Source organism: Leptodactylus fuscus, chromosome 7, assembly GCF_031893055.1.
Source record: "Leptodactylus fuscus isolate aLepFus1 chromosome 7, aLepFus1.hap2, whole genome shotgun sequence".
In the NCBI taxonomy this organism is placed as follows: domain Eukaryota; kingdom Metazoa; phylum Chordata; class Amphibia; order Anura; family Leptodactylidae; genus Leptodactylus; species Leptodactylus fuscus.
Window position 1 is genome coordinate 23,272,668 of NC_134271.1, and position 119,817 is coordinate 23,392,484.

At 43.4% G+C, this 119,817-nt stretch overlaps 6 protein-coding genes across 14 annotated transcripts in view; 2 read left to right on the top strand and 4 right to left on the bottom strand.

The window, feature by feature from the left end:
• Nucleotides 1-7,287, bottom strand: part of MRPL23 (mitochondrial ribosomal protein L23) — a 17,054-nt gene extending 9,767 nt beyond the window's left edge. For 2 of the 3 annotated variants that reach the window (XM_075281342.1, XM_075281343.1), the window contains exon 1: nucleotides 7,167-7,287. In XM_075281342.1, coding sequence (XP_075137443.1) covers nucleotides 7,167-7,183 — 17 coding nt within the window. In that variant the 5' untranslated portion in view covers nucleotides 7,184-7,287. Of the gene's footprint in view, nucleotides 897-7,166 lie in introns of all 3 variants that reach the window. The other variant, XR_012717226.1, reaches the window with a different exon arrangement.
• A 246-nt stretch (nucleotides 7,288-7,533) lies between these two features.
• LOC142213156 (general transcription factor II-I repeat domain-containing protein 2B-like) lies at nucleotides 7,534-12,984 on the top strand. Its single transcript, XM_075281385.1, has 2 exons — nucleotides 7,534-7,600; nucleotides 10,930-12,984. The coding sequence occupies exons 1-2, from the start codon at nucleotides 7,553-7,555 to the stop codon at nucleotides 12,751-12,753; spliced, it is 1,872 nt and encodes a 623-aa protein (XP_075137486.1). The 5' UTR covers nucleotides 7,534-7,552; the 3' UTR covers nucleotides 12,754-12,984.
• A 4,188-nt stretch (nucleotides 12,985-17,172) lies between these two features.
• TNNT3 (troponin T3, fast skeletal type) lies at nucleotides 17,173-46,510 on the bottom strand. Of its 5 annotated transcripts, none has more exons than XM_075281410.1 (12): nucleotides 46,390-46,510; nucleotides 43,483-43,518; nucleotides 42,428-42,441; nucleotides 24,866-24,884; nucleotides 23,988-24,033; nucleotides 23,358-23,474; nucleotides 22,862-22,939; nucleotides 22,642-22,755; nucleotides 22,230-22,339; nucleotides 21,370-21,460; nucleotides 19,706-19,746; nucleotides 17,173-17,441 (listed from the first exon to the last, which is right to left on the bottom strand). In XM_075281410.1, exons 2-12 carry the CDS (start codon nucleotides 43,500-43,502, stop codon nucleotides 17,387-17,389), a joined length of 705 nt encoding a protein of 234 aa, XP_075137511.1. In that variant the 5' UTR covers nucleotides 43,503-43,518; nucleotides 46,390-46,510; the 3' UTR covers nucleotides 17,173-17,386. The 5 variants fall into 5 exon arrangements, with proteins under 5 accessions (XP_075137511.1, XP_075137508.1, XP_075137506.1 ...); XM_075281407.1 differs by lacking the exons at nucleotides 19,706-19,746; nucleotides 42,428-42,441; nucleotides 43,483-43,518; nucleotides 46,390-46,510 and adding exons at nucleotides 18,993-19,033; nucleotides 34,000-34,020; nucleotides 36,895-36,921; nucleotides 37,664-37,745; XM_075281405.1 differs by lacking the exons at nucleotides 42,428-42,441; nucleotides 43,483-43,518; nucleotides 46,390-46,510 and adding exons at nucleotides 34,000-34,020; nucleotides 36,895-36,921; nucleotides 37,664-37,745.
• An 856-nt stretch (nucleotides 46,511-47,366) lies between these two features.
• On the top strand, nucleotides 47,367-58,070 carry PRR33 (proline rich 33). Of its 2 annotated transcripts, none has more exons than XM_075281387.1 (2): nucleotides 47,367-47,474; nucleotides 54,154-58,070. In XM_075281387.1, the coding sequence occupies exon 2, from the start codon at nucleotides 54,165-54,167 to the stop codon at nucleotides 55,773-55,775; it is 1,611 nt and encodes a 536-aa protein (XP_075137488.1). In that variant the 5' UTR covers nucleotides 47,367-47,474; nucleotides 54,154-54,164; the 3' UTR covers nucleotides 55,776-58,070. The 2 variants fall into 2 exon arrangements, with proteins under 2 accessions (XP_075137488.1, XP_075137489.1); XM_075281388.1 differs by having other exon boundaries at nucleotides 47,387-47,474; nucleotides 54,157-58,070.
• Nucleotides 51,190-97,411, bottom strand: LSP1 (lymphocyte specific protein 1). 2 transcript variants are annotated; one of them, XM_075281393.1, is made up of 13 exons: nucleotides 97,031-97,411; nucleotides 68,425-68,571; nucleotides 65,466-65,709; nucleotides 63,206-63,303; nucleotides 61,385-61,499; nucleotides 60,905-60,994; nucleotides 60,363-60,406; nucleotides 59,499-59,580; nucleotides 59,281-59,415; nucleotides 58,315-58,413; nucleotides 58,150-58,224; nucleotides 57,233-57,311; nucleotides 51,190-52,255 (listed from the first exon to the last, which is right to left on the bottom strand). In XM_075281393.1, exons 1-12 carry the CDS (start codon nucleotides 97,111-97,113, stop codon nucleotides 57,237-57,239), a joined length of 1,287 nt encoding a protein of 428 aa, XP_075137494.1. In that variant the 5' UTR covers nucleotides 97,114-97,411; the 3' UTR covers nucleotides 51,190-52,255; nucleotides 57,233-57,236. The 2 variants fall into 2 exon arrangements, with proteins under 2 accessions (XP_075137494.1, XP_075137496.1); XM_075281395.1 differs by lacking the exon at nucleotides 97,031-97,411 and adding an exon at nucleotides 71,795-72,144.
• A 10,039-nt stretch (nucleotides 97,412-107,450) lies between these two features.
• Nucleotides 107,451-113,043, bottom strand: TNNI2 (troponin I2, fast skeletal type). Its single transcript, XM_075281345.1, has 6 exons — nucleotides 112,945-113,043; nucleotides 111,236-111,294; nucleotides 109,735-109,863; nucleotides 108,861-108,950; nucleotides 108,148-108,324; nucleotides 107,451-107,923 (listed from the first exon to the last, which is right to left on the bottom strand). The coding sequence occupies exons 2-6, from the start codon at nucleotides 111,272-111,274 to the stop codon at nucleotides 107,828-107,830; spliced, it is 531 nt and encodes a 176-aa protein (XP_075137446.1). The 5' UTR covers nucleotides 111,275-111,294; nucleotides 112,945-113,043; the 3' UTR covers nucleotides 107,451-107,827.
• Between the last annotated feature and the right edge of the window lie 6,774 nt (nucleotides 113,044-119,817).

Sequence of the window (119,817 nt, forward strand, 5' to 3'; positions counted from 1 at the left end):
TTCGCTGTACTGAACAACGGGTGTGTCCTTATCGACTACCATCCATTCTTCTACAAATCCTTCACCGTTGTAGATCTGGGTCGGTAGTAACCTTTGCTCTTTTAGGAGTGCGCTTAAAAGTTCATTATATCCGTCTGTGGTCGCCGGTTCTTCTGTACACAGTTCCCCGGTGCTGGACATCTTCCTTATTCCATGGCGTTCTTTGAAGTTTCTTAACCAGCCATCGGAAAATATGCACTTTTCGGTTATTTCCATTTCTGCATAGAAGGCTTTAGCTTTCTCGATGATCATGGGCCCGGTCACGGTTATCCCTTGAGATCTCATTTCGGAAAACCACTTGTACACTACCTTATCCAATTGGGCTAATTTGGGTTGTTTCAAGGTTTGTCGCTTCATAAGGCCTCTCATGGTTTCACTGGATGCTACAAAGGAACATAGTTGGTCCTTTCGTTTCTTAATGTCGTAGATGGTTGAGGAACCGATGTTAAACTCCTCCATGATGGAGGTTCGGCTTTCACCGCTTTCGAGTCTCCTGATTATTTCTAGCTTCTGAGGAATCGTAAGGGTAACGTGTTTCCGTTTGACAGAAGGACCTTGAATGGAGATGGGCTCCATTTCGGAGGCTTGTTGTGCGTTGTTCATGATTCTCCTGGTTGTCTCTCCTTTTTTGCAACTTTCAGACTTTTTCTGGTCTTGGTCCTCTTTTCCGTTGTTCAATCTTCCTCCTCCCCTCTCGTGAGAGTCTGAATTATTAGTTGCCACTGGATTAAAGTCCAATTCACAACCATTTTGAGGAGTTGCCAGATTATCAGGATTCCCGGAGCAATGGGTTCCAGATTAAAGGAATTTTACCGTAAATTATTGTTGTATGTCCAAATAAAAGCATTTACCCACACCTGCAGAGGATGGATCAACACGTAAGACGGGCGGCAATACATGACAATAACAATAGACCTGAGATTTACTGACCAAAGTTCAATTTATTCTAATTTGACATGGTTTACAAGAGATTTTTTGGCTCTGTTCAGTCTACTCCATCATACAGTCCTACGAAAGACATACATCAGTGGTGTGACTCTGACAACACAATCATGGAATTGATCGGGTAGGAGGAAAATGGTGTTCAACATTGATATTGGCCTTGGAAAGGACAAGTACCAGTCAAGGTTTCAAAAAGGTCGTATCTTTAATAACACAGATGACAATGCGTTTCAAGCTCGAATGGAGCGCTTTTTGAAATCGGAATATATAAGTTTTGAATGGAAGATTCACTTCCCAATGGGGACTCTCTTCCATTCAACAGAAGGTTCTGGCACCATCATGCCAACTTGAAAAAGAGCTCAAAATGCGTTGTCCTCACTTATTAAAGATACCCACGTTTGAAACCTAGAGTCATCTTTGTCCTTTCCAGTGTCAACATTGAGCTCTAACACTATTTCTGAACTACTCAAACAATCAACTTGGGGGACACTTATAACAAGGGAGATCTAGGTTGAAGGAGAAACTTCCGAAAACCTGCTCAAATAGGAACAAGCAGAGGGGCAAAGGATCAAAGCTCCAATGATAGGCGGACAGTGTCAGAGATCTGAGTCAATTCGCACCCCCTTGCCTGCTCTTTCCTCAACATTAGAGAGTCTAGTTAGCATATTGGACACAAAAACTAACTGAACAGATTGCTCAGGAAGGGTGGGGGCTAGAGAAAAAATTCTAATTGCAGAAGAATCAGTGCAATAACGTCTATTAAAGAATGAAAAGAGCCCAAGTTGAAGAAAAGAGCATTTAAAGTGATCATGCCCTGCTCAATTTACTTGGCAACCATAATCTTTCATTCAAATACATATTGGCCCAACGTTCAGTGTATTTTCTACCCCTGAAAATCTGCAAAGTATATGCCTTGTGTGGTGTCTATGGGCGGGTTCACATCTGTGCCCCGCTCTCCGCTTTGTGGGTTTCCGTCTTCTGCCAACAGGAGACGGAAACCTGACATTCAGTGTCCGGCCATGAGTGTTTTCTGGTCTCTGCGGCGAAATCGTTTTTTTAACCGGACAAAGTCCTGCATGTCCGACTTTATGTCCAGTTAAAAAAAAACGGTTTCCCTTTAGACAGGCAGAAGACGTTCACGGGCGAACACTTTGCAAACGTATTCAAGTGAATGGGTTTAAAAACTGATTGACGGTTTCTGTCTCCTGTCCAGTTTCTCGGGCGGAAGACGGAAACCTGAAAGAGGAGACTGGGCGCAGGTGTGAACCCGCTCTTAAATGTATATCGTGGTGTCAATACTAGTACCGTATATACTCGAGTATAAGCCGACCCGAATATAAGCCGAGGCCCCTAATTTTCCCACAAAAAACTGGGAAAACTTATTGACTCGAGTATAAGCCAAGGGGGGGAAATGCAGCAGCTACTGGGAAATTTCAAAAATTAAAATGGTCGGAGTTTTTGGGTGCAGTAGGTGCTGGGGAAGGGGAGGGGGTGTTTTGGTTGTCTGTCTGCCCCTTCCCTGAGCTTGAGGACTGGGTTTTTTCCCCCCACTTGGAATTCAGCTTGGCTGAATATAGGGTATGTTTAGTGCTCCTACACTGTGCTGAAAAATTCGGCTTATACTCGAGTATATACGTATGTATGTATCAGTGACAGATACAAGGGCACAGGATACTGACAGAAGAAAACGCACCGACTATTGGTAGGAGTTCTCATATTGGATTTTCTACACAATAAAACATCAGATTTCTCTGGCAATTTCCTAATAAATAATGTGAAGCTTCAATCTAAGCAATTTATTAGAGACTGTGAGGCAGATCTCATACGTCGTTCTCAATAAAGGCCCCGACATGCGCATATATTACAAGGCCCCGGCCTACTCATAGACCCCCATGTGCTAGAATGAGGTCATTGACATAGATTTCCATTATAACTCACACCAGAAAAAAAGGAGTGAATTATAAGATGTCGGACAGAGGCGTCCTCACCCCGACCCGATCAAATTGGGACAAGGGCCTTGCTACAAATGTGTGCCACTATGTCAACCCTCTACGTTAGAAAACTGCCATAGACGGATTGATAAATTCCCTTATGTGTATAGGTAAAGTAGCGACAGTGGGAAGTGATGAGAAGACGTCCAGAACAGGTAGGGGGCAACGTTTCGGACTAGCACATCCTTGACTGCACGGACAGGATTTCCTGTTGTCTGTGCTGCCTTCCTATCTGCACAGGAAATCCTGCGCCGGCCCCGCGTTGTATAATAGAGCAGGATACAACTACACTGTCTGTAATAATATCCCTTAAAGAAAATCCTTTACTCGACAACTCTTTGGTCTTATTCACACATCAGTGTTTATGAGCCCAGAGGAGGAGCGAGTCAAAAACTTAACTACTGCAAAACAATGACTAAGGCGCCATACACACGATCGTGTGCGTTTCGCCGGGCCGTGATTGAACAACACAGGGATGACACCTGTGGGTCACCCACGCCTCCGAAGCCCGCCATTCATTGAGGGAACACAACCCCAAAACTAAGAGGTATAGGACCTGTCCTGAGTTTTGCACACGGGCCCATACACTGGACCATGAAAATACACAGTTGTGTGTATGGGGCCATAGAAAGGAATTGGTCAGTGTGTTATCCGTGAAAAACACGGCTAGTACATGGTCATGTGAATAGGGCCTTAGGGCACCAACCATGTATGATTTGCGGTCTGCAAAATAGGCCTCAGTGTTCAGTTTTTGTGGTCTGAGTCTCCTCAGTATCAGTACGGTATGTCCGCAAATATGGTCAGTATTGCATCAGGGTGTTATCCGTATTGACAAATCGTTGACATCACTCAGACATCTGATGTTTTCTGTGTCCCATAGGCTTCTATGGATTTGCGGCCTGCACACAGTAGTGTGCATAGGCTGACTGCAATGAATGGGTCAGGGTGCTGCCCAGGAAAATCCCTGTGAGGGCGGGATCACACCTGCGCCCGGTCTCCGCTTTCAGGTTTGCGTCTTCTGCCTGAGAAACTGGATAGGAGACGGAAAGCGGCAGTCACTTTTCAAACCCATTCGTTCGTATGGGTTTGCAAAGTGTCGGCCCGTGAGCGTTTTGTGGTCTCCGCGGCGAAACCGATTTTTTTTTTTTTTAACTGGACACAAAGTCGGCCACACAGGAATTTGTGTCCGGTTAAAAAAAAAAAACGGTTTCGCCGCGGAGACCACAAAACGCTCACGGGCGGACACTGTCTGCCCGGTTTCCGTCTCCTGTCGGCAGAAGACGGAAACCTAAAAGCGGAGACCGGGCGCAGATGTGAATCCGCCCTTACTTAGTTACATAGAAAGGGAGAGTTCACATGGAGTAACGTGCCACGTATACACCGTGTGAGACTTTGTGGGCCGTATACGCTCCCATTGATTTAATTGGGAGCAGGGATCGTAAACACTGCGTTATTTTGCAGCCACAAAATCACGGCCGCAAAATAGTGCCGTGTATACGATCCCGGCTCCCATTGAAATCAATGGGAGCGTATACGGGCCGCAAAGTTTCACACGGCGTATACGTGCCACATCACGCGGCACGTTACTCCATGTGAACCCTCCCTAATAGTTTATCTGCCCCTGGGCCTTACCGTGTTCTTAAACTTTCGAGCAGATTTTGATGTTCCGGCAGCGGGGGGTCACTCTAAGGGGGCGTTCGCACTTGCGCTGCTGTCTGCCTGCTATTGCGCTGCACGCTGTACTATTCTCTCCGGATTACATGACAGGCCGCTCATCTGTACTGTACAGACTGGATTCACACACTATGGTAGGGTCAGTGCTGTGGTACTACGGCCTACCCAACCGGATTTCAGGCAAATCGATCTAAATGCAACGTATGAACAATCCCTAAGAGGGAAATCGGCAGCATTTTTACCAAACTTGTGCAAACTGCTGCAAAGATTTCACCCAAGGCATCATGGGGAATAAAAATCTGCAGCATAAATTGGCACGCTGCAGGCGTAAAGTTGGAATTACGGCACTGAACTTTGTTACGCAGTGTGTAAAGGGATTTTCCAAAAGTTACATATAGATGAATTATCTTTAGGATAGAAAAATCATATCTGACCCAATACATGACACCCCCACAGATCAGCTGTAGTCCTTGGGTGAACACCACTTCCACTTCACACGGCAGTGACACCAAGTTCATACATTACACGGTCAGTCCATTAAAATGAATGGGGCTGATCTGCAATACCAAGCACAACCCCTGTGTAATGTACAGCACTGTGCATTATATTCACTGTCATACAGCTGTTTGGGGGGGGTCCCAGTACCCAGAGAACAGCACTTTTGGCTTTCTGCTCCATTCACTGGGTATCTGTTCAGCTGATCGGTGGGGGTGCTGGGTGTCAATCTCCACCAGTCTGATATTAGCTCCTTTAAAAAGGACCTTTCATGTCCTTGGGCACATGCGGATTTATATACTGCTAGAAAGCTGAAAGTAAACTGAATTCAGCGCAATGTCAGGTCTCCTATTATGTGCCCCAGGGCTGGAGGTATCAATGCCATTACCGACCTCTCCCCACTGTCAGAAGGGCGTTGCTGACTGTCTAGCTGGGCTGTGAGGAACGCTCCCCGGACAGTACTTGTCCATAGCCATAGTTTTAGCCCATAGGTTGAGTTAGTTTTAAAGCAAAGGTTGAGAACTGTGTTGAACCCAGAGCAAGACATTGACCTACTGCAACTTCACAACCCAGGGTACAAGACACTGAAGTTATTGCAGTAGTGTGTAGATGGATTGTTCTGCACTACACAGCTACTGTATATTGGTGCGGGGCCTGGGTCTCAGACTCCCACAGACTGAAAATACTGATGACCTATCCTAAACATAGGTCACTAATATCAGATCTGTGGAGGTCTGACACCCCGGACCACCATCAATTAACTGTTCTCCCAGAGAATGGAACAGGAAGCAGACAGCGCTGTTCTGTGTGTAGTGGTGGAACAGTGTCACTGCAGCTTAGCTCCAATTAAAATAAACTGCAATACCTGCTCTGACCACTATACTGAGAGCAGCGCTGTCTGTTTCCTGGTCTGCTCTCTGGGTATCAGCTGATTGATGGACGTGTTGTGTGTCAGACCCCTCCCAGTCTGACATTGCTGACCTAGGTCATGTACAATGTTGACCTCCAACATAGCTCTAGGTCATTGAAGCTCTTTAAGAATCCCTTTAAGTCTCCTCCACTTTACTGCCGATTTCCTGTCTACAGATCTGCGCTGGAAACATCCCTAAGGAGATATTCACACATGGCAGATTTGTTGCAGAAATCCATCTACATACCTATAGAAAGAAATGATTCTGCCTTGGCAAACTTCATAGATAGATCTTTTTGTGACACTTCTGCAACAAAACTGCCGTATGTGAACATACCCCAACAGACACTGTCAGTGACCAGGGCCGATCCTACATAGTACCAGAACTGCTATTATGGGATAGGACACAGACATCATGACAGCTTGCAGAACTGTAGCAATCACACAATGGCAGAGCATGCTGGGACTTGTAGTCCTGCCAGTGCTTACTATAGGGTAGCAGGGCATGCTGGGACTTGTAGTTCTGCCAGTGCTTACTATAGGTTAGCAGGGCATGCTGGGACTTGTAGTCCTACCAGGGCTTACTATAGGTTAGCAGGGCATGCTGGGACTTGTAGTCCTGCCAGGGCTTGCTATAGGTTAGCAGGGCATGCTGGGACTTGTAGTCCTACCAGGGCTTACTATAGGTTAGCAGGGCATGCTGGGACTTGCAGTCCTGCCAGAGCTTACTATAGGTTAGCAGGGCATGCTGGGAGTTGTAGTCCTGCCAGGGCTCGCTATAGGGTAGCAGGGCATGCTGTGACTTGTAGTCCTGCCAGGGCTCGCTATAGCAGGGCATGCTGGGACTTGTAGTCCTGCCAGGGCTCGCTATAGGTTAGCAGGGCATGCTGGGACTTGTAGTGCAGGGCCATTGTGACATTAGGGCAGCCGATGTCCCCAGCACAGATGGAGCTCCGATCTCTCTTTGTTCTAAGGTCACCCCCGGCAGATTAAGTTTGATCCGCTACCAGATATGACACGTCGGAGAAAACCGCACAGTAAGGAAGAAGAAGCTGCAGATGTTTACAGGGCTGTTCACACCGCACTGCCTGCCATAACCGAGCCCCGGTACTTACATCACTTTGCTGGCCATCTCCTCGCCGTGTCCTGCACTTACACACCGCTGGGGGACACTTCTTTACACAGATGTGCAGCGCCACCTACAGACTCGGAGGTCCTAGCGGTCCAGTACAGTCCTGCGAATACAGTTCCCATACGGTGAGCGCTAGGGAACACACTTTGATATTGGACGCAACAGCGCCATCTATGGACGTGGAGGTCCGAACAGCTCATAGCCCAGACCTGCGGAAACCTTTCAAGTTCTTGCAAGCATTGATTGTACACAACAGCGCCATCTGTGGGCGAGGAGGTCCCTGCAGACTGTACAGTAAGTGGAGCTGGAGAAGCAGCCGCTGGCGTAGTGACCGGACTTCATGAAGTGTCGGAGGGGGGCGCAGCGTCCATGGAGCCTTCCCGTGGTGTAGACCCTGCAGCCATGGAGGGCAGTGTGGTAAGGGGTTCCCGGACCTGAGGGGTAGAATTGGGGGGTCTCATTAATATACGTGCACTGATGGGAGAAGTCTCCATGTACATGTATCCAGTTCTGTAGGGAATGGATGTTGTGTTTCTATTCCATGTCTGCTGCTTGCTGTCAGTGAATGGCTGCACTTTCTTTACACCCAGAGCCTAAAGTCGCCCATACATATAAGGTTGGCCGATCAATCGATTGATGGAGAGATCATCTGTATGAACAATCCCACCATAACCAACTAAACTGCCCCATCTGGGGGCAAAAAAACCCAAAACTCTAAGAGGGGGAATTTATTAAGCCAATTTTCTGGCTCCTACCTCCCAACTTTTAAAGGACAGAAAGAGGGACAAAATGTGGGTGGGCCGCTGCAAATTTAGCTCCACCCACTTCTGAAATGACTCCGCCCATTAGCATCCATTTCTTATTGGGTACACCCTGCACCCCATATTTCTCCCCTCACAGTACACCCATGCACTCCACATCTCCCCCATACACAGTACACACTGCACCCCATATCTCTCCCCCCACAATACACCATGCACCCCACATTTCACCCCCCACAGTACACACTGCACCCCACAGAACACCATGCACCCCACATCTCCCCACACACAGTACACCCATGTACCCCACATCTCTCCCACACAGCACACCCATGCACCCCACATCGCTCCACACACATTACACACTGTACCCCACATCTCTCCCCCCACCCAACCTTGCACCCCACATTCTTCTACAGTACACCCTGCATCTCACCCCCCAGTACCTTAGACCCCACATCTCTCCCCCACAGTACACACTGCACCCCACATATCTACCCCCACCCAAAGTAAACCTTGCACCCCACATTCTTCTACAGTACACCCCGCATCTCCCCCCCCCCCAGTACCTTAGACCACCCATCTCTCCATCTCTTCCTGCACTGCACGTGATACTAAGACGCCCCTACCTAGTCACATGACCGTGTGATGTCACAGGTCCTTCAGAGTATAGTAGTACATGCTTTCCCCCCATCTCCACCCGCTCTTATCAAAGTTACAATCTTATTAACTATTGTAAGAGCGGGCGGTGATCGGGGGAAAGTTTGTTAACAAGCAAAACACTTCAGGGGCAGGGCGGGACTGCAATCTAAAACCGGGACTATCCTGCTAAGTGCGGGACGGTTGGGAGCTATGCGGGTGTAGATGGTTGTATTTGTGGCAAGTATTTTATTTTTTTTTGCAGCAAAGATGCGCCACTCCGATCATTCTGCGCTTCACTCGCCACTTTTTGTAAAAAAATGTATGCAGTTGGATGTCTCAGCCTGACAAATGTATTATCACTCACACCACATCACTCACACTCTAGATTCCATTCTTCAGATCCGCATAAGAACCCATAAAAAAGAAACATAATCCGTTTAAAAAAGCAGTTACCAGCAGACCCCATAAACTATAATGGAGTCCGCCAGGTTTCCGCTCAAAAAATGTGGAGAGAAAAGTCCTGCTTGCATTTTTCAAGTGGTTTTGGGGACAACCACCAAAAACTGGTCTTCTAGGGGTATGATCTTCTCAAAGGGAAAACTGAAACTGTGGGACAGAAAATGTGGTCTTCTCAAAAAGTTGGTCTTCTAGAGGTGGGACAGAGAATGTGGTCTTCTCAAAGAGGTGGTCTTCTAGAGGTGGGACAGAGAATGTGGTCTTCTCAAAGAGGTGGTCCTCTGGAGGTGGGACAGAGAATGTGGTCTTCTCAAAGAGGTGGTCTTCTGGAGGTGAGACAGAGAATGTGTTCTTCTCAAAGAGTTGGTCTTCTAGAGGTGGGACAGAGAATGTGGTCTTCTCAAAGAGGTGGTCTTCTGGAGGTGGGACAGAGAATGTGGTCTTCTAGAGGTGGGACAGAGAATGTGGTCTTCTCAAAGAGTCGGTCTTCTAGAGGTGGGACAGAGAATGTGGTCTTCTCAAAGAGGTGGTCTTCTGGAGGTGGGACAGAGAATGTGGTCTTCTCAAAGAGTTGGTCTTCTGGAGGTGGGACAGAAAATGTGGTCTTCTCAAAGAGGTAGTCTTCTGGAGGTGGGAAAGAGTATTTGGTCTTCTCAAATAGGTGGTCTTCTAGAGGTGAGACAGAGAATGTGGTCTTCTCAAAGAGGTGGTCCTCTGGAGGTGGGACAGAGAATGTGGTCTTCTCAAAGAGGTGGTCTTCTGGAGGTGAGATAGAGAATGTGTTCTTCTCAAAGAGTTGGTCTTCTAGAGGTGGGACAGAGAATGTGGTCTTCTCAAAGAGGTGGTCTTCTGGAGGTGGGACAGAGAATGTGGTCTTCTCGAAGAGGTGGTCTTCTAGAGGTGGGACAGAGAATGTGGTCTTCTCAAAGAGTCGGTCTTCTAGAGGTGGGACAGAGAATGTGGTCTTCTCAAAGAGGTGGTCTTCTGGAGGTGGGACAGAGAATGTGGTCTTCTCAAAGAGTTGGTCTTCTGGAGGTGGGACAGAAAATGTGGTCTTCTCAAAGAGGTAGTCTTCTGGAGGTGGGAAAGAGTATTTGGTCTTCTCAAATAGGTGGTCTTCTAGAGGTGAGACAGAGAATGTGGTCTTCTCAAAGAGTTGGTCTTCTGGAGGTGGGACAGAGAATGTGGTCTTCTCAAAGAGTTGGTCTTCTGGAGGTGGGACAGAGAATGTGTTCTTCTCAAAGAGGTGGTCTTCTGGAGGTGGGACAGAGTGTGGTCTTCTCAAAGAGTTGGTCTTCTAGAGGTGGGACAGAGAATGTGGTCTTCTCAAAGAGGTGGTCTTCTAGAGGTGGGACAGAGAATGTGGTCTTCTCAAAGAGTTGGTCGTCTGGAGGTGGGACAGAGAATGTGGTCTTCTCAAAGAGTTGGTCTTCTGGAGGTGGGACAGAGAATGTGTTCTTCTCAAAGAGGTGGTCTTCTGGAGGTGGGACAGAGTGTGGTCTTCTCAAAGAGTTGGTCTTCTAGAGGTGGGACAGAGAATGTGTTCTTCTCAAAGAGGTGGTCTTCTAGAGGTGGGACAGAGAATGTGGTCTACTCAAAGAGTTGTTCTTCTGGAGGTGGGACAGAGAATGTGGTCTTCTCAAAGAAGTGGTCTTCTGGATGTGGGACAGAGAATGTGGTCTTCTCAAAGAGGTGGTCTTCTGGAGATGTTTCACCATATGTCACGTTATGGATGAGATGGAGCTTCAGACATTATACCTTTGTTGACAATGGACCCATCAGAGTACACGTTATACTGGGAGTGATTATATTTTTGTTGTCTTCTTCCAGTTCAGTTTGGTAAGGTGTAACTTTACTCACCGCCCTTTTACATATTTTCTTTTTCAGGTTTGCCCTACTAACTTCTCTCCAAAATTGAGCAGCGCCAGGCAGAGGAAGGTCGACAGTGAGAATCGTTCATTCAAGCAACGTTGGGAACTGGATTATTTGTTTGTGAAGACCAAAAATAAGCCTCAGTGCTTAGTGTGTTTCCAGATCTTAGCAGTATGCAAGGAATACAACGTCAAAAGGCATTACGTCTCTCAGCATGAATCCCAGTACTCCAAATATACTGGAGACTTAAGACTAGCAGTGATCAATGACTTGAAAAGCAAACTGAATAGCCAGACTCTGGTATCTATACCGAGCGTGAATACGGAAAAGGCTGCAGTAAAGGCTTCGTTCCTCATTTGTGAGGAAATTGTGAAAAGGAAAAAAGCCTTCAGCGACGGAGCCTTTATTAAAGAGTGCGCCATCAAGATGGCTCGTGCCTTCGGCAGCGAGGAAATGGCCAAATGCTTTGAGTCTGTGTCCCTTTCCCATCAGACCGTGGCCCGACGAATTTCAGTCATGGATCAGTATGTTAGTCAAAAAGTTCATGAGGCTGTTAAGAACTGCACCTATTTCTCCATCGCGGTGGATGAGAACACCGATATCACTGGTACCAACCAGCTCATAGTCTGTATCCGTACAGTAGATGAAGACTTCAACGTCTCAGAAGAACTATTACATCTCACCCCACTCCAAGGTGCCTCGAAAGATGAAGATGTTTACGAGGAAATAAAAATTTCCTTGGCTGAACATGGTGGTTTCGATAGATGTGTAAGCGTTATCATCGATGGTGCCAAGTCCACCGTCGTGAAGAATTCTGGCCTGTCTGGCTTGTTGAAAAGAGATGGTGTTGGATGTTTGACGTTACATTGCATTGTCCATGAGGAAGGTTTGGTGGGAAACTTGTTAAAAATGGCCGATATTATGGAGGTCGTAATAAAAATTACCAACATGATAAGAGACAAGAAGTGCGGTGTAACTCGAAGGAGGTTTAAAGCTCTTTTGGAGGAGCTGGAGGCCGCCAGCTGCGATTTACCACAGAACAGAAATGTCCGCTGGTTAAACGAAGGAAATTATCTCTGTAAATTTTTCCGACTTCGAAAAGAAATTTACCTGTTTCTAACGGAGTTAAAATGTGACCCTTTCTTGGAGGAACGTCTATGTGATGTTGACTTCCTCTGCTCTCTTGCCTTTTTAGCAGACGTTATACGGACTTTGAACTCCTTGAATAAAAGTTTGAAGGAGAAGGAGCAGAACATCAGCCATCTCTATAAACACATCTCGGCCTTCAGGACCAAACTCATGCTGCTCAAACTCAATTTATTACAGAACGAGTTGACAAATTTAGAGTGCTGCAATGAACTCTTCCATGAGGTCAAAGATGGTGGAACCATCTTGGACTTCAACAGATTTATCCCAAAGATTGAGACTCTTATTGAGAACTTTAATGGAAGATGTCAAGAGTTCAATGAGCTAAACTCAAGTTTGCAACTGTTCAATAACCCGCTCTCTGTTGACCTTAGTAATGCCGACATACGTTACCAGGTGGAGTTATCTGAATTACAGACAGACCTTTACCTCGCCTCCAGAGCAGAGGTAGGGGTCCCCTTCTTTAAGCTTCTCGATAAGGAGCGCTTCCCTAATTTACGAGATCTGGGATTGAAAATTGCCTCTATGTTTGGCAGCAACTATATCTGTGAAAAGTCTTTTTCGGACTTAAATCATATCAAATCTAAGTACAGGAATAATATTTCGAACAGAACGCTGCTACAAGCGTTGCGTCTGTCGACGACGAACCTTAAGGTAGACATTGACGAACTGCTGTCTCAACCAGCACAATGAAAGACTCAAGTACTCAAAGTTCAAAACTTTATTTAAAAAGCTGATTTACATGGTTTATTATACAGTATTATATGTAAATACACAGTCCAGTCATATTAATGTCACCACCTGTCCAAGTCCAGAATAACCCCCTTTGGCAGAGCGGACCGCTGCGAGACGTGCAGGAAGAGAGGGGATGTTGTGATGATGTCACTGGGATGTTGAGCCATGCTGACTCCAGTGCCGTGGCCAGCTGCGCTAGGTTACGCGGATGAGCATCCATGGCGTGAACAACCCGATCGAGGTGGTCCCACAGATTCTCGATTGGGTTCAAGTCCAGGGAATTTGCTGGCCGAGGGAGTACGGTAAACTCATCCTGGTGCTCCTCGAACCACGCACGTACACTGCGAGCTTTATGACACGTCGCATTGTCCTGCTGGTAGATGCTATCATCCTGAGGAAAAGCATTTCACATGTAGGGGTGAACATGGTCCGCAAGGATAGATGCATACTTGTGTTGATCCATCGTGCCTTCCACAATGATGAGTGCACCCAGATGGCTGATGACACGTGCCTTCTGCCATTGGTTATTTAACGTTGACGTCAAAAGTAGGCGCTGGTCACATTAATATGACTGGACTGTGTATATTGGTAGCTGGTATATGTTTTTGTGAATTGTGTCCAGTTATTATGTAGACGGGTTTAAATTTGGACACTATTGCAATTTGGGGGAAAACGGTAGTAAAAAACTCCAATTGAATAAAACAAAAATAAGATTAGGGGTGTCCTCTAAGTTATTAGCATATTCTTAAAGAGAACCTTTCATGTCCTCGGGCACATGCGGTTTTATATACCGCTAGAAAGCCAACAGTGCGCTGAATTCAGCGCACAGTTGGTTTTCCCATTATGTGCCCTGAGGCTGGAGATATTGGTTTCGTTACTGATATCTCTTCAATGTCAGAAGGGCGTTCCTTACAGTGTAGCCGGGCTGTGAGGAACACCTACTCGACTATACTCATCCATAGACAAGTACTGCGGGACGTTCTTCACAGCTTAGCATCATCGCTGGGTGGTAAGGAACGCCACCTAGCGATGAGGGGCGCCCCTCACAGCCCGGCTACACTGTCAGGAACTCCCTTCTGACAGTGAAGAGATATCAGTAACCATACCGATATCTCCAGCCCCTGGGCAAATAATGGGAAAGCCAGCAGTGCGCTGAATTCAGCACAATCGGCTTTCTAGTGGTATATAATACCGCGTCTGCCCCAGGACATGAAAGGTCCTCTTTAATCTACTTTACTTACTATTGATGAAATACATAAAAAATGTGAGATGTATCAGATAAGATCTAACTTAAAGGGACAGTGTCACCAGGAAACGACCTATTGTTTAAATCGCACTTTTTATAATAAACATGTCTTAAGAATTTTTCATATTATATTGTATATTTTAAAAGCTAAATTCCTAAAAAAATTTGGGGAATTTCAAGTCTTACCAATAAGCCTGTTTCCTGCCAGATCTGCAGGATTTTTAGGATTTTTTTTTTTTAACTATAGATAATAACTTTGAGTTTTTTTAAAGGGATTCTATCATTAAAACTCGAATTTTTTTTATCCTAACACGTAGGGATACCCTTAAGAAAGGCTATTCTTCTCCTACTTTTAGATGTCTTCTCTGTGCCGCCGTTCTGTAGAAATCCCGGTTTTCATCGGTATGCAAATGAGTTCTCTCGCAGCACTGCGGACGGGCCCCAGCGCTCAAACAGCAGTGGGGGTGTTTCTAATGCTGCAAGAGAACTCTCCAAAAACGCCTCTATCTTCTTCAGGAACAGGCTCTCTTCTTCTGCCCGTGGCTTCAAACTTCCTAGGCCTTGGGCAAAGCCAACTGCGCATGCTTGCCAGCCACAAGAAAATAGCTGCTTACACAGTATTGTAAGCGGCCACTTTCTTGTGGCCGGCAGGCATGCGCAATCGGCTACCTGAGGCCACCACCAGAAGAAGATGCGCCATGAGAATAGACAACAAACTGCGCAGTCTGATCCTGCAGTCATTCCCCCATTTGTTTCCTTCCAAACCCCATTTTTTTGTTTTATTTTTCCCATTCACAAAGCAGTATGAGGGCTTTTTTACGTATGTGCGACTTTTTTACGGGCTTTGTTTCTACAACGTTCACTGTGCAGCCAAAATAACATGTCAAATGTGCTCTCTATGGGTCGGTATACTGGGGCCCAAAATTGTGCAGAGTAGTCTGGGTGGCCGTACCAGTGATTTGTATAGAGACATAACTATGTTAGAACTTGTCACGAGAATATATTCCTCTTTTGATGTGTCCTATAATTTTATTTAATTAGCTGAAAATGGTTTTAGGGTTGTTTATTCTCCTGCCAGGACTTCGCTCTCCGCTCTAGATAATAACCACTGACTGCAGACAAAGAAGAGGATGTCACCCAAGCAATAGGGAGGGGGTTGGAATTAGGCCATGAGGGGCCATTATCTAGACTAGAGTGTGAAGACCCAGAAGAGACAAAATGTCCCCAAAGCCCCTTTTTTAATTAATTTGTATAAGAATAAAATCCAGATTTTCATGAAAATGAAGCTGCAATGCAAAATAAGGGAGACCTCTTTGGAGAGTGTAGAAGCCGCCCTGCTAGGTACTGTCATTATTTTGGTACTTGTGTTCCTGCTGACAGACCCTCCTTTAAAATGACTACCCTGCACAGGCTCGCTGGTGCTATCTGAAAATTAATAGCAGGCCATAGTTGTTGGTCACCTCCAAGAAGATGACATGTGTACCTCTAGGGTCGAGCGATCGCGTTCGGAAAAGATCGGATTCCGATCAGCGATCGAGAAAATTCCACGATCGCGATTGGAATTCCGAACACGATCTTTTTAGGTGGGATCGAGCTCGGTGATTATTTCCCACATTGTTTTGCTACTGGCCAAGCATTGTGGGGAAAGCTAACAATGTTAGCCTTCACACTGAGTATACTCAGTGTGAAGGCTCCGCTGCGGTTCCATAGGAATGAATGGAAGCAGCTGGCACACAGCCTTAACCCCCTGCACACCGGCTGCGTCCATTCATTCTAATGGGAGACTAGCTAACATCTCTAGTAGCTACTTACCTGCAGAGATGGTTGGTCTGGTGCCCGGTGTTCTCGACTTCTTCGCCTTGCTGCCCCCGCCTTCCAGGTTAGTGTTAAAGAGCTAGGAAGAAGGCGGGGCATGTGGCTTAGGAGAGTGGGGAGTGACGTCTCCCCTCCCATAACCCGCCAACACTCTCCTAACCTAGGAGGCAGGGTGCAGCGAGGCGAAGAAGAACGAGAACACCGGGCACCGGACGAGCCATCTCTGCAGGTAAGTGGACACCAGGGAGGACTAAGTAGCCAGAGGATTAAAAAAAAAATCCTCTGGCTACTTAGTGATTAAAAATAAATCACTACACAGCGTGGATTCTAACAAATAAAGCGTTCGATTGTTAGATTCCATGCTGTATAGTGAATAGGATTGTTTTTAAAATCCGATCTCCGGTTAGTAAAAAACCATTGGAATCTGAAGCGCAGATGTGAGCGTAGCTTTAGGCTTTATGTCCTAGAAATATTTTTTCTTGTCTGCAAGAAAATCTTTACTATAAGGAATGAGACAAGGCTGCCTTTTAGAGATGAGCGAACAGTAAAATGTTCGAGGTTCGATATTCGTTTCGAGTAGCCCCTCAATATTCGACTACTCGAATCGAATATCGAATCCTATTATAGTCTATGGAGGGAAAACGCTCGTTTCAGGGGTAGGCAACATTCGATCAATTATACTTACCAAGTCCACGAGTGAGGGTCGGGCTGGATCCTCCGAGCAGTCTTCTCCGTGCAGCATCCACGCGGCGTCTTCCGGCTCTTCATTCACTCTGCCAGGCATCGGGCCTGGGCAGAGCCGACTGCGCATGCCCACACTACAAGCGGACATGCGCAGTCAGCTCTGCCCAGGCCCGATACCTGGCAGAGTGAATGAAGAACCGGAAGACGCCTCGGGGAAGCTGCATGGAGAAGACTTCTAAAGGTAGGAGAAGAACCAGCGTTGATTGGCCGACTGTATAGCATTCGGCCAACCAATGCTGGTTCTGCAACTTTTACATTCGAACAGCGAGTGGTACTCGATCGAGTACGAGTATTTCGAATACCGTAGTATTCGATCTAATACCTACTCGATCGAGTACTGCTCGCTCATCTCTACTGCCTTTGTCTCATTCAACAAACTAATTTTTTGTAAGCTCGGCAAGTCAAGTGCCACATCGAAAGTGTATGCCCAATGAGCAGTGATGCCAAGTATTCTGTAACTATAACAAGTCCCATATAGAAAGGACCATATTTAGAGCCATGTCCTTTATTTGTGGGCAGACGTGACCTTCTCGTATGTCTTCAAGACAAGGTATGTGACAAGTACACAGAAGTTTGTAAGGGTAAGAAGCGTCACACTTTATTTACAAAAGAGAAGAGATCATACAGAGCAGTCCACAGAGAGATAACGTTGGCCCATGGGCTAAGAGAGGACAACTGTCTTGTAGGGCACTCAGTGTAGCCAGCTTCCTGCAGGATTGGGTTTGTTGAGAGAACGGTGGAAAGGGGCTGCTCTCTGTCACGAGGAGATGTTGGTTATTGGGGAGCTTACTTCCAGCGGCCCCCAACTTTTCCTTTGCCACCACCAGCTGCTTTCTTGCTGCTGTTAACGGGAAGAAATAAATATGGTCAGGAGACCCATAGAGAGAATCCCAATTAAAAGATGAAAGGAAAGAGAGAGGCAGGACAGAGGAGTAAGAGAGGGAACAAGGACAGTACGGGAAGTAGAAGAAAAAAAGTTCTTCGTATATACACACAATTGGCACACCCAAGCAAAATCACTTACCATGTCCTCATGTTAGTTTGGGTAAGACTGAGCGTATTCTCCCACATGCCATACTCCCCATTTGACATGCATGCTTTTCGCAGATTTACATTGCTATCGCTCGGTCAACACTATGCCATAGGCCCCAAAGTAAGAAAATTGGGCAAAGATTTTTATGATGGGCCGCAATCGTATGAGGCAATGTCGATGGTGACCGAGCCATAGCAAGTTTCCCAGATTCTTATACTGTACCTTACATACCAGGGTCAGAGAAGATGGTTAGCAAGATTCAGTTTACTTACTTGTTACAACTGAGGGTTAGAACTTTAGATATCACAAACTAAAGATCTCCAGCCAAGAAGTCAACAGTGACTAGTAATCTGTCTTAAGAACCTTGCATATCTAGTGAGACTTTACTGCATGTCATGAGTATACTGGAAAGATATCGTTTGTGATACCTTCATTATATAGAAAGCTCAAGTATCCCACTTGGAATATTCCAGCGTGCCAAGGTAGGGGATTCAAGATGGCACAATGGATGGTAGTTTAATGGATGTTGATTAGTTCATGCATCTACTTATAGAATTCCATTCCATTGCATTCATCTTGGGAATGATTTTAGAGAGTGGTACTCATAGGGGCCATGTTGTATGTATGGGAATAACATGGTTATTTATGATTGCCTATACCCATTAGATGAAGTGGGACAAAATAGAGCCAAGGTGGTGAAATGCCGTAAAAGATCTATTCCTTACCTGGTAAATCCACCATCGGTCTAGCTTCAGCCCTCCATGTTGGCTGCCATGATTATGGCACGTCTCCTGCTGCAGCAATCACATGCAGCAGGGAATATACCAGGGAAATAATAGGCCTTTTGGGGTTATTTTAGGCATACCCCTTAACCCCTCCGCCCACCTTGGCTAGGTTTTATCCAATCTTGGACAAACTCTTAATTTTATGGCCGTCCAAGGGCACTTTGGTTCTAGTGAAGTACCGTAATATACGGAGGATAAGGGTCACTTCACCGAAAAATATTTCTTCTGAAGCCATGTCTAGGCAACAGGTGTATTTTTGTAAGATACATATAGGTAGATATGAGTGATGTTTCTGAACTGAAAGAAACGGACTGGTCGTGGTAGTAATGGGTCTTAGAACAAGGTTGTCTACTTTAGTATATATGGTCAGATCTAAAACCATGCAGAAATTATTTCGAGGGCTCGGGGTAGTTTACAACCTAAGGTCACTGCAGTTATTATAAAGCCATCTGTACTTAGAACATATCTTCTGATGTGTCCTTTGTTCGGTTCTAAGTACAGATATTTTGGTCTACGGTTTAGAGGGAAGTTTCGGATGCAGGTTGGGATTGGAGGTAGGTTTGGGGCTACTTACTGTTTCTGCAGCTGATCAATACGGTTCCTGAGAGTTGTAATCTGTTAAAACAACACATATCCCATTTATGCTTAGGTGTTCTGTACAGATTCTTACCTGCAGCTCCTTCATATCCTGAGCTGTCGTAGGGTTCACGTAGGAATCCTATTACCTCAATTACCAGTGTAGAAATCCACATGTGAAAGTAAAATCCAACTGGTCCAGCCTATGTCTGGTAACGTTACACACGACTATACTCGTGAGCTGATGAAACACACAACTTACCTTTCCATTACACCAGGGCTTGGGCATTTAGCAGAGGCATTTACCATCCATTGGCCAAAATTTTTTTAAAAAATTTAGAACATTGAGACTGCAAGCCGCTACAATGCTATGTGTAAGCATTATGTACAAACCTACACCTTTGGTACGATGTACTAGCTTGGCTTCACCTGCTTATTGAATGTGGCATGTACCAGAATTCGGTCTCCGTACTGGCGTACGCGTCTTGCACCAACTTTATTATGTTTTGAACTTTTTTGTGGCTTGTTCGACAGAGGGATACGTGGCTAAATGAATGTCTACCGCTTGCAGTCCCAATGTCCTTCTGAAGATATTCTATGACGTCCTTTATGCCAATGCTTCAACACCAAGCCCTGTCGTACCAATAGTGCCCTGACACATGCCTGAACAGACAGCCCTGAGTTTATGCCGTAGTAGGCATCTCTACTTACAACTTAGAGAGTTCTTCCACTCTCCTGTGCAGGGTCGTAATCTAAGAAAGACCAAGATAATCATGTGAACAATGGGAATAGTAGTGACTTAGTGTAGGTGAGCCCTAATACCGCACCCCCTCTTGTATCTTGGTCCTTTGGACTTCACCTCATCGGCCATCTCAACACTTGGAAGGTTCTTAGGTTGGAGTCACACAAACCAAGTCTTGGAAATGAGATGGCTATAATGGTCTCCCAGCATAGTGTATAGGCTGGTAAATCCGGTTCACACACGGACTGAGTCTTACCCATCCAAGTCAACCAAGGTTCATGTGAAACTAACCTCGTACTGGAGCTTCATGGGCTATAAAATTTGCCTGAGTCAAGAGAAATCTATACAACCTCCATTATTCCTTTTTGCGCCAAGTAACATACCCACCACACTCCTGCCAACTAGTAATGCAACTTTTAGCTGCCCCCAGCCTCTAGTTTCAAGGAGTTGTTCAGGGTTAGAACAGTCTGTGTCTTATACACTTGACTGAGCTGCAATACCAGACACAGCCTGTGGACAGGAGCTGCGCTGTTTCTACATAAAATCAATACCAGTTTTTTTCTAATATTGAACAACCCTTAAACATTGGATTTTTTATTCTGTTGAAAAAGCAGATTAGTTAGCACAAGTCAATGGAAATTATTAGGAAATTCTTATCTTGGATGTGAATCAATGAGTTGAACACTATTAGAGATGAGCGAGTAGTATTCGAAACGGTAGTTTCGAATAGCACGCACCCATAGGAATGAATGGACGCAGCTGGCACGCAGGGGGTTAAACGGCAGGACGCCGGCCCCGTCTGCGTGCCGGACGGCTCCATTCATTCCTATGGGTGCGTGCTATTCGAAACTGCCGTTTCGAATACTACTCGCTCATCTCTAAATACTATAGATAGTTATCTCATTTTTTGAGTTTTGTGTCACATTTGATACAGGAAGCTATACGTTGTATAGCTATCAAACACTACTCCCCCATATACATGGCCTGGCCTGGGCCGACCATTGGTGCATATGTTCTGAAATGAGAGAACATAGTCATCAATGGCAATGATGGATCTACCCAAGAACCAAAAGGAGCGGGCAGTTGATATCCAGCATCTTGATCCTTATGACTCTAAGGTGGTGGTGGGTTACGAAGACCTCATATACAGTATATTACATGGTGGGCCAGTCTTGCTAAAATCAGCGGATTTGGCTGACCTATGTCTAAAGTTGGCCGGTTTTAATGGAAATCTACCTAGAAAAAATGAAGCTGTAGTAAACTGTACATGATAACCATGTGATGTCACCGCTGTATAAATGTCTATTATGTCACTGCCGTACTGCCTGCCAGTCCATTAAGGCCCGGTTCAAATCTGTGTTCAGTATTCCATTTAAAAGCTCATGGACCCCATTATAGTCTATGGGGTCCATGTGCTTTCATTGCTCACCGCTTTTTAATGTGTTCGGTATTCCTTTTGGAGGGTCCCAAAAAGGACTCCCCGAACGGAATACCGAATGCAGATATGAACCGGGCCTGAAAGCAATGACTCTTATCATGTGTATCAGCTAATAAGAGGCATTACTAAAAGGGGCACCTAAGACCTTTCTGAAAACCAAGTTTATAGACATAGAAGTATATATAGTTGTCTCACCTCATATTTCTGTTTCTTGAGCTTCTCTCCCATCTCAAACTTCTCAGACTCCAGTTGGTACAGCCAGTCCCAAAGCTCCTTAGCCTTGTCCCTATTATACACCAACAGATAAATCTTATATATTCCATAAACCATACATATTCTTGTATTTAAGGGGTTTTTCACTTTGGACAATCACAAAGTGAACCCCCTGCTTGGACCACCAGCGATCAGGTATAATCTGTGCGGAAACTTAGTAGTAAGAATTCCGTTTTTCTACAGCGCCACCACGGGGGAAATTAAAGATTGCACAGCTCTCATTGACATGATCAATGGGATGCCTATGTAAGAGCTTATTCACATCTTTTATTTAACGAAATACGGTTTTGGGAATAGATCCATTATTTTCTATGGGCCACTTACTGTCCATTAAGAAATGACTACGAATAAAGAATGACTGCAATAAATCCAGGACAGGTCCTCCAGAGCGAGTTCGCTCTTGGTAACCATCTTCCACTATGGCCATGAGGCGAGGGTCCTGATCAGTTGACCCCCTGTATTATCTCCTAATACAGTGTATGGGTTTCTGAGTAGGAGACTACTATTGATAGTTCTAGTCAAAGGTATTCGGCCTCACTGAAAAATCTTCAAAAAGTGCTGGACCTTCATGTATGTGCCATTTGTAATGGCGGTGACTGTTTATGTAGGACATGGAGCTCACGGCCTGGATGTGACTTTTACCTCAGCCCTTAGTTAAGGCCCTTAATTCTAAAAACTAGGAAAACTTTCAATAAACATGGAGGCCACAAGAAATAGTAAAATTCACATCTAGTCCACACTTGTAAGGCCTACTACAATATCAATAAAAATCCATTGTATACCTGAGTTTGTCCTCATTCATATGGTCAACATTCAGGGGCTTGCGACGATCAGCCAGAATCTTCTTCTTCTGCTCACGGGCTGTTTGTTTCTTGCCTCTCTTCTGGTCAGCCTGGGGAGAAAACATCCTAAAACGTTAAATGGGTGAACATTTTGCTCAACAGCACAACATAGTAATGTGTAAGGCGTCCACATTTTGACCAGCGCAAATCCTGTCCCGAACACCGGTCTAATGACCTGAGCTTACAACATCAGAGATGCCTTCAGGATAAGATTGGCGCGCGTAATGTGGGAGCTAAAGTGCAACACATCTGAAGAAGGTCTATAACTGTAGGCGGGTTTATGGCCAGTCCTACAGCAGGATTGGAGAAAATGTGATGTTGACATTGGACATCAACCTTGTATTTTTCTTACCTTGGCCAGGTAGCTGCTGTATGAGGCACCCATGGAGGACAGAGCCTTCTTCTTCTTCATGTCATCCTCAGCACGTCTCAGGGCATCTTGTTCCTCTCTTCTTGCTTTCTCTTCCTGTATGGATTGTAAGGATAAGTTGATGGCATTACACGGACCATATTCCAGCCTGGTGGACACAGTAAAGATCTGGACGAGGACCAGAAGATGTGATGGTACTTACAGCAAGTCTGTTCTGACGCTCCTTCTCTTTCTCTGCTCTGATCCTCTGTTGTTCAGATCTCTCAGCCCTACGTTTCTCCTGAGGACAGCAATAAGATGACATCATCAGAATATGCTGAATATGCCATAAGTCATAGGCTTACTTATCATGTTTATTACAAGCATATGTATATAAAGAACATAGGATCTCCCAAAACCAATTTGTGCCCCAGGAAAAACTGACTACAATATTGGAACACAATATAGGACTAATACGTTTATATTAATGCAAAATGCCAAATGATGTCTCAAACATGGTGACTATACAAAATGACTATGGTCACAAACCCATATAATAGTAAGTACCAACCTGAAATGCAACATTGATGATATGTTATAACACCCTGTACTACACTACTAGTGAGGTGTACCTGGTATTGCCCATTCCATACACCACCCAATGGCGCGTATCATGTAGTACTATTATAATAGACAGCTCAGTTGGTAGAATAACTTACAATTCTTTCTTTCAATCCAATAAGTTCCTCTTCTTCCTTCTTACGGCCCTCAAAATGCTGATCAATGAGAGACTGCAACTCAATCAAGTCCTTGTTCTGTCTTTTCTTCTGGATATCCTGTAGATAAAATGTTCAAAAATATCTTAGAAGACCTTTAATAGAAATATGACAATGAATACATAACTAGAGGTACTACAGGGCACAGGCATAACTTTAGGGGGTGCAGTCGCACCGAGGCCCAGGAGCCTTAGGGGCCCATAAGCACTGCATCAGTATTGAGATTGCAGCTCCCATCTGGCCCATAAACCAAGGAGACCCACAGATTACCCGAACCACACTAAAGTGGATTAAACCCCTTAGCCCCATCACTATCAAGAATTTGCTGTAGAAATTAGGTAGGGGCCCCCGGATAAAAATTGCACCAGGGCCCACAAGACTTTAGTTACGCCACCACTACAGGGACCCATAGACTGCTATATGTTCCATATTCCAGCTCCATACAACTCCAGTTCTAAGACATGATAATATATCTGTGTGCTTGAGCACTTCTATATGGTCTGTGGGTCCTAGCTATCCCATACATCCATGTCTACTTGGCATTTCTCCATCCTCCTTTATGAACATACTTACATCAAAGTCTACTTTCTCTCCTTCTGGGATTTTAGGTGCAGTGAGCCTGAAAGAAAAATATATTGTATCAATGGTGGTCCTTCACATTGTACCCTCACAAGCCATATGAACTCAATCAACTATCTCAATTATCTATCAACAATCAAGCGTAATTTGGTCCAGTATTTGGCCGCAAGTTCCAGCTCAACCATGAGTCTAATGACCTGATAGCACCATATGGGTCAGTTTGGGTCACTAAGCCGGCAGTCAGGCCATTATTTACAATTGTCGTTGAAGAGCTAGACTTTGTTGCAGATTTTGCAGCGTTTTTTTTGACCCAAAGCTAAAAGTGGCTTCAAGTGGAAGGGAGTATAAGTGCAAATGGCCGACCACCAAGACACTCGTGAACCCAAATAATCAAACACATATCACTTATCCTGTGGATTGTCTTAATTCTAGGAAAGCTTCTGTAATATAAATGAATGGGAACAGAGGAATAACTTGAAGCTCCGGAACTCAAGTGCAAAATCTGGAATGGGGCCACTACATACCCTTCACCATTTGGAATAGTGGTGTATCTTATATGTGGCCCAGGGACCTTTGGTCGCAATTGCTACCTCTACGCCCTTTATACCTAACTCCCCGGAGTAGGAATTACTTATTTCTACAGTACTATGAAGCAAAAACCCATTGTTAGATGTAAAGAGATCCAACCTCCATGGCATCTTTAGCCCTAAAATTCATAAACCCAAAGGAATTCCTGCTATGGATACCTTCCATGATTACTTTGGTAACCCATTCTGTGCCTGAAAGACTAAATGCCCCCCACAATGTGCATTTCTGAAAAACTATGGGTGAGCGGTTTGTGTACCATTGTGTATACTGGTGCTTTTACTTACTTGGGTTTTGGCTTCTCCTCTTTAGTTAGAAGTAGTAGAGGGAGAAAGGAGAAAAAAGTGAATTTAATAGGCAAATGACTACATATATAAAAACAGGATTGCATTATATGTATACGTGGAAAGGATGGAAGGGAGGAAATGCATGACAAAACAATCAGACTGGAGACATTCTATAGAATACAAGAGTATGTGCCGGAGACCCATATGATGTATTCAAGATGGCAGCATCTAAGTGTCATTGTATTGTCCTTAAACTGCTCTGTCTGTATGTGAGTGTAACATAAACCCCTTAACCTTCTTTATGTCAGTTATCCATTAATAGTAGTACTGCCTGCAGATGCTTCAAAGAGTTTCCCAACACTAATCCCTATCCTGTAGACCAATACTCATTCACTTCTATGGGACAGGTAGAGATAGCCGAGAATAGTGTGAGTCCTCTATACACTGTCTACCAATAAGTATTTGGACCCCTGTGGTAGAATAGAAAAACAACATTTATTCCTACACAATAGTTGGTAGACCCCAGCAGATGCTTCCTTATGGATGGTATTGATGGACACAATACTCCCGGATGTCTGGTGAAACTCCTGGTCTATGTGAGCCATCGGTTGGGTGTGGTTTCTCTGGCTAGAACCCGTCGGTCTCTATCTCCCAGTTTCGGGGGTCTGCTGACAATCACCGTTCACCTTCCACTTCGTAATCACATAGGCCACTGTCAATTTTGGGTAATTCAGTTCGCTTGCTCTGTTCCTTAAGGATCGGCCATTTCTGTGGTACCCCACAATTACCCCTTTCTCGAAATCGGACAACTCTGCACTTCGTGGCATCTTGCATACGACTAATGTCAATGTTGTTTCCTATTTAACGGTAGAAGGCGTGACGTACATCACGACCGGAGATATCTTCATTTGCATGGGTGTCCATATACTTATTGGTAGACAGTGTAGCAGTGAGTGGACTGCTGGTTACACATACACACTAACACTCCAGTCACACAGAGAACTTCAGGATCCCTATTCTCCTAAATCTCTGGGGGTCCCAGTGGTTGGAGGCAAAATGGGATAAAGTACAGAAAACTGATTATATGCTCCTCTATTTTACTAATACACATATACTGGACTCTAGAGCAACAGAAATCACCATTTTATGACTATATCACTATTGTTCGACAAGGAAATCCTAAGTATCTCGGAGCTGTCCAAGAAGTTAACTAAAAACCCTAGATAATATAATCGGAGTATGAAATGTAGAGAGGGGAAAAGACTCAAGTCACAAACAATGAAACGTTAATGGAAAGAAATACAGGTTACTTCTGGATCTAGAGACAAAAATGGAATGTAAAAGGGAGATAAAGTGCAAATTATATAGGTGAAGAGAGAAGGAAAGAGAGAGAAGAGAGGAGCACAATGGAGAAGTCTAGAGAGGAGGAAATGGAACGAAGAAGGGAATCAACTACATATAGTAAAGGAGGAGGGAATAGGAAGTGTAAGCCAAGAAAGTGGAGAGAAAAGAAAGAAAAGAGATAGATGTTAGAAAAGAAAAGGAAAAGGAGTAAAGGAAATGTAGAGATGAAGAGAAGAGGAACTTTAGTGAAGGAAGATAGGAAGGTGCAAGTATATAAGTAGAAAAGTACCAACGCTAGTGTGAACCCTGCTTTAGTCAGATAAATAGAAGAGTGGAGATATACAGACAGTAAAATGGTGCTACTGATAGATAGGAGAGCACATACATTGGAAGGGATCAACAGGCAAATAGGAGAATAGAGCTATAGTCAGATAGAAAAGTGAGTAATGTTACAGGCAGATAATAGTGACTATGAGAAAGTAGATTGGAGAATGGAGCTACAGGCAGATAGGTCAATGGAGCTACAGGAAGAAAAGTAAGAAAAGCTACAGGCAGATAGGTAAATGGAACTACAGGCAGATAGGTAAATGGAGCTACAGGCAGATAGGTGAATGGAGCTACAGGCAGAAAAGTAAGAAAATCTACAGGCAGATAGGTGAATGGAGCTACAGGCAGATAGGTAAATGGAGCTACAGGCAGATAGGTGAATGGAGCTACAGGCAGAAAAGTAAGAAAAGCTACAGGCAGATAGGTGAATGGAGCTACAGGCAGATAGGTGAATGGAGCTACAGGCAGATAATAGTGACTATGAGAAAGTAGATTGGAGAATGGAGCTACAGGCAGAAAAGTGAGCAATGCTACAGGCAGATAGGTGAATGGAGCTACAGGAAGAAAAGTAAGAAAAGCTACAGGCAGATAGGTAAATGGAGCTACAAGCAGAAAAGTAAGAAAAGCTACAGGAAGATAGGTGAATGGAGCTACAGGCAGATAGGTGAATGGAGCTACAGGCAGATAGGTAAATGGAACTACAGGCAGATAGGTAAATGGAGCTACAGGCAGAAAAGTAAGAAAATCTACAGGCAGATAGGTGATGGAGCTACAGGCAGATAGAGTGACACTACAAGAAGGTAGATTGAAGAATGGAGCTACAGGCAGATAGGTAAATGGAGCTACAGGCAGATAGGTGAATGGAGCTACAGGCAGATAGGTGAATGGAGCTACAGGCAGAAAAGTGAGCATTGCTACAGGCAGATAGGTGAATGGAGCTACAGGCAGATAGGTGATTGGAGCTACAGGCAGATAATAGTGACTATGAGAAAGTAGATTGCAGAATGGAGCTACAGGCAGATAGGTAAATGGAGCTACAGGCAGATAGGTAAATGGAACTACATGCAGATAGGTGAATGGAGCTACAGGCAGATAGGTAAATGGAACTACATGCAGATAGGTAAATGGAGCTACAGGCAGATAATAGTGACTATGAGAAAGTAGATTGGAGAATGGAACTACAGGCAGATAGGTGAATCGAGCTACAGGCATAAAAGTAAGAAAATCTACAGGCATATAGGTGAATGGAGCTACAGGCAGATAGAGTGACACTACAAGAAGGTAGATTGAAGAATGGAGCTACAGGCAGATAAGTGAATGGAGCTACAGGCAGATAGGTGAATGGAGCTACAGGCAGATAGGTGAATGGAGCTACAGGCAGATAGGTAAATGGAGCTACAGGCAGATAGGTAAATGGAGCTACAGGCAGATAGGTGAATGGAGCTACAGGCAGAAAAGTAAAAAAGCTACAGGCAGATAGGTGAATGGAGCTACAGGCAGAAAAGTAAAAAAAGCTACAGGCAGATAGGTGAACGGAGCTACAGGCAGAAAAGTGAGCAATGCTACAGGCAGATAGGTAAATGGAGCTACACGCAAAAAAGTAAGAAAAGCTACAGGCAGGTGAATGGAGCTACAGGCAGATAGGTAAATGGAACTACAGGCAGATAGGTAAATGGAGCTACAGGCAGATAGGTGAATGGAGCTACAGGCAGAAAAGTAAGAAAATCTACAGGAAGATAGGTGAATGGAGCTACAGGCAGATAGAGTGACACTACAAGAAGGTAGATTGAAGAATGGAGCTACAGGCAGATAGGTGAATGGAGCTACAGGCAGAAAAGTAAGAAAAGCTACAGGCAGATAGGTGAATGGAGCTACACGCAAAAAAGTAAGAAAAGCTACAGGCAGGTGAATGGAGCTACAGGCAGATAGGTAAATGGAACTACAGGCAGATAGGTAAATGGAGCTACAGGCAGATAGGTGAATGGAGCTACAGGCAGAAAAGTAAGAAAATCTACAGGAAGATAGGTGAATGGAGCTACAGGCAGATAGAGTGACACTACAAGAAGGTAGATTGAAGAATGGAGCTACAGGCAGATAGGTAAATGGAGCTACAGGCAGATAGGTGAATGGAGCTACAGGCAGAAAAGTAAGAAAAGCTACAGGCAGATAGGTGAATAGAGCTACAGGCAGATAATAGTGACTATGAGAAAGTAGATTGGAGAATGGAGCTACCGGCAGAAAAGTGAGCAATGCTACAGGCAGATAGGTGAATGGAGCTACAGGAAGAAAAGTAAGAAAAGCTACAGGCAGATAGGTGAATGGAGCTACAAGCAGAAAAGTAAGAAAAGCTACAGGCAGATAGGTGAATGGAGCTACAGGCAGATAGGTAAATGGAACTACAGGCAGATAGGTAAATGGAGCTACAGGCAGATAGGTGAATGGAGCTACAGGCAGATAATAGTGACTATGAGAAAGTAGATTGGAGAATGGAGCTACAGGCAGAAAAGTGAGCAATGCTACAGGCAGATAGGTGAATGGAGCTACAGGAAGAAAAGTAAGAAAAGCTACAGGCAGACAGGTGAATGGAGCTACAGGCAGATAGGTAAATGGAACTACATGCAGATAGGTAAATGGAGCTACAGGCAGATAATAGTGACTATGAGAAAGTAGATTGGAGAATGGAGCTACAGGCATAAAAGTAAAAAAATCTACAGGCATATAGGTGAATGGAGCTACAGGCAGATAGAGTGACACTACAAGAAGGTAGATTGAAGAATGGAGCTACAGGCAGATAGGTGAATGGAGCTACAGGCAGATAGAGTGACACTACAAGAAGGTAGATTGAAGAATGGAGCTACAGGCAGATAGGTGAATGGAGCTAAAGGCAGATAGGTGAATGGAGCTACAGGCAGATAGGTGAATGGAGCTACAGGCAGATAGGTGAATGGAGCTACAGGCAGATAGGTGAATGGAGCTACATGCTGATAGGAGAGTAACATTACAGGTAGACTAGAAATTAGAGCTGTAGGTAGATAGAAGACTGATGCTATGGCAGATATATTAGAAAGAGGAGCTACAGGCAGATAGATAAGAGAGCAAAGCTACACCCAGATAATTTGGAACGTTGGACTACAGGCAGATAGCAGAGTGCAGCCATATACAGATAGGAGAATTCAGGTATACTTAGATTAACTTCAAACTGGAGTCATACACAGAAAAATAAGTGAAGCTACACACAGATAAATTAGAAAGTGCAACTACACCATGGAGGTAAGTGCAGTTATTGGCAGATAGATGGAAGGGTGAAGCGAGGGGCAGATAGATGAGAGAGTGCTGCTATAGGCAGATAGATAGGAGAATGGAGCCACACACAGATAAAGTAGAAAGTGGAGCCACATCATATAGGAGAATTGAGCTAGAATCAGATAGGAGAGTGAATCTACAGGCAGAAATATAGGAGAATGAAGGTACAAGCCGATAGCTAAATGAAGCAAAAGGAAGATAAAATGGTACAGGCAGATAGTAGAGTGAATCTACAGGCAGAAATATAGGAGAATGGTGCTACATGCAGATAATAGAATGGAAGATATGTATAGGAGAGTGAACATACAGGAATCTAGTAGAATGGAGCAGAAGATACGAGAGTAGAGCTACATGCATACAAAATAGAAAGTGGAGCTATAGGCATATAGCAGAGCGGGCCAGGAGAATGGAGTTACAGGAGTTACAGGCAGATAGGAAAGTGTGGCAACACACACGTATGAGACTAGAGCTGCAGGTAGATGTATAAGAGAGTGGTGTTACAGATATATATATATATATATATATATATATATATATATATATATATATTGGAAAACTGAGCCACATGGAAATAGATAGGAGAATGTAGCTAGAAGCAGATACAGTATATAGGAGAGTGGCGCCACAGGCAGATATGTAGGAAAGAGAAGTCACACCATATAGATAAGGGAAGCCACAAATAGATTATAGTGAAGTGCTTCAGGCACATAGGAGAGTATAGCTTGGGGCGGATAGATTGGAGAGTAGAGCTGCAGGCAGATGTATAGGTGAATAGGGCAAAAGGGAGAGAGAGTGGATTTACATGCATATAAATGAGAAATTGGAGCCATACCATAGAGTAAAGCTGCAGACAGACAGATAGGACAGTGGAACTACAGGCAAATAGATGCCAAAGTGGAGCTATAGCCTTATAGATAATAGAGTGGAGCTACAGGTAGATAGTGAGAAAATTGGAGCTATAGGCAGATTGTAGAGTGGAGTGACAAGCCAGTAGATAGTGAGCGTGGAGCTACAGCAAGATACATAAGAAATAGAGCTACAGATAGATGGTGGATTAGTACTATAGCTAGGTAGTAGAGTAAAGCTATAGGCAGATAGTAGAGATACAGGCTGGTAGATAAGAGAGTGGAACTCCAGGCATAGTAGAGATGAGCTACAGGCAGATACATCGGAAAGTGGAGCTACATAAGAGAAGAGCTATCGGCATGTAGGTAGTAGAGTGGAGCTACAGGCAGATGAGAGAGTGGAGTTACAGATAGATTATAGACTGGAGCTACAGTCAGGTATATAGGGAAGTAGAGCTATAAGTAGATATCTAGATAGTAGAGTGGAGCTACAGACAGATACATAGGGAACTGGAGCTATAGGCAGATGGTAGAGAAGAGCTATAGGCAGCTAAATAGTAGACTGGAGCTACAGGCAGAAGCTAGGAAAGTAGTGCTATAGACAATTGGTAGCATACAGCTACAGGCAGATAGTAGAGTGTAGCAACAGGCAAATAGCTAGGAAAGTGGAACTATAAGTGTATAGTACAGTAAAGCTACAAGAAGGTAGATAGGAAAGTGGAGCTATAGGCAGATAGTAGAGTTGAGATACAAGTAGGTAGATAGGAAAGTGAAGCTAAAACACAGTGAAGCTACATACAGGTAGATAGTAGAGTGTAGCAACAGGCAGATAGCTAGGAAAGTGGAGCAATGGGCAGATAGTAGAGTAAAGCTACAAGCCAGTAGATAGGAGAGTGGAGCTACAGACAGATGGTAGCATAGAGCTACAGGCAGATAGCTAGGAAAGTGGAGCTATAGGCAGATAGAGTAAAGCTACAAGCAGGTAGATACAGATAGTAGAGAAGAGCTATAGGAAGCTAGATAGTAGAGTGTAGCTACAGGCAGATACATAGGAAAGTGGAGCTATAGGCAGATAGTAGAGTTACAAGCAGGTAGATAGGAGAGTGGAGCTACAGGCAGATACATCGGAAAGTATAGCTACATAAGAGAAGAGCTATTTGCATGTAGGTAGTAGAGTGGAGCTACAGGCAGATGAGAGAGTGGAGTTACAGATAGATTATAGACTGGAGCTACAGTCAGGTATATAGGGAAGTAGAGCTATAAGTAGATATCTAGATAGTAGAGTGGAGCTACAGACAGATACATAGGGAACTGGAGCTATAGACAGATGGTAGGGAAGAGCTATAGGCAGCTAAATAGTAGACTGGAGCTACAGGCAGAAGCTAGGAAAGTAGTGCTATAGACAATTGGTAGCATACAGCTACAGGCAGATAGTAGAGTGTAGCAACAGGCAGATAGCCAGGAAAGTGGAGCTATAGGTATATAGCAGAATAACGCTAAAAGCAGGTAGATAGGAAAGTGGAGCTAAAGCACAGGTATATAGTAGAGTGTAGCAACAGGCAGATAGCCAGGAAAGTGGAGCAATTGGCAGATAGTGGAGTAAAGCTACAAGCAAATAGATAGGAAAGTGGAGCTACAGATAGATGGTAGCATAGAGCTACAGGCAGATAGCTAGGAAAGTGGAGCTATAGGTATATAGTAGAGTAAAGCTACAAGCAGGTAGATAAGAGAGTGGAGCTACAGGCAGATGGTATAGTAGAGCTATAGCTAGGTAGTAGAATGAAGATACAGGAAGATAGCTAGGAAAGTAGTGCTACAGGCAGATAGAGTAAAGCTACAAGCAGGTAGATACAGATAGTAGAGAAGAGCTATAGGAAGCTACAGTAGATAGTAGAGTGTAGCTACAGGCAGATACGTAGGAAAGTGGAGCTATAGGCAGATATAGGAAATTAGAGCTACAGGCAAAGATATAGGAAAGTGGTGCTACAGGCAGATACATAGGAAGGTGGTGCTACAGGGAGGTAGATAGGAGAGTGGAGCTACAGGCAAATATATAGTAGAGTGCAGCTACAGGCAGAGATATAGGAGAGTGTTGTTACATGCGAATATATAGGAGAAAGGAGCTAAAGGCAGATAAGAGAGTAGTGTTGTAGGCAGACAATTCGGGAGATAGAGCTATATGAAGATATATAGAACAGGATAGGAATGTGGAACTACAGGCAAATATATAGGAGAGAGGAGCTACAGATGGGAGAAGTGAGTTACAGGCAGATAGATAGGAGAATGGAGGAGCTACAAGCACATAGGAGAATGGAGATACAGACAGATAAGAGAATGGAGCTATAGGCTCCTATAGGCATATCAATAGCAGAGTACCAGGGACGTCAGGTGCTGCTGTGCTTAATGGATCAAACAATAGCTGTAAGAGCATGGACAGATTAGATTGTGGTGTATTATGGATAAAAGAATGGACAGAAAGAGAGACAGAGATAGAGTGAAGAAGAGAGAAGATATGGAGAATGGAGACGAGACGTCTTATCCAGAAGACACAGGAAATTAGGCTGTTGGAAATAAGGAAAAAGAAAACCGTGCCATATCTGCAGATCTTTCCATCAATTCAGTGACAAGGAGGAAGGGAAAAGGGGAAAATGTATTTAGTTAATAAGGGGATGACGAAAACTAAATCAGGCTGAGCCAACCCTTCTGGAACAGACATACAGCTGTGTTAGTGGATGTGGTTTAATAATAATGAAGTTGCCGGTAAAGCTTTATATATGGTCACACTACTGATACAATCTTAAAATGACGCCGCCATGGTGGGTATCTGTCTGGTAAGGATCTGAAGAAGGAGTATTGTGAGGAGATCCCTGTTATAGCTCTGTCAGGTCAATGATTGGTTGACCACAGCTAATAGACCGGATTCTCGTCTCAAGACCCTTCTTTGGTGTCCTCTTACACAGTCTATGGCCTCTCATGGCAGTGGTGTTTCAAGTTGTATCATTGGGTCCATATACTTCAAATCCTTTCCTACAGATGGATTTGAAATGACCGAGTAACTTTTATATTTGTTCCAGTTCATGGCAGAGGTAGGCAACGCAGGACGAGGGATCAAACAATCCCAAAGTAGCTTCATAGGTAGACCACAATAATTTAGCTTAGGTCTGGTCTTCATGAACAATTTAGGTTTGGCAACGTCTAAAATAAACTAATTTTGCCCACCAATGACCATCAGTCTTGGCCCAGCCTACGAACATACATGGAAAGGGAGAGACTGGACATCCATTGGGAAGAAATAAAATAGTGGAAATGAAATACCATCATATTCTTCTCCGTGTTCTGCAAGTGAAAAGAAATTGTTAGCGCGCTTATCTCCTGTTCACCTATATGAGAAAGCAACTTATGACATCAATCCGTTATTTACTGGACTCCAGACCACAGGCTCTTCATGCATGGACCTCTTGACTGGATCACACCTTTGCCAGGGAAGTGGAGGGTTCTTTGTCATGAACTACAATAACTTTTCTCGAATCTTGGCTAAACCTCTACTAATGTCTCATCATCGAAGACCAAACCTATGTTGTCATCTGGTCGCTCGTAATGATGATGGGAGATCTGACAAATGCAGTAGCCATGCAATACCAGCATTCAAACAGGCAGAGCACACGCCATTGTGCAGATTACCAACCATTCAGAATTGATAGACAAGTAGGAACCAGACATATCGACTAGCTGAAGTTCATACAAAGTCCGGAAGAGAATAGTATTTTCTTATCCGAGAAACAAAAAGTTTCTGATCTATCAGATCTAGTTGTCTATCATGCAGATGGACATAAATGGATGAAATGGAACGAAGAGACATCGTAGGAGGCGGCGGGTGAACAATGTACCAATGAGGAAGGTGAGTTAATAAGTCTTACCTTCCTCCTCAGCCTCCTCATAACCTTCCTGTTCTTGAGGTTCTTCCTCATCTTGATGTTCTTCTTCTTAAGGTTGCAAGGCAACATAGTTCAAGCAGTAAGGCAAAAGCCACATTTGGCCACGGGTAGTCAAAGGTTAGAAAGCAAGGCAGGTAGAAGAAAGGAGAGAGTGCAACATGAAAGCCAAGGCATAATAACAGGTAGCATCGTAAGACTAGGCAGACCATCGCTGGTGCCATAAACAGAAAAAGTGCATTGACTGAGCTTTGGATTTTCATGCTGATGTCATAGTCACACACTACATTTGTTTGCAGTATGTATGGCCCTGTTGACATCTGCGTTGGAGTCTCCATCACTGATTCCGCACCATTTACAGTAAAAATGGCGAAAGACACAGCGACAGAATGAAGCAGACCTCATTATAAGACAATGGGGTCTATGTGACGCCACTGGTGTATTAAGGAATCTGTCACAGCTTAAAGCAATGGGATTTCTAATGCAGATGTGAACGCTATCTAACTGAACTGATTTGACCATCAGTTTTTCAATCCGGTACCCATTTAGCTCAATGATAAAAAAATAAAAAAAATCACATCTGATCATGACAGAATTGATGATAACGGGGGCGCTATGGCAATGCGTTTCATCACCATATTCATCATGCTATACTAAAATCATACTGCAAAAAGATGTGCATGTGAGTGCGCCCTAAGTGTATATTCCCACAAGGTTAGAATGTCGCAGATTCTTTGCCGCAAGGGATTCCGCATTAGAAAAGACACACCAAATCGGCACCTTATTTGTTGCAGGAATGCTGCAGATTTCGCCCTTTTTCATTGCAAAGTCTGAAATCCACCCTGAAAATCTGCAACCTACAAAGGTAAAATTCAACCCGCAGTTCATTTCGGTGCAGATTGTGTGTGTTTTTCTTCTGCAGGGTATGGACGCGACTTCTTAAAAATCTAAAACGCTGCAATTTCAGTCCTGTAGGAAGATACTCTAAGGCTAAGGCCCCACGGGACGTCCCACAGCAAAAAATCGCTGCGGGAAAAAAGTGGCGGCAACACATCGCGCTTTAGACAGAAAGTTTGCGGAGTTTTCCTCCGCGGACTTACTGTTACAATTACACCTATGGAGAAACCGCCGGCGGTTTTGTAGGTATAATTGACATGCTGCGATTTCCAAAAACGCGCTGGTTTTGGAAATCGCGGCGTATCTGCACCACGCTTTTTACCGCAAAGTGGGCATGGGATTCGCTAGAAACCCGTTCACTTTGCCCTTACTGTAAAATGCTGCGATTTTTTTCGGCCACAGGCAAACTGCGCCATTTCTATCCCGTGGGGCCCTGGCCTAAGGCTCAGGCCCCACGTTGCGGAAATGCTGCTTTTTTTTGTTGCAGATTTTGCTGCGGTTTTTTCTGTACCAAACCTAGTAGTGACTGCAGAAGGAATGGGAAATATATAGACGTTCTTATAGTTCTACCTTCTGCTCCATCCACTCCTGGCTTTGGCGCAACAAAATGCAGCAAAATCTGCAACTAGGAAAGCAGCTTTTCTGCAACATGGGGACTTAGCCTTAGTCATCATTCAGATAGGCATATTGGACATGTATTTAACTGTACGTATTCTTTATATCAGGATCTTCCTTTCTGGTTCTACCAAGCTGGACATAGAGCGCTATATTAATCTATATGGCTGTAAGTCCATTTTATTAGAACTGCGGGGTCGGTCAGTGTGTTATATCTAGGACAGTTAAACATTGGTGCCGATTGCTAGAGATGAGCGAATATTCGACGCGTTTAACTCCTTGGTGTTCGGCCGCTTACACGCATACCTATGGCGGGGAAGTATTAGATCGAATACTACTCGCTCATCTCTACCGATTGCCCATCTGAATGAGGCCTAAGGCTGGCACAGTCTTCACTTCTATTCTATTATCAATGCTAAACAACACCAAGCCATCCTCCCATCATTGTACTAGCATCCGCACGCAAAGAAAAGCAAATGTTACCATCCTATTCCAGCATAGGCTACAAGATGCAGATATCATGTCTATTACATGATCTCAAGGCCTCATGCACCACAGATGCCGGCAAGCACATCCCATCCCAGTGCGGGTAATGCAGTGTCAATGGCAGCCAGCGGAGCTGTCCTGACCGCAGTAACATGTATGTAGAGTATATATGGTTTATGAGGTCTAGGTCACCCTATATTCAATGTATAGAAACTTGTAAAGAAATGGGATCTGGGGTCACCTCAGATTTGTTGGTAGGGATGATGAACAGATCACATACCTTCTCCATGGTGTTCTTCTACTTGTTCTTAAGGAGGAGAGGAATACATATTAGACAGGAGGAAAAAAAGGGCAAAAAAGCTATCAAGACACTAAAGCTGCAACACTAACACAATAGGACGCAGGCCTCGGCCACATTGCACATGGTAACCTCAATACCTGATGTCTCTGAGAATCTTATACACTATTAGTTTAAGGGGGTTGGACCAAGAGAGCAAGTTATTACCCATCTACAGGATACGTTGCTTGGTGGGTGTCCAAACGTTGGGACCCTATAATCCTGTTTCCCCATATAAATGATGTTGCACATTATGCAGGTACTTTGCCACTCCATTTGGTAGTGCGGAGTGTGGTACTTGACTATCTCCTACAGTCCCGATAGAAATGAGTAGCGTTGTAATACTTGTACAACCCGTTTCTGCATCCCTATAGGGGAAACAGGACCCAATTCTAGGGATTGGTGGAGTCCCATTGTTTGCATCCCTACTGATCAGCTAGATATGACAGATCCCTAGTTCCTATTGCTGTTCAACCACTGGGCCCCAATGCCAAAATCTGTAAGAAGGTCCCCCATTGACTATGTGTCACTTATAATAATAATGTCTATTCATGTGACCTAGGAATCTTTAGCCCCCCCCCCCCCCCCCAGTTACGTCCAGACCCTTTATAGCTATGATAGTGTATAGAATATAATTCACTCCCCATAGACCGCTACAGGATCGCCCACCCATTACCCCATAGATTGACTAGTCCAGGAGACTAACACATACCTTCTTCGACTTCTTCTGCCAGACAAAGAGCAAAGAGGGAGGCAAGAAAACAGACAAAGCAAAACATGTTAGCACACAACAAGAACCTATGGAGCACGGAAATAGTCACAGCGCCAATGGAAACACTATAGCCATATGTAATGTAATGCACTACAAGCAAAATAACATCAACATGAATGTATATTCCTCCAGCACATCCATACTTGTAGTGAATGTACAGAGCGATGGGTCCATATAGACAGGTATATGGACATATGACACTACCCATATGGACAGGTATATGGACATATAACACTACCCATATAGACAGGTATATGGACATATGACACTACCCATATAGACAGGTATATGGACATATAACACTACCCATATAGACAGGTATATGGACATATAACACTACCCATATGGACAGGTATATGGACATATAACACTACCCATATGGACAGGTATATGGACGTATAACACTACCCATATGGACAGGTATATGGACATATAACACTACCCATATGGACAGGTATATGGACATATAACACTACCCATATGGACAGGTATATGAACGTATAACACTACCCATATGGACAGGTATATGGACGTATAACACTACCCATATGTACAGGTATATGGACGTATAACACTACCCATATGGACAGGTATATGGACGTATAACACTACCCATATGGACAGGTATATGAACGTATAACACTACCCATATGGACAGGTATATGGACATATAACACTACCCATATGGACAGGTATATGGACGTATAACACTACCTATATGGACAGGTATATGGACATATAACACTACCCATATGGACAGGTATATGGACATATAACACTACCCATATGGACAGGTATATGGACATATAACACTACCCATATGGACAGGTATATGGACATATAACACTACCCATATGGACAGGTATATGGACATATAACACTACCCATATGGACAGGTATATGGACGTATAACACTACCTATATGGACAGGTATATGGACATATAACACTACCCATATGGATAGGTCACCATGCACTATGATCAGAAGTTCTGACATTGACCTTGATCATTGTAAATCTCTTGTCGGAGTTATGGGAAATATCACTGGAAGTAAAACATCATGCTGAAAAATCGTCAATTACACCCAACATCATAAGGCTTTTTTTAGGTATCCCAAAGAACCCCATAACATATGGTGCGGGCTACCGGGGCATGTAGGTGTAGATATCTGTCCCAGAAAACAAAAATGGAAAAGTGTGATCCCGGCCTAAGAATGGTCGCCTTTGAAAAATGGCAGCCATGATAGGTTGCTATGGGCAGGAAAGCCAGTTTTTCTTCTAGACATGATGATAAATCTGCCCCAATGAGTTCAGACCCCAGCAATTTATTATAATGTGGGACATTGAATTGCATTCCCGGCAGAGAGCTGAAACAGATCGGAAACAAAGCTCCATTTTCATGACCCCAATTCTTCCATTGACCGTCAATGAATCTGTGAAAGAAGCGGCTGCTACATAAGATGCCAACCCGGTCGTGAAAAACACTAGTATGAATATAGCCTAACAACAGCAGACCATTCAAGTCAATGGAGCATTGCTGAAAATACTGGGGCGGATTTATAAAAACTGTCTGTTACCCATAGCAATACAAAATGAAAGCTGTGCCGTGATTGGTTGGCGTGAACTCTCTTCTCCTAAGTAGTCACTAACTTACGACTAATGACACTTGTCAGGGCATTGCTGGGAGTTGTAGTTGTACCGTAGCTGAGCAGTCACAGGTTTCGGGTGACCTTGTAAAGCCTGTAATCCCCCTTTACCACATTTGGTATAGCTGAACGTGCTGAATGGCAAATATCTTATGTGTAAGGTCACCCTATCAGTGCTGTAAGTGACCCTGAAGGAGAGCACGACATCCATATATTGCTATCGCCACCATACATACGGTGAATGCCAACCTTATCTTATCTGCTGCCATTGGACTTACAAGGCCTGGCTCACATCTATGTCAGAGACCCCTCCGCAGATTCCACTTGCACGGAGGATTTTTCTCTCCGCCGGTCTCAGTATAAAATCAGCAGAAACCCGACAGACCCCATTATAGACTATGGGGTCCGTGGGTAACTGCTTTTTAAGCAGACAGGGTCTCTGTTTTTCAGATCCGTATGAGGATGGAGACCCCAACGCCAGTGTGAACCTAACATTAACATAGGTCTCTTTCTACTCATTTCATTCTATTTAGATACTGACTATATATTCTTTTCTTTCACGGATCCCTCTATACACTATAATGTGAAAACGGGTGTAAAATGGACATTTTTGACCGCCATTTTTCCCCCCTGACGTGTAAACCTAGGCCTACTTACAACTCATGTACGGTATATACAACCGTATCATCATCCCGGCTATACTGAGGTGTGAAACCCAAAAATACCCCATAAAAGCCATTATGACTTGAGCGGGAATGAGGATTTCATGGGGTGAAATACACTACACACTCACAAATGTGACTCGAATCCAAGAATGAAATCGAAATCACTGCTATTGGGCGTACGGTTATATGTTAATAGGCTCAGTCATGTATCCCCTTCACCAAGAGCCATGTACAATATAACCATATATTACCGTAGAGTACCAGGGGCCATATTGTGAAGTGAAGGGGTAAGTAACATTAGTGCCATTGTATAGAACCAGTGTTATAGGGTTAGGGCTTAGTGGTCAGGGATGTGAGGCGGAGTAGGAAGAGTTCACCCATTTACCTTCTTCGTATTCTTCTGTTTGTGTGTGGATATAAAAGAAAATAAAAAGACGCGTAAACAAGGACAAAAGCCATAAGCGACGTAAACTGCGACCACTAGCTGAGCCCCGTAACATGGAGACACATGGCCACGTAAGAAACTAATAGAACAAGAAGAGGAACCTGGCGTAGCTCTGGCTGCACAAGAGGAATTAAACTAATATGCGGATTTGGCAATGAATGTATTAAGGTCACATCCCTGATCTGACTGTAATAGCAAAGGGTCATCCAATATGGAAAACCCAACGTCAGCTATCCTATTAGAGTCTATAGAGTGGATCCTCAATTCAAGACCCTCGTCTACTAGCCAGAGGGTAAACCACTTATAGAGACATCCGATCCCTTCCATCTGGAGGAGCCATTATCTCTGTGCCTTACTTAGGCACCCCATTGATTTTAATGGGAACTATGTGTAATACTTCATTTCTCCTCCGGGGGTGTGGCAGGAAAACTGAACACCATCTACACGGCTCCCCCACATATTAGCTAGCTCACATGGTGACATTATTGTGCATTTAGTATGGTACTTATAGAGGCTGTCATATGGGTATTAACCCTTACAGCGCCACTGATCACTCCATTCTTAGAGGCTGCTATGTATAACTAATAGATATAGGTTAATTCCTCTTACAGAAGTAACATGGAACATAAAATATTCAATTCCGGGGAACATTTATTTGGCGGCATTTTCCGCGTCTTCTGCTGCAATGGTTAACAACGGTCATTGAAAACACAGGCCAGCAGGTGGCGGTAGAGACCCTGTTAGTAAGAGTGAGTTATAGTGCTGCAAGTTTACATTAAGGCCTTATTCACACTTCCAATTTTCACGCACGGGTTTTGATTTTATGGTTGCGTCAATGGTTTTTCATGTCTGTTAAACAGACCAATATACAGCGTTTTTAATTTTATGGATTTACGGTCTTCGAATAAAACCGGACACCACTTGAAATCAACAAATTTGTATATAAGTACAGACTGAACAGATACGTGAAAAAAGTGCTGTGTGAATGAGGCCTAAGGGACAGCAGACATCTTTATACTGGAGTACAACGATGACCTTGTAGAGAAAAAGTTATTGGTGATCAGTAGGCAAAAGTAGGTATATTAAATAGACGGTAAGAAAAGGGATGAGCGGCCATTAGTCAACGGTGGAATGAATCTGGTTAACTCAGACTGGAAGTAAGACCATGAGAAGGTGAGAACTGAGGGGATATAAAGGGTAAGGTATCACAGCAAGACCAAAAATATAGATAGATCACAGTACATAGGTGAGAAAATACAGATGTAGCAGAGTTGTGTTTGTCATTGATATGTTTCTTTTACGCATAAGTCGGGTTTATGGGAAAATAACAGCTAAGTGATATCCTATTCAGTTGTGCCACATGACACATTCAGCTCTGCTACATCGGCCTTAACTACAACTCAATCAGCAAATGATAGTATGGTAAATCCTAGTGCAAAAAAAGTAGAGAGATTGCCCCCAGTAACCAATCAGAATCGTCCATAACGGAGACCCGACCGTCACGGGACCCTGATCCTCAAATTTTATTGCAATAGTTTTTGTAAATGAGCAATTCACAGACATTTCATTAAAATGGTAGCCAGAATTTACTACGTTATATGGCTATTCCTGTATGGAACATGTCTGAGAATTGATCATATCTGCACACACAGAATAACAATACTGTCATCCAAAATGGTTGAATGAGTTAGAAGAAAAAAAACGTCATCAATGCGCCCTCAACCAATAAGCCAGAAGTGATTTAAGGCTGAGCTGCAATACCACATACAGCCTGTAGACAAAAGTGGCGCTGTTTCGGGTATTTAATAACAAAATAGAAAACACTTATTTCTAACCCCCGCACCACCCCCTGATTTAGGGATACCCTTACTAATGATATCATCCATTTTGGCTGCAGCAAGAAGTTAGAATATTATATAAGAGGTCAATGGGTTCAGTGTTGTACTCACCCTCCACCTGTTCACTGGAAAGGAGAAGAACAGAGAAAAAGGAGAAAAAGATATGTTACTTCATAGGCAAAATATTGTCATTGTATAAGTCTCAAACATAACACACACCCCCACCCAATAATACAAACTCAGTCTCCTAAGTGCTCATGGCAGAAACTTCAATGTTTCAGGTTTCTATATGTACAAATGGAACTAATTACTAGTTGGGTTATACAATGTAATTTACATAGTTATGTCAAGTGAGTATCTGTGGGATGGATAGATGGATAGATAGGAGATAGATAGAGAGAGAGAGAGAGAAAGATGATAGATAGATAGATAGATAGATAGATAGATAGATAGATAGATAGATAGGAGATAGATAGATAGGAGATAGATAGATAGATAGAAGATAGATGGATAGATAGGAGATAGATAGATAGATAGATAGATAGATAGATAGATAGATAGATAGATAATTGATAGATAGGAGATAGATAGATAGATAGATAGATAGATAGATAGATAGATAGGAGATAGATAGATAGATAGATAGATAGATAGATAGATAATTGATAGATAGGAGATAGATAGATAGATAGATAGATAGATAGATAGATAGATAATTGATAGATAGATAGATAGATAGATAGATAGATAGATAGATAGGAGATAGATAGATAGATAGATAGATAGATAGATAGGAGATAGATAGATAGATAGATAGATAGATAGATAGATAGGAGATAGATAGATAGATAGATAGATAGATAATTGATAGATAGGAGATAGATAGATAGATAGATAGATAGATAATTGATAGATAGATAGATAGATAGATAGATAGATAGATAGGAGATAGATAGATAGATAGATAGATAGATAGATAGATAGATAGGAGATAGATAGATAGATAGATAGATAGATAGATAGATATGCAATTTGCAGGTATCATCCTAATCTTAGGCGACTTCTATAGGATTAGAATTTTATACAAATCCCTTATTGACATAAGAAAACATGAACCGGTAATAGACTCAGCATCGGACTAGAGCACCTGTTCTCTGGGTACTTACACTTCCTCTGTGTCAGACATGGTGGCGTTTGGTCGGCTGAAAAACAAACAGAATAAATTGTGAGATCTTGGAAGCTCTAACCATAACCTAACCAGTGTCTGTACTAAGATTGCAATGCCATATACTTATTAGATATATAGAATGAAACGGTAGGTAGATAGATAGATAGATAGATAGATAGATAGATAGATAGATAGATAGATAGGAGATAGATAGATAGATAGATAGATAGATAGATAGATAGGAGATAGATAGATACTAGATAGACAGATAGATAGATAGATAGATAGATAGATAGATAGATAGATAGATAGAAGAATGATATTCTGTAATGATAGATAGTGACCTGGGTAATGTCTACTACATGTAATTTTGTTAAAACTGTGCATATGCCAAAAAAAATTTCCCAATGGAAGAAGAACGTGTTGTCATGTTGTACATGAAACCTTTCTTCTGTTTCGCACAATATTATCCTTATGACCCATAATGTCTCAAAAATTAAAAAATAATATCTCCGCCTGCTTTCATCCCCACAGCTCAGTCATCTGATTTTATTTTATTTTTTACCTTGACACTCTTTCTATAGGATCCTCACAATGACTATAACACACTATAATGGTGATCTATAGTTATAGAAGAATATGGACCACCATTTTCTGGATCCTCGCATTGGCCATAGCCAACACTACGTGTAGGCTTCACTTATGTCATAGCTTCATTTTTGGCTGGTCCCTGAGGGAACCATTCGCCCTATCCCATGGACAGATTTGTTATAAGGCAAGATGGTCATGTCACTCTATAGTTTAATTTAGGCTTCCACCCTGTAAGGAAAACTTGGGTAGTCGGCAGTGCCGCCTGCATGACTCAGATGTTACATGATATGGTAAAGAGAGGCGGGCTGGGACTCGGCCGGAGACAACTGGGCATTCTTGTCTATTTTAGGACCCCTAGGAATGTCCTTTAAAGGTGATGTGGACCAGAGAGGAGAGCCATTTCTGAGACTTTTTACAGCCAGGCGATTGTTTATCTTAAAGTCGGCCAAGATTAGAAGCATTGGCTTCAAGATAAAGTCCTTGAATAGAGAAGTCCTATGTTGCTTCTCTATTTACTAAAGCGAACATTTTATGATTCTACTTCTCATCTTATTCTGTAGGATCATATATCTTCTTATACCTTCCAGATTAGGAAGAACCATGAAGACATGAGAACTTGTGAAGGCCAGAAGATCCCTTCTGTCTGTAGGACACCTACCAAGACCAATGACAGCTGGTACCAATTACATTCAATCAACCTGTGCCCCATACATCATCCTCTTAGCATCCAGGTCACATAAAACAACCAGCTGTACAATTCCCAACCAATAAATATAGAACGCAATGACACACAATGGTGACACATGCCACCGCCACGAGTCTTCCCTACTGTATAGCATACTGTATATCCAGTACGTGTAACCAGGAGTTATTTTTGTAAATGACACACATACTCAGCCATGACCTCTGAAGTAACCAGAAGTATGTCCTTCCCTCCCGATCATGGTGCAGAAGACCAGCGCAGATCTAGTCCAAACCGGTTCACTAAAGATATTGTACTAGATACAACTATAAGGCTGAGGCCCCACGTTGCGGAAACGTAGCTTTTTGGGGTGCAGTTTTTTGAGCCAAAGTTAGGAGTGGATTGAGCAGAAGGTAGAAGTGTAAAAACTTCCTATATATTTCCCATTCTTTTGTGGCCATTCTTGGCTTTGGCTCAAAAAAACGCAACAAAATCTGCAACAAAAAAGCTGCGTTTTTTGCAACGTGGGGCCTCAGCCTAAAAGAGATTATGGCTTCAAGTTCTAGAAATCTTTCCAGATCATTAAAATATTAGTCATGATAAATCTCTTGCAAACCTAAAAACCAGGGCCCGCACAATGGGATACCGTGATAGATGGATGGATAGATAGATAGATAGATAGATAGATAGATAGATAGATAGATAGATAGATCGGAGATAGATAGATAGATAGATAGATAGATAGATAGATAGATAGATAGATAGTGGAGGCGTTAACTCCAAGAAAAGCAACACTCCAATTTAAGTAAAAAAACATGAATTTTATTCATCCATGTAGCAACATTTTGCCTCGAAAATAATCTCAATGAATGGGCAGAAATGTTGCAACATGAGAAATACAACGTATCAATGGATTTGCTGCACTTTAGATTTTCTGCTAAAAGAATAGATAGATAGATAGATAGATAGATAGATAGATAGATAGATAGATAGATAGATAGATAGATGATAGATGGATAGATAGATCCATTAAATAGATGGATCCATTATATATGGGATGGATAGATAGATGGATAGATGGATAGATAGATAGATAGATAGATAGATAGATAGATAGATAGATAGATAGATAGATAGATAGATAATAAGGATAGAACATATAGATTAAAGGACTAACTGCTCGGATGACAATGACTAGCTGGATAGACTATCGACACCCGGCGCTCTCAGGTGGCCGCAGTACAATGCTGGATGACCGCCAGGGCCACATTTATCTATCTACCCGTCATGTCATTCTCTGGCTTAGCCTGGATTTCTTCTCTCTACAGTTCTGTGCACAACTTCGCCAGGGGATTATAAGAAGGATCTTATCTAATATAGTAAAGTATTACAGGAACATTCTCCTAAGTCTTCTGTTTCCTCTATAGCCAGTGGTGATATCCATTGCATGACCTTGGCTATTGCAGCATTCTATGTCCCATATATATATATATATATATATATATATATATATATATATATGTTGCTATATAACCATTACAAGACTTGAGATTTGAGTATTGTCTTCCCATTCTACTGATGCTTTCCCATGTTTGAGGGGTATCATTCCAGCCCCCCCGACCCTTCTCTTACCTGAGGCAGGAGAGCAGAGAGCAGCACTGGGGGTCGGAGCAGTTGTGAGACTTTTCAATCACCCCCCGGCCTGGTTATGTCTTGCAATTATACCGAAATGTGATCTGCACCCCAACGGGATTGGACACTCTTTAGGGGGGTGAGGAGTGGCATGCACAAGGGGCAGGACAAGTGTAGCAACAGCTGCTTAACACAGGTTATAGGGGAGGGGGCACACTTGGGTCTTAGCTCAACTTACTGACTAATTATAGACCAAGCAGAACAGCAGAATTTGGAGATGTTCCCTTGTGTGTGTATGTGAGTGTGTGCGCGGGGCTGCTGTTAAATTAGGAAGACCACCTTCGTGGTGGGGGGTGCGCACAGGCCCTCATTTTTAGCTACATTCCACCATTAGAATGTCTTGGAAGTTCACGAAATCCAAGATACACAGTCATGGAATTGTCTTACAATTGTCTCAGGGATTTTTTTTTTTTCGATATGCCTTGAGAGTACAAATGAAACGTATCAGTAATTTGGAATTTCTTATTTGGATATCCCAAGTCCCAATATGTATCAATGCTGAGCGTAATATATTTGTATAATATAAAAAATATATTGAAAATTCCACTTGTAACTCAATATATATTATATTAATGTATATATATATATATATATATATATATATATATATATATGCGTGTGTGTATATATATATATAATTCCCCAGTTATTTTAGTTCCGTGATAATATTGTACAGTTCCTGTATGACATTGAATTATTAATATTATGTAATATTATATTACTCCATCCATATATTATAAATCCATACAGAGTGCTAGCTCTACGACGCCGATTTCTAAGAAAAACATTTTTTTGCCGTTCTCACCTATCCGAAGTGACTGGTGAAGTTTTGGGACAGTAGGGGGGGCCAAAGTCCCACTTACAACAGTGGGTGTTTCCCTCCCCTTGACCTTTCTTGAGCCCCCCTTCTTCCCCCCAGGTTCTGAGTTTTGCTGCCCCAGGTATGGGGGTCGTTTTCTTCCAGTCGCAGACGGAAGAAGGGAGCTGGTCACAGCTGCTGGACACCTGCTAGCGTCTTTGAACAGGTAAAAGGGGGGTGCAGCCCGCCGGGTAAAAATGGGGGTGATCGAATTGAGAAGGTAGAGCTGAAAAATCGTGAGATTGTTACACTTGCAGAGTAGGACCGTGAAAGGGTTAATAGTTCACACACGGATATATATGTATGTATATTAGATAGATAGATAGATAGATAGATAGATAGATAGATAGATAGATAGATAGATAGATAGATAGATAGATAGATAGAGATAGTGTGTGCATGTGAAAAACTGTTGTCATCCATTGCAATATGTTACCTGGGATCTTACACAGAACTTCACATAAATCTACTGGATTATGCAAATTCTAGATTTCTAGTCCCATAAAGTTACGTTGCAAATTCATCTCTGCTCCATCTTGTATACACTTAAAATGGCATTTTGTACCTACACCTAACAGGATTCTTTCTTCTCTGCATCTGTGTACGGCGTTGCAGTGTTAGTATGAAGATAATCCCACAGATTATCAGCCCTGGCTACCCTGATATAATACATTCCTGCCCTATATAAACTGCAGGATGATTGACATGGTGGATAGGACTGGACTGTAAAATCCTAAATATCCCATATTTATCCTCCTAAGGGCCTAATCCGCATTAGCTATATGGATTTAGATATCACCTAATAGCTCTGACTGGGAACTGATCCATATCACAAGAGGCCATACATGTCAGGTCCAATCAGGGGCCCCGATGGTCACGTGGCCGTAGGTCTAGGTACTATTTTCATGTCTCTTAACATAGACGACTGGGATAGAGTTACAGTGTGCTAATCTATTTAATGCCCCATGGGATGTGCCTACTTACGTTTCACTGTGTCCCTAGATATATACATACATATATATATATATATATATATGTATATATATGTATATATTATATACGGTATATATAAATTTCTCTTAAAACTAATAAATAATAGTAGTAAAAAATTGCATGTAGATATGATAAGCAACAACCAATATGGCCGTAGTTGTCCTTGCATGCCACTCATACTGCATTCTAGGAAAGATGGCGGCCATAATAATTGTCTGTGCCATAACGAAGAAATAGAAAATTTGGTATCTTGCCAGGAGAGGACAATTCCAGACGTCCTGTCCTGATATCTGACTACATTTGGAAAGGATTTGTGCATTGGGTATTACAATATGGCTTCTACAAAGTAGCAACTAGAGACTGTTATCTCTGTTATATGGAGACTGTTATCGCTGTTACATGGAGACTGTTATCTCTGTTACATGGAGACTGTTATCTCTCTTATATGGAGACTGTTATCTCTGTTATAGATTATTACGTGTTACAGTGTCTGTGTACATAATGAAGTGGACAGGATTCTTGGCCAGCCCTTTTTTGTTGTTGACCTCCCAGATGTTGCTCCCACCCCACCCCACCCTTTTTTTTTCGTTGAGGGTGGGATCATTCATATGAACTGTCCCACGATCAATCGATCGGCAGCATCACAGGTTCCTTTATATAATGCGTATGGCCAGCTTTAGTCATAGGAATCTGTCAGATCGATTCTAGTTAAAGTGTGACTTTTTTGGGTATTGTGTCAGGAGTTGTTTGGTGAACATTTTTATAATATACATTATAAAGCTATGTAACTTCATTGTAATCGAAAGCAGCCTGTAAAGTTCCCCGTTGAAGTGTTAAAGTTTTGCCAGAGAGAATCTGTCCTATAGATTTGTACTCTGTTCAGTCTATTGAGCTGTAGCATGTGCCAAAAAGTGGTGGTCGCCTCAAATGGCTGCATCTCTGGTTTTATACAGCCTGCCAAGATTGCTCAAGTTCCTGACTAGCTTTTTAACTAGTGTTATCTAAGGTTATACTATAACAAATCTCAGCTTTCATGTTATACTAGATTAGAACCATTTTTCTTGGTTGTAGAAAGCCAGAGATACAGCCATTTGCAGTGACCCTCCCCTTTGGCAAATGCTACAACTCTACATACAGGCAATACAAATGTGCACAGATTGCTCTGGTCAGTTAGAGTGTTGCTAGGGAGAGTTTTTGAGCCTGTTTTCTATTAAAAGAAAGTTAGATAGGTTACTTAAATATATTATAAAAAAAATTAAACAACCCCCAACACAATAGCAGATCAGTGGTTCCCGAACTGTGGGTTACAACCTCCTGGTGGGTCGAGAGCCATCAGTGGTAAATAGGTTGTGCAGTGCCACGCAACAGTCCCAATATGGCAGCTAATAAAGATTAGCTGTCGTATCGGTAGCACAGCATTGCACAGCCTATAATGGTGGGCCCAGGAGAGGCGAGTAAAAATAAACACATATATATTCACCTCTCCTGAACGTTTGGCAATGCTCAGGCATTCATCTCAGGACTCTTGTGATGTCACACACCCTGGAGGTCGGCCCGAAGGCCTGTGTTTGGGCACGCTGATGTCATAACGCTGGGTCAGTTCATCATGGCATCAACACACCACAATATGTGCCGCTGACCCCCCATGCGAATGACAGCACAAGAAACCTAAAGATGATGCGAGGTGCTACCAAGACAGTGAGAAGATGCCCAAGAGATGTGAGACGAGGAGTGTCAATGTTTGTTATCACCTCTCTTTCCCTGGGCCTCCACTTATTATACTGTGGTGTCTGAGAAGAATATGCATCAAAATGAATCTTGTGAGGTTCACCCATGTCTACGAATGTAGCTGCCCGAGGAATTATACTGTGTGGTGCCACCGTGGAGCGTTATATATTGTGTGTAGGCCACAGGACAGGAAACGGTAAAATACATCGGGCACGAGGAAGGGGGAGGTGTCACACAAATTTTGACAGTACACAAAATAGTAGACTATAAGAAAAATCACAACAGAAAGAGACAGAATACAAGTAGGAACATTTATTTTTGAAATGCAAGTACAGCAGGAGGTCCCCACCAAAATTGGGCCAGTGGCATAATTACTTTTCCAACCTTATTGGGCCGGTGGGTTCCTGTTTGTTTTTTTAAATAGGCAGTTTTTTTTACCTATCCCAGTTACCGATCCCATTCCTGCTCACAGCTGACTCCGCTTCCATATCTTCCCTCCAGGGGCCCCCACGTGTCCTATATCACGTGATCAGGAGCTGGGATTGGTAACTAAGGCCACAGCCCTGTCGCAGGAGTATTTGTTGGGCAAACCCCACGAGATACATCTCACGAGGCTCACCTAGTGGTTCAGTTTATAGAAAATACATCCAAACTGAAACTGCTATTGTTATACTCTGGGGTTTCTTCAGATAAAACCCAGTGTTACTTACCTCTCCTGGGCACCTGACCCATGTAATGTCTGTGATGTTACTAAAGTGACCTGAAGAGGGCAGGAAGGCGGACCAGAGCCCAGGAGAGGTAAGTAACACTGGTTTTTGTGTTTCCTAACCTCTCCTGGTCCTCTGATCATTATACTCTATATAAATAGTTTGTGGGTGGGGTACACCAAAAACTCAAGGTTGTGCCGAACCTGGAATGTTTGCAACAAATACCGTACAGGTCACTAGGGGACGTCATACTGTGTGCACATGGGGCATTATACAGTCTCGGGGCCTGGAAACTGGCAATATGCCATGTGGGAGTCAGCTTGAATCAAACGTTTACTATGGGGGCCCAGTCCTGCCCTCGATATGTTTAAGATCCACTATTTTAGATGAACATTTTTCTTATTAAAACACACAACAAACTAGACAGACACCATTACATATACTTCTGTATTTTATTTATAAAGCATAAAAAAGTTGTTAAAAAAGACCCCACTGTGTTTGGGAGATTTGGACATCATGTGACTTGCTGTTTTTATTCATTGCTGAGTCGGTCGGAGGACTGTATACTGATGTGTGCTATGTATTGTTGATGTTGTGCCTAAGTCCAGTTTGTACCAGCAAATATGGACCCAATTATTATTTATTGGTTTTTACATGGTTGTAATAAATCATAGGACAGGAAATACAATACCGCTGAAAGCTTAAGCAGCACATAAAAAAGTTATAAAAAAAAAAAAAAGCCCATTGAGTTAAGAAAATTGACAACTGAAGCTAGTAGATCAAAGAGTAACTATCTGCCGGCCAGGGACGCACACAGCGAGGATCCTATGGTTCAGCAGTAATAAGTTGTGTCTTTAGATAGGTCTTTAGTACTAAGTTCAGTACTTAGGCACCATGGTTTGTGGAACGGTCTTGTGTCGTGTAGCACTTTAAAGGGGTTTTCACGTGAACAATACTCATTCCCTATCCAAAGTAATGGGGAAAAGTGTCTGTGGGCAGTGGGACCCATTACCCATCACAAGAAAGTGGGACTCCAAGCCCTGTATGTGCACCGATGGATGTAGCTGAGTACAGTGCTCTGCGGGGGCGGGGCTATAGGATGCGAGTAGCAGCCGTTGCCACCAGGCCCTGGCTGCCTGAAGGGGCCCCCCAAGAGGTCCGACTGATACACATAATATAACACTATTCTAAAATGGCACCAATTTTTGCAATGGACCAAGGAGCTTCAAGTTAGTGGGACTTGGGACCCCCCGCTCTTGTGAATGGTAAGTGTCCCAACAGAATGACTCAATTATTCAATCCTATGGATAGGTAACAAGTGTTATCTGCGAGTAAACCCCTTTAATACAAAGCTCCAAAAGAACAAAAAGGCGAAAGCTCAAAAGGGTGGAGTTGCTGCGTCCGGGTTGAGAGAAGGCAGGAGGGCTCCGTAGTTCAGCATTAGAAAGAGGAGGAAGACACCATGTTTCAGCATTAGAAAGATGGGTTTTATTCCTTTTTATGACATTAATCCAGGGTTCTAGAAAAAAAATAGAAAGGGAAAAAGATCATTCATAAGAGTCCACATCTACTGATTAGTGATCCATGCAATTCCATCATCGGGAACTTTAAATACATAGTCTGGTCTACTAACACCAGTAAATAATGCAGGAGGAGCGGAGCAGATTGATATCGTTTTATTGGAATTCCTGATCTTTCTATGCATGGGAGTCCAGTAGGCGGTCCTAGGTGATTATTAGAACTTCCCAGTGGACTCCTAAGCATAGAAAGAGCAGGTTTTTAAAGGGGCTCTATCAGCAAAATCATGCTGATAGCGCCCCACATATGCGTGCATTAAAAAGGCTATTCAGGCACTGTAAATGTTAAATTAAACTAACCCCCGTTTTAAAATAATAACTTAAAAAAAGAATGTGCTCTACTTACAGAACGTGCACCCTGGGCGGGCATTCAGGGTGCGCTGTCTTCTTCACCGCCTCTTCTTCCTCTGACGTCCTCCGGTCCCGTTCTCCTCCGGCGCTTGCTCGCGGACACTAATAAAAAAAAAAAAAGTAGCCCGGGCGCATGCGCAGTAGCACGCGGCTTCTACTACAGCTACTGCGCATGCGCCCGGGCTATTTTTTTTTCTCAGTGTCCGTGAGCAAGCGCCGGAGGAGGACAGGACCGGAGGACGTCAGATGAAGAAGAGGCGTGGAAGAAGATGAAGACACACCCTGAATGCCCGCCCAGGGTGCACGTTCTGTAAGTAGAGCACATTCTTTAAGTTATTATTTTAAAACGGGGAGTAGTTTAATTTAACATTTACAGTGCTGAATAGCCTTTTTAAAGGCTATGCACGCATATGTGGGGCTCTATCAGCATGATTTTGCTGATAGAGCCCCTTTAAATAAAGGATATAGAGTCCTTTCCTGTCTGCGCAGCTCCTCTTGCTGTATAACATTATGTGGCAACTTATACACCTTAATAGCATCTGGACAGTGGTAATAGGGTGTGTGTTCCTAAACACTATAACACAGTCAGGGGCGTAACTATCAGTGGCAGCTGGCACAGGGCCGGGACATTAGGGGGCCCGGTGGCTGCTGCTACAGATTTTTATTTTTTTTTATTAAGAAAAAAGGTGGGCCATATGTCAAAAGTTCTCACAGGGCCACACCATTCCTAATTACGCCATTGAACACCGTCCAAACAGTGTCGGTACACACACCATGGTAACATCCAGATGTCCATTTTTACACACAGGAGAGGTGAAAGGTCTTCTTTAAAGGAACCATTCAAGCCACACTGACGTTATGCTTCCTACAGATCCAAGGGGGCAGTGTCTGACACAGGGAGTTTCTCTTTGGTTTACATGCCCATCATATATCACCCCTTTAGTTCTACTAGGCATAAAATTTGTTTTGCCTAGAGTCTTTGGTCTAATGTGATATTTGTAGCATTAAACAAAGACCCATTCTGTCCTCCATGATAGATTTATAGGACTTCAAACCACTAGTGTCAAATCACTGCTTTAATTAAAAAAATAAAAATTTGGGTACAACATGGTTGAGGGATCAAACAAGGTCAAATCTCAGGCCTCAAGCACATGAGATGCGGAGGAACACGAACTGCAAGTTAGGCCTGAACTATAAACCTATATTACAATATATATGTGGCTCAGCGTTGTCTCTACAGCACTCTCTTCTGGTGAAGAACGTGAAATGGCAGGTTAAGGATTAACGTCAAAAGGGACAAGAAGGTTTCGAGAAATCTGCAGTGAAAAAAAGTCTAATGTTTCAAGTCTAGTGCATGGTTACTGGTTATATAATAGGCCAACCTTTAGCTCAAGATAGTAGTTATCCGGCGTCATGGTAGACCTAAACAATTTCCACTGATGTGACCACAGCTAAAAGAAACAGAAACTTTCTTTGTTTTATATCTCAGCAGGTTCCATCATGCTGCTTACAGTGACCCCACTAGAAAATCCAGGCCCTCCTTCCCCCATTCCTCCACCAACCCCTCCAAAGCCACGTAAAGACAATGCGAAGCTTCAACGCCTTCTACGGAAAGCTGCAAAGAAAAGTGCCGCACAAACCTCTCCGACGCTGACCACCAAAACCTTCCGGTCAACTCTCTCTCCCGTCAGTGAAGCGGACTTGGAGAGTATTGAATCTGCAGCTCCACAAAAACACAAAAAACCTCCAGCCATTATCCTGCCACCACGATTTCAGATCAAGGGAGTAACCCACCGGGTACCTTCTCCTTACCCCAAACAGAAGTTCACCTTCACTGTAAGTGAGCAACAAAGTCTGAGCCAGTACCTGAGTCCTAGCCCAGTTCCCGATTCAGCTTCACCTCTCCCCTTTAGACCCACCTCCCCCAATACTCCATTCTTATATCCACCAGGAGGTAACACGGCTGATCGCTTATCACCAAGGGTCATTGCTAATAGCAGTCCAAGACCTTGCACACCAAAAGCTGTAGAAACGTCTCAAAAACAGACTGTACATCATGTCCAGATTTTAACTACCCCCACCATAATCGTACTGGAGACGAGTGAAAACGATGTAGGACCTCCTTCACCCAAAAAAGAGGAGTCTGTAAATGAAACAAAGGTTGATAGATTTTCTACACCAAAATGTGAGGACACAAAACTATCGAAGGGTTCTAATTGCCCCAAATCAATACCAGTTCGACCGGACTCCACAAACAAGCCCAGTGCTTGTAGTCCTGGTCCAGAAAATGAACCAATAAAGCCGGATTCTACATCCACCACTTCAGAGATGGCACATAAAGATATTGTAGAGGAGCCTTCCAAGGTGGTTGAAATTTCACACAATAAGTCAACGCATGATACTAGGACAACCATTGTGAGCGAGACCTCAACTACAGTCAACTCCACAGATAATCCTGATGGACAGTCAAAAGTCACTGTTAAAACGGTTCATCTTGACATCAACATTTCTTCAAAGACAACTGGACCTACCAATGTAACACCAACCACAGTAACCAATTCAGAAACGGCTCCCAAGACAGAGGCGTTAACCATCTTGAAACCACCTGAAAAACCAAAACCACCAAGAAAGAAGCCAGGTGGAGGATGGGCAAGACTTGTCAAGCACCTTGTGATTGAACCAGAAGAGCCAAAATTTCCTGAGCAACAAAAAGCAGAGGACAAAACTGGTAAATCCGTAGAGGCGCAAAAGGCAACCACTGAAGGGACTCAAGAGAGCAAATCCAACCGCGCTAACAAGATGTGGGATGCTTTACTCTACCGTATGGCTACAACAACCAAGGAGCCAGAGAAGCCAGGGCAGACCGCTCCCCCACCACTTCCTTTTTTCCGCTCCCGTTTGCCGCTTCTATTGCATCGACCTCGGTTCGATGCTAGAAAGCTAAAAGAAGCCGCAGCCCGGCCCCTGCGTAGAGTGACCGCTTTCTTCCACAGAAGAGTCGCCGATAAAACAACGCCGGGCACTTTCAACAGGACCGCATCCGGGTGGAGCATTCGAGATGAGAATGCCGAGGATGAGAAGAAAGCCATCGAGGACGATACCAAGCAGTGAGGGAATGCCATCCTTAAGACTACCCCTGACCCTCTGCATGCACGGTGTCCTCTACATAAATAATGCTCTACCCAAGCTCTTTTGTATTTCTGTATTTTATGTGTTATTGCTGTGGCTGTGTATTGGTTTCCCACATAACTCCTATGTGCATATTAACTGTTCACTCTCTGGCATGGCAGGTTCTACTAAAAATATTAATGACGGGTACAATACATAAAGATAACTGTAAGGTGGTGTTAAAGTGCACAGTCAGTCCGTAGGGGGCAACGTGCCGCACTTCAGTCTATTTTATATTCTGCATGAAAGGCCAAATTAGAAGAAAAGAAAAAGCTAAGACCATGGGTATGGAGCCTGTATAGCTGTAAGCAAAGGCCGTATGGCTCCATATGAGATCGAAGACGAGAGTCCATGTATATTAGAAGGCTCCCTACATTATATTGAGTCCTCACAAAATGGAAGCATAATATGGCCATGTACATGAAGCCTAAGGTTACTATGCAGGCTGGTAGATTATAACCAATGGTGGTGCAGCTGGAGATGGTCCATGATCGGCTATTGTTGTGGTTGTGATCATTCTACGTTTGACTTAACAGCAACCTCAAACCTTAAAAAGGGAACCTCTCACTAGGTTTTTCCTGCTCTAAAACCCTGCCACTGCTTTTACTGTAGCCCTTTCGTATTCTAAAAGTGTCCCTAAATGTAATAATAGGTCCATCAAGTCATGGTAGCCAAGCCCTACACATAGCCAAATCTGGCTTTGTGTTCCTGAAGAACAGGAGAAGTCATCTCCAGCCCCTTCTAATTCCAGCGCATGATCCGTTATCTTATAGTCACACAGTAAAACTGGAAATACTTGTATTGGGAATCTCATTTTGACAATCAGCAATGATACGGATGCAAGTACACCCAGTTTCACTGGACCAGAACTAGAAGTCAACGATAGGGTTGAGGGATTTAGAACAGCTTGAGATTGGGTACCCAGTCTTCAGAGTCATCGATCAAGCCAGGTCAGACATGTTTAGGTACTGGCCACTATGACTTTCTGCCAAGTATAAGATGGGACACCTTTAGAAACCCAAAGAGAAGAAAAACCATAAAATAAGATACTGTCAGGTTCCCTTTGAATACAACAAACCAGGCTTCATTTGCACCACTGGTTCCATTGGAGGCAACAACCTTCTTGTAGATACTTGCAGCCTCCTTGTACATGGATGTTCTTATTCCCAAACCAATGAACGTACAGGGAACATGGTTTCTGTTCTTTCCAAACTAAACCTTCCATGGTGCTCAACCACTAAATTTTAGCTGTGTCCCATCAACTGCTAAAACGCTCAAGGTTGTCCATTTTTTGCAATGGGTTAGAAGGATGAATTATAAGATTGAGAAAAGGAACGAGAGTTAAGAAAATGAGAGAGAGATAGAAAGTAAAGAAAGATGCAGAGGGATTTTTAGATTACCTCATCAAGGCTCATCCAACCGGACCTTCTCATATTTTCCATGTCCAGTTGGAACAAATTTGTATTTCGGTGTCGCACTCTGTGGGAAAGACCAAGTCAAAGGTCAGTCTGGGTGTGAATGTTTTGTTCTCCATGACGTGTTGCAGTTACCCAACATTTACATATATTATCCATCAGTGGCCACATACTCACAGATTTAATACCAGAGTTGACTTTTTTTTCATAAAATTATACAACAGGAGGCGATTCCAAAGTCTCCATAGGGGATGGTAAACCTGGATTGGTCATTGTCTTGTAATGCACCCTTGACCATGCTACTGCTTTGGGACCCCAAGAGAGAGAATTTGGGTCCAATTTTTGTTGCTGCAATACGGTTTGCTACTAGCTAGCGAGAACCTGTACTGGATTCTCCATAGAAAATGCATTGAAAGCAATGGGTGGAAAATTGGTCCGAGTGGTAAAAAGGGACCCAAACAGTAGCAACATCCGGCAGCATTATTGGGGGATCCATCTTAACATCTATTATGGGACCCCCTCTATTCTATAGACGCCATTGGTTTGAGGTCAGCCCACTTGACTTCTACAACTGGGTAGGCTTAAAGGCCTAGTTATGGCAACAAAGATATAGGATGCTGTTAACACAGGTTAGATGCATCCCAAGGCGTTTTCAGAGGGGTATCGGCCATGTACAACTTACGTTTTGTAAGTGATGTCTCAATCTGTGCATAAGTTTACCGGTTCTGGTAAGTGGAGCCTTTTGAACCCGCTCCGTAATAATTCTAATACTTTATAATAAATGTTATATTTGCTAAATTAATAAAAATCTAAAGTAATACAACTTTCTGCCTTTCTAAATATCACAGATACAATTCAGATGTACGGTGAACCATATGGACAGGTCTATATGGAAGGTTTACCTTATTACTCTGTACTGACTTGGTGTTCTGCTCCCATAAGCTCTTTTTGCTGAGGACTTCTCCTGGTCTTACCTCCTACAATACAAGGATAAAGGTAACAAGTGGTCACCAATAATCCTGTCTCGATATACATATACTCAGATGGGAGTAAAAAATATAACTTACTGTGACTTTTGGACACCCGGCTTGGCCGTCTGGATCAGATTTCCCTTTACCCCACTGGTTGATCATCTCCGATACACCAATGTTTATACCTTCTGTGTCCTATATAATATAATGGATTAACAGTTGCTCGGATATCACTATCAAGATCGTTATCTCTTACATTATGGTGGCTCTTCACAGGACCAAATGGTAGATCTCACCACCTATAGGCCTCATGTCAGTATGGCTTCTATAACATGGAAGTCTACCGCATGGCTGAATTGCAAGGTAGACAAATATCTACCCTATTGTTTGGGTCAGAGACTGCAGGTAAGATGACAAATTCTGTGTCTTACTCTCGTTAACCATGGACAAAAACTTTCCAAACAATGAAAACCCCTCTTAGATTGGCCAAACCGTTATATTTGTGAAAGTGGAGCCTGATGGGGCAAAAGGCTGAGAGGTCTCCAACTATAATGAGCAGACGTAAGATCCAAGTCAACTCATCTATATTTACCCTGAAATTAATCCCCACGGCCCAAGGTTTTCTGATGGTTCCCATCATAAATGGAAGATGGTCACCTGATCCTATGAAGCTTTGAGCTGGAATCTCACCATAAAACATTATATGAGTAGCTAATGCTCAAAGCTAAGGTAAGTTCTCCCTGGGAATGAGAAGATCTACATGACCTTCTGCCAAGATAGTTGGGTGAAATAATCTTATCTTGGGGTGGCCATATACCTTCAATAACTGATGACCCGAACTAGATTTTCCACCCAAACCCCTAAACACATGAAGCTTAGCACGGTATTCAGAATGAATAGGAGAACAAAGCATCAGCATCGACAGATGATGGGTCTAGAGTTGGGACATATCAGTTAGTTGGCCAGGACTGCCAATAGGTGGATTCGGCTAGAGTATATACATCTGAACCTATATAGATCCCCACACAATGAAGAAACTATAAGTCCTTATATAACGGTTACCTTGGAAGGTGATAGCTTGGATGCTGTGGTGACCTCTCCTGACTCCCACAGATTCTTCTTGTTTGCCACTGCATCTGCAGGACTCAGCAGTTCTAAAGATGGCGTCCGAACCAAGCGGCCTGTCTTAGTGGAGGTCTATGGAGGAAATATAAGGAAACATAACTAGAAAAAAAACAAGTGCACTAACATCCCTGGTATATAACCTATACGTTCCATACCTCTATAGCATGTGTGTACTGCTCCAAGCGATCATCGATCTTGTTTATTGGGAGAGGTGGCTCGCTCCTCTTAATACTGTTGCTGTAGGTAAGAAGGTGAAGTGGATATCAAAAGAAGGTGCATAGTGGAAGAAAAGAGACCACAAGGTCACTCAGAAAAGACTGACAAGACCAGAAAACTGCCAAAACATAATCATACAATTGCTGCATGAACGTGCGATGAAGTGTCCATATGATAGAGATATATATAGCGCCTAAATAACAGGGCTGTGGAGTCGGAGTATTATACAATTAAGGTTTGTTTGCATATTTACTTTCTTCTTAGGAAGTCAATGACTATACCACTTCAATCTCACAATGGCTGTCAGCCATTTATGAAGGAGTTGGCTTTAGGCCTTGGAAAGATTTAGGAGTTGGAGATGGAGTCAGTGGTTTGGCCCATCAAATCCGCAGCCTTGCGGTAGGAGGACACATACAGTGCCTAAGAAACATCAAATGGAGATGGTCTGTGCTGCATACGGTATGGACAGAGGGGCGCAGTGGGATTATTGCCTAATGGGTGCCTATGGTTATACTTTATCCCAATATCTTTACAACCAAAAATATTCCTCTACAGTAAAGATACTATAAGTGATTACTAATACATAGACCTTGGGAATCTACCACCTAAGTATATTCAGCCGCCACCACCATGTTACAGAGGCAGGACTTTAGGTGGGGCAATACTTAAGAAGGACAGGTCATAGACGTTGAGGATCAACATGGCGTGAAGCAGACCGGAGACAAAGGTAAAGTCAGTATTTGCACGGCATTCGTAATTCATGGGAACATCACAATATAGTTATTTACAGTGGCCAGATTTACCTCTTCTGGATGGAACGGTTCAGAACCTCAGCTCTTTCAGTAACCTGGTAATTGAGAAGACAAAAATTAGGCTGGGCCTGTTTAGATATAACTATACATATAGAATACAGAATATTGTGCTTATATTTCTACCCCGAGATTCCCACCATACATTTTCATTTTCCTAATGGATGTACCCCCAATGGCGCCAGGTTCACACTAGTGTTTGGGTTTCCGTTCTTCGGATCTGCAAAACGGAAACCTAATCTGCTTAAAAAGTGGTTACCTGCGGAATCCCACAGACTATAATAGGGGCCACCTGGTTTCCCCGAAATCGGTGGAGAAAGGGGGACAAGTCCCCGAACAGCTACCCAACACAAGTGTGACCACAATCTTAGATAGAAGTGTAGATTCAGGGCGGTGAGACTTCTGGTTAGACAAAGCATCCAAGACGATTCCACTTCAAGAGTCTTTGGGTTGCTCCGGTACAGCTAATACCTCCACGGCTATGCCCCGATGGGACCCTTGTCCATGTGTGGCCAGTGTAATGTAATAATACTCACCGTAATATTGGAGTCTTCGTCCTCGCCATCGCTGATCACTAACTGCCTTTTCTTTTCTTCGGGCTCCCATCTCTCACTGTGTGACTCTCTCTGTATCATAAGTCAAAGAATACAAGCGACATATCAGTACATGACGCCATTACAGAAATATAATGGGTTATTCATCTATGGAGAACGCTTATGGCTAACACGAATACTTGGCCTAGTCTGTTGTGGACGTGCAAGCTATAACTATTCCAAATAATACATACTGGATCGGAGAGATTACTAATATAGTCTAATAAGGGACTTGATGCACATCCCCTGGAGCTGAAAAGTTCTTCCAAAAGCAGAAGATGTTGGGTTGAGTCTCAAGAACCAGCGACGACAACCAACAGCTGGGGCTTATCTGTAGTGACTGCAATGCTAAGGGTACCGTATAGCCAGACTGGACCGTTCTGATTAGGGTATGAGATTAGACACAAAGGTGTTTGGGCCGACCTGGTCATTGTAAGGCTCAAAAGTATATTCCTGTCTTCTTCCTTGCTCGAGGTTTTGAGCGTCTTCTCTTGGATATGGACTTGGGGATCGGTTCTCTTCTGCGTTATCATACTCTCTAAGGGGAGAAACAAAAGAGTTAAAAAGAAATGAGGAATAATAAAAATTCACATTGTATCTTAAGGCGAAGACCCAGAGTGGGCTGCAGCGAAAAAGCGTTGCGGTGACGCATCACGGTTTATCCCGCAGCGCTTTTCATAAAGGGTCCACAGAGTTTTCCTCTCCGGACTTTCTGCTTCACTTGTACTTGTAAGGAAAGTGCCAGCGTTTCCATCGGTATAATTGACATGTTGCGATTTCCAAAAACGAAACGGTTTTGGAAATAGCAGCGTTTATGTTACGTGTATTTTTCAGCAACACGTAGATGAGATTCACAAGTATCCCCGTTGCAGAGACTGTAAAACACTGCGGCCAAACCATGCGTTTATAACACGCGAGATTAAGCCCCCACGTTGCGGAAACTCAGCTTTTTTTTGTTGCAGATTTTGCAAGCCAAAACCAGGAGTGGAATGAGCATAAGGTAGAAGTATAAGTACGTCCTATATAATTCCCATTACTTTTGTAGCCATTCTTAGCTTTGGCTCAAAACTGCAGCAAAATCTGCAACAAAAAAAAGCTGCGTTTCAGCAATGTGGGGCCTCAGCCTAAAGGAGTTTTCCAGGATTAAAACACTGATGACCGACCATAGGATAAGTCACCGATATTAGATCAACAAGGGTCCACCAGCATGGATCCCTATGGGTCAGCTATTTAAAGCCATTGCCTCCACTTCACAGGCCATATGATGTTATACTCAGTGATCACATAGCCCATTCATAGCTCAGTCCCATTCAAGTGACTACCACAGCCGCTATACAATGTGCGGCACTGTAGGGGTCCCGGCTATCAGCCCCCTAATGATCTAATAGTCATAACCTGTCCCCAGGCTACAAAAACAAAAAATTGGCAACAGCACCAATAAGAGTACTGCAAATAAAATACATAAAATGCATTTTTTGGTTATCATATAAGCCCATCCTCCAGCAACAAGGCGCCCGTTGTTAGACGCGACCCTACATTACCGCTCTCTTGGTGTTGGCGAGTGTACTTGAGCCATATTATGTTTAGCATACACCACAAATGGTCTCCTGTCTCTGAGCCTGGGCCTCCAAATGAACGAAGGGGAATGTGCTTTACCCATATCATGCTTTAATTAAATTCAGCCTTGGTTAGATGGGTGGCGTGCACAACCAAAATGGAGTCAACCCCACCCCCAAATGCACAGTGCAACAAACACACAGACATGGTCAGCACTGGCAGACAATACGAAGAGTATGTGCAGGTGCCATGACTGCAATAGAGAGGCAAATGTAAAAAAACTTCAGTCCCTGAAAACCCCTTTAAGACCCCATAGATCTTTTTTAGACACCATTTTCCTTACTGCACAGACTGCAGACATGATCTGCAAACTAGAGTCTTATGGTACGGCTCCTACATGTATAAAGTACCAGTGCACAACTCATTACTGTTTCTTCTAAATCCATATAGTGTCATTCCTCTGTTATTCTTCCTGGAAATGCATGAATAAACTAAGAATTAAAGATTCTTCTTGTAAAGTAAGTCATGTTCCTACAAACTGAAATCATTGTCAGGATGTGTAAGGAAGAACCCAGGAGACAATGGGGCTATCAATTTATTCATACATTTCCCGGAGGAATAACAGAGGAACAGCACAATGCAGAGTTCCTAAGAAACCGTGTGTCAGCCTATAAGCAGAACATGTACCTTGTTTCCCACTGGTTGGAGGAGACGATTAGTTTCTCGGATGTATTATCATCATGGCGGCTATAGTCATAATTGCAGGGATCTGCTTCATCATTCACCTGGAAAAATAAAGAGGTCAGCGAAATTAAAAAATTTGCAAATCTCAGAAATATTTTGCAAATATATCTGATACTATAGAGACTGTATTAAAAGTGCAGTGTAGGCAATCACATATAGAAGGATATATCAGGGCAGATTCTTGAAGACTGGGTTTACTCACACCAGTCTTCATAGCCCCGGAGCATGTGGGTGCACCTAATACATGTCAAGGTGCACACCACCCCGTACCACCCCAAGCACAGGCCTCAGCAGTGACCCCAGGCAAATGATGTCACTGAGGAGGTTGAGAGAGAGCCCCAGGAACCACAAAAAGACCCGAAACAGGCAAGAAAACATAGGTATGAAGATATTTTATTTTTTTTCCCCCTTCCCTGGGCCTTCCCTTATTATACCTTGAAGAGACCCTGGAGTATAATAATGTCACTTTCACTTTGACATAACTTTGACTGTCTTTGCCATAGAGAGCTAGTCATTAGATAGATAGGTAGTTCTACACTATGTTTTATACATAGGTTCCTAGTAGCCCTGACAGTGTTATACACTATGTTTTATAGATAGGTTCCTAGTAGCCCTGACAGTGTTATACACTATGTATTATAGATAGGTTCCTAGTAGCCCTGACAGTGTCATAAATTATGTTTTATAGATAGGTTCCTAGTAGCCCTGACAGTGTCATACATTATGTTTTATAGATAGGTTCCTAGGAGCCCTGACAGTGTTATACACTATGTATTATAGATAGGTTCCTAGGAGCCCTGACATTGTTATATACTATGTTTTATAGATAGGTTCCTAGGAGCCTTGACAGTGTTATACACTATGTATTATAGATAGGTTCCTAGGAGCCCTGACAGTGTCATACACTATGTTTTATAGATAGGTTCCTAGGAGCCTTGACAGTGTCATACACTATGTTTTATAGATAGGTTCCTAGGAGCCTTGACAGTGTTATACACTATGTATTATAGATAGGTTCCTAGGAGCCCTGACAGTGTTATACACTATGTTTTATAGATAGGTTCCTAGGAGCCTTGACAGTGTTATACACTATGTATTATAGATAGGTTCCTAGGAGCCCTGACAGTGTTCTACACTATGTATTATAGATAGGTTCCTAGGAGCCCTGACATTGTTATATACTATGTTTTATAGATAGGTTCCTAGGAGCCTTGACAGTGTTATACACTATGTATTATAGATAGGTTCCTAGGAGCCCTGACATTGTTATATACTATGTTTTATAGATAGGTTCCTAGGAGCCCTGACAGTGTCATACACTATGTTTTATAGATAGGTTCCTAGGAGCCTTGACAGTGTTATACACTATGTATTATAGATAGGTTCCTAGGATTCCTGACAGTGTTCTACACTATGTATTATAGATAGGTTCCTAGGATTCCTGACAGTGTTCTACACTATGTTTTATAGATAGGTTCCTAGGGGCCCCGAGAGCTTTTTGATGTTTTAGGCTAATTTCAAGTGTGGTTTGCACCAAACTTGTTCGCCCAAGTCTTATACCCGAGTCACCCAAACCCGATAAGAAACTGATCCTGAGATGTTCACCCATCCTTACTTATTCCCCTGCAGCATTCCAGCACAGCTACATCCATACATTTTTGGAAGCTGTCATGTGATCCCACTCTAAAAGCGTGGTAGATGAGGAACCATTCTGCTGGCCCAGAAGATTTAACTATACTAGTGGGATGCCTGTAGGTCACCACTTGAAGGAGCATCCCTGATGTTCACAAATATGTTGTAAGCTATAGAATTATGAAACTCTACTGATACACACTGTCTGTCTCTGTGAGTGCTGAGTGCAGAATCTTCTGTTCATTCTATAACATTCAGCTTCAGATTGCCTGCTGTATGATAGATGTCTCCTTGTAAGTGTGAATTAGGATGGGACTGCTTTAGGAAATCCTCAGAAGGAAATATGCCAGGAGCTAATGAGGCAGATATGTGGCAAATCAACTAAAGTAGACTTCACTATATAGGCTTACAATTGTTGGAGCGCGTCTTAATTTTGAGTGTGCTGTTGAGATTGTGTTGTTCAGTTTGAGTTTTAGATGTGATAGCTTAATAGAACTGGCGTCAATCGTGTACATACAATTTAACCCTCCGCTATTCTCTACTAGACATGGCATGTATTTAGAAGAAATACCTCAGCTGCTTCATAGCGAGAAGTTCCTTCATCTTCTTCCTCTTCTGCTTTCGGCTGTTGATCTCCAACGTCTTCCTCTGTATTTTCTACCACTCTGCTCTGTTCTTCCATGTGTGTTAATTCTTCTCTTTCTTCTGTGGCCTGAGCCGCTCCTTGCAGCTTTCTCTGCTCCAATTTCTGTGACCAGTCACTAAATCCCTCATCTTCCTCATTCTCCCAGCGTCCAGCAGGCTTCAGTCCCACACTAAGGATAAGAATAGAATAATGTAGTTGGGAATATCACCAGAGATGGTGGTCTGTTGTCCCCATCAGAAGTGTCTATGATATACCCAAGGATGGAAGAACGTTGCCTGGATGAGACCTAGATCTCCACTTCTAGCCCACTATAAAAACTCACTGGGTCCACAATGTATATTAGGTAGTCTAACAACTTTGTATTACTGCAGGTCTTTGGTTCTGTAACTCACTACATGTGACCGTAGCCTTAAAGGGATTCTATCATTGGAATGACAGGGGTTGTCCCCTGTGCTGTCCGAAGACTCTCCAGCGACACCTCCATCTTCTTCTCCCGACTGCCTATTTGCCATGTCCTCAGCCGCGTTTCCAGCCGGAAGAGCCGACTATGCATGTCCATCGGCCGTTTTCCTGTGGCCGTACGGATCCTCGTGTAAGGCGCCACAGGAAAATGGCCGACGGACATGCGCAGACGGATGAAGAAGCAGCTGATCACACGGCGAAGAGGCGGTTGGGAGAAGAAGATGGAGGCATCACTGGAGAGTCTTTGGACAGCACAGGGGACACCCCTGCAATGCTCCTCTGAGAAAAGATATGCAAATTAGCACTCTAAAAAAAAAAAAGAGTTCTGTCTCTAGCGCCACCTGTTGGAAGGCAAGAATCCTATGAGTCAATGCCTGACCTTTTAAAACAGTCCTTGGGACAAAACTTAGATGTAAGTGATTGGTTTGGTTTACATCCTACTGTTTCAAGACCTGTTTTAGGCTAAGGCCCCACGTTGCCAAAATGCAGCTTTTTTTAGTTGCAGATTTTGTTGCGTTTTTTTGAACCAAAGTCAGGAGTAGGTTGACCAGAGGGTAAAAGTATAAGAGTTTCCTATATATTCCTCATTCTTTTTGTTAACACACCTAAATTTGGCTCAAAAAACACAGCAAAATCTGCAACAAGAGTAGCTGCGTTTTGGCAACATGGGGCCTTAAAGGGTTAGACATTGACTTATAGGAGTGTTGCCTTCTAATGGGTGGCTCTAGAGGTAAAAGTCGAAAAAGTAATGATTTACTTTGAAATGAGTTGAGAATGGACTGAAAAGTTTTTGGGTGGCTCTTCACAGCTACGCCTTGCACAAATCTGCTTGGTTGACGGGTCCCTTTCTATATACACATGAGGGAGAGACCTGTCAATCTAGCGGAACCAGCGGGAGCCAACCCTACCCGACTACTTTCTAATCCATGTTTTCTCTGTAATGCTACAGCCTAGCTGTTTGTAACAAGGGAACCTGTCAGGATATAGATGCTGTGCCAGTTCATGAAACGTGAATCTCTTGACAGGTTCCCTTTAAATGAGAATCCATCCTCCATACTGTATACACTTACACGCCTCAATAAGCCCCCAAAAGCAATTCACAAATTCCTTTGTAGGTTTTTTCTTTTTCCATGTGAGGGTCCTTTATTTCCTTTATGGTCCTTTATGGACACATTTCTATATGGATGATGAAGAATGCGACGTGACTCACTGTGTGAATACATGTCATTATTCCGAGGCTAGAGACATGTGTGATTCATGGTCTAACTCTATACATAAAGAACGTAAGACACAGCCCGAGGTCACATTCTGATCTCTTTACATGGACTTAGTAACACTGCTGTCATGTGGGGAGACATACCGTATATACTCGAGTATAAGCCGATCCGAATGTTGGGAGACATACATTATCTAAGAACATTGGCAATCAATAAATTGTACAAAAAATTGGTTTTATGTGTTTTATGCCTGAACATTGTTTACCTATGGAAGCCGAAAACCCTTATAGACCTAAGGCCTGGTTCACAATCTGCGTTCGGTAATCCGTTCACGGAGTCCGCATGGCGAACAGAATACCAAACACTTTGACAAGTGGTGAGCAATGACAGCACACGGACCCCATAGACTATAATGGGGTCCATGTGATTTCCACGCAGTCTCCACCTGAGTCCATGAAGTACTTTCGGTCATGCAAAGGCCATGCGGAAAACACACGGACCCCATTATAGTCTATGGGATCCGTGCGCTTTCACTGCTCACCGCTTGCCAATGCGTTCGGTATTCCGTTCGGGTGGTCCCTATGCGGACTGCCCGAACGGAATACCGAACACAGATGTGAATCAGGCCTAAGACTTTTTACAGCTGAGGGTATGTGACAATGGTTTTGAGTCACGGCAACTTTATATAAGCCTAGACTTTTTCCTTATGGATGGAAATATCCATCATATCCTCCACCACAATGAGTAAATGGGCCCAAGTAGCGGGTTGCAGCAAAATTGTGCTGTGGGAAAAACCAAGGCAGCAACCCACTGGGATTTTTCCTGCACAGAAAGTCCACAGAGGTTGCGGTCTGTCTGCTTCCAGTATATCTATAGGGAAACCGCCAGCGTTTTCGTAGGTATACTTGACATTCTATGATTTCCAATTGTAGCGTGTTCACCACGCGTTTTGTGTGGATAGGATTCGCTAGAATTGCATCCACTTTGCAGGCGTAAAATGTATACATCTCGTGGAGCCCTGGCTTCAGGATTTGGAGAAACCATGATGTCCCTTGGAGCCTTATTAGGATTTCTCTGGATGACACCAACCGAATAACCGGTCTTCAGTAATTATAGTAGAATAAGATCCTTGATAATAACAATATTTCCTATTTTTTGTAAAAAAAATACCCTAAAGCTAGAAGAGTAATATGGAGTACACTCACTGTTCCTCGGATGGCGAGCAGGTCTCCTCATTCACGTCCTCTGGAGACTGCCCCTCACTGCCCAGCTGGTACTGCTGCTGCCTTTCCCTTCTGCGCCGCTCCCTTGCAGCCTCCTCTTCATCTTCTACGCTCCATTGGGTGGTCAGTCTACAAAATTAAGAACGCAATCATAAATAATCCAAAAAATTGCCAATATTCATTCGCTAACCATAGCATGAAGCTCTCCTAGGAGAACCAGTGATGACTACTTGTTCATTTCTTCCTTCCAGACTAGAAAACTGGACCTACTCCCTTAATTTTGACCTTAAGATCCCAGCCGTAGGTGTGGACATCGGGAATTGAGATTGGCAGCTAGACAGCGGCGACTTTAGATGTGCCCCCGCCACACCCTATCCCCTCCCAGGAATGTGTGACTTCTGGCATTGTACACATATGTCTTCACACGCTTCTGCATCTTGCTGACCTCTGACCGTAACATCAGGGGGGGCTTACAATACACCCCCATTATGATATCATGGTTCTGCTAGCATGACACATGTTTCTATGGGGAATATAGCTTTATTACTCAATGTAGCAGAGCTGGGAGTGTAAGACGCAGAATCGTGTCATTTGGCACGACTTCTCATGCTAATATATTGAAAGGTTAAAGGAACGGACTGACATGAAACCATCTGTATCTTCTTATTTACCACCACTGTCCTAGACAACCAATGCAGCCGTCACCAAATAATAGGCTTTTATATTACAAAATGTAGGACTGGTCCACCAAAGGACAAGAGGATCCTCCATTGGGGCCACAATGGAGTCAAAGAGGTGAATAGGCTCCTGACATAGCAGTTGAATGGTTTTTCCCAAGATGGCAACTTATCACTAATCCATATGATGGGTCACAAGTGCCTGATTAATGGAGTGGGGGTCCCATGTCCCCATTAGAATGAAGTAGTGGTCAAATATATGCTCCATTCCAACTCTATGGTGCACTCGGCCATCTTTGTCAGTCCCTTACTTAACCATCACTTCATTCAATGATTAGGAACGTATCACCTTATCTCCTATGGATAGGTCATAAGTTCTTATTTTGGGTCATGGCAGACCTGCCCGGGTCAAAAGGGCAAAAAAAAAATTGGAAACCACATCACTGTAGTATAGGACACCTTGAAACGGGCATAAGTATGTGCGGGGTAAGCGGGTCATTATGTTGTAAGGCAAAAATAATGAAATGTGTCAACAAAGATTAATAGGGTAGGTCATAAACCCTAACAGATAGACTGATCATCCAGAGGACACCCCCAAGCTGACACCCCACCCATATCCTACGCTATTGCCCATTGACCTGTGTCCAACATAAACATGTTCACTTGAGATGCGCCATCTGTAAAGTTCAGCTCCATTGGGTCACGCCGTAATATTTTTGTGGTAAACATTATAACCATAGTAATAAGTTTGTCTTATAACCACACCAGCTACGTTCTGGGGGGGGGGTGGAATTGCATTGTGTGTCCATATGACTAAATCTTTATGTCTATGGTCTAGTTTAGATCAATTGCGTTCATCCATGGCTTGGTTACACACAGCCATGCACCGATGTAGATTAATGGGATTATAGTGATCCTAGAATCCGTTCCATCTGACTTGCTTGTAATGTCCCCGTCCCATCATCAGGACTACATAGCAATGGTGATTCGAAGGCACTTATAAATAATTCAGGGATGGTTTGCGAGGATGGAAGCATTTTCCCCTAGGCAAGATACTTGCATACAGCTCCTAATGACATCCATATAATTATGGCTACCCATTGGATTGAAGACTTCATCACGCCATGTGCACTCCATCTAACACTTATCATAGTGTGCGGTGAAGAGCGGATCACTGAAAAGTCTCCAAGACATTTATCATTGATATCCTAGAGAGCTGACAAAGAGATTATGGATGTCTAAACAGACGCTCCAGTGTCACTCCATCCAACAATCCAGTCGTGAATTATGGCTCGCAAAATCGAAGGCGCGTTGCCAGACGTTACTGAAAGATTCCAGAACACGTGATGATACAGCCTATAAAATACATATGGTCTATAATCTATCCCTGGAACAGATCGACAGCTTGTATCGTGACCATGATTCAATAGGTTCTTCCTTCATCCTACAACCAAACCATAACAATACGCCCCACCCTATAAGCCGGCTGTATCTATAAACCCAATGCCTATATGTCCAGATCTTGGCACATGACCACCACCTCGAATTCCTTTACATCCTCCTCACGTCTTCGCACTTGTATTCTTCCTTCCTACGCTCTTGTATTTCCTCATTATCTCCAACAACATGTTGTTTCCCAAGCTCAGAACTAAATTCCTTCTCAGCCCATTCATTCTACCCCTGCTGTGAATGAACTGCAGCCACTTCATTACATACAATAGCACACCACACACTATTACTGGGCTGCTCGGAGGGGTATTGTCCTCTTCTCCTTTACCTGAAACCTCTTCAGATTTTACAGCTTTCCTGCCTTGACCTTACTTTAAAGCCTCTAACCATCTACAATACGATATTCTTCACAAAATAACCTCCAATGGCTTTAAACCCATCAACGATACCCTACAATTCTGAGTCATTTTTGCTCATCCACAATGGTCTACTGAATACTCTCGGCAATTATGGTCAACGGGTCAAGATTCACGATTCATTAGACTATAAGCAACTGACTATTAGTATTAACAAAACAGCTACAGTTTGGAACATCAGATACATTATCAAAGGGTGCGATAAGTAATAAAATTATAGGTTGGATTGGTACCAATGACGATGGAATTATAGATTAGATTGGGGCCATAGAGGATAGAATTATAGTTGGATTTCTATGATAGAATTATAGGTGAGATGATAGAATTGTAGAATGAATTGGCATTGTAGATGATACAACTGAATACAGCATTGATATTATATATGTTACAATTATAGATTGGATTGGTACCATAGTTGATACAATTATAGAATCGATTGATACTGGTATCGTAGATGATACAACCGAAGACAGGATTGGCATCATATATGTTACAATTATAGGTTGGATTGGTACCAAAGATGATACAATTCTAGAATTGATTGATACTGTAGATGATTGGTATCGTAGATGATACAACTGAATATAGCATTGGTATTATATATAACATTATAGGTTGGATTGGTACCAAAGATGATACAATTATTGTAGATGATTGGTATCGTAGATGATACAACCGAAGACAGGATTGGCATCATATATGTTACAATTATAGATTGGATTGTTACCAAAGATGACACAATCATCATTCGAAGGGATCAAAGTTGGACGTATCATAAGAATAGTCACATCCGTGGTCAGATGTACTCACTTGAGTAGATTCTGTAGATTCTTCTTGCTTGAGTCTCTTCTCAGGAGGGAGGTGGACATCCTTGCCTAGTCCAATGTGTTCCTAATTGTCTTTCTCTGCTTATCCTTTGTATCCAGATCTCCGTGACCCCCTCCCACTCCTCACCTTCCCACTACCAGCCCCTCTATGATCAGTGGCTCTCAGTTGAGCAGTCTCTCCTGGTTCATTGTTCCTCAGCCCCTTCTTCTCTTCTTCTCCCGAGCCTTGCGCTCCCGTCTCCCTTTCTCAGGAAGTTTCAGCAGCTGCCTGCCCTCCTTTTGTTTTCCAGGCTTGCTCTCCCTTTTTCTCCCCCTCCTCCTGTGTTGGGAAGTCAGGGGGAGATGATATGAGGTAAGAGGAAGCAGGACCCTCCCTGCCCCAGTGTTTGGGGAGGAGGGGGTGACAATATGTCTCTGTATCTCCCCCTCAGACACTCTCAGGGGGAGTCCCTGTATCACAGCAACTGTATTTTCCTAGATACTTGGCCATTGCTGTGGCTGTGAAGGATTCTCATTTTCTCAGCTCGGTATTGTCTCTTTTATGTCTTTTATGCAGCGATTTCTCTCGCTTTTCCAGTCCCTACTAGATTAGACATATGGCCGCGCTGACACATTCATACTATTGTTCTTCCTCTTTTACGTCGTTTGTAAGACATTTGTTGTTTTTCTCCTTTGCAATGAATCAGAGACCACACACATTTCACTCAGAAATTGGTATATGAAAAATAGTATAAAAAACATGGAATCATTTTTATAGCACCAACATAGACTGGCGCTTCACAATCCGGAAGGTACTGACAAACCAAGTAATAACTCAGTCCGCAGGTAAAAGTGCCGGCATTGTACGTGAGCCCACCATGTTACTGGCAATGGGGGGTTAAATTAGATTTCTACTCCATTGGCCATTCTTGTCTACTTCTCTATACACATGCACACTCGGCTTGGGCCTAGGAGAGTATGACACTGCCATACCCCACTGGCGGAGGTTTATCTTCTCTGTGAACAAAAGAAATGGATGCTGACATTCAATATGTCCGATCCTTCTTTTCTCAGACCTCATACGATAGTGGGAACGTCAGGAGACGCCAATACAAATAAGAAGAGGTGTAAGTATAGGGCCCCATAACAAAACTTGTAATGGACCACCACACCGCCATGACTACCAAACTTTAGGTTCCCACTAGTGTTGTATCTCATTGTTCGTGTCCGCCAGTGATGTCACTGTACAAGGATAATACACACAGTCATACCTCCCAACTTTTGAAGAACTGAAAGAGGTACAAAATGTGCGTACCGCGCCACGGCACATTTTAGCCCCACCCACTTTTGTGTTGACCCCGCCCACTCGTTAATTTTTCATGTGCCCGCACACAGTATAATCCTCCTACAGTCACCCGTAAATTATATGTTCCCCCTCTATCTCTCCCCCAGTTTCATATACACCCTTCATCTGCCCCAGTTTCATGTCCCCTCCATCTCTGCCCCCAGATTCATGTCCCTCCATCTCTGCCCCCAGATTCATGTCCTCTCCATCTCTTCCCCCAGATTCATGTCCTCTCCATCTCTGCCCCCAGATTCATGTCCCCCTTCCATCTCTGCTCCCAGTTTCATGTCCCCTCCATCTCTGCCCCCAGATTCATGTCTCCCCATCTCTGCCCCCAGATTCATGTCTCCTCATCTCTGCCCTCAGATTCATGTCCCCACATCTCTGCCCCCAGTGTCATGCCGTCCTCTCCATCTCTGCCCCCAGTGTCATGCCGTCCTCTCCATCTCTGCCCTCAGTGTCATGCCGTCCTCTCCATCTCTGCCCCCAGTGTCATGCCGTCCTCTCCATCTCTGCCCCCAGTGTCATGCCGTCCTCTCCTTCATCTGCCCCCAGTTTCACGTTCCACCTCCACATTAAACTTGCCTTCTCCTCCGCTCCCTCGCCCTCTCTGTGTGCCTCTCTTGGTGACACATATGCGGTTGAAGCAAGGAGCTGACACAGGAGCTGACACATGTGATGATCGCGTCTACAAGCCAGTAGCCGGCGGCAGCGGCGAAGCGAGGAGCTGACCTGTGTCAGCTCCTTGCTTCAGCCGCATATGTGTTCAACTCAGATCTGCGTCCTCTGGACGCAGATCTGAGTTGAAATCGGGACATACCTCCCTCCAACCGGGACCGCGGGACATGTCACCCAAATCGTGAATCTCCCGCAGAAATCGGGACGGTTGGGAGGTATGCACAGTGATGTCACAGTACAGAAATAATATACATAGTGATGTCACAGTACAGGGATAATTCATACAGTGATGTCACAGTACAGAGATAATACACACAGTGATGTCACAGTACAGAGATAATACACACAGTGATGTCACAGTACAGAGATGATACACACAGTGATGTCACAGTACAGGATAATACACACAGTGATGTCACAGTACAGAGATAATACACACAGTGATGTCACAGTACAGGATAATACACACAGTGATGTCACAGTACAGAGATAATACACACAGTGATGTCACAGTACAGGGATAATACACACAGTGATGTCACAGTACAGAGATAATACACACAGTGATGTCACAGTACAGGATAATACACACAGTGATGTCACAGTACAGAGATAATACACACAGTGATGTCACAGTACAGGATAATACACACAGTGATGTCACAGTACAGGATAATACACACAGTGATGTCACAGTACAGGGATAATACACACAGTGATGTCACAGTACAGGGATAATACACACAGTGATGTCACAGTACAGGATAATACACACAGTGATGTCACAGTACAGAGATAATACACACAGTGATGTCACACTACAAGGATAATACACACAGTGATGTCACAGTACAGGGATAATACACACAGTGATGTCACAGTACAGGAATAATGTCCATCGTAGCACGAAGATCATGCACAAACAGATGGCTGTGTACACAGTGACATCACAGCATAAGAAAGTAATTGTAATGATGTCACATTCAGGCATTACCATGTCACAGTGCAGTAATATTCAGTACAATCCGTTCTCCATATTCCCTGCCATAAATGTTAGGCCCCATGGCAGCGGCTGTGTCTGCTCCCTTGGTAGTTACGCCCCTGCATACAAAACACTCTGCAGTAGTTGGCAGGTTCGGCTGACTTTACTCTTCTTTGTATGGGCGTCTTTCAGGGGACATTTTTTCCTTAGATGAAGGATAATTATTTTCTGCCTTAAACTGACTATACATACTGTATGTATATATATATATATATATATATATATATATATATATAGGCCTTTGGTAGTTCTGTATACATTTGGTGACAACTGATGTCTATGGTGGTCATACACATAAGATTAATAGCAGATGGTACAAAGATAAGCTGGATCTGCCAATGATCTGCAGATAAATATCTCATGTGTATGGCCAGGTCTGGGATACGAAAGTCAGGGCAGAACCTTCATCTGTGCCATAGTGTAGCAGTACAAAGACTTCCCCGATAGAAATCAAGTGTTTAGTAGTGAGAGTGACTGTGTTAGACATAATGCTGCTCGGTGACATCACCTGCACCCCTGACACATTTGAAGTGTTTTTCCTAAGGGTAGAGATCACTAGAAGCACATCTGGATGGCGAGATGATTCATATCAACAGCAAAACATAATGAACTTGTATTATTGTATGTGTGATACATGAATATTATAGGATGCAGCCATACACAAGTCATAGCAAGACATCTTACAAATCCAAGTGTCTAGAAAACTTCAGGACAGCTGTCTGGACAGCTACAGCAAAATTCTGATAGATGATAGATGTCGGAGAATCAAATCTTCTGTATTACAGCATGGACATAGAATAGTATATAAATATATACAGTACTGGCAAAGGAAACTATAGCCAGAAAGGGAGTGACTGTTTGGACTGGCCTCTTCTTCATCTGGTCTTAGGAGAAAACAGACTATGGGGGGATTTATTAAGACTGTCATCACTCTGAAAATCCCTTTTATATCCATCCTAAGTTGGACTGAAGGTCGGACCTATAAGACTTAGATGACTCATGTCTATAGAAGTCTATAGAAGGGGAGGAATGAGTAGGATGCTCTGAATAGGAGCTTTCTAGAACAACCAAAGCATTTTAGTTCCTTCAGTACAGGTCAGTGCTTCTCAATGTATGTCCTGCATGAGTGAAGTAAAGACAGCCGTAGAGCGGATTCTCCTCTGCTTACTGTCAGCAGTGTATGTCAGTTAGTCTCCACCCACCAGCTCAGGGAGAACTACAATCTCCAGAATAGCCTGGAGCGTTGACAGTGGACATGAGTTTCACAACTGGGCCACAAGCAATGAAAGAAAGTGGCTTGGTCTGATCAATTGGGTTTGTATTAGACCATGATAATGTATTGACTGTGGGGTCGCTTATCAGTAGAAGAGATGACACCAGGATGTAATATGGAAAGAATGCGAGCCGGAAAAGGAAGCATATGTAGCCGGCAGAGGCAGAGTAATGCACTTGGCAACGTCCTGTTGGGAATCCCTGGGTCCGGGCACTCATGTTATAACAACAGCTGCCTAAACATTGCTGTAAACCAAACAGACCAGTGTATGACAATAATATATCCTAATAGTGGTGGCTACTCTCAGCAGGACAATGAGGAGCAGGACAAAGGGTTCAAGATGTTTACTTGAGACACTAACCGGCTGTAGGCCCTTATGTCCTAAGGCTTCAGTGAAGAACTGCGCAGGCATCGGGAGCACCAGAGATGAAGCCAATGAGGCTCATTGGACTCATCTCTAGGTAAGTATAAAGGTTGTCCCACATGCCCTGTACCTTCGGCACTTGCGCAGTGAAGCTGGGGTGTACGTCCTTGGCTGTGAAGAACTTCACAGGCGTTGGGAACACCAGAGATGAGTCTGGGTGTACGTCCTTGGCCGTGAAGAACTTCACAGGCGTTGGGAACACCAGAGATGAGTCCCATGAGGTTCATGGATGGCTTTATATCAGGGCTATTTGGGTCACTAAACCTCAACTCTACAAGGACCTGAGGGTGGTTTAATGTCCCAAGTCGACCGGAAAAGTTCTCTTTAATCTCAAAATTCTCTGGATTTGTGGAATATGCTAGAAAAGTAAGTAAAAATAATGGACACCCTACCTTGCAACTTACAGGACTTAAAGGGTTGTCCAAGACTCATATTACATGTAATCTCCAGTCCTCAAACTGGTCAATATTCCAGACTGCCACAACTTCTTGTACTATTTTTGAGCTCCTCAGCTAAACCAAGCCCTCGTGGTAGCCATTGCTAGGTAACAATGAGAGTCTTCATCTGTCCTAGAGAAAACTCTTCCATGCTGGCTTCAGGAATGGTTAGGATGAACATGACCATCCAATCCTCAAGAACTGTATCTTCTAAAGAACCTTCAGAATAAAGGGGAAGAGAAGGGAATTCCACTAACACTATCTCCCGGTATGCCATACTTCTGTTGTCGGGGAGTGTTGGAAGACCCTCGGATACATGACAAAGTTTCACCCAAATCAGTGGGTTCCAATAACCTTCATCTATGGTGTATGGGCATCCCTAGAAACCAGAGAAATATTGAGGAAATTTGGAAATGCTCACACCCAACTTTTATTTAGCAAATTGTAGTCAGACACATTTTTTCCACCCTGTATGAACCTCTCTGCCCCTGTCATGCTCCCCCGGTGACTACTAACTTTAAAGAACTGTCTGAAGGTTACAAAAGATCATGAGTGAAGCATAGATGAGATTAGGATGAAAAAGTGTTTTCCTAGAGCTGTACCAGATGTTTCACCCCTCAGGTCAGGTATCTGATCATATCTGGTAGTGCTTTCATGTTTGGAATAATTACATACAAAGTTATATATCACCTTCACCCACAAGGTGCTACATAGTGTTATACCGCCCAATGTCCACCCTGATCTCTGTCTATCACCCTCTACCCATACTCTTTGTTCTGCCACCGACCTGACATTAAAGTGGATCTGCTGGAGAATATCCTGGCACTAAGTAAGAGAAAGAAAGAAACAAAACTTCTCCATAATCTGAACATACTGCTCCTTTCTCTTTAAGACTTTCCTCAGGCTGCACCAGTTCTCTGGATTGTCTACCTTTGGCAATCAGATACATTTTTAACATATGCAGTTCTATCGCCCGAAATATCTTTTTAAGCAGATCTATAACATATGATACGTTCCCTTTATCACCATTTATTAGCCACCCCATTCGACACTCCCCCCCCCCCCCATGTACACCATTGAACTTCCTATCTGTGCAGATCCGTATTCCAAAAAACCCACATTCATGTTATCTGTAATCATGGATGCGCAAAAAGACTTCTATGATCGTATACTCTTGTATGCGCTGCAAATATGGACAGGAATAGGACCTGATTCATATTTGTAGATGGTTCTATGGCTTGACACTGATTTGTATAAACTATGGATGTGTGTATGAAGTCATAGACATGAATGGGTCCATATACGATCTGCAATTTTGGAGTAGTCAGGTGGGAGGGGCGCTACAATTCAGGTGTTGACCCTCTCATAATACTCCGTGTTTGGGGTAGACAGGCTGTGCCAGTGTCTGTGGGAGCCAAAACCATGGGAGTTGGTGAAGATAATGGCAAGCAGGCTGGGGGTGTCCTAGTGAGGGACAGCGAATGAGTAGTCAGTAGCCAGACGGCTGAGGATTTATTATGTGCTGTGATGTACCGGATGTTTTGCTGTGAAAACAGAAGAATAAAGCTGGCTGAGGTCTGTTGGAACCCAATTCACTGTGTCGTAGGGAGAATTTATTGGAGGTTTCTGATGTGCCAACCATCTTGGTGAAAAGATGGCGACGATCTTGTGAGCTAAAATAGCACTTGAGTTGTCACAGTATATATGTACGTTCTGAAATTAGAGTCCCTACATTTACCCCTGGAATTGCCCAAAATCAGCAGGAATAAGCACTTTTTGATCAAGTTTTTAGAACCAAGAACTCTTTTTGTTTCCAAAATTGTAACCAGTTTTAGTAAAGGGTTTTTATAGGCTTTAAAATTACTGGATACCCAGGGCTTGTTTCCAAAAATTACTGGATACCCACAGCTCGTTTCCAAAATTTACTGGATACCCACGGCTTGTTTCCGAAAATTACTGGAAACCCAGGGCTTGTTTCCAAAAATTACTGGATACCCAGGGCTTGTTTCTAAAATTTACTGGATACCCAGGGCTTGTTTCCAAAAATTACTGGATACCCACGGCTTGTTTCCAAAAATTACTCGATACCCACGACTTGTTTCCAAAATTTACTGGATACCCAAGGCTTGTTTCCAAAAATTACTGGATACCCACGACTTGTTTCCAAAATTTACTGGATACCCAAGGCTTGTTTCCAAAAATTACTGGATACCCAGGGCTTGTTTCCAGGATCACAGACGGGGCATCTCAAATATGAGAATAGGTAGAAAAAGCAAGCAACTGCGATAAGTCTGTGTATGAGGAGGATAAGACTCACAGACACTATTCCCAAACTGATATCAGAAGCACAACTAATAATACAGATCCCCTTAAAGGGATTCTCCAGCCAGATCAAGTTCAGATTCTAGAGAACACAAACTACAAACACCTGATTGGCAGGGATATCCCCACTCACTGGGTGCCATATTTATTAATAGTGCTCACAATCTGTTATTAAAGAAGACCTATCACATCCTCAGGCACATGCGGTTTTATAAACCGCTAGAAAGTCAACCGTACTCTAAATTCAGCGCACTGTTGGCTTTCCCATTATGTGATCAGGAGTTGGAGATATCAGTGCCGTTACTGATCTCTGTTCACTGTCAGAAGGGCGTTCCTGACATTCTAGCTGGACTGTGAGGAACGCCCCTCCTGACAGTACTGTCCATAGCCCTGTACTGTCAGAGGGAACGTTCCTTACTGCCCAGCTCTGACGCTAAAGTGTGAAGAACACCCCCCAGTACTAGTCTATGGATGGTTACTGTCAGGGGGATGTTCCTCACAACCCAGCTAGACTGTCAGGAACACTCTTGATAGTGGGAAGAGATCGGTAGCGGCGCCAATATCTCCAGCCCCGGGGGAAAAATAATGGGAAAACCAACAGTGCACTGAATTCAGTGCACCATCAGCTTTCTAGTGGTATATAAAACCGCATGTGCCCGAGGGCATGAAAGCTCCTCTTTAAATCATGGACTGAGAACAAAGTCAGGTCAGAAAATGTTAGTAAATTACCCAAACCGGGGGCAGCTCTGAAACTCTGCAACATTCTCTTACAGAAATCTGTTCACAAGTATCCAGGGGTCATTTCTGCCAATCAATACATTGATAATAGAGATGAGTGAACACTGTTCGGATCAGCCGATCCGAACAGCACGCACCCATAGAAATGAATGGAAGCACCTGTGATGCCGGCCGGCCACCGGCAAAGTCAGCGTCACAGGTGCTTCCATTCATTTCTATGGGAGCGTGCTGTTCGGATCGGCTGATCTGAACAGTGTTCGCTCATCTCTAATTGATAAGTCTGCTCAGCAGTGCGAACTTGGCCCATGACGGCTTTTTTTCTTCTACACTACCGTCATTGGGTTTCAGTGCTCTTTTCCACGGCATCAGCTAGATAGTGTAGTTTAACTTCCCTCTGATATTTATATCCCTAACTAATGTCGAAACACCAGGCAACGGTTACAGCACAACAAAGCGTAACTGAGGAAGCTGAAAAATGTCCGCAATATGGTAAGAAGTTCATTTTAAAGAGATACGTACTCCAATAGGTTTGGTGCACCCCAGTAAAAATAAAATGTACCCTTGGAAAATAAACCTATATGTCATGGCAGGCACTGCGGTATCTTAGATAGATGTTACTTTAAAGGGAGTCTGTCAGCAGGAAAATGGATATCAAACTAGGATGGTTTCTACACTTTCCAAAGATGCCTTTTCTTTTCTACATTGCAGCTCCATTTTATGAAAATCTGTGCTTTTGGGGCGTTTCTTCTCCTGTTGGGGCTTCGCACTCTGCTCAAGATATGATGTATTAACAGAGGGGAAAATTCAGGATATCCATCAATTACCAAAGTGGAGAGAAGATACAATAATGGACATCTATGCATAACAGTGCACCGATTTTAGTGAGCACATTGCAATGCCTCATTTCTCCTGCGGAGGTGCTGTCATATTCTCTAACCACCCAGGCTCCCACCACCAGAATGCTATATGATCATCTTATTTTCTGGGAACTCTACTAGCAAAAAGTGATTTTACGAATTCTCCTACCCTATAAAGTTTTACATTGGTATGTTTTTGGATGTGTAGTTTCTCTTGGTTTACAATTTCAAGCAATATTTTTGGTGACAACAGGAGGATCATGGTGGGAGCTGTAGTTCAGCTAAACGGCAAGTGGCATGAAAGACTAATCCTTATAGTTCAGACTCTTGAGACTTGTTTGAAAGGGAATATATGGACGGACTTGGTGGGCCAAATGGTTCTCGTCTGCGGCTACGTGCAGTTTATACCAATGAAAAATGCTGCGGCTTACACCAAGTGATTTAGATTTGTCAGTCAGCTGTGTTTGACAGAGTAAAGTATTCTTAAAGCCAAGTATTTTCTATATATTTTACTAAGATTATAGCTGGAGACTCCAGCCATTCCATTGTGGTGAGGCATAAACTATTTTATATATAGCCTTGTGAAGAAGAGCCGGTTCAGGTCTGCGGGCTGATCACTATTATTTGGGCATGGTTGTGCCCCGCATTGCTTGGTAGTGTCATGTCACCCTCAGTCACCCTCAGTCACCCTCATGTCACCCTCAGTCACTCGGAGTCTCCACAAGACAATGGACGTCACTGCTCTTCTAACGGGCATAATGTCACTCCTTAAGGAGAGACCACCTATTAGGTGTGTGGAGACGTATACAGCCATAGTCACTCCACTGTAAGGGATCATGGCTGTATAAGTCTCCACACACCTAATAGGTGGTCTCTCCTTAAGGAGTGACATTATCCCCATAATCTGGTCTCTCACTTCTACCAAGTCAGTTCTCTCTACGGTGCGCTGATGAGGTCCAACCAGACCCAAACAGCCATCCATAGCTGAGAGACTGACTTGGTAAAAATCCCACATTATGCAGTAAAGGCTTCTGGCAAAGTTGGGCATGATGTTCAGGGTGCTTCCTATAGAGGGCAGCATAACAGAGGCACTGTCTCCCTATTGACATCTTGGGAGACAGATTTGCATATTCTTCCCATGGTCCTACGTGTTAGTCAGCCAGTGATATCTGCAGCAGGAAGGATGAAGAAAAGGAAAATGGTGCAGCCATCCAACCGGGGTAGACCAAGCACCATGATGTAGGGCTCACAGAGGCACTGCCTAACTTGTCAACCACATATAGTATAAAACATATATTGGGGAGGAAATACAATCTATGCAAGAACCACTCCATTAGGATGGCCACCACTGCCAATTCATAAACTGTGTCCATAGGTACTTGTCCCATCAAAACTGGTAACGGCAACTTTAAAACTAACACTAGGTTAGCGTTCGGCCACAACGAGGCCACATGTAATGGGTTTGCTCCACCTATGACATAGGTTTTCCTCTGCAACTACCATCCACTACACTGGTACTGTATATTGCAAAGGGTTAACCGCTGGAGGCTGACCCTCCCTGACTATACCATGACCAGAGCCCTGACCTTAACCCCATGGAGAACCTTTAGGAGGAATTGGAATGCAGGATTAAAAAAAATACGGTATGTCCTCATCTAACCAGTGAAATTCCCCAGGTGGAGCACCAGCTATATGAGTCGGGGTTGTCCAGACATACATGATATCCATCTACGCGCCTGTTATTTTTTTTTTGTTTCGTTGTCATCTGTTGTCTTTAGTCGTGGTTGTCATTCGGGGCATGCAGCAGATGGGATGTAAGACGTTCTTGCGCGTCTATAGTATGCGCATCCACCAAACAGTTGTTAGCGTCCTCACAAATGGCACCTATGTGAGATTACTGTAGTCTTAGTGAATCCTCCCCCAAAATACATGTAAAGCAACGACCTTGAAATAGAAGTTCCTCCTCTGAGTTCTTACTTAAACTGACTTGGTCTCGTACATGGGTAACCGTTCCTAAATGTGGCTATCATACAATCTAGAACATTCGTGGCTTCCTGTAGATATGGAATGATCTACACTAGAGATGAGTGAACACTGTTTGGATCAGCCGTTCCGAACAGCACGCTCCCATAGAAATGAATGGACGTAGCTGGCACGCGGGGGGGTAAGCGACCGGCCGCCGGCAAAGTGTACGTGCCAGCTGCTTCCATTCATTTTTATGGGAGCGTGCTGTTCGAAACGGCTGATCCGAACAGTGTTCGCTCATCTCTAATCTACACGTCAAACCTAAACTGTATCTAAACTTTCATAGAACATAATTCTGAATAATGTTGCAGGATCTATGAAAAGCTGAGTGATAACCCTTAAAGGAATTGTAATGGTCGAATGCCAATACGGAATAAGTAAAAAATACATTACACGTTGCGGAAACGCAACGTGTCCGTTGCGGATTTTGAGCCAAAGCCAAGAATGGCTACCAAAGGAATGGGGAATATATAGGTAACACTTATACTCCTCTCTCGAGCTCAATCCTTTGGGTCAAAAAAATGCAGCAACAAAAAAAGATGCGTTTTCGCAACGTGAAGTCTTAACGAAAGCTGAGTGACTTACGGTTTCAGAGACTCTTCTGATCTTAGAGTTAGAGGTTTTTATCAATACAGTAGATTTACAGAAATCCTAATTCCAGACCCCGTCTCCGCACAGCAGTGGGAGAGATCTAGAAGTGGTGACAGGTTGGACAACCTCCGCCTATGTAACATTCTCTAAGATGAAGCAGAAGGATCCACTGAGGATATAAAAGAATGGAAACAGGGCAACGAGACGTTTCCTACGGTATATCACAGATATGTGGCAGCTATATGGTATATGGTGCAATCTCCATTACTTAGTTGTATAAGGATGATTTAGAGAACACAAGTATGGCTTTGCAAAGAGTCTGCCGGGGTATCACCATACATTATTATATTGTGGGGTGACTCTTCAGCAGATATGTCTATACCGTATGTAACCTATAATTGAACCCTATTGATGTGCAGTTGAGACTACAATGGTGGGGTTACAATTAGGTTCTCGGTGGTGTGTGGTGGATCCAGTAGGTGGCGCTGCTTGAGCTGCAGTCATAGCTAACGCAGCCTCCATTTGTGTATATAACTAAATATGCTGCAACCCTAGCCCATCTGGTTTGGCATGGACACGGGGGAAGTAGGGCTAGTGTGGACCCTGGAGTCAAAACCGCTCAACCTACTGTATCCACATCAGGCCAAGGGAGCCTACATGTAGCCACTCCATTCTAGCATCTACCAGGGAGGTATAGTATGGGTCCAAAGACTTTTCTGGATATGGTTGTGTAACCCAAGAGGTTGTAGATAGTGTTGAATGAGTAGTATTCGATCAAATACCTCGCCGGCATAGGAATGCGTGTCCGCAGAGTACCTATCAGTTCTTCTAGGTACACTTTAGCGCCCCACAAGCCCGATGTATCAGGACAAGTTCTTGCAGAAATTTGCTCTTCGTTGCTACCTCTGCTGGCCCCAAACCTACACCATTTCACCTCAGACACGTTACTGGACATCCTATACAAAGTGTAACCCCATCCAATACATTCCCCGAATCATTAAAAAGGGTTTCCATATGTGCCATTCAACTGCTGGTGACCCAATGCCAAAAAACCATTAGATCTAAGGCCAGATTAAGAATAACCCCCCATCCGTGCAATGACACATCTACAGCTGAAGCGTGTTTATCCCAACAGGCCTTCTTATTAACATCTGTTCCCTATTACCAGTCCGGGATGGCGCAGCCATTAACCCTTGGAGTGCTGGTTACAGTATCAGTCTATACGGTTTACTTTCTCACCCCCATTATTTGGTATGTGAAGATATTCGGTAGCGGATCTGTTATATGTCATGTGGCAAATAACTGGATACCTGGGCGGTGTACAGAAGACTAGACAAAGTGCTCCACCCAGTGGCCAGTGCTCGTAATATCACCTGTTAATAATCTCACTGGATATAAATAAATCTGAGTTTTATTTACAAAAAAAAAAATGTTATAAATTTATGGATTCCAGATTAAGATTATTTATTGGGTATGCATGTTAGAACAGTTTATGATGATGATAATAATAATAATAATAATAATAATTAGTAGTAGTAGTAGTAGTAGTAGTAGTAGTAGTACATTTAAAATATTTACATTTTATTTAGATTTTTTATCATTTTATTCAAATATTTTAGAATTTTTAGAATTTTCCTAATTTATAATGTTTATAATTTGTATAATTTTATTTATATATTTATTTATATTTTATTTATATTATTTATTATTATTTATATTATTTATTATTTATTTATATTATTTATATTTTATGAATATTATGTATTTATTATTATTTATTTATATTATGTATACTATTTAATATTATTTATTTATATTATTTATATTATTTATTATTATTTATTTATATTATTTTTATTTTATTTATATTATTTATTATTATTTATTTATATTATTTATATTTTATGAATATTATTTATTTATTATTATTTATTTTTATTTTATGAATATTTTATTTTCAGTCAAAAATAAAAAATCTCTGTGTTTTCGGAGTTTCTCAGATAAAATAGTGACAATTTTCTTTGTCATTCCACCGCCACAATGGCTGACAGCGGAAAGCAATCACTTGCATTCAGAGGCGTATAGGATAAAGTTTAGGTTCCCTTTATACCGTGCCATAGACTGTAGTTCAGCAGTAGACCTAGGACTGTATATACACCATGTCCTTGTATTATATAAGGATATTATATTATTTATTTCACCATTCCACCAATACGGGATCATTGAAAGCAAAAAATAATAGCATAAAATAATAAAAATATAAAAAAAAAATTTAATAAGAAAAATCTATACTATGGCTAGAACCAGAGAGTTAAAAATTATCCCCCCTCCGCCACCCCAGCCGGGCCGGGGACAGCTGGTCTTAGAAAGTGATATATTACTGTCTGCTTTATTCTTTTTTAAACATTACCATCTGTTGGGGCAAAAGAATGGCCAGGCCCTATTAACCCCTCTCACTCCGGGCGGGCCATCTGGATTGTGATCCCTTAAGATGACGTCACTATGTTGTCTGTCTCCGCACGGATTATGCGGTCTCTCGAGGAGCTTGTGCCAATCGAATGCTTATCATTTCTTTGCGTTATCCGGATGATTTCTTGCTGCAGTAAAATACGGCGCGCGGAAGGAAATTTTAGAGGCTTACACGTCACCTCAAACATTCAAGGATCCCTCTGCTCCGCGACATCACCTGCCATTCCTCCCTGCCCCCCCCTCAGTGCCCGCTCCTTGTAAGGCCTCGGAGCTAAGATCTGCAGAGCTGGCAAGATACCCCTGCTGGCGGCCCTTGTGTCACTGTCCGTCACCACAAGACGCATATGTCCCGAATGTCTCAGCATCTCCTTAAACTGCCCCTTCCAAAAACTCCGCACATGCCTTAGGAGAGACGTTACTAAGTTTAACATTGGGGAGATCAAAACAGGCTCTTGGTGTGAAGCTATAAGACGTAAAGCTTCTTATAAGAAAGACCTTGCAATGTATTGTTGTGTTTCTGTGAGCCGTGAAGATCTATATCCTATAGACACCTTTATAGCGGTGGGTTTCTTGTATATATGTATTATCTTGTGTCCATTGTGTAGTGCAGACATAGTCCGTAGAGCGGCGCAGCTCTCACACAGTAAAGCCAGTGTAATAAGAAGTCTATTCAGAGATTATCAGTGTTTTTGACATGGCGGGAGGCGACTGAAGAAGCCACAGGAAACCGCACAAGTAAGGTGACATCTTGCAAAACTCAGCGCAGGCGTTGTTAGTGGTGAAACGTAAATCCACATCCTCCATTGCTACAAGGTAGTGGTGCTAAATACACACATACTGTATATAGAAGAGCCCTCGTAGAAAGCAATGCCATGAAGACAAGCCCTGTAGTGTATGGGGGTCTATTAGGGTACACAGAGGTGTACGGGCCAGGGGCCTAACTATAGGGGTGAAGGTAGCGATCACTACCGAGGTTGAAGTCTCAGGGGGCTCGATGGCCTCTCTACAATATAAGAGGAGTCATATACATAGATAGGGGTCCCATTACCTATTTTACATTGGGACCATGACTTTTAATATGGTTGGTGAAAAAACACCACCACGAATTTCCACTGTAAACTGTGTTTCACCTTTAAGGGGACGTTCACATCGGCGTTGTTATTTTGGTTCCATTATAGGGATGGAAAACCGAATAAGTGGCGTTGACGAATCCATCACAGGACACCAATGGCAAGCAACAGACCCCACTCGCTATAATAGTACGAAGATTTCAACATGGTGTCCGTCATTTACTGAGCAAAATAGTGCAACATTATTTATATGGAATCTGTAACGGAGCACTTGATGCAGATGTGAACATAGCCTAAGAGAGTCTAATAGTAATACCTGGATGGGGTCTAAGGCCGGGTTCACACGGAGTATTTTAGCTCGTGATTTGGTGCGTAGACGCCGCTGGTGCTTTTGCGGGCCGTATACGCTCCCATTGTTTTCAATGGGAGCCGGTACCAAATACGCGGCGCTATTTTGCGGCCGCCGCAAAATCACGACCGCAAAATAGCACCGCGTATACGGTACCAGCTCCCATTGAAAATAATGGGAGCGTATACGGCCCGCAAAAGCTCCCGCGGCGTCTACGTACCAAATGACGAGCCAAAATACTCCGTGTGAACCCGGCCTAAGACTGAAATGTTCATTGGGAGCAGCTCAGACCTATCCAGGTATTACTATATGTCATATCCACATCTGCCGACCCAATCTGACCTACTTCACGTCACCATATTGGTCAATGAGCCTGGGAGTGAATGTAGCCTATGGGCGCCGGTTGTAGCCCCCAATTCACCGAAGCAAGAAGGGAATATAAAATGGAACAATTACCTAATGTAGTGACTCCATGACATCATCACACTATGACATCATCATTATAAACAGAGATGTGAAGACAGCTGCTATCATTCTCTATAAGGCGGAGGGCTCACGTATAGTTTTGTGTGCACCAAGTCCAAGACACAGTATCGGGGGGGTCAAAAGAGCAAAAGTGAAGTTTTTGTGCACTTTACTAAAAATACATAAAAGAGGTTTGCGGGACTGAAATACTGATGACATCCTTAGGATAGGTCATTGATCTTAGATTGGTGGGGGGGCCTGACAGCTGGTACCCCCACCAGTCAGCTGTTTGAAGGGCCTGGGTCAGAGGGGTGAGGGCTGTGACCTCTTCATTGTATACTATGTGCAGTGTGGTATATAAACGGCATTAAAAGTCACAATTGTTTGCAAAAATTGGGGTTAAAAAATGCATCGGGGTTAATTTTTGCACCGTACTCGCCACTGAGGCCTGGCTCACATCTGCGTTCGGTAATCCGTTCGGAGAGTCCCCGCGAACGGATTACTGAACGCATTGGCAAACGATGTGCAGTGAAGGCACACGGATCCCATGTGGACTCCCCGAACGGATTACCGAACGCAGATGTGAACCAAGCCTGACAGGGGGGTGTAGCAAGGGCGTGCAGATTTATCATCATTTATACCAGAAATCTGACATAAATGATGTAGGAAATGTATACCATATATGATGTGTACCTTCCAGGGCCATGAAGACTGGCATTAGTGTCACCATTTTTAGTGAATCTGCCCCATTCTGTAGTGGCTACGCCTGGTATTGCACCTTAGTCACCCAAGCGCAGTGGCCCCTTCAAACAGATTTTGTGTTAACATCTTAGGGTGCATTCACACTGAGTAAACGCTAGCTTATTTTGTAGAGTAAAATTACACTTGTAAATTTTGCTATCCCATTGACTTCAATGATATTTTTTTACAAGTGTAAAAATACGCCAGTAAAAAATACGCCTGTAAAAAATACGCCTGTAAAAATACGCCTGTAAAATGTCATTGAAGTCAATGGGATAGCAAAATTTACAAGTGTAATTTTACTCTACAAAATAAGCTAGCGTTTACTCAGTGTGAATGCACCCTTATATAGTATTTTCCTTTCAATCTTCTTCAAACAGATTTTGGTCAAAAGTAAGCAGCGACCCTCTGAAAACGGGACACTTGAGAAGCCCCTGTTCTTGCAACGAACCTCTACTTGGAGTAATGTGAAACTGAAATGTAGCCCTTTCTGGTAAAGAATGGGTTACACGAAGCAGAACATGATAGCCTGCGTGCATAGCTGTGCCTATAAGGAAGCTCACTGAGAGAGTTAATGTGACAGCTGAGTCAGTGAGGTCATGGATGAAGTCATTGTGTGCAGGGTGGAGGCCTCCAGATGTGTGTATGTGGCTCTACATCCCAAACTGTCCTAAGCTGCTCATCCTGTGATACATCAGATATAACACTGCTAATAATACGGTTTATCCGGTGACCTGGGGCCACTTGCACGTTTCCTGTAGAGCTCAGCACAGGATCCTCCCTTACATGAGTGCACCGGAAAGCCTGGTCTATGATGTCACTACTGGCTGCCATACCTATAGGCTCTTGTATGGACTCATGCATTAAACAGCTTACACCATTACAAGCCCTGACTGGTTCTCTTATATCACACTTATACGTATCCCTGACATACACGGTGCTGATGGACCCGGTGTAGGCGTAAAACAATGCAAGTAGATAATGGAAAATATTCGTCAATGAGCTCTTCTCGCCAAAACTCTGCAGACCCGATGATTTTTTTTCTAAGGCTGGGTTCACATTACCGCCGCTGTCCATCCCGGTGTCCCTCCTAAACCCCGGGGAAACTGGACAGGGGACGGTTTGCTGGCAGTCACCTTTAACATGGGGCCTTAGCCTCTAAGGGTTTCCCAGGGCTACGATATTCATGACCTGTCCTTGGCATAGGTCATCAAAATCAGAATAGTCGGGTTGAGCCGATCTTGACATTTCAGGATCGATTTTAACATCCGATTTCCAAACGTTTTGCAGCCGATCCCGATCCCATTCGTGAAATTTGCTCTATCCCCTAATCGGAATCCGATCTTTTCCAATCCCGAACGCTCAACCCTAGTCAATGCTTCTCTATGGGAAAAGTCTTAGGGTGGAGCTGATCTTGAGATAACCTCCGACCTCGATCCCATTGGAAAAGATAGGGATCGGAATTCCGATCGCAATCGTGAAATTTACTCGATCGACGATCGGAGTCCAATCTTTTCCAATCCCAATCGTTCAATCCTACAGAATAGTCAGGGCCCAACATCTAGAAGCAGCTAATCCAAGGGGCTGAGGTGTTTTGACAACAGCTCCATACATTGTATTGTGGTTGTGCTTGCTATTGCAGCTCAGCCCCATTCTCTTCAATGGGACTGAGTTGCAGCATGGCCAGGAAGTGAGCAGACTTTAATGACCTGAGAAGAGGATGTAGAGCTCACTGAAGCACCACATACTCTTTAACCCCTTCCCACCACAGCCCACACCACACTTTTCATTTTTGCATTTTCGTTATTTAGTTCCCACCATCTGAAAGTCATAACTTTTTAACATTTTTCTGCTCACAGGCCGTATCAGGGCTTACTTTTGCGAGACAGATTGTGCTGCATAATGGTGCTATTTTATAGTTCATACCATATACATATGCACCCTCTATTATGGGCCACAGCTGCCCCTGCAACCTCTATTATGCCCCACAGCGGCCCCTGCAACCTCTATTATGCCCCAGAGCAGTCCCTGCAACCTCTATTATGCCCCACAGTGGCCCACCCAACCTCTATTATGCCCCACAGCGACCCCTGCAACCTCTATTATGTCCCACAGCAGCCCCTGCAACCTCTATTATGCCCCAGAGCAGTCCCTGCAACCTCTATTATGACCCACAGGAGCCCACACTACTTCTTTTATGCCCCTCAGTGGCCCACCCAACCTCTATTATGCCCCACAGCGGCCCCCTGCAACCTCTATTATGCCCCACAATCTATTGTGCCACAGAGAGGCATAATAGAGGTTGCAAGGGCCGCTGTGGGGCATAATAGAGGCTGCACTGTATTCGCTGTAATGTTACCACTAGCACACACCCTTCCCCAATATTCAGTCCAAGTAAGGGGGCGTCTTTCGATCGCCCGTCTCAGGCAGCATAGAGGCTAGGTTGACCACTGTTGCCAGTACACATCAGATAGACATCAGTCAAGCTCACTAATTTTGGTGGGACCAGCCAACTATCTGATATGGTGTGTCCTAACTCTCCATGATAGGAAATGTTGGAGAAAGAGGTACCAACATGTTGAACTTCACATGGCTGATCCTTTGTTCTCACAGAAGACAAGATGGAGGTGCCTGGTGGAGAATAATTCCCCTTCATTCATCCTGAATACATGCACACTTGGCCAAGAGTGTATTTGTATGGGGACCGAGAGGAATAGCTGATTATACTCTGTTCCATTGACAGCTATTATAGGTATATGGGATCATTCTCTCATAGACAGTAAGAAGCTTTATTGCCGGGACTGAATACCAGTCCTACAGTGATTATGAGACAACCCTTTAAAGGGATTTATAGATGGTTTCCCTGGCGATTAATGCCCTTTAAGTGAAGTAGATGGTGGCTGTCATTGACTGGTACTTGTGGTCACACATATATATGACCTGACCTTCCATTGACCATTATTAGCGCTTACAGTATTCGTCTGTCAGAGCTCACAGTACATTGACATGTGGCAGGAATGTGTTCCCGGTTTCATGTCCTCCATGTGACTCTTGTTTATCCCTTCATAGATGTCAATGGAAATGTTACTCTGCTATGGAGTGAAAATGTCAGTTTCAGACTTGGATTGCTCCATAATACAAACCTCGGCGTAGAAATATGGCGTATATGACATCTGCTGTGTGACGGCCTAATGCACATTTTCCTGTCATTTACATTCTTCTTCCATTTCGGCCCCCATATCATCCAGTCCATTTCGGCGCACTCATTTCCGTCAGTCCAGATATTGGCTTTGTGACGTTTATCTGATAAAGATTCCTCAGACATCCGGAAGAGAGACATTATAGCAGATAACAGACATTTATATATCCTGATAATTCCATATCTGGTGGGGTTATCAGTGGCCCAATGTCTGATTAACCCGCTCAGCTTATATTCTGGGCACGACGCTTCTATTCACACCTATCATGTAGGGAGAGTATACTTGCGGGGGGGGGGGGGGGGGGGTGGTGCTAAATCTCCCTCAATATTTGAGTTAATATCCCACCAAAGTAAAAAATTGTGACATATTGCCACTAAAATGATTTATTTGTGCTTTGGGTAACACGGCCATATGGGGCCCCTGCTGCTATTTTTTCTTTTAGATAGGCCCTTATCTGCTAGAGTATTCCCAGCAAGTAACGGGCCCTATGTACTTACCGATCCCCACTTTGGTCCACAGCTGCCTCCAGTTCCCCTTCTGCCCTCGAGGGGGCCCCTGTTGCTGACAGCCATGTGGTATAGGATTCAGGGGTCCCCTGGAGGGCTGAAAAGGGTGCGAAATGTGGTCCTGCGGCAAAAGTATTTTTGGGGCAAATCACAAGGTTCGCCTGAGTTTCATTTAGACTGAATACATCCAAACCAAAATTTCTATCTTCAGAACCCTGAGTATAATGATCAGAGGTCCACCCTTTTTTGCGATTTGTGACTCAGTCCTTGTAGGTTCAATACAAGCAGTCCCTAAACTTTCACAAATTCAAGTAAGGCCACACTTAGGGCATAGCCTAGGGCAAGGCCACCATGATGGGCCCTGGAGAATAAGGGGGTGTAGCTAGGCAGGTGGGTGGGGGGTAGTAGTGATGATAGAGTTTAAAAGAAAAAAGCCTGGGAAAACCATTAGCCATTACATGGAGCAAACTGTACAGGACATCTAACACCAAGTTCTTGGGGATGTGGGGCCAGTTGTGGATTTTTGGTGATTATGTTGAGCATTGTATGGTTCAGAGGCCAGCAGTTTTGGGAAGAGTTTTGCGCATGTCAGGGAAGCATGTGGGGGAGACCCAGAGTAGCGTAACTCAGGGATTATATGGTTGGGGGGGTGATGCTGGTGACCCACTTGGACCACCAAACAACTATCTCTTTTAAAGGGGCATTTGGTCACCCTGGTGGGGCGTATTGGTACTTTCGAGCTAGGCAAATGGCTGGAGGTAAATACCAAGGAATTGTTAGGCCACATCTGATGGCGCCGTGGACACCCTTTGTCTGTTGTAGGAACATTGGGTGTTTTAAGGTTGTTTACAGGAACTCATTGTTGAATGAGGGCAGAGGCATAACTTAAAGCCAGAGGATTACATACGCGGCTCAGCACACAGTACCACACACCGGAGGATTAGATACGCGGCTCAGCACACAATACCACATGCCGGAGGATTAGATACGCGGCCCATTACAGATTGAAAAATCTGTAATGGGCCTCCTTTCCGCCTTTCTCCATGTGGAAGAGGGACCCTTAACTGCTACCACTGCACTCCCTATAACTAGGACTGTGGGCGAGGCCTTGATTCAGAATAGTTATATATAGAATCTATGTATATAATATATGTTAATAAATATCTACTGCGACCAATTCGTTCCATCCATTATATTTATGGTTGACTTTGGTACGGTTGGGGTTAAAATGGAAGGGCTGGACAATAGGGCGTCATGGGACGACCAAAGTGATGTTAATTTTAGGATTCTGTTAGAAATAAGAGTGACATTTCACGAAGACAGGAAGAGGTTTACTTCCTTGAAGATCTTCATGCGTTATGATAAAAATCTAAATGTCAGCTGAAAAAGTCTTATCCACCTCTGTGACCCGTAGCAATGACCCCAATGTAGTTTTTGAGGAGTATAACATCCCCCATAATATGACCCCATAGTATAACGCCTCCCTATGCGTTTACAGTATAAAGTCCCCCTGAATATACCCCACAGTATAATGTCCTATAATGTCCAACTGTCCCGCTGAATCTAGGACAGTTGGAAGGAATGATGTAACGCATCCCATTGCGGTAACTGGATCCCGTCCGTACTTACAGCATGTTTTATACTGAATAATCTAATATTAAAAACATATGTATATGGCGCGTGACCACGTAAGACCCATCTTTAGTACTCAGGAAACCTGATCTGTTTTTGATCTGAGGAATTTGCTCATATGGAAAACTGAGGTAAATGTATCACACAAAATGGCTGCCTCAACAACAAAGAAAGCAACAGATTAGGAAATGGATTCTGCAATTTGGAAATCCCTTTTCATACCCCCTGTTAGGTAATCCTGGGTTAATCCTCTGTTCAGTATCCCTTTGCCAAATTTGAGAGCAATTCAAAGAGCGCCTCTCATGGTGGAGGACCTGTCCTGTCACGTATTACACAGGGAACTAAGTCATGTGAATGGACAACTTGTAATACCTAATTTGCCCAGCAGTGGTGCTGCAGAAAAATTATACATTTATTGTGTGTCTTCCTCACAATGAATAGGGGATTTCTGGGGGTCCTAGTGGGGAACGCATGAGATCTGCTGTGTATCATGAAAGCCTTCTACGCTGTATCACGTACAAATGGTATAAAGATGAGAACCCCTTTAATAAGATCAACCTGTACAGGGAAAATATATTTTTTAATTGGGCATCTGATACTCCAGATATACTGCAAGATAATAGAGAGATAGATAGATAGATAGATAGATAGATAGATAGATAGATAGATAGATAGATAGATGATAGATAGGAGATAGATAGATAGATAGATAGATAGATAGATAGATAGATGATAGATAGGAGATAGATAGATAGATAGATAGATAGATAGATAGATAGATAGGAGATAGATAGATAGATAGATAGATAGATAGATAGATAGATGATAGATAGGAGATAGATAGCTAGATAGATAGATAGATAGATAGATAGATAGATAGGAGATAGATAGATAGATAGATAGATAGATAGATAGATAGATAGATAGATAGATAGATAGGAGATACATAGATAGGAGATAGATAGAGGTTAAAGCGGTTTGCAAGGCAACATGGAAAATCCAGGGGGAAAGGGGGCTGCTAGAAGCTGGGAAAACGGCTAGTATCAGTGAGATATGAGCAGTGACATCATCAGTACTCAAGTACACACTATGTGACCATTGAGGCCAGTGATTGGTCTCAGCAGACACCTGCACAGGATAGAATGGGGAACCCAACGTCAGAACAGACTGGGGGTAGGTCAGTATACAGTTTGCCTGGAAAATCCCTTTAATATAAAGAACTATGCAGAGACTCCTAATTCAAAATACATCTATGACAGGGGCCCTTCCTATCTTGAGCCATTGATAATACTGGTGTCAGTGGCAAAACTAAAGTCTTATCGGCCCCGGTGTAATCTTTAGTCCTGGCCCCTCTACCTCATCCCTACAGTGATTTCTTGATAGTGATGGTTACGGGGGCTAAGGAGTTTAATCCACCTTAGTGTGGTTCGGGGAATCTGTGGGGCTCCTTGGTTTATGGGCCAGATGGAAGCTGCAATCTCAATACTGATGACAGTGCTTATGGGCCCCCCCCTAAGGCTCCTGGGCCCAGTGTGACTGCACCCCCTCAAGTTACGCCCCTGCTGGTGGCTTATATAGCCGAGGGTCCTTCAGGCTACATCATGAACCAGCCCCTTGCCTCTGCAACCTATACCCCTGCCTTAGTTCACTAAGATAGTAGATAGATAGATAAATAGATAGATAGATAGATAGATAGATAGATAGGAGATAGATAGATAGATAGATAGATAGATAGATAGATAGATAGATAGAAGACAGAGCAGCACAAGTAAAACACTAGGTAAACGTTCTCATATAGTTCAAGTAATAAAATGGGCGGCACTCCAACAAAATAAAGATACTGTGGATTTTTATTCCATTAGTGACGTCTCGGTTCACTAAGTTTCTAAGTTTACTTAGTCAACTGAAACATTGCTAATGGAATAAAGATTCACTGTACATTTATTTTGTTGGAGTTCTGCCCAATTTTTGTAGCAGGCAGAAAGATCAATAGATAAATATTTAGATAGATAGATAGATAGATAGATAGATAATAGATAGATAGGAGATAGATAGATGGATAGATAGGAGATAGATAGTAGATAGATAGATAGATAGATAGATAGATAGATAGATAGATAGATGATAAATAGATAGATAGATAGGAGAGAGATAGATAGATAGATAGATAGATAGATAGATAGATAGATAGATAGGAGATAGATAGATAGATAGATAGATAGATAGATAGATAGGAGATAGATAGATAGATAGATAGATAGGAGATAGATAGATAATAGATAGATAGATAGATAAATTAGATAGATAAATCTGTAACATCTTTGTTTTTTATGCATTTAGATACTTCTCCAGCCGTCCCAATAATATGTATAACCATCATTTAAGCGGCACTCTTACTTTTACCCTTCATGTAACCACAATTCATCTATGAATACATTGTAACACCCCATGTCTGCGCTCGGCCCACATCCCTCCAGCACCGGTCCATAGACTGGCACCATAGTTTGTGACCGGCCATTAATACTTATTATCTACGGGGCATCAAAGAGAAGTTTCTGCGTATTAGGACACTATATACTGTATATACAGGATATATCAGATATACAAACTGCTTTTCCTGCACTTCCCTTTTCCCATGGGTGTAGAACATACGTTACATGTTAATATTTTGGACTAGTGTCTTGTTTAGTCAGGACCACATGGAAATATCACATTGAGCTCAGCTGTTCCTACACAAGTGCTTGCGGTAGATCTGTGCCTTGGCCCTTTCCATGAAGAGCATTTGGAATTGCTTTCATTCCTTTGTCATCTAACATCCGACACATCCAGATTAGAATGGTCTGGATGCAATTCCACTCAATCTGGCACAGACCATCACCCAGGCCTGAAATCCACTATGCAGATGTAGCAGTGCTGAGCTCGTTCACCGGCATCCTATTACACTACATTGTCCCTGCTATCAGGACAAAAGATGCAGCCGGTAAAAGTTGAATGACACGTTCAGCTCTGCTCCATCCGTATCGTTGCATGAATCCTTATCACGACCGAACAAAGGTAAAGTCTACGTTTTTCTCACCTTTGGGTCTCCTCCAATTTTTCTTCGAATGTCTGCTCCTCCTCGCAAGCGTCTTGTCTCTGTGTGTCCTCATTGTCTGACATCTTGTCCTGTCACAGTCAGCGTGTCGCTGTGTAGCAGTGTCAGGCTGTGTGTGAGGGTGTGGCAGGGTGCACGCGTCTTACAATAAGATCCAGATGTGTGTGATAGGGGTGTTTGCAGAATTGATTTCTTTTTTACATGCAGCCAGCAGCGGGGTGTGCCTGTTGTATGGCGGTGTAAGACTCTGCCCTCGATGTATTGTCTCACTCCTTGACTCCTTTCTTTAGGATACTGCTGAGCGTATGCGTCGCGTTAGACCGCACTGCAAATCTCTCCCTTCTTCTTTCCTGTGTTGTGTCACATTGTGTAGTCTCCTTCTCCCCCCCCCCCCCCCTCCCCACCATCGTACCATTCTACAGGATGTGGTTTGTGGACATATTACACTTCTGTATTTCATATTGCACAGCTCACAGGATGCAAATCAGCCAGATACATAGAGCTCAGCCGACAGGCCGGATAATTCTGTGCAGATTTTATGTAGGATACGCTCTGCAAGCTCTGCTACATCTCACTTTTTACATGGCAGGGTCATATCATGCCTGCTATAGGAACACGTATACAGGCTGCAGAGCGTTCTGCACATCCCTGGCATTTCCTGCCTCCGAATCCTAGATCTTCTTGCTCTGAATAGAAGCCTATTGTTGTTTCCTTCTGCCGTCAGATACAGACATTGCTATAGAAAAAATACAAAGTGTTTCATTGAGAAAATTCACCATGTACCCTATAAAGGAAACAGGCACGGCGAAAAGAGATCAGCAGTAAAAGAGAACTGATTTTGTTATAGGGCTGCTTCCCCTTTAGGATGGTTTCACAAACAGCATTTATGTAAAAACAATAAATAAATAAATAAAAATAGATTTTTTTTTTGTATTTTATTGCATTTTTTAATTGCAATTTTGTTATTTTATTTTTCAGGCAAAGCCGTAACTTCCTACCATATGCTATATAGAATTTTGGTGTCTTCGTATGCTGGAGGCCTTTCCCGTAGTGATTGCTAATTCTGCACCCACTATATCCGTGATGGAGAACCTATGGCAAGGGTACCAGAGGTGGCACTCAGAGCCCTCTCTATGGGCACCCATCTGTGGAACAGACCATACTGTGTGGAGGCCACTGTGGAGCAAATTGTACTCTGTGGAGGCCACTGTGGAGCAGATGGTACTGTGTGTGGGCCACTGTGGAGCAATTAGTACTGTGTGTAGGCCACTGTGGAGAAAATTGTACTGTGTGTGGGCCACTGTGGAGAAAATTGTACTGTGTGAGGGCCTCTGTGGAGTAGATTGTACTGGGTGAGGGCCACTGTGGAGCAAATTGTACTGCATGGGGCCACTGTGGAGCAAATTGTACTGTGTGAAGTCCACTGTGGAGCAGATTGTATTATGTGGGGGCCACTGTGGAGCAAATTGTACTGTGTGAGGGCCACTGTGGAGCAGATTGTACTGTGTGTGGGCCACTGTGGAGCAGATTGTACTGTGTGTGGGCCACTGTGGAGCAAATTGTACTGTGTGAGGGCCAATGTGGAGCAGATTGTACTGTGTGAGGGCCACTGTGGAGCAAATTGTAGTGTGTGAGGGCCACAGTGGAGCAGATTGTACTGTGTGTGGGCCACTTGGAGCAGATTGTACTGTGTGTGGGCCACTTGGAGCAGATTGTACTGTGTGTGGGTCACTGTGGAGAAAATTGTACTGTGTGAGGGCCACAGTGGAGCAGATTTTACTGTGTGTGGGCCACTTGGAGCAGATTGTACTGTGTGTGGGCCACTTGGAGCAGATTGTACAGTGTGTGGGCCACTTGGAGCAGATTGTACTGTGTCTGGACCACTTGGAGCAGATTGTACAGTGTTTGGGCCACTTGGAGCAGATTGTACTGTATGTGGGCCACTTGGAGCAGATTGTACTGTGTGTGGGCCACTTGGAGCAAATTGTACTGTGTGTGGGCCACTTGGAGCAGATTGTACTGTGTGAGGGCCACCGTGGAGAAAATTGTACTGTGTGTGGGCCACTGTGGAGAAAATTATACTGTGTGAGGGCCACTGTGGAGCAGATTGTACTGTGTGTGGGCCACTTGAAGCAGATTGTACTGTGTGGGGGCCACTTGGAGCAGATTGTACTGTGTGAGGGCCACTGTGGAGAAAATTGTACTGTGTGTGGGCCACTGTGGAGAAAATTATACTGTGTGAGGGCCACTGTGGAGCAGATTCTACTGTGTGTGGGCCACTGTGGAGTAAATTGTACTGTGTGGTGGCCACTGTGGAGCAAATTGTACTGTGTGTGGGCCACTGTGGAGCAGATTGTACTGTGTGAGGGCCACTGTGGAGCACATTGCACTGTGTGAGGGCCACTGTGGAGCAGATTGTACTGTGTGAGGGCCACTGTGGAGTAAATTGTACTGTGTGGGCCACTGTGGAGCAAATTGTACTGTGTGAGGGCCACTGTGGAGCAGATTGTACTGTGTGAGGGCCACTGTGGAGCAAATTGTACTGTGTGAGGGCCATAGTGGAGCAGATTGTACTGTGTATGGGCCACTTGGAGCAGATTGTACTGTGTGTGGGCCACTTGGAGCAGATTGTACTGTGTGTGGGCCACTTGGAGCAGATTGTACAGTGTGTGGGCCACTGTGGAGAAAATTGTACTGTGTGAGGGCCACAGTGGAGCAGATTGTACTGTGTGTGGGCCACTTGGAGCAGATTGTTCTGTGTGTGGGCCACTTGGAGCAGATTGTACAGTGTGTGGGCCACTGTGGAGAAAATTGTACTGTGTGAGGGCCACTGTGGAGCAGATTGTACTGTGTGTGGGCCACTTGGAGCATATTGTACTGTGTGTGGGCCACTTGGAGCAGATTGTACTGTGTGTGGGCCACTGTGGAGCAAATTGTACTGTGTGAGGGCCACAGTGGAGCAGATTGTACTGTGTGTGGGCCACTTGGAGCAGATTGTACTGTGTGTGGGCCACTTGGAGCAGATTGTACAGTGTGTGGGCCACTTGGAGCAGATTGTACTGTGTGTTGGCCATGGTGGAGCAAATTGTACTGTGTGAGGGCCACAGTGGAGCAGATTGTACTATGTGTGGGCCACTGTGGAGCAGATTGTACTGTGTGTGGGCCACAGTGGAGCAGATTGTACTGTGTGTGGGCCACTTGGAGCAGATTGTACTGTGTGTGAGCCACCTGGAGCAGATTGTACTGTGTGAAGGCCACAGTGGAGCAGATTGTACTGTGTGTGGGCCACTTGAAGCAGATTGTACTGTGTGGGGGCCACTTGGAGCAGATTGTACTGTGTGAGGGCCACCGTGGAGAAAATTGTACTGTGTGTGGGCCACTGTGGAGAAAATTATACTGTGTGAGGGCCACTGTGGAGCAGATTCTACTGTGTGTAGGCCACTGTGTAGCAAATTGTACAGTGTGTGGGCCACTGTGGAGAAATTTATACTGTGTGTGGGCCACTGTGGAGCAGATTGTACTGTGAGTGGGATTCTGTGGAGCAGATTGTACTGTGTGGGGGCCACTGTGGAGCAAATTGTACTGTGTGTGGGCCACTGTGGAGCAAATTGTACTGTGCGACGGCCACTGTGTAGAAAATTGTACTGTGTATGGGCCACTGTGGACCAGATTGTACTGTGTGTGGGCCACTGTGGAGCAATTTGTACTGTGTGTGGGCCACTGTGGAGCAAATTGTACTGTGTGAGGGCCACTGTGGAGCAAATTGTAGTGTGTGAGGTCCACTGTGGAGCAGATTGTATTATGTGGTGGCCACTGTTGAGAAAATTGTACTATGTGAGGGCCACTGTGGAGCAAATTGTACTGTATGGTGGCCACTGTGGAGCAAATTGTACAGTGTGAGGGCTACTGTGGAGCAGATTGGACTGTGTGTGGGCCATTGTGGAGCAGATTGGACTGAGTGGAGGTCCTTCACTATTTATATCACGCAGTATCTGTTTTATAGCATAATATGATATTAGTATAGGCTGTAATAACATGCCACAGTCACTATAAAACAGATCTGTACGATGTAAATAATGAACATTAAATTTTCAAAATTAGACCAAATGCAGAACAAAGGTGTTTCTATAATTGAAAGCTCTGTAAAGCCCCATTCATACGGCCGTATTTTGCGGGTGCGTAATTGTCCGCAGTTGTAGATCCGCACAGTATTAAAGTTAAATTACATACAATGGCCTCATATACTAAGGTGGATGCACCTAGAAAGTACCCAATAATGGGTCTCAACTTGGCACGTTTTGGCCCACTCTGGCATTTCTCAGCCCCCGTTCCCCATTTGTCACATTTTTTAGATATTGGGTGTAGTGGGGCAGTTATGTAGGCTGCTGGGTCACGGGGGCCCTGGTCCACTGGATTTACTATAACTCACAAATATAATAGGAACGGGACTCATTCAAACACAGAACCTGCAGTGTGAACCTCTCCTCCAATAGGGAAAGCCTCGGTGGAACCTGAAGGTCTGCTTTAGATCTCCAATTCCTCTTCAATTTCCATCATGTGAGCAGAACCTTAAAGAGGTTGTCCACGAATTTGGGAATTCCTGGAGGAAGCCATGGGAGTGGAAAACATAAAGAAAAAATTACGCTCACTTGTCTACAGCACTTTATGGCCCAGTGTCAGCGGAAGTCCTTGCTAGACGTGGTTGACGTCATCAGCCTACGGAAAGGAATCAGGGATGCATGTGTGTCCGGTGGCCGGACTTCTTCCAACACAAACGCGTGCTGGATTGGACAGCGGAGGCAGAAAACAGAGTCCCGGGATGAATATAATTTTATTTTTTCCTCCCACGAAATTCATGGACATCCCCTTTAAGCTCATAAAAGATTATCTAGACTGCATAGAGTACATCGTAGCCTTTTCATTCTCTGGATATAACTTAAGTGTTTTCATCTCATTTACTGACAGCGAGCAGAAACCTTTAAGATGATAAAGAGTTAAATTAGTATAAAGTTATGCAATATTTTATTACCCAATAATTAAAGCGACCGTCCAACCCCATGACCTCCTTTACATAACACTTCACTGCATTGTGCCAACTGCCTTGTTTGTAGCAACCAGATTGACCCGAGTCTATCGTATAACCGGGAACTGAAAGCATAGCAGCGAACGACATATGTAGACATAACAAACTACAACATTTATTATAGAACTCATGACTTTTATGGTGAATCGTCAATCATCAGGGCTGGAGCCACAACAATAAATATATTTTATGTCCTGTCATGTATATATATATATACCATGCACAGCACTACATCTCACCCTCTCTATATCAAGGCTCACAATGTAATTTCACTATCTCAAGCACTCACAAGGGGGAAGACACACAATATGGCGCCTGTTGCACGCTGGGTTGGTGGTGTCTTTCTTGTTCCCCTGTTATTAGCCTCATGATTTTGGAGATAAACCTGACAAATATATGGCAGTTATGCACTGAATCGTATACTTTTACCCAAATACTAGCACTTAGCAGTGGTGTAACGTCCTGTGGCCTCTGGTGCAAACTTTGAACTGGGCCCCTATCCATCCCTATGGCATATCCTTAATAAGGTGCTGCAGAGGTGTCCCATAGACTTGCTGGGATTTGTGCACCATTGTATAGCAGTGTACAGTAAAATTCATTCACTTCTATTACATACTGCCTATGGGATTGACAAGTCTGCGCATGCTACACATTCGGTCCCTCTTTCTGTCCTTTGAAAGTTGGGAGGAATGACTGGAGCGAGGCATGGACATCAGTTTTTTTGGCATAAATTGAGTCACAATTCTGGAACATTCAGTTTAGCTCTGTATTAATCTGGTTGGGATCGAAGACCATCCTCTCCATAAACCCTATACAGAGGAGTAACTTGAAGCTTCTGAGCCCCAAAGCAAAATCTGTAATGGGGCCCCCACTTACCATAGGCTGTAGATAATACTGGTATGTTCTTATGTAGTGAGGTCTTTGGGAACTCCAAGGTCGGGTAGCGATTAAGACCTCTGCAGTGCCTACAGCTACACCTCTATAGCAGCCCAGGGTGTTTCCCTAAAGCACAATATACTATAATCACATTTAGGTTTTGTGAAGAGTCACTAGTGTCAAGTCTTTCCCTTCTTTCTGTGTAGAGTACACCGAAGCCTCTGCATACAGTTCATTGTGGATGCCATCGCTGCTGACCACAAAGTGTTAACAAGTTGATCTTCTTCACCTCCATTTCCTCCTTACTTCTCAGTAAGGCTCCTTCCACCCACTGATCTGTCACAGATGCATCATACAGCACTATAACATATATATATATATATATATATATATATATATATATATATATATATATTATAGTCAGTGGCATAACTAGGAATGGTGGGGCCCCGTGGCGAACTTTTGACATGCCCCCCCCCCCCCAACTGACGTTGAAGACCTCGAGCGGCCCCCTCCTCCGCACTCTATTATGTCCCCTACTGGCCCCTGCACACAGTATTATACCCATAGGGGTCCCTGCACACAGTATTATGTCCCCTACTGGCCCCTGCACACAGTATTATACCCATAGGGGTCCCTGCACACAGTATTATGTCCCTTAGTGGCCCCTGCACACAGTATCATCCCCAATAGTGTCCCCTGCACACAGTATTATACCCCATAGTGGCCCCTGCACACACTATTATGCCCCATAGTGGCCCATGCACACAGTATTATGTCCCATAGTCGCCCCTGTACACAGTATTATGCCCCATAGTGTCCCCTGCACACAGTATTATCCCCCATAGTGGGCCCCTGCACACAGTATTATTCCCCATAGTGTCCCCTGCACACAGTATTATGTCCCTTACTGGCCCCTTACTGGCCTCTTTTCAGACCCCAGAGTATAATAATCGGAGACCCAGGGGAATAAAAACATAAAAAATTACTGTTACTTACCTGTTACTTACCCCGGCTCCTACGCTGTCTTCTCTGCTGCCGTCCTTCTGAAATGATGTCAGACGTCACATGACCCGGGACGCAGGCCAGGTTCATGTGACGTTAGAGACGTCAGAAAGGACATCAGAAAGGAGGCCTGGCAGGATCGTGGAGAGGTAAGTAACACTGTTTGTTATGTTCCCTTACCTCTCCGGTCTGCCGATCATTATACTCGGGGGTCTGCAAAGACCCCCGAGTATAATGATAGTATTTGTGGGGCCCGCGGTGTCACTTACTGATCCCGGCCCAGCCAGGATCGAGATCGGCAAGTGAATAGGGCCCATAACGGCCTATTAAAAAAAAACAAAAAACGCAGCGGTAGCTACTGTCACCGGGCCCCCTAATGGCCCGGGCCCTGTGGCAGCCGCCTCCGCTGCCTCTATGGTAGTTACGAGACTGATTATAGTACAGTTTGATATGGCAGAAAATACAGGAGCTACAAGTACTCTACTAAATCAATTGTGTAGTTTTGTCTGATGGGCCAAAAAATTCTCCTGCCTAAGACTTTTCTTTAAGGAAGGGAAGGGAATTCACATTAGTGAGACAGATATTTTGGACATTATACTAGTTCTTCATGGCTTTTTAATGACACATTAGAGTGTTAACATATTGATGAATGGACATACAGCACTGCAGCTGGAGATCTCCGCAGAAGGCCAAAACTATTACCCCGTCCAGGACCCCATTAACTCATGAGTCAGCTCTTCTTGGCACACGTGTGTTGTACATGACTTCGATGAGTCCTAGTCCTGTCTACAATATGCTGAAGCTAGTATAAGGGAATTAAAGATAGCACATGGTCAATGGGGCCCCCGTTACATATTTTACATTAGGGCTTTACGTTACACTTCTCCTTGTATCACACAATTCATTCTACCTACACCTACATCATTTTAGATCGTGTTCATATAGATATACATGCGGACAGAATTGTTGGTATCCCTCATTTAATGAGAGAAAAAGCCACAATGGTCACAGAAATAACTTGACTCTGACAAAAGTGATTTGCAAAATTACATGTTGACAAGCCATATAGCATCTGGGACAATGTTCTTTGGATAGATGAGACAAACTTTTGGGGAAGGCACATCAGCTCTATGTTGAAAAGAACACTGTCCCTACTGTTAAACATGGAGGAGGCTCTGTTATGTTCTGGAGCTGCTTTGCTGCATCTGGCACAGGGTGTCTTGAATCTGTGCAGGGTACAATGAAATCTCAAGACTATCAAGGGATTCTAGAGAGAAATGTGCTGCCCAGTGTCAAAAAGCTTGGTCTCAGTCGCAGGTCATGGGTCTTGCAACAGGATAATGACCCAAAACACACAGCTAAAAACACCCAAGAATGGCTAAGAGGAAAACACTGGACTATTCTGAAGTGGCCTTCTATGAGCCCTGACCTAAATCCTGTTGAGCATCTATAGAAGGAGCTGAAACATGCCATCTGGAAAAGGCAGCCTTCACACCCGAGACAACTGGAGCAGTTTGCTTATGAAGAGTGGGTTTTTCTTTCATTAAACGAGGGGTACCAAAAATTTTGTCCACATGTGTATTCATTGAAGGCTCCATTACAGATCCAGTAAAAAATATCAGGTTCAATAACACTATTTTGACAGTAAAATGAAGGACACCATTCCAGAAACCCAAAGGACTATGTTAAAGTCAATGGGGTCTTCTGGGTAATTTGTGTGTCTGTCACGTGACAGACTGGAACTACCATTATATTCATTGTCCTGTTCCTACCACCGAACAGAAATGATTTGTACAGATGTGAACAGAACCTAAAACACCTTTAGATTCTTCTGAGATAGTAATGCGGCTATGACTCAAGGAGGAGGAGGCCTATGGTCTATATTTATGTTGTCACATCCCACCATCATAGAAGTTCCTTGTCTTTGAGCATCCATCATCACCATGTAGGAGAAATTTCTCGTCCTTATGTTGGCTGGGCAATAGACGTTCCCCATACCAGTTCATACAACCTAGTTAAGAAGCCAACAAGAAGCCACCTAGTATATATCTATAGGCCCTCAATGAAACACACTTTTTGTTTTCTTAAATGGGAACCCCAATAAAGAGTGGGACACAGATCACGGGGTAGAGTTTACTCCTCCACCAGTTTCGCGTACTGATTTCCATCTTCAGACATCTCCCTACAGTGCCATTGGGATCAATAAAGTTCTGAATGGAGCCAAATGGTTCTTAGAATGCCAAGATTCCAAAATTCTGTAAACTGATGGCTTTGCACATAAAGTAATAGTTATTGAATATTTTTAATTATGGCTTTGTACTGTTTCTCTGTTATTCCTCCTGGGAATGTAGGAACAAACTGACAACTGTGTCTCGCTGTTGACTTTCTCCAACCAATGCTATTACTATCAACCTGTTTAGTAACACACCCCTTTGTCAAGGGGGAATGGTGACACCCAGTTGCCAATTTATTCAGAAATAGTAGGACGAATAACAGAACTACAAGAAAATGTGCTCCAGTACTCAAGTAGGTACTAAACGTACATGTCAAGACGGCTGACAAGTCCTTTTTTTACGTTAAAATCTCTTAAAATTGTGTTTCAAGGGAGTCTATCACCAGACCCCAGCCTCGCAGATAGATAGGTTATGGTTTCTTGACTTAAACAGTGTTTAAGTGAATCGTTGTGAATTGTTCACCCATTGTAGAGGTATTGCCATATTCTTCATGTGCAAATGAACTCTTTGGAGTAATTGAGGGTGCATGCTATTGCTCTAAAGAGTTAAGCATCAAAGAGCTAATTTGCATATTGACAAAAAAAGGAACAACTGCTACTGCTGCACCCCCTATAGCTATACCCCATCTTGGCAACAAAGTTGTAATACAACATTTGATGCAGGTGACCGTAACCTATCTAACGGCAGGGTTGGGTTGATATGCTGGGTTTTGGTGACTGTAACCTATCTAACTGCAGGGTTGGGTTGATAAGCTGGGTTTTGGTGACCGTAACCTATCTAACTGCAGGGTTGGGTTGATATGCTGGGTTTTGGTGACTGTAACCTATCTAACTGCAGGGTTGGGTTGATAAGCTGGGTTTTGGTGACCGTAACCTATCTAACGGCAGGGTTGGGTTGATATGCAGGGTTATGGTGACTGTAACCTATCTAACTGCACGGTTGGGTTGATATCCTGGGTTCTGGCAGCAGAATCCCTTATTTAGTTATAATCCTGATATTTCAGTTGGCTAAACAAATTTAAGACAAAATTAATACTTGTGGATTTCATATTGTGCCTTAAATTTCATGACATTATGTGACAACTGGTGATGTAACGTGATGTCAGAAGTTGACATGTATGTAATAGCACTCCCCTACAATTCTACTTCTTGTTCATTGTGGCGAGTGCAAAATGAATGTAGAAGACTCTATGAAAGACACGGAATAAATAAGAGTGACGTCTCCTACACGTCAGGTATCATAAACCATAAAGGACGTCACAAGCTTTATTTACACGGTTATGTTCTCACGTCCACATAACACAGCACCTGCAGAACCAGACTGTGGCTTAAACAGAGGGGAACCATAAACCAGTGTCCCCCCCACCAGTCCAAAACATACTGTAAGACATTCTCTTGGGTTTAAAGTGAGGAGAGTAGAAGATGGAGGGAAGGCTTCATTAACCCCTTGGCTGCTGTAAACATGAGTGAGATGAGCAGCAGAGGGGTTAATGCCGAAGTTGCCAGGAAAGAGCTGTGATATGTTGACGGGGGCGTCTTTGGCAGCTTCGGGTTGAAGATAGCCGTGGTCGAGGTAAGGGGCTTAGGCCTCGGACTCGAACATCTTCTTTCTGCCTTCCATGCCGGATTTCTCTTCAATGTTCTTACGCCAGTCACCGACATCACGGAGATCCTTCTCCTAGAGTTGAAGAGCCAAGGTTTGATCAGTGACTAGCTTGCCATATAACAGTATACCTATATTTTTACTATGCTTATATTTGTGCCAACACAAAGCAATGATAGGTTGGATGAGCCACTACTTGGCCAAGATGATGTTATAATAGGAATAATATCCTGTATAGTTTATATTATTTTGTAGGTAAAACCTGTTTTGATATAATTTGACATTTGTTGTGTCCTCACCTTGTCAGTGTCCTCTTTCTTGACCTGCTTGAGATTGGCACGGAGCTCCATGTTGACCTTGTGCTTGGAACCAAGCAAAGCGCGGAGCATGGCGTCAGCAGACATACGTACACGTCTCAGTGCTGGCCTCTTGAATTTACCTCTCAGGTCAAAGATTTTCTGGTTTAAGTCTTCCAGCTGCATAAAGCACAGATACAAAGGTTTAGTTGAAGCATTTTGACACTACGTCATGGAATATGTTGTCTTCCCGCATCCTTATAACTTGTACCAATCTGTTCACATCATGATTACGGGTATACGTTAAATGGATTATCATGGAGGATGTATCCATATCCAATACAGTGCTATAGTAAGAAAAATCTGACTACTAGTAGTCCATTAAACTATCCAGAATTTTGGTTTTCAATATACTGGTCAGGTGGAGGCCGTAAGGATGGGCTACTATAATGTACACGATTAGAGAGTATATCAAGAGACTTATAGAAACTAGACGAAAAAAGTTGGGTCACTACTTGCAATCATTATAAAACCTTGTACTTTTCTCGGCACAGTCCAGGTATTGGGAAAGTGTGGCGGAACAGAACATAGCACGTTATCAATGAGAACCTATATGGCTGCTCTGAACATAGCCAAGTCCAGTCTTCCATTGAGACTGAGTGGAGCAATAGTGTGCATGTACGACCTTAAGTGAAGTCTTTGATCCTCTCACTCACCTCCTTGCTGCTCTTTTGGACTTTGACTTCCATGTCGTATCTCTCTTCATCTACCACATCGATCTTGGCGTGCAACTTCTTGCAGAGTTCCTAATAGGTGAAATAGATGTCAGGAATGGGTAGGAATACATAGAATGACCAAGGTGTCCTCATAGTGGTTATACATTACTACAAGGGAAATGTAGTATTATATAGGTAGCCGTATAACACATGGACCCACATGAGCTCTACACATCCATCAGGGTCATTTAATGTATTAATGGGGTTATCCAGAATTTTTAAAAAATTTGGAAGAAATGTAATAAAATAAAAAATTAAGCCCTTCTGACCTGTTTGATCCTCACGGCTCCATCATTGTCGCTATGGTGGTTCCTGTTGGTCTTTATCAGTGGTTATGATCATGCATGCGAGTGACTGCCATGGTCCCGTGTATGGACAGCATATCATTGCTACCAGATAAGTGGACCGCCATAATGGCAGTGATGGGGTTGTGAGGGATCGGACAGGTGAATATGTATTCTTTTTATTTCATCTTACAGAAGGGACTGATTTGAGGACTCACGAGTATAAGAATCCCACCCAAAACATCCAATCCCACCCAACAGCAAAGCTCCCGAACCCATGTCACATGGATGCAGTTGAGTAGTTATGGGGGTTACCCAAAGGCCCAAGGTAGATAGGGTTTCCTGTTACATATTTTGGAGCCCAGGAGTGTAACATTATATCCTGCGTTGAGCATCACTTCTGCATGGCCATCTCTAGGAATTGTTTGTACCCCACAGTGATCTTAATACCCTTCTTATATTGGTAACCTTTGGGCAGAAACAAAATCGTCCAATCTGCCCAGTAACATGAGTGATATTTGTAGGGGTACCTGCAGATCTGCCAGGGAATGTGGCAAACTCAGAGGAGCGCAGTGCTCGGCCAGGTAACTTTCCTTCTCGGCAGCAGTATCGGCAGCTTCTTTTTCAAGGGCAGTTTTGGCAACCTGGAGCATCAAGCTCTAGAAAGAGAAAGATGAATTGTTAGTAGGTTTTCTGTTTTGGTGTGAAGAGATAAATGTGAGTTCCCATCTTAGTTTTTGTAGAGTATGTTGAATACAATTGTTACTAGTACAAATGAGAAGACTAGTATAGGAGACAATTGGGGCAATTGGCATGAGCCTTATGGTTTTTTTTGGATCAACACTGTAGGGGATTGTAGGGTTATAGATTGGACTTGATGGACTAATGTCTTCATCCAACCTCATCTACTATGTAACTATGTAACTATGATAAGAATTGTACATGGAAATCCAACCAGTCATTGTTCCATTACCATGGATAGGCCTTGTTTCAAGCTACATTCCAGGAATGTTACCATTGCCAGTGGGTGGCAATACTCCACGTAGTGATAAAATTGCAGATTAAGTGTTCGGGATAGTTGAAAAAAGGGTCATCTGTACAAATATAATTAGAAAAAGGTTGTCTGAATCCATCAATCTTGATTGGACCAGATGACTATCTGACATGGCGGTGTCACCGGATTATTCTCCAACGTCAGGAGAAGAAAGGCCCGGGCAAGTAGAATTTGGACACCTAGTCTCTTTGTTCTCAGGAGAGTTGAGCGGCCACTAGAGGTGTCCAGCACCATCTTACTCCCCTCTCCCCTTTGACCAAACCAAGCACCCATGTGAATCAGGGAGTTGGGAGGGAAAGCTGAAGAGACCACTACTATTGAAGGTATATGGACACCTTAACGCCAAGGCTCATAGAACCATCTATAACTCAACTTTTGGTATCAAGGAAACCTCCCGAAAAACATCAGATTGCACAATGTTTGATATTATTGTCCCAGTAGAGATCATAGTTCATAGCAATAACATTTACTACTTCCTCAATGTTAGGGACTTTGTTCTGAAGACCAAACAATATCTGAGTGTTTCCTTCTGCATTTCCATATATAACCTCCATATACAAGAAGATATTATTTGTGGTGTAGTTAGGCCTAAGGATTAGGGAATTGTTTCTATAATAACTTAAGACCCCCCCCCCTTCTCTACAAATCACAGTAAACTTGGATAAACTTACCGATTTCGGCAAGATAGACCAACTATATTTGGTGGATAGGGACTTCCTATCTCTACCGTGAAGATATCGAGGGGACTAAGGATAGGTATGTTGAATCTCAACACCAGATCCTATTGGTCTTGGGGAGATAAGACGCAACCAGATGTCTTTGGCAGTGGCTTACTTCCCATTCCTAATTCAAGTGTATGCACACTTGGCTGAGCTGAGCATGCTCGTCTTTGGAATGGAAACCATTGGTCGATCGAGAATGAAACAATTAGATAGTAGCTTGGAGCTTAGATAATGTCTTGGTCGCACTCTACCTACCTTCAGGTGCGTCTTACGCTGATTCGAAATCTTAGACATCTTGGCGGTTTATGTGATACCTGCACAAAGAACACAAAAGAAAAATTACTTCCTTCTTGGACGCAACCAATATGAATGGAAGTCTCCTACCTGAGACTTTTGACAATTGAGAAAAAACTCTAACGCGTGCAGACCCTACGAAATCCAAGACGTTCGTCTTCAGTCATCCATCTCCTACATAGATCCTAGCTGCTGGAGAGGGGATCACAGACACTGACACCTGCCCCCTCTTTTAAGTCATCTGATCTCATGGGAAGTATGGCAAACTGTGTAAGACTTTCCCAAAATATCTTGAGGAACCTTTAAGGAACGTCAGCTGTCTCTCCCTTTTTGACACGATGCTGCTCTGCAAATCTTCACTGCCAACCCCCCAGCCAATAAAGAGGGCACGGGTGAAAATACTGAGGATTATTTACTCCCACTTCTTAAAACTGACACCAGACGGAGGTCTTATTTCATGCTCCAAATTAAGAACATGCTGGAGTGCGTTATAATGCTGAGGATCTCAACCCGGTCACTGCCGTCAACACATTGGTTGTGACGATAGCAAAGATCGTGGGGGCTACACGACAATGATCATTATCTCCAGATATTATAATGGACAGAACGATTATGTCTACTGGCATCTTAATGGGAATATGATACAACACAATGGCCACCAACATCAAAGAAGACTCCTCATGGATAACCCATTACAACAGCCCTGCACCAGTTTAACCTCTATAGGATGATTTCCCTTACAGCGGTTTTTGGTAAAACGTCACAGTTTTTGACGGAGCATTTCATGCCAAAACCCTAAAGGAATAGGAAATATAAAGGAAGGGTGTATACTTCTCCTGCTGGACCAACTTTGGCTGCAATTTTCCCAAAAACCACCCGTAAAGACAAGGAACTATTGTCCCTCAAAGCATATTAGGAGTTATTGCTCCATAGTTGAGTATTATCCAAAAACTATGTGTTTGACTATTTCTTAACAATGATACAGCACTATATGGCGACACTATACGGTTATACAAGCTATAACTGAGAGTACGGCCCTTAGTCATCCTTGTAGTGTAACTTTTACATGCCAAGGATTAGACGGACTACAACACCCAGCATACGACGGTATATACAGCAACCACCATACTGTTACAATACATGCACTATAACACTGCGGACGTACTATACAGCTCTACATTCATTTAAAGACAGATGTAGCAGAACCGATCACAACGGATATACAAGTTCAACTTTTTTACGACTAGACCACCAATACCATGTGTAGATGTTGTTTAAAGGAAACGGTAGCGTTATATACTTCTGTATAGATTATTGTATGGATATCATATTCTTGTATAATATAACCGCATTATACGAAACTTGATCTTACACAATATACCGCAGTATTGCTTCAGCCAAGAATGATGTTGCTCCTATTACCAAATCCCCGTCTTGTGACACAGGTATAAGGACGATTTCTATGTACGTCTCATCATTCATCTATGGGTTTTGTGGCATTGCCTAGCCCGTGCACACTGGTCTATACTCATGTCTTCCATTGACAGCTGTTTTTGGCCGGTCTGTCTCCCCTCTTATACTAATACATATATCTGGAGCAGACACATTTGTCTCTCTGGATGCCTTTATAACCCTTGGTGCCTTATTATATCGGTCAGGATTTTTCTTACCTGACCCTCGTGGACGGAGCCCTCTGAATGAAGCAGGAATAGGACTGCAAAAATGGGCAACGAGGGGGGTATTAATGGGCTGGGGGGAGTCCCAGATTGTTGCTGCTCAGCTCAGTAAGGGCATGCAAGCTCCCGGCATCCAATCACAGGGTGGTGGACACAAATACTCAGGCCCTCCCACAGCAGGTCATCTTAAGATATCTTAACCCTCTGTCTGCTGCATTTATATTGATCACGTAATAAAAATTTCAATTGATATTTATAATTTTATGGATACCAATACCTATCTATCTATCTATCTATCTATCTATCTATCTATCGATCTACGTGCCTATCTCTCTATAGATCTAATCTATCCAAATCCTTCTTGTCTCTGTCACCACCACTTCACACCCATTGAACAGTTGCAGGGAAGCCCCCTGTCCTATTCTAGTATGGAGCCCACCTGTCAATGCATTCACCAGTCTCTGAAATATGATACAACGGTCCATCCAGTCTAAGACATTCCCTGTTATTTTATTGCTACTCATTCACACACCTCTGCCCTGTAATGTCCTCAAACATTCACTGTGTTTGCTCCCTGGGGACACAATCATTTAGTCAACAAAGAATAAGACTCAGTGCTGTGCTGCCCCCTGCTGGGCACTATTGATAATACAAGCAACTGAGGTACTGTACTTTAATAGTGCCATGGTAAAGAAGAAAGTCCTTGGTACCTGGAGCTTAAAATGTAGTGTAAAGGTAGATTCGCACATGGCATTTTTTGGTAAAACACCATTGCACTTTTTATCGAGCAAATTCCAAAAGTGGACGCAGCAGTAAGAAGAAATGTAGTCCCTGACACCATGCTTTATAGATAGGTCCCTAGGAGTCCTGAAATTGTTCCACACTATGTTTTATAGATAGGTTCCTAGGAGCCCTGACAGTGTTATACACTGGCGAACCATTCACATGCCCCCCCCCCCGACCGACACCGAAGACCCTGACCGACCCCCCCCCCCGGACACACTATTATGCCCCACAGTTGCCCCTGCACACAGCAGTATACCCCATAGTGGCCCCATCACCCAGTATTATGCTCCATTGTGGACACCCATTTTCAGACCCCAGAGTATAATAATCAGAGACCGAGAGGGGGATACAAACATAAACACTGTTACTTACCTCCCTATCCCAGCACTCTCCTCTGTCGGCTATCATCAATTATGTCAGGGACGTCATGTGACCGGAGACCTGCGTCGCGACGCATAAGGACGTAAGCCCCGCTCATGTGATGTGGAGCGTGGAGAGGTAAGTAACACTGTTTGTTATGTTCGCTTACCTCTCCCGGGTCTCCGATCATTATACTTGGGGGTCTGAAAAGACCCCTGAGTATAATAATGATGTTTGCATGGCCCGCAGTGTCATTTACCGATCCCGGCCCCTGCCGGGATCAGTAAGTAAGTAGGGCCCATTACCAGCTGGAGTAACTCCAGCCGGTAACAGCCTATTAAAAAAAAAATGCAGCGGTAGCGGCTGCCGCCAGGCCCCCTAATGTCCTGGGCCCTGTGGCAGCTGCCTCCGCTGTTTCCCCGGTAGTTACGCCACTGTCTAATACTAAACTGATCATACACTGTTGAACAAAAGGGTAACAATGTTTTGATCTTGTGACTTTCAGGCTCCATATCTCTCCATCCACCACAGCTTAGAATGTGAGACTACCATCATTTTATAGACAATCCTCTGAGGTATCTCATACATACATTTGACTTGCAACTATTTAGAATATTATTAGTTATGCAGATTCTTATCAGGTAACTGAATTGTTACTATTTTGCTCCTATGAATTTTTATTATTTTTTTTAGTATTTTGTAAATCCACCTTCGGCTTTCAACACTGCCTGTATTCTTCTGGGCATGCTCTCAATCTAATTCAAGCAGGTCTCAACCAAAATCTGATCCCAGGTCTCTTCTACATGTTCCCAATGTTGGTGCATACTGGTTGGCTCACAGCTTTTTCTTCAAATCTATCCAAAAGTGTTCGATTGGGTTGAGGTTTAGGGACTAATCCAGCACCCCTACTTCATTGTCATTGAACCATTTCTTCACTAATCTTGATGTATGCTTCTTCTAACGTCTCTAGTTAGTGACCTTGGGTGGTCCACTGTTAATGACCATAAACTGTGTCCCTATCCAAGACAGCAACCCTTGCCCAATGAGGTGCTCAGTGTTATGATCATTATGTTATTGCTTTGCACTGTATTTTGTTGGTTACTTGCAGGTCCAAGTGGAGAGACGGTTGCATCTAGGCATTGTATATGGCAGTATGACCCTACGTTGACTGCAGCATGACATTTAGGTTATGCAGCAAGGTGAGACTTGTAGAATATAATGATCGGACCACTTGGTCTCTTGTCTGGGCTATGTCATCCCGGTTTTATCAAGGACATGTCAAGGATATAGCTATAAGACATCACACACAAGATGATTATCCCTCTTAGTAAGTTACGTGCCCAGTGGTGAAGGCTCCAAATAGTCGGTAGTGTATTACACGATAGTGACTGGCTCCATCTGTAAACAATGACTTTGTATCAGACAGCAAGGTCTTGGATCCATTACAGAACCATAATGTATTTTGCATAATGTCTCAGATAGCACATACTCTTCTTTGTTCCACCTGTCCCTCACCAGATTAGATCTATCAAGGACTTGTCAAGGATATAGTTATAAGACATCAGACACAAGCCGCTTAGTAAGCTCTGGGCTTTACCCCATTTGCTGCTATGCTTCACCCTCCAACTCTTCGGAGAGGGATTGCACCTTCTGCTGTTGATCTTCAGTGGCCATCTTTAGTAACAGCAACTGTGACTCTTGCATCACTTACTGATTTGTGGCCAGTTGTAATGTCCAGCTGAATAGATAGATCTCTCTAAGTTGGGTAACATGGCAAGAAAACTGCAGATACAGTAATACAGAATGCAGCAACAACGTTTGGTTTACATGGCGGGTTAACAATTCTGGATGGAAAGATAGAAAGAGTTTTTTGCCAAATAACAGTCTAAGTTTGCAGCCTAATCTGAACGGTTGCTTGCACTTAGTCCGGCTTCTGGTTTAGTTTAGTTTAAGTTCAGTTTAGCTGAATTTAACCCAACTCAGCTCAGTCCATCACCACCTGTCCATGGCCTACATGGAGATGCCATATCTACCTCGCAGCTGGGGTCGAACACTTCCACATGGGTGTTTGTGGCATCTAGATTCTCCAGTCCACTGGCACATCGGTTACCATAAGGGGCAATAGCCAATGCCCAACCATGCCACACATCACTTACTTGGCATGAAAGCTGGCACATAGGGTACCATCTGGGCAATAACCAATGCCCAACCATGCCACACATCACTTACTTGGCATGAAAGCTCGTAGGTAGTTCCTTCACTAAGCGTAGGGAATACAATGTCTCTATACTGACATGCTCACATTCTGTGTCTTTCCCCATCAATCATGGCATATACAGCTATATTTCCCAAGTGCTATACTGGAAAGGGCAAAGCCAATCTGCTTTTCGTACAGGGGTCCACCACCTCCCTGCTTAGGGGTCTGAATTAACTCCTTCTCGCTATCTGCTATAATAGCGAATCACATACAAAAATAAATTAAATGTTGGAAATGCCTATAGACATATAAATAGAGTATAGCAGGAAAGAAATCAAAATGGTCAAATTGGCATTTTTATTGTATAGTAACACAGCGGAGATCCGGCGGCTATGGCGGATACTCTGATTCAGAGCGGCCACCATCTAAGTCCAGGCATAGTTGGAAAATCAGTATCAAACGAATGGCAGTACCTTGTAGGGCAGAGTCTACACTTTCCAAAGATGTCTTTCTTGTTCTGCATTTCAGCCCCATTTTCACGAAAATAAGCATTTTATTCTTTAGGGACGTTACTTCTCATGCCGGGGTTTCGCTCTCCAGTTTAGATAACCAGTTGTATCTACCTTCCAGCTCCACTTACCAAAGCTTTATTGACATCTCCCAAATTGTCACACTTTGTCTGCAGTTGCCTCCGTCTGAAGTTGCTTTTCTGGGTGTATCTTGATGTCCTCAGGTATATTAAGCACAGTCATTGCTGTGTGACCTCAGTCACAGGTTGGAAGACCACCAAAGAAGAGGCTGGGAGCTGTCATAGTCCCAGGAGAGATGAGTATAAGTATCTGTTATATTTAGTCAACTCCCCTGGACCAGCTGATAATGGAAAGGGGCCCGGTGTGTAGAGACATCCCATAATGCCGGGCCCCTTCCAATAACAATATGTAGAGCTGGATGGGGAACCAGGCATTCCTCAATCGCGATCACAGTGCTGTGGGTCCTCAGCCATCTCCATGGCCCCCCCTTCCACTCAATGGTATCCTAGTGGACCAGTGGACCAATGCCCAGCACCCCACTCATCAACTGCCTAAGAGCGGAGAACAGACAATTCCATCTGCTACAAATCAGGGACCCATGGCGGCTCACTGACCATCATATTGAATTAAATTGGACTAACACCTACCTTGTTTGCAATTTCTGAACACCATTTTTTTTTAGCAATGTTTCCATTTTAGTCCAACTTCACAACATAAGGTCACATAACCTGAATTTATTAACAATTAAAAAATGGAAAGGAAGACACAACAAGGGTTAATCTTCATTTTACTGGTCATCAGAATGTAAGAACAGACATAAAACAAGTATAAATATATGTAAAGGACATTCGGTACTAATAACGGACATTGCTCCAGCAATAGCGACACTGGACAGGAAGTCATTGTATAACAACTCAACACCTAATCAGTTACGACAATACCAAATCATTGTGCGCCAGTGTACTGATGATTAGAGATGAGCGAACACTGTTCGGATCAGCCGTTCCGAACAGCACGCTCCCATAGAAATGAATGGAAGCACCTGGCACGGCGATCGGCCGCCGGCAAAGTGTACGTGCCAGGTGCTTCCATTCATTTCTATGGGAGCGTGCTGTTCGGAACGGCTGATCCAAACAGTGTTCGCTCATCTCTACTGATGATGTCATTTGTTAAATTCATTAAACTATAGAAGTAATGCTCAACCCATAACAAATCAATTGATAAGATGTAAAAACAGCACAATTTTCCTGTATTTCTTAAAGGGATTGTCCAGGGAGTTAAACGTACCTGACTTCCCCTAGTGGTTTCTTAAGTTGGACCCAGGGGTTCCAACTCAGGGTCACTTGATCGGACCCTCTAATCATAGCCTAATAGTCCCCATAGCAAATCATGGGAGGAGGGAGGGGGCTGAGCGACACAGTAGTCAGAAAAGTTTAACTTTATGGACAACCCCATTAACTCAATTCTCAACAAAATTGCTGTCAGCGGAGGAAAGAAATCATAATGTCTGATTTATCTTGGCTTGGTTATATAGGAAACAGATTTTTATTAAAATAGAAAAATGGATGTGGAAGGGTCTAAGAATCCGCCTCAAAATCCACTGCCCCTCCCATTGACTTCAATGGGAGCCCTTGCTTCTTTTTTCCGCTAACTAGTAGCGGAAAGAAGAAGCGAGATGAACCTTCTTGCCGCGGATTCCGCAGGTGACTCAGCTGCGGCGTCTGCAGTGCGAGACTCCCTCCCAATTAGGCCCATTCATTTGAGCCTAATCCGGAGCGGAATGCGGCAATGGGATGCCAGTGCACTGCACCGTCATCCCATCGCGGTTAGCAGCGTGGTATATTCACATGCGGAAGCCTTATCCTAACAATGCCCAATTGAAAACAACTGAAGAAATAATAGAAAACACAATGGGGGGTAATAGGCGTAGATGGACGTACACTAGATGTGGGGCATCATTGGTGAATGACCCTTTCCCAAAGATGCACCACTTTGCTCCTTCTGTACTTGTCTCACCACTTTTTAAGAAAGCGGGTGTAGCAGGGAGGAACCCATTTACCATATCTCATCCCGATGCAATTTTTTGTTCCGAGGCCCCTTACCTCAACCCTATAATGAGTTCTTGATAGTGATGGTTACGGGTGCTAAGGAGATTAATCCCATTTAGTGTGGTTCGGGTAATCTGTGGGTCTCCTTGGTTTATGGGCCAGATGGAAGCTGCAATCTTAATACTGATGCCAGTGCTTATGGGCCCCCTAAGGTTCCTGGACCCAGTGTGACTGCACCCTCTGAACCCCCTCAAGTTACACCCCTGGGTGTTACCAATATGTCAACCCAGAAACATTATAGACAGTGTTTATAGGTTTACAATATAAAATCTTAATCGAGGACAAGGATCCAGCAAATAATAGGAGCAAAGGAATAAAAGGTAACTCTTGTGCTAAATACAATAGACTCGGAAATACAGGTGACATCTTGTATGTTTACTCTGAACTGATATTTCATTTACTGTATTGAAGGACAATGAAGTCTCAGTAGAGCAGAAATGTCGGTCAGCGTAGGATTACATTGGGTTATGGTCATACATGTAGTTTTCCTCCATGGGTTCTGGTGGTCTTTGTGTAATGATGAAGCAAAATTCTGTAACTTTTTGGGGACATTTTAGAGGTTCATAGTCTTTGTTCACCTACATCCTCTCAAAGCTCCAATGGTTGATGACAAGGCGACCCCTGAAAACTATATCATTGGTGCCATCAAAAACCAGCCAGACTCCATTTATTAGTCCAAGGAATCAGTCAAGGATAAGATGGTAAGCCTATTTTCCATACAAGTTGGGACTCTATTAAGGGAAGACTAAATACAGTGCAAAAATGTGCAAAAAAACCCCCAGCCCTTCCTGTCTTAATTTCCTTTGATCCGATTTTAATATTACAATTAAACCATATAAATATATAAAGAAGTCTTCTACTGTATCTGTGTCTCTGGAACTCATCC

Coding starts and splice junctions, on each gene's coding strand:
- LSP1 (XM_075281393.1), bottom strand. CDS start 97,113: ATGTCAGACAATGAGGACACACAGAGACAAGACGCTTGCGAGGAGGAG. Junction 59,416..59,498: donor AGTACACACATGCTATAGAG/GTATGGAACGTA, acceptor TTTCCTCCATAG/ACCTCCACTAAGACAGGCCG. Junction 58,225..58,314: donor CCGGGTGTCCAAAAGTCACA/GTAAGTTATATT, acceptor CTTGTATTGTAG/GAGGTAAGACCAGGAGAAGT.
- TNNT3 (XM_075281407.1), bottom strand. CDS start 37,730: ATGTTTTGCTTTGTCTGTTTTCTTGCCTCCCTCTTTGCTCTTTGTCTG. Junction 22,940..23,357: donor TTGGATTGAAAGAAAGAATT/GTAAGTTATTCT, acceptor TGCTGTCCTCAG/GAGAAACGTAGGGCTGAGAG. Junction 21,461..22,229: donor ATGAATGAGGACAAACTCAG/GTATACAATGGA, acceptor GGTGTATAATAG/GGACAAGGCTAAGGAGCTTT.
- TNNI2 (XM_075281345.1), bottom strand. CDS start 111,274: ATGTCTAAGATTTCGAATCAGCGTAAGACGCACCTGAAG. Junction 109,864..111,235: donor AGCGTAAGACGCACCTGAAG/GTAGGTAGAGTG, acceptor TTCTCTTTCTAG/AGCTTGATGCTCCAGGTTGC. Junction 108,951..109,734: donor ATTCCCTGGCAGATCTGCAG/GTACCCCTACAA, acceptor TTCACCTATTAG/GAACTCTGCAAGAAGTTGCA.
- LOC142213156 (XM_075281385.1), top strand. CDS start 7,553: ATGGAGCCTTCCCGTGGTGTAGACCCTGCAGCCATGGAGGGCAGTGTG. Junction 7,601..10,929: donor CAGCCATGGAGGGCAGTGTG/GTAAGGGGTTCC, acceptor TTTCTTTTTCAG/GTTTGCCCTACTAACTTCTC.
- PRR33 (XM_075281387.1), top strand. CDS start 54,165: ATGCTGCTTACAGTGACCCCACTAGAAAATCCAGGCCCTCCTTCCCCC.